This window comes from Cupressus sempervirens, chromosome 3 (genome assembly GCF_028749045.1).
Source record: "Cupressus sempervirens isolate cs-2001-9-10 chromosome 3, ASM2874904v1, whole genome shotgun sequence".
Lineage (NCBI taxonomy): Eukaryota > Viridiplantae > Streptophyta > Pinopsida > Cupressales > Cupressaceae > Cupressus > Cupressus sempervirens.
In genome coordinates, this window is record NC_143120.1 from 313899966 (window position 1) to 314044144 (window position 144179).

A 144179-nucleotide genomic window follows, 5' to 3' on the forward strand; every position below is an offset into this window, starting at 1 on the left:
TTTTTCATTTCATTTTTCATATGAAGTATTTATTTATATTTCATTTTATATATATATTTTGGTTTCATTTCATTGTAACTAGAATCATTGATAAACTATTCAATATTCTTCATAATAATGAATGTGTCAGTAATAAGAAAGACACTATCAATTATTTCATAACAAAATATGCACAAAATATATACCTTACCTCATTACCTTTATGTGTTGAAGTGGTGATTTAGGAGTATGAAGTAATCTTCATATCCACTTAAGGTCTTCCTCTAGTTTAATCCTGAGAACAATTTGATTCTCAAATGAGAATCCCAAAATAAAGAATGTAAGTAATTTCATCTTAAAATTCAAAATTCAAAATAAACCAAAGATGAGCTTATTTTGATTGAAATATTCAATATGTGGTAGCCTCTTCAAATTTATCCTTTGAGTTTATATCACCTCCCTCCCGACCCTTAGGGATAGGAGTTTTGCAAACGTGCTAAATCTATAATGATTCTCCCCTAAGAGTCTTTAGTGAATCTTTACACATGATCACCATATGATGTCAATATATATTACTAACAATTGTGATTGATCAAAGTATTTAGATTATGTTGAGATATCTCCTTTCTTCAATAATTTACTAGTGCCATTTATACTTTTATCTCTAATAAGACATTCTTTCGATCACATATTGAATAATGATAATTTTGAAAATAGTCATATCTAAATATTTGTAATACACAAATTTTACTCTTATGTTATGTATGCAATACTTCTATTTCTCATATTTAAAAAATTAAATAGAAACTTATAAATTTTTATGATACTTCTATATTCTTAATATTCCATCTATTCATAATCACATTAAACATTATTTACATTTTTATATAAAAAATTAAAAATTAAAATAGCTTACCTTAGTAGGTGGGTTCATGTTGTACCCATGGCCTACTTTACTTACCTTTACTTGTCATGGTTAGTGGTACACATGTCCTACCTTGGTGAAGTTCATGTGCATTGACTATGGAAGTAACTCGCATATAATCATCTCTGATCAACAATAATGTCACCATTTATGTTTCAAACCATGTGATGGCCAATAGGAATATTGCTAAGACAAACATAAATATTTATTATTTAGAGTGATCATCCAATGTATTGGGAATGTTCAATTTCACATGCCAAGGCATCTTGCATATGTGGAAGGATAAATTTTCATCTATTAACGCTGACCAAACTCATTGTTGTCCATCATGATAATTTTAGCAACTGGATGTACTTGAGTAACGTAAGGAAAAATTGTGGATCCAGTGGCATTGGAGATTTTTTAGCTCTATTAACGATTGCTGGTCTTGTGTCATGGAAATGCAGAATTATTGAAATGATTCCAAAGAATAATAGTTTGGCTAGGGAAGCTCACATCCGTCTAATTTACCACAAGGCCCTCATCCACATTTAGGGTTAGGTCCAATGTTTTCTCAGCATGGAAAACCTTATTGTGAACTCTGCAATGGTGTATAGGTATGGCCTCACCTTCTTAGACAACCTCTCATATAACAATGCACATATCACTACATCCTGCCCAGATTCTACTCTAGGAAGGCCCGCTTAGTCATTTCATCAATCCCTTGAGGATTGCATTGCTTTCAATATATACTAACTTTAGCTCCAAGTGAATACTTTGCTACAATTATTTTGATTTTTCAAGTTGCCAGCTTGCCTCGAAATATTTTTCTTGTACTTTTTTTCTTGTAACGAGCGTATTGCAAACAAAGAAAGCTTTAATGATTTTCTTCTTATATCAAATCCAAGAGCCTCATCTTGTGCTCCACAAAGTATAGTGTTTTCCATCAAACAACGGAATGCTGTGGAAGGAATATCCTTCTTGGAAGGCCATTGTCAATTTTAGCTTCCTTCTAGCAGATAAGCTATATTTTGGAAGAGCTAGCTTTCATACCAATTCTAATTATATTGCTCTTAATTCTTCTGAGGCCTTCAATCATTTTCAAAATCTATTGTTCCCTCTATCATATGCCCATACTATCTTCGTAACACTTTTCTTAATCTCTTGCAATAGATATATCAATCTGCAACTCAGAGATCTCCATTATTTTAAAACTTCAATCATTTAATAAGAAGTTGATCACAGTGCCATATGCAGCGAGTAACTCCTAACCAATGATGAAGCCATCACCATTAGATGTGTCTTCTGCACTATATATTATTACTAGGGTCTGTGGCTACCAGTTCTCAGAACCTCCTATTATTTAAATCTGCAGTTGAATAGTGCCTTGATTGTTTCATTCCCTTATTTTGTAAACTCAAAAAATTTGACAACAGTCAAATATCTAATTGATTTTTTATAGATCCCCATACATTTCTTTTTACCTGATTATTCTTCATCTCTTTATTATTAATTTACTAACTCCATAGGATGGCTAGATCCAGGCTCTGATACCAATTGTAATGACCCTTTTTTAAGTCATTTGTTTTTTTCCATCTTTTGTCTGATTCTTTCTTTCTTACATGTGCGGGTATTGACTATAGACAGATATTCATGGATGTATCTTAGCTTTGCTTGATCGCTATTCTTTAAAGCAATACTTTGTGTTGATGCTTCTCTTATCCCTTTGTGTTCTCAAAGGTTATGTGACGGGGAAGCAACTCCATGCCTTTCACAACATAAAACAAGGCCAAAGCAACAAAGCCAATACTAACTATACTACAAATTAATTTCAAAGGCAGTCTGTAGTCACTATTCAACTCATGGCTTGTATCAGGTCAAATTTCAAGTAAAGGCCTCCATACATTCTTGTCTCCATTCAGATCTTAATAGATTTAATTTCATTCTATATTTTCGGTTCCCAGGGTGATCTGCAATTTCCAAGGCTGAAGACTTGTGTAATTGTATATGTTCGATGATGGAAATGCAAGCTGCAATTTTTGCTATTAATATAGGACTTTGGAATCATGTCCCGATAGGAATGAATTTTTGGAGGAGTCACATCCTATTGTGGCTCCGAGTCATTTAATACAGATTTTGTAATGACTTAAATGATCTATAATGGACCCTTTTTAAGATTGATATATATGTTTTAGACACTCACAATATGATAAATAATTATATACTATTGTAATGATAATATTATATATCTATAGAGTCTTTACTTTCTTTATTAACAATATTTAATTATAATATTATCCTTGAACATGGTCATTCCATAATATAATATCATTAATTAATTCATATATTTTTATACTATAATTATAATAATATTTTATCAATATTATATAATAATGCTTGATGCCCTACTAATAATATTTATATATTCAATATTCATTTAGTGTACATAATTTATTAATAACATTATTGCTATTATTATGAGTATGATTGATACCCATGAATCTTGATTACCTTACTAATATTATCAATCTTTTATTTATTATATCTTAATAATATTATCATATTATAATTATAATTTAATATCATATTGTATGATAATAACATTATTATTATTATTTTATTTATTAATAATGATTTGACCTTTAATATTACCTGATTACCTTAGTAACGTATTATTATATCAATAATATATTATTATTTATCCTTTAATAATATATTATACCATTAATAATATATCAATATTTCTTTTAATATATTATAACATTTAAGAAATAATATATTTATTTATTCATTATAATTTACTTATATTACTCAAATTAGGGGACATGACAATTAGGGGTAGAATTAGAGTTATGGTTAGAGTTAGAGTTAAGATTAGGGTTAGGGTTAGAATTAGGGTTACAAATATAATTGGTGTTAGAGATTGAGTTAGAGTTAGGGTTAGGGTAAGGGTAAGAATTAGGATTAGGGCTAGAATTTGGGTTACAAATATAATTAGGGGTAGAATTAGGGTTAGATTTAGTGTTAGGGTTTGAGCTAGACTTAGAATTAGAGTTAGAACAAGGATTAGAGTTAGATTTAGGGTTTGAATTAGGATTAGCGTCAGGGTTAGCACAAGGGTTACAATTAGAGTTAGGGTTAGAATTAGGGTTAGGGTTACAATTAGTGTTAATGTTAGTGTTAGAATTGGGGATAGAATTGAGGTTAGGGTTAGGGTTATAATTAGAGTTAGAGTTAGGGATCAAGTTAGAGATAGAGTTAAATTTGGAGATAGAGTTGGAGTTAAGGTTAGATTTAGGGTTAGGGTTTGAGTTAGGGTTAGATTTAGGGCTAGAGTTAGAGTTAGGATTATAATTAGGGTTGGGGTTAAAATTAGAATTGGGGCTAGGGTTAGAGTTAGAGTTACATATAGTGTTAGGGTTAGGATTAGTGTTATATATAGTGTTAGGGTTAGGATTAGGGGTAGGGTTAGGATTAGAGTTAAGGTTAGGGGTAGGGTTAGTGGTAGGGGTACAATTAGAGTTAGAGTTATAGTTAGGGTTAGGGATCAAATTAGAGTTGGAGTGAAGGTTAGAATTAGGGTTAGGGTTAGGGTTAGGGTTAGAGATAGAGTTGGAGTTAGAGTTAGGATTAGAGTTAGAATATGGGTTAAAACTAGGATTAGGTTTAGGGTTAGAATTAGTATGAGAGTTAGAATTAGAGTTAGGATTAGAGTTATAGTAAGGCTTAGACTTGGGACTAGAATTAGGGCTAGGGTTAGAATTATGATTAAAGTTAGGGTTATAAGGGTTTAGGTTAGGGTTACAAGTAGAATTAGAGTTAGATTTAGAGTCAAAATTTGGGTTAGGGTTAGGGTTAGAACTAGAATGCAGATTAGGGTTAGAGTTAGAGTTATCTAGTTATAGTTAGATTTAGATTTAGAGTTAGGGTTTGTGTTATTATTGTGGTTAAGGTTTTTTTGGGTTACTAATCATATCATAGCCGATGTTAGTGCTATTATTACATGTTACCTTAGTGTTAGGGTAACTATCAAGTTAAATTTTTATGTGGGTTAGTTCTATTATAGTGCCCATGATTAGTGTTATTGTGATACAAGTTATTAACTTTTTTAATAATGTAATCCCTCCCCCCCTCTCTACTCTCTAACTTCACCTGGTAATATCTCCCCCTATCTAAATACAACCTCTAATATCTCTATCTCTTTAATCTCTAGATACATCCCCTAATCCCTCTCTTTGATATCTAGATACACCCCATATCTCTCTCTCTCTCTCTCTCTCTCTCTCTCTCTCTCTCTCTCTCTCTCTCTCTCTCTCTCTCTCTCTCTCTCTCTCTCTCTCTCTCTCTCTCTCTCTCTCTCTCTATATATATATATATATTCCCACTTATAAAAATATAATATTATTTCTAGTTACTAGTACATATAGGGTTAGGTTAAGGTGTATAATTTACGATATGCTTAGTACAGTCATATATAGAGTAAGAGTTAGAGTTAGGATCCAAGGTTTACAATTTCATTTATATGACACTCGGTGTTATGGTTAGGGTTAATGAGTGGGTAAATGTTACACTAAAATAAGGGACATGGTTAAGGGAAGTATGAGATTTAGGTGTAGTATTGCAGTATTTGGAGTACAACTATGGTCAAATTTGGGATACATGTTATACAAATGACTTGAATAGTGAAAAAATTGTAATTCATGAAAGGCAAATTATAAGTCCCAACACAACTATTTAGATGATGTAAAAGGTGTGAAAGAATATAAAAGAATCAATTCTAGATGGAAATTATTTCTCCATGATGATGTGAGAACATCATAAATTTTTGAATTTTTAATAATTCTAATGCAATTTTTATTGCAATGATTAAGAATTGCAATCAATAAATATGCCTATCATCAAGGACATCTATTTAGACTTATGGTTGTCTTTCTTAATTAACATATTTAGTAGCCATATCCCTTAAAGAAATCTTTTGTACAACAATAAATTTATTTCTCTTGTTCTCTTCTTCATGAAAGTTACATAGAACAATGGAGAAACAAAACAGCTAATATAACTAATTAGAAGAAAATTTCTAAAAATGGAGACAAAAATGAACTATATACAAAAGAAAAAAATCTTTGTAATGGTGTAAATACATATCACATTCTTCAATGATTAGAATTCTTTTGCGACCTTTACTTGAACAATGATTGTGAAAAAATTCTTTCATCATTGAGGGAAACCCATCCACTTTTGTAGATGTATCACACATGAATTTTTATGCATCTTTCATATGCATTCCTTCCATTTCCTCAACATAGTCAATTGGAAATATTACATTCTCCACAACTTAAATTATAGTTGTGCATGTCTCTTTAATTATTTGTAGGCATTTGTCAAACTCGGTCTCAAAGAAATCATTTGAGGTCATTGAAGTAGTTAGGCTAGTATCAACTAAAATTTGATTCTTTGTTGAAGCATCCATAACTCAAATAGTAACCTGCAAACTTATAAACAAGCATCAACATATAGAAATAATCAAAATAAAAAGGTATTAATAATTAACATAAATTCTTTCAAATGAATAATGTTCAAAATAACATAAATAAAAATCAAACTATTTCAAATGAAATAGTTAGATTGTAATGTTTGAAATATGGTGGCATTGCCTTCCATTTTTCAAACATTACAAGCATAAATATTAATAAAAATCTATATGCACTATAAAAAATATTGAAATAAAACACATACATAATCTAATTAAATAATGATAAATATAAACTAAATATATGATTTGTTTATTTAAAATTAATCATTAACTTAAATAAAATACACATTTTATTGATAAGGTGACCTTGCCATCTACATCAATGATAAATTTTAATTATGAAACATGAAAAATATAAATATTTTGAAACATGCAAATATACAACTATTATGAAACATACAAATCTAAAACATGCAAACCAAAAGCATTTTGAAATATGCAAATCTAAAACTAATATGAAACATGCAAATTTAAAACTAAATTGAAACATGTAGAATGAAAATGTGCAAATGAAATGTATTATCAAATATCTAAATCAAATAGATTTTGAATAAATTTGAATTCTAAATCTAAATTAAATATGCAAGGCTAAACTATATAAAACTTATTGTTCAATTGAAATCTAAATCAAAGGAGAATATTATAACTAACTTTGAAACTAAATCTACATTTAAATCTAAATACATAACAAAATATAAATATAAATGCAAAGCTAAATAAAAAATAAAAAATAAAAATAGAAATCCCACATGCAAAAAATTACTCCAAAACTTTAATCTACTACTCTTCAAAAACTCTATACTCCAATAATCTCCACCTCTTCTTCCCTGTAAAAACACAAAATGAAAATGAAATGATGAGCATTTGTTTTATAACCTATGCTAGACTCCTCATATCCCCCAATAGATGTCTTTTGATATTCCACGAATTTATTTCAAATTTCAATGCTCCCCACAAAAATAAGCATGAATGTGCATGCAAAACTATATTTAACAAAAAGAAAATGTTTTATATTTAAAAAATTAATAAAATTATTTCACCCTTATTTTTTTTGGGTTCTATTTGTTTGGCCTTATTTTTTTGGGTCCTATTTTTTGGCCCCTTTTTTCAGGCCCTATTATTTTAGCATCCATTTGGTTTCATATTATTTTGGCCAGTTATTATTTTGAGAATATTTTTTTATTTATTTTTTCTATTTACTATAAAGAGATCAAAAAAATATACAATCACTGAGACTCAAAATAGAGGCATAGCCTCACTCTGACACTAAAGTGGCAAGAGTACAACTAGAATAGATCATATAAAACAATAGGCCAAAGAATGAAATAGAGCTAGTGTAGAGTATCAGAGTAGGCATCCACCCACATGGTCCAACCGAGTGGGCCTTCCATCCAAATGATAGTCTTTTACTCCTAGATCTGGGATAGCATAAAGATCTCCTATCTGGTGTTATGATTCTTCTTAATAACTTGGTTCAGCTTTCAACACCTGTGCTCAAACATCCACAAATTATCAAGAGTCCTCCTCCATTGGTACCCATCTTTAAGCTCATAATAGAAGAACATAGCTTGGCCATCCTTGAGAAATCTTCATATTGTATCCTGTTCAATAATTATGGTGGTTTGAATCTGGAAGAATATTTTGAAATATGTGAGTTTATGATAAAACTCAGTAAGAACCCTTGGCTTACCTTAGTATTTTTCTTCGGTCCTACATTTCCAGATCTACCAAAGAATGTTAGAAGACAACATATACTAGAAAAAATTGGCATCCTTACTAAGCCCTTTAATGTGACTCGTAACAATTTCAATAATATTCACACTAAAAGGATAGTAAATACCAAAAGAATTCCATATTTCTTTAGCAAAAAGGCAATCAAACAAAATATGTCTACTAGTATCAGGTAGCCTACAAACATTGCATAAGTCAAAGTGTTGATTTTCTCTTTTAACCAGAAGTCTATCAATTAACATAAGCCATTTAAAACATTGAATTTTTGGTTCAATGGGACTTTTCCAAATATAATCCAGCAATTTATTCCAAGCTTTATGATCAAAAGAATAGCACTAGATTTTGTTCAAATGAACAATAATATACTCATTATGATCAATGACCTTATATATGTTCTTAGCTTTAAGCTTGTCTAAGACCGTTTCATCTGGCCATTTACATTTAAGGTGCCTATAAGAGTCCACATGATAGGTTGAGGGAAGGTATCTAGAAGCTTGTAGAATTAAATTATAAGTCTTCTTCTGCGACTGAGGTAAATTAAATTTATTCTTGAGATCATCTCAAGGAATGAGAAAATCATGCTCAAAGATATCAGCAAATTGAGTAATACTAGACTTAGCCCCGAACTTGGCAGAACATCCCTGGTAGAGGGCAAGGGGTTTATTATTCATACTCAAGTTCCACTATATAGATCTCTCATCATGGAGTTGATTATCATTATAAAAAACCTTATTGGTGATAAATCTTCAGACATGGTCCTAGGCACGCCAAATAGATTTGAAAATGGCAAAACCTTGAACAATAACCAAAAATTTACCAAAAATAAGGTCACAGAATGAAATTTCTTCCAAGATCTAGCCTCCTTGGGAAAACCTCTCTCAATGTTGCATCTAATCAACACTTCCCAAGGACTATCACCCTTCAAATACTAAAAGATCCACTTGGCAGAAAGAGCTATACCTTGTAATTTGAGATCTTTTAACCCTAGTCCACCCAAGGTCTTATCAGTATGATACTAATCCCAATTAACAAAATGAGGTTTTCTATTGCCTTTCCATCATACCAGAGAAAATGGCTAGTAGCCTTTTGAATTTCAAGAATTTGGTAATTATTGAACATCCAAGCAGAGGAGTAATAAATACTATAAGAAGACAACAACTTTTGAAAAAATCGAATTCTCCTAGCAAGAGATAAGGATCTATGATGCCATTTATTAAGCCTATTCTCAATCTTAGCCTTCACCCAAGACCACATGCCCTTTAAAGAAGGATGAATGGAGTAGGGTATACCAAGATACCTGACAAATTTATTGGAACCTCCCCATTGAAAATTGTGCTGAAGGAACCATTTAGGAGGCTGATCATCCCAACCCATGAAAATAGACTTAGCCTGAGAAATCCTAGCACTTGAAATAGAACAAAACAAATCCAACTTGACTTGTAGATTTTTAAAGTTATTATCAATGAACTCAAGAAAGAGAGTAGTGTCATTAGCAAAGTGGCTATTTATAAGCTCATCATTATTAGGAAGATACAAACCTCTAACTTTTAGAGAAAGAGCATTATCTCTAAGAATGTAGTATAAAGCTTTAGCATCAATAACAAATAAGGTAAGAACCAATGGGCAGCCTTGCCTAATGGACCGACCAAGAGGAAAAGGATCAAAAAGAGCTCCATTAATCTCAATTTGAGCACAAGCATCTTTAAGTAGAGTTTGAACATCATTATAGAAATAAGGAGGAAAACCAAAAGAATGCACCATCAAGATGATAAACTTCCACTCAACCCTATCATAAGCTTTCTCGAAGTCAAGGAAGAGCAAATTAACATTCTAATGAGGATATTTAGCCCAATCCATGGCTTCCCATGTAGTAATAAGATTCTCCAGGATCTATCTGCCTTTAATAAAGCTCATTTGAGTATTACTAATAAACTTAGGGATAATGTGAACCAATCTAAGGGCTAATTTTTTTTCTATTATTTTATAAGACAAATTGAGGAGCATAATAGGTCTCCAATTTATTTGCTTAGGGCATCTTTGGTAGCAATCACCTAGTTCAGAAGATCCTGATTAGAAGGGTCAGCCTGAACATTATACTTAACAATTTGGAGATTATAGAAGAGACATTTTTTAGTGAATTTGTAATCTTTGGCACACTTTTGGCCAATGGTTTGAAGAAAGCCTTTCCAAGCCAAAAGGTTAGCCTTCCATTTGTCAATCATGGAGGACTCTTTAAGATTATAGAAGTTGATGTTCCTAATGATTTGAATGGAACAAAGAACATCATCATCTCAAAGAAGATTAGTGTTCAACAAGAATTTAGGACAGGCGGGCTTCTGATGAACTGGCATAGAGTTGATATTAATACAGGTGAAAATAGGATGATTATTAGATAGGGTGATAGCCATGACCAGGACAATGTTACCTTTATTATCAGGAATAAAAGAAAAGAAGCCTTTGTTGCCATAAAAATGATCTAATCTAGAATATATCCTAGCTTGACCTTGCTGAAAATTGCACCAAGTGTGCCATATTCTAGAATGAGAATCCTTATTATTCATAAGAGGATCAAACAAATTCTTTGACTTAATAAATTTAGACTAATGTAGATTTTCATAATCTTTCCATTTCAATGGATTGCCACCAAATTTATCATTTTGGGATGCCACCATGTTGAAGTCTCCCCCAAAAAACCAAGGTATATCAAGGAGAGTGGATAACCAATTCCAAAGGGAGATTCTAGCTTTAGTATCATTAGAAGGATAAATAGAGCAAAAAACAATAGGTTTATTATTAATTTTCACAATAAACTAGACAACCCTTTGACAGGGAGAAGCACCACTATCAAAGATAAGTGTGGCCCATCTGGGATTGACAAGGACAACAATTCCACCTTTACCCCTATTGTGATTAGAGTAAAACTTAATAGCATCTTTCCATATAAAATTAAGGTTAGTTTCAAGAGTGAAACCAGTGGCTTTACTCTCTTGTGTCATAAACAGATCAACAGAGTTAAAAGAATTTAAAACACACTTAACAACATACTTCCTATATGGAGACTCGAGCCCCCTAACATTCCAAGATAAAAAATTCATTGGGACACATTGAAAGGGGTTTGGCACACATTTTTAACATTCATTATGGCACTACAAGGATTATCCCCAGATTTCTTGCTTGCAGGTTTATTTTTAGACCCTGGTGGCCTACCACACCTTTTTTTGGATAAGGTATCTACCTTAGGAGATTCATCAAAATTATACAACTCCATATCCATATGAAGCTCATTCTAAGGTGACTCAGAAGCAGGAATAACTTCCAAAATATAATCATCATTGATTTCCTTAAAAAAAATTGGTGGTAACTTAGGAGGTTTCAAATCGGGTTTGATAGCTTCAGTAGTCAAAGCAAGAAACTCAATCATATCAACACTCAGAGGAGGAATAATGGTAAGAGGAGTATCAAATAAATCTTTAAGTTTCATGGGTTTAGGGTTATCCAAGGTAATCTCCTTCCTCTTCTTCCTATTCCTAACCAACGTAAAGCCTTCATCAATATCAAGCCCCGATACTCTTTCTAGAGGAGGTAAAAGAGGCAAAGCGGGAGCAATCTGGGTATTACCAGAGGGTTCTATAATTTTCTTAGCAGGATGGCCTTTAGAAGATGAAATAATAGAGGGGTTAACCGACACTATGGGTTTAGGAGGAGGAATAGGGGTACTGGTGGGTTTAGTAGGAGATTTGTTAATGTGGGGGCAATCTTTTCTCCAATGACCTTCTTTCCTACATAGAAAAAAAGCATTCAAGCCCCCTAAAACTTAAATAGGGCAAACAAAATTCTCATTAAGCACATTAATATTAATCTTAGTAGAATTTCTTTGCTAGGGAGAAGCAAGATAAGAACGCTAACATCCATGTGTGGAATAAGTCTAACTGTTTCATCCATCCGGACAATCTTGCCCAGATTTTCCAATAAATGAGGTAAAAAATGCCAAAGAAAGGGAGGGATATTCTTCACAAGGATCCATTTGGGAGCTGAAAGAGCCAAAAATTACTCATGGATGACTTCAGGGGTCTAAGCGAAAGCGTAGAAGGAGGTCAATCCAACCACCTAGTATTATTTTTTAAGGACCTCTTGTTGGGCCTCATGATTAGCAAAAAATATAACAAATAAGTCTTTTTGAATTTGTTTGCAAAATGAAATGTGAAACCCTAACTTTATATTCTAGAAATTATGGAACCAGTCATCCAAAAACTTGCATGGAGGGCACTTATCAATTTCAACCGCAACAAAAAATGTAGTAGTGTCCTTAAGCCTATTTTTCTCCTCAAAAATTTTAGCAATCATCTCAGAATTCAGAGCCAAAGAAAAAGGAGCTGAGGAAGCCAGAGGCTTCTTACCATCCAGGGTGACCTCATTGATCTTAGGATCAATGATAAAAAAATGGCTTGGGCATCAATACCTCTAGCTGAGTTAGCCACCGCTTTTGAGAAAGATCTAGGTTTGAAGGCACCGGTAGAAGCTAGGTAGGGGTTGTCATTATAGTTGGCATGTGTGTTTGTAGAGGATGTAGGAACCGAAGGCATTAGGGAACTAAATGTAGCACTTATGGAATTGTTAAACAAAAATCTACCCCCTGTATTGGTCGTATGCACATGGACACCCAAGTGTCCATCGCCATTGACTCCTAGGCTTTCCTTCACCACAATGTCAGCAACAACAACCTAGAACCCTAAACCGATGTTGCAGACACAAACATGACAACAACAAAAATCAGACACAGAAATGCAGAGCATTTGAATTCGCAAAAACACAGACATTATCTCCAAATCTCAAATAATCACCGTTCCAATCACCAATTCAATCATCAAAATCGCAAAAACACAGAGCTTCCAAATTTGCAAAAATGCAGAGCCTCCATTTCATATTCTTATTATTCTCTTATTTTATAATTTGATAATGATAAAATATAAACTAAATATATGATTCATCTACTTTAAAGAAATCATTAACTTTAATAAAATCTAAATTGTATTTATATGGTGGCATTGTCATCCACATTAATGATAAAATTATACTTTGAAACATGAAAATATAAATACTTTGAAAACATGCAAATGTAAAACTATTATGAAACATTCAAATCTAAAACATGCAAACCAAAACTATTTTGAAATATGCAAATCTAAAACTAATATGAAACATGCAAATCTAAAACTAATTAAAAACATGCATTTTAAAAATATGCAAATGAAAAGTATTATAAAATATATAAATCAAATAGATTTTGAATGCAAATCTAAATCTAAATCAAACATGCAAGACTAAACTATTAAATGCAAGCTTAAATAAATTTGAATAGAATTATAAATCTAAATGAAACTAATTAAAATTGAAATCTAAATCAAAGTAGAATATTATAACTAATTTTGAAACTACATCTACATCTACATCTAAATTTAAATCTAAAATTAAATAAAAAATATAAATCTCACCTTAAAAAAATTACTCCAAAACTTCAGTCTACTCTTGTTCAAAAACTCCAATCTAATTCTCCAATAATCTCCACCTCTTCATACAAAAACGTAAAATTAAAATGAAATGAGGAGCCTTTTTTTTATAACTTGTGAGAGGCTCCTCATATCCCCCAATGGATGTTTCTTCACATTCCATGAATTTTTTTCAAATTCCCTCACCACCACAAAAAATGCATGAATGTGCATGCAAAATTATATTTTTAAAAAATCATATTGAAATTATTTTGGCCCTATTGTTTTGGGCCCTATTTTTAGGGGCATTTTTTTTGGATCCTTTTTCGGGCCCTATTTTTTTAGGCTCCATTTGGCTTTCTATTATTTTGGCCAACTTTTATTTTAGGATTTTTTTAAAAAAATTATGATTTAAATTAGAAGTTTGTAACTACTCCCTTTTCTTTTTTATTGACAAGGAATCTTGGCATATTCCCATGCTTGGCATTTGTGCTGCCATTGTATAGAACACCTCTCAATGTAACTAGCTTGTATATACCTATATATACTACACTGAGAGTAATAATTCTCAAGGTGCCTATTTTTATTTAATCCCAAGGCTATTTTAATCATAGTTGGGACTTATGAAAATAGACACTTTGAGAACGATTACTCTTGACATTATATATGCATGTATGTATGCATCCATGTATATATGTATGTATGTAAGCTAGTAGTAGTCACAACGCAGTAGGAAAAACATTTACTTTTTATTTATATTTTGATAAGGTTATTATAAAATTGTTAATTAATTTTTAATTAGAGTTGTATAAAGTCACTATAAATTATGCTTCAAAAAATTATTTTAAATTTAATATATGGAATTTAATTTAAATAACTTTTTTTTTTTTTGGGATATTGTAATGTAAAATGTTATAGTCAAATGTAGATATATGGTTAGGGACAAAGTTACCATTATAGTTAATGTTAACCTTAGGAATAGAAGTAGGATTAGGGTTAGCATTAGGGTTAGGGTTGGAGTTAGGGTTAGGGTTTGAGTTATGTCAAGGTTAGGGTTAGAGTTATGGTTGTGGTTATTGCTAGAGTTATGGTTAATGTTTGTATTAGACTTATGTTTATGGTTAAGGTTAGGGTTAGAATTAAAGTCATGATTAAGGTTAGGTTTAGAGTTAGGGTTAGGGTTAGGGTTATAGTAAGGCTAGGGTTAGGGTTAGGATTTGAGTCAAGGTTAAGGTTAGAGTTAGGGTTAGGTTTTGAGTCAGGATTAAAGTTAGGGTTAGGGTTAGGGTTAGAGTCCAATTATGGTAGAGTTAGATTTAGAGATAGAATTAGAGGTAGAGTTATGTTTATGGCTAAGTTTAGGGTTGGAGGTATGCTCATGGTTGAGGTCAGGGTTAGAGTTATAGTTATAGATAGGGCTAGGGTTAGCGTTATTGTAGGGCTAGGTTTAGGGTTGGGGTTAGGGTTTGAGTCAAACTTAGGTTTAGAGTTAGGATTAGGGTTAGGTCTTGAGTTAGGATTCAAGTTAGGGTTAGGGTTAGAGTCCAATTATGGTAGAGTTAGATTTAGGGTTAGAGTTATGTTTATGGTTAAGGTTAGGGTTAGAGTTATGCTCATGGTTAAGGTTAGGGTTAGAGTTATGGTTATGGTTAGGGTTAGGGTTATAATAGGGCTAAGGTTAGGGTTAGGGTTAGGGTTTGAGTTAGGGTTAAGGTTTGAGTTACAATTAAGGTTAGGATTATGGTTAGAGTCCAATTTTGGTAGAGTTAGATTTAGGGTTAGAGTTAGGGGTAGAGTTATGTTTATGGTTTAGGTTACTATTAAGGTCAAGGTTAGTGTTAGAGTTAGAGTTAAGGTCAACATTAAGGTTAGAATTAGGGGTAGGGTTAGTGTTAAGGTTTGGGTTAGGGTTAGAGTTAGAGTTAGGATTAGCATTAGGATTAAAATTAGGGTGAGGGATAGAGTTTGAATTATAGTTAGGGTTAGATTTAGGGTTATTGTTAGGGTTAGGGTTACAATTAGAGCTAGAGTTAGGGTCAAGGTTAGAGTTAGGGTTAGGGTTAGGGTTAGGTTTAGAGTTAGAATTAGAGTTAGAGTTAGGATTAGGGTTAGGATTAGATTTAGGGTTACAAACATAGTTAGGATTAGAGTTAGAGTTAGGGTTAGGGTAAGGGTAAGAATTAAGACAAGGGTTAGAATTAGGGTTAAAAATACATAAATTATGCCAAGAGTAATATATATATATCTCTAATTATAATAACCTTGACCCTAACTCTAGCTTATATATACATAATTCTGACTATAACCTTAGAGTTGTGCCCTATACAACTCTAAATAGATTAGTAACTCTAGCTTATATATCGTTATACTCTAGCTTATACAAAAAATAGTCATCCTTAATGTTATTAGTTAAATAAAAAACATATATAAAAGTTATATATATTAGTTATTAGTTAAATATAATTATTAGGTATATTTAGGGTTAAAGCTTTTATATTAATTCTATATATAAGTAAAAACATATATAATAACTATATATATACCTATATATAAAGCAATATAATGGTATATATATAATAATAATAATAATAATATATATAAAGAAAATAGATTAATAGTATATATATTATTAGCATCAAAAATACTATAACATAATAAATATATATTACTATATATACCTATTATATATTACTTATTAATATATATTATTACTATTTCAAATATTATATTATTATATAAGCATTAAAGCTTATATAATTATATTATATTGTAATATTAAAGCTATAATATTTATTATTATTAATTAGAGATTAATATATTAATATATTAATATATATTATAGCTTATATAATTATAGTATATTGTAATATTATAACTTATATTATATAATAATAATATATATATTATAATTAATACTATAAAATAATAGGTAAGAATTTATATTGAGATTATTATAGTATAGATTAGCTATAACCCTAAATAGGTTATATATTTAGGGTTAAAGCTTACATATTAGGATTAAAATAGGTATTATTAGTTAAATATACCAAAAAGGTTATAGTTATTATAAGCTTAGGGTTAGAATTAGTAGCTCTAGATTATATATCGTTATACTCTAACATAGTTTTTCTATAATATATATTAGGGTTTAGTAACTCTAAGCTTATATAAACATAGGGTATATATATATATATATATATATATATATATATATATATATATATATATATATATATATGTATATATATATATATATATGTATATATATATATATATATATATGTATATATATATAAGAGTTACACCATAAATTATGTATATATATAATAGGGTTAGATTCGGGTATTATATAAATATGTTTCTTCATGGCTAATTTTTTTCCTTCTCTATTGTTTCTATGAGGTGCTCTATTTTTTGAAGAGCTATGATTTTGTTGAGCTGTGAAGAGTCATCTATATCAGTCATGACTTCAAAACCCCTTGTTAAGACATGATAGAAGTACTTGGGCTAATTCTAGTATTGAATGAAGATTGTGTACAACTTTTATAGATCAATAAAGAATTGAATTTGGAATTCATTCTATTGCATAGGTGAGAGGTATGGCTTTTGTATTTTGTTCATGGATTTGAATGACTATGACTATAGAAACTAAGATCTATATTAAAAAATCCAATTACAATACTATTTCTTGTACAGGATACAAAGAGCATACAAAATACAAATATACCTATATCGACAATGTGATTGCTGATGCTGGAAGGTATGTACTTCTTTTCCATTATTACAATATTGATTGCTATCTTAAAAATTATTTAAGTAAATTTTATTTAACTTCACAATGTCTACATCATTGAATATGGTTACATTTATTAAATAATTCCCCTTGTTTCAATGTGAATTAATACAAAATCACTCTTAAATAATTAATTTATAATATGAGGACTTGTGTCTATCATATATGTTGTAAAATGTAGAGAAAATTCCTCATCTTCTGGCACATGTGGTCAGGTTGTTGAGATCTTTGCATCAGTTGGCTGAATACAAATGTTAAAAAATATATGGAAAGTATACTATCCACAATAAGTTGTTGAGAATTAAATTGTAAACCAAGGAAATAGTGAACAATAGAGTGCATGAAATATTACAAATGGTTCAATGCCTATTTAGTCACTAAACTCATAGCCACTCAAATCTTTATTATGGTAAATACTTTGAATTTCAGTTATGACTCTTCGACTCCTTAAAATGCAATAGATGAACATTTTTTTTTCTATTGATACTTTTGTGGTATGTTATGGCATGAGTGTTGATGTCATTTTATAAATTTCCTATTTCTCATTGATAGAGAATGCAATGGTCACATGTTGTTAAGTTAAAAAAAAACTTATAATGTTGGTTATAGATTAAAATGTGGCTTCCCTCCTGTGAAATCTGAAAATCTTCATGTATAGAAAACAGTGCATCAAAAATCACTTTATACAATTTAGAAAAGCTTATTTTTCTATTTTGGTTTGTAATTAAATAATTGATTGTATGCCAATGTAAAGGATTTGAAAAATTAAGTGTACATAGCTCTTGCTTAGGTATGATTATCATTTGAACCTCTTCTCCTGAGCTTGTGGTGTAGAATGAATACTAAATGGATTTACATGATTATGCTTAAGATTTTCATGTACTTGTGCATTATTAGTACCCAAAATTCTTGCTAAATCATGAACTCTAATATTTAACTTTATTGGTGCTTAATGATAATTCCTTTGTATAAAAATTGCTACTTGTTTTTATTACAACTTCTACATTAACATGGGTTGACAATGTACAGAATACTCTGCCTAGTTAATAGGAATTAAATGTAATCTCACTCTTGTTAGAATAGACAAGGAAGAACAACATGCTTAATGATATAGACTACAATACATGCAATGAATGTATATATACATCTTTAAGAATTACATACTCTTAAAGGTTTTCACCCTTTTATTAAAGGTTGGGCCCTTGATGTTGTGTAGTCCACATAGGTTGTTCATAATCAGTTGTATAACCTTCTTCAACATGTTTCCATTATAAGGTGCAACAAGATTTTTTATTGATATGATTTAACTATGACAAGCAGTGATTGTTTCTCTCACATATTTACAAAGATGTTTCATTACTTTTGTTGGACCAAGGAAACCATCAATGTATGCAAATCCCAATTCAAAAACCTCTTGTTAGACTAGTCCACTCTTGATAAATTTATGAATATAGTTATTCCATGTTTAAAAAGGAATCTAGTTCTTCCATGTTAGGACAACTAAAGCTAAAGCTATTTTAGGACAACAAATTCTAATTTTTAGGATAGCTAAAGTTGTTTTACTATTTCTCTTTTTGTTATCATATTGTATTTAGAGAGTTGTAGTAGGACAATGTTAGTCCATAAAATTAACTTGACTATTAACTCATCAATTAATCCAACATAAATCTACACATTAACCAAACTCTCTACTATGTGATTCCTTTCTTTTAACCTTATTAATCAATGTTGGAATGGAAGATGGCATCAGGTAATCATTAAACATATATGTACACCTACCCATGTAATTTACATGCTGCAAGTACTACTATATTGTTACCCCACTTTTTACCCTTCACCTGATTAGTGAAAATGGATGCTTAGGTTATAGTGAGTTCCTAGTTGTGTTTGTGTCTAGGTCTAAGACCTCTTAGGTGGATTGAGTCTCCATCGAATTTCTCATTTTCCCTTTCTTAGCTAGGTGGTTTTCCTTTGTGTCAAAATGATCTTGCAAGTAGGTTAGCTCTTGATCTGATGGACATTCATGTTTCTCATATAATGATCACTTACAAGTCATATTTTATTTTAGTCTATCACTTTCTCAATGGAAACAAAAGCTTGTAGAAATCTAGAATTCATCTTCTGCTCGGCAGGTTTTCAACCCCTAAAGACAATTCCCCATGAAGGGTAACAAATGATGCATATGGATCAAAAAAAGAAACAAGAAAATAGTAAGGTACCTTATGGAAACCATGTTCCTTTTACAATTATTTCCTTAAAAAGGTTTAAAGGTTCATCACAACTTTCTTAATCAAATTTGGCAGAAAACTCAAAATGAACTTCTCCTCAGTAGGTTTTCAACCCATGAAGTCAGTTTTCTACAAAAGACAATTCTAAAGGAAAAGAAACAAAAGGTGGGTCCCTATAGAATTTTTGCACCTTACTTGGACATTTTCAAACCCAAAAAGGACATTGGTCTAAAGGTCAATTAAAGGGGAGGGTAAAAGTACAAAGTTGTATCACCTTTCAGGCTGACTTATCAAAACAACTAAATTTTAGTATTTTTATCCAAAAATCAATTTTTCTCATACGTATGATCTAGATAAATTCATTATAGATAAGTTATATATGGTCTCACACTTTTCCTATTGGAAATGACAATTAAATGCATGTTTTATACTAGTTTGTATCCAATTACTAAATAAATAAAATTATTTCAAAAAATTGGAGTTTCAATAACTCTTACTATATTTTATGATTTTTTAAAGTAAAATATAAACTCCATTTTATAGAGCTCAAAGTCAAGGATAATTTCATATAGAGTTTATAGTGTTTTATTTAGATATAGTATATTGTAATTACAAAACTCTACAAACACATATTTTAACACTCAAAAAGATGTTGATTTTGAGAAACAAAAAAATATTAAATCATATAAAAAAATTAAAATTATATGGCATTCTAGAGGAGAGAGTCCTCTTCTAGAATGTATAATTTTTCTTCTGGTTAGAATAGATTTGTTTTGAAAAATATGGTGAGAGATGAAAGCTATCAATTTTAGGTGAGTTGAAATATGAATCACTATAAAAGAGAAAATATAGGTCTAAAGTCAATTTTTATTTTTGATTATTCTAGCTATATGTTTTATCTATAACATAATATGAGTTCAAATGGAAATAAGTTTATTTCCATTAAGTTTTATGGTGGGATCTAAACCCCTAATTTTAAGTATTTTTCAACAAATAAAAATTGTCTATAAAAATTAAGAAAATATATAATTTCTTATTCCAAATAATTATTAAAATTCATAATCTTAAACTTTAACCATTTCTACACATTTCATTAGTTTACTTCATTTTTGAATTCCAAATAATAATACCAATCTTATGTCATTGAAGATGAACATTCATACTTTTGTTAGCCTTTTCCTTTACAAAAGGGTGACACAAGTTTGTGCTTTTACCTGGGAAGCATTGGTGGAAAAATACAAATTGTCTTCTCCTCGGTGAGTTTTCAACCCATGAAGACAATTTCCTAGATTTTAAAGAAAAGAAAATTAGTAAGCGGGTTGGACCCACAATTTGTACATAAAATGGCTCAAGATGATAATGGAAAGAATCTAACCATTATAGGAAAGAGTTAATGAGTATAATTTAACTCAGCAAATATTTTCCAATGGAGTACTCTATCGTTAATTTCTTGAAACTTGAAGGAAAATAAAAAAGTAAATATGGGGAGATAGGAAGTTATTGTTAGGCCAACGGAATGGTGAAAAGACCTCGAGATATCCATTAAAATAATGGATTTAATGTTTCAAAAAATGTCTCCTTCAATTCATTCATGTGGATGGAATTCTAAAGCTCAACAGATAACTTAAGGCTCCCATATATACGAAAATGTGAATAGTTTTAAAAACTACAACTCTTTTTCTTGAATTGTTATTCTATTAATGTGCATAACTTTTTCAAAAAGATAGTATCTATTGAATTAGCTATTCCTCTTAGTTTCTTAATTCAAAATTCATTTTCAAAAGAATGGCAACTAGATTTGTGGGTTTTGACGGGTTGAATAGGATCAAGTCCCAATTGCAGAACTTCATAAATACATCCCTTCATTTTTATGACATGAAGAATTTCCAATGGAGAGTGAATTCAAAGCTAATCCATCCCATTACTAAGAAGCTCTAAGGATATGGGTTGGTTGAGGCCCTTGGTTTTCTAGTTGTTGTCCAAGCTCTGGAGTTAATCTATGAATGTATAAATCATTACAACCCGGACATGAGGCAAATTGTGCTACCAGATGACATAGTGTTGATTTCCATCAATAGGCAAACTATGGTGAATTGTCTTCAAGTTCTAGAATGAGAGGAATTCTCAGATTTGATAGTCAGGGGAGTCATTTCTGAGTTCTACACCAAGAAGATGATTTGGATGAAGGAAATCATGTAGAAATGGTTCCAAAAACCACGGAGCACCAAGAGTAAGCTTCCTAAGACTTTGTTTGGGACTAATCTCAAACCTAAGATTATCGATATCTTGGTCCTCTTACACAAATTGAAAGTTTTTGATGTTTTCCCCTTGAAGCTACCAAGGTATCCCAATGATATGATCATGTTGATTGAGATTGTGTGACAAGATATTCAAGTGAATATGTTGAGTGGGAATTTGAAGAAGAAAGGGTACAAATTCCCTATGAAGGTGGGAGCTTTCAATTGTGAAACCCATTTTGATGACAAGAATATGCTAAAGGTGTTTGAAATGAAGTATAAGTTGGAGATATACGAAGTCTTGAGGCCCATGTTTGATCCAAATGGGTATGAAAGAGATGTTGTACAAATTGGAAGTGTCATCAAGAAAATCACCACCATCAAATACTACTGGGCCAATTGCAAAGATGTGCTTGAGAGCCGTGATCATGTTTTCACCAGATTGATAGTTGATCAAGTGTGAATGTATAAAATTAACATCAATGTAGAGGGAGTAGAAGATGATGGTCAAAATATGTATAGTAACACCTATCTAACCAAGCTAACAAGAACTCCGATAAGCTCAGAACCTTATGAAGATGTAGGAGAGGAGCTAGATATAATGATGGCTCAAATTATCAAAAGGATCAAAAAATGGGTCGAATGGACCATAGCCAAAAAGAGTCAAAGAAAAAGTACAACCACTCAAGCTTCCACAATAGTTGCAATGGCTTCCTCCTCCTAGGGTGGCACATCAAGTGCAACTTTGCCCATTACCCAAGGGCTAGCTCAACCATCAGATGGAGGTGATCAACCTCTTGACAAAAATATTCCTTTATCTTAGACTTGTTAGGATGACTCCCTCCCAGTAATCGAAACTCCATCAGAAGTAGAGAAGAAGAAGGTAGAGGAATCAAAAGATGGTGCAGTCACTCCTACCCCCTCATCTCATAGCAACCTAGTCCCATTTGTAAGCACTACATTTCTCCTATCGAGTAGTCCCCAAGTGCAAGTAGTGGATTTGAGAGATGGTGGAGGCAGTGAGGGTGAGTCTACTAAATCTGATGAGGCAAAAAATAAGACTTTAGAGGCAAATAAGTGCCGAGATTCTTCAAAGCTCATTTCACAAGCCCCAAAGAACCCTTTTTCTTTAGCTCCAAAGATACTCACTCTGCCCAAGAGAAAGATGTTCAATGTAGATGCCCTAGGGACTGCGTCCAAGGTGATAGACATAGATTCATGTCTAGAGGACACCCTAGAGAGAAAAATCAAGATGAGGGATGAAGGAGCTCCAAACAAGGATACTCTATCTCTTGCTATTTGCTCTAGATCGACACTAAGTAAGGTTAAAAAGAAGAAGACCTTGTCCATCCTTAGACAAGACCCTAAAATGGGGCATCTAACAATGGAGATTGGAAAGCCTATCAAAGAGGGAAGAATTGAAGATATGTCTATAGAAGATCTTACCTTACACTCTTTAGATCTTAGGGAGGCCAGATATGACACCAAGGTTGGCTTAGGAAGTCAAAAAATGAGGTGATTGGGGGACAACTAAAAAGTTGTAAACTATCAAAGGTCAAAACAAAGAAAAAAATCCATGAGCTAAATGACTTCATCAGATAATTGGTCAACCCATTAGCAAGCATCTCTAGAATGCCTATCACTAGTGATCCTACTGCCACCAATGTCCAAGCATTCATCTCTCAGCTCCAAGAAGATAAAAAATTTGGGCAAATCGGTAGAGAGTGGAGTGAGAAACTCAAGTTAGAGGAACTCACCATTATAGAATAGATTAGCAACACCATTTTGAGGCTGGAAACAAAAAAGGACAATATTCCAATCATTATTGCTGCTAAGGCCTATAAAACAAAATTAGAAAAGGGAAAGAAGGTGAAGTGATTCATATTCTGCCCCTTTCATATTTTGATGTAATGATTGTAATTAGCAAACTGGTTCCTTGCAATTTTTCTTTTTGAAGAGATGAACTGATTTAAAATCCTTTATAACAGTTGTCTCAAAATCATATATGTACTAGAATGAAAGGTTAATAAAAGGTCGGCTAATTTTTGGTATGAAATTCTTGATGTTGCAGAGACAATTGAATGATATTTTGTGTCAATTATTTTCTATTCCATTATGTTTTGTATTAATTATATGTTTTCTCTTTAATCTAAATTAAGAAAAGGAATGAACAAAGCTTCATTCCCCTATCTTGAGGCAACAAACTAAATATGATAGTTTTGTCATTATAGGTTCAAGAGAAATCATTTTTTTGTGCTTTCCCTTCAAAAAGTCTTTCTTTCTTCATAGTTAGTATTCTACTAAATCAATTCAGTATTAGTTAGTATGCATTATTGAATTGTTAAGCCTTGTGGGTTCATAAGATGTGTGAATTCATAAAATTAACTAATCTTAAAATACCATTTCTTGCTTGAGTTAGTTCCTTTTTAGGCTTAGCTCGGTTTACCTCTCCTATTCTTGGGTTAAGAACACACCCCATTTTAGATTTCTAGAAAAACATAATTCATTTCAAATCATACTACAATAGGGAGTTGTACCTAAAAATTCAAAGGAAAGTTAGTCTTTTCAAAAGCAAATTTCCAAGTATTGTAACCAGATATTGTTTACAAATTTGGGTAGTTAAAGAGTTAAATAAAATGAACAATCTATTTACCAATAGATTTTTTGTGACTCTACTAGGGAGACAAACAATTGCTTGACTAATAAACCTATAATATGAGGGAAAATGGTACTACCCCATGAGAACATAGTCCTAGTGCTCCTACCTGATCTTGGATTCCAAGATGACTAGGAAGATATAATCTCATCCCTTAACACATTTGTTTGGAGGAATTGGAGGAACATAGAGCACTACAAAAATGCTAGTTGGGGCTAAAGCAGTAGAAAGAGTTGTTTAGAGGAGATAAATCCAAAGAGTAGAAAGAAAGGAAGAATACAAAGCCCAAAGGTAAAATTAACTTAACAATCTAGAACAAGAAAGGTTTCTCAGATGTACCAAAGGGCGAGGTGGGCAAGGCCCTATTTTTGAAAATCTTATAGAGCTTGGTTTTCCCATCCTAGATGCCCCTAGACAAAAAAGTGACAAGAAAAGTCAGAGTAGACAACCCTCACTTGTTAGAAATCAAATTTCTTCACATATTACTTGCTAAGTATTGGCCTTACATGAAGTAACTATTCCTACAATTGTCAATTTTTTGCCATACCTTGCTAGAACAATCATGTTTTCTCCTTGGGCCACTGCAATAGGTCTATTAGTACTGGTAGCTTATCACCCACTGAAATATTGTACAAGGAAGAATTTCCCTAAGTTTTTAGGTGATGGGAAAGTTACTACTAATGAATATATTAAGGCATTTTCATAGCTACTCATATTTTAGGAGTGTCTCATGAATATGTAGCTATAAGGCTATTTATAGAAATCATGATGGAGAATGCATCAGATTGGTTTTATCATTTAGATGATGGCTTAGTCACCAACTAAGACACAATGAGGATGACTTTTAAAACAAGATCAAAATGATGGAATATGAGATTAACACAATTGAAATCTATTAAAAAGAAACCTACCATGAGTATGAGGGATTTTGTTGCATCTTTTAATAAGGTTACTAGTAGGATCCCCACTATTGGCAATCTGAAAACATTCCTCATAAGTGCAATGATGTCCGATATCAATTATGATTTAAGGAGGTCCCATCCCATAGATTTAGTAGATGAACAAAAGAAGGTGATCAAATTTGAAAATGATTTAATCTTTAGCAAGAAATAGAAATGAGAATTTCAAACTAAGGGAAGTTCCAACAATACTACTTCATCTAATGAAATGATTCAAAAGTTATCAAATGAGTTGGTTGTTGTAAAAAAGAAACTACCTAGATTTAATCTCTCTTACCAATGGAACTATCAAAATCCACTAGGGAGGAACAATGATAAAAAAAATTCTACATCTTACAGGCTCACAACCAAGGTTGGAAATTGAGGTAGCACTTAAGAAATGGAATATGTGTGTGTTTCATTTGACAATGGATCATGATAGTGAAAGCTGTCTAGAAACAACTCATATGATGCAGTTGTTATCCATTAATGAGTTGAATACTAAAACTCCTTGCTCTGTGTTAGATTTGTACTCAATGGAAACTATGGAAATTTATTTTTGGAGTATGAGTTAGACTTTGAGCCGAAGGGTGAATGCTATGTAACTATTGATGGAACTTCATACATAGTGTTAACCCAGAGTCAAAAGCACCAAAATCAATCTCTCAGTCATATTCTAGGAAATGTTCCTACCTCTTCATCAAATTCCATTCACATTGTTAAGAAGCATCAATATCTTAAATAGGTAAGGACAAGAGCCCTTTTGATTTTATCCAATTTTTTAAAGAGTCAAAGATCCAAATTTTTGCTACAGATTATCTAAAATCTCATCCCTTTGAGTTAAAGAGATTAGTAGATCACTATAAAGAAGGTGCTTCAGATTTGAATCATAATGTTACCACTAAAGAAGACGATGAACCTTTGACATCTAAGCTTTTTGATCAAGAGGATTCCATTTTCTTAGTGATTTTTTCTAGGCAAAAACCTGACCCATTCTACATATCACTATACATCAATGGATGCAAGTTAAGCAATTGCATAATAGATTCAGGTGCATTAGACAATGTGATGCCTTATTCTATAGCTAAAGCCTTGGGCATCACCCTCACTAAAGTTCATGGAAGATTTTATTCAATGGATGCTAAAAAAGTCTCATTACTTGGGTAAATCAAAGACACTTAGGTGGCTCTAGCCTCTCATCTGAAAAAGAAACTATTATTGACTATCCTAGTTTCAAATATTCTAGCAAGTTGTGGCCTACTCTTAAGAAGAAGTTTTTGTAGGGTTCTAGAAGTGGAAATAAAGTTAGATTGGTCTCAAGTAGTCATACCCATAGGAAGAAAGAAGGTTAAGTTGGAACCTAAAGAAAAGAAAAAATTTACTATCTTAAAGTCAGATGATCCTAAAGCCCAGATTCTTTATCAAGAACTGGAGTTCAAAAATTACATGTTATTTATAGAAGATACACTGAATGGGAAAGAAATTGAAGACTTGGGAATGAAAATCCTTAGTGGAGAAGAAGAGTCATTATCTATATGGACATTGGAGTTCAATGAAAGCTTTTCCTTGTCAAGGTCTAGTGTAGGCATAGTGTTAATACCTCCTGAAGGAGAACTCAAACCCATGGCTTTCAAATTAGAATTTGGAAATATGAATAACATATAAAAATATGAAGCCCTACTACTTGGGATAATAGCTGAAAAGGAAAAAGGAATAAAGATCATGAGAGCTCGAGGTGATGCAAAAATCATTGTAAAAAAAATTAAGGGACAATACTCTATGAACCATAAGTTAAAAAATTATAGAAATAAGGTCTAGGATGAAATAGAAGGCCTATATGTATTCACTATTGAATTAGTGCCAAGAGAGATGAATACTAAAGCAGATTCACTAGCCATTTCCAACTCCTTATTGCTTCCTCATCTAGAATTCAAAATAAAAAGTATCAAGTAGAAATTGTTTACTGAGCCTCTATTCCTAACAATGCTGAATTTTGGCAAGTTTTCAAAGATGACAAGAGTCTGTAGCTATTCTTAGAAAATGATAAAACTACATGCAAAAAACAACCTAGTGAAGGTAATCAAGAAGACCTTAACCCTAAGAAAAAGGAAGATCAAACTGATGAAATCCAATTATGAGGTAATATCATTCTCCCATAATTTGTATCTTTGGAAAAAATATTTAATAGGCATGATGCATACATAAAGAAAAAGAGGACAAAAAAGGGTCCTACTACTAGCAAATATGAAGGGGTGAATATTGGGGATGCGCAAAGCCCTAAGATGATCAACATTGGAAAGTGTTTCTCACTTAAAGAGAAGGAAGCTGCCAAGCAATATTTTTATAGAATATCAAGATATTTTAGATTTAAAAAGCTACAGAGGTAGGAAAACAAAACATCAAAATTTGTTGAAACCTAATGCATTCCCTTTTTGACAGAAATAGAGGAATTATAATATGAAAGTAGTAGATGCCATATTCTGGGAAGTCAATAAGATGCTAAAGGAAAGGATCATTTATCCCATTCATCATTCCACATGGGTAACCAATATAGTACTAGCTAGGAAGAAGAATAGAGAAATAAGGATCTGTGTGGATTTCAAGAATTTGAACCAGGCATCTTTGAAAGACAATTTTTCTCTTCCTAACATGGATTACCTACTACAAATAGTGGCTAGAGCTGAAATGATGTCCATGGTCAATAGGTTCTTAGGATATAATCAAGTAGAGGTAGAAGAGAAAGATCAACACAAAATGGCTTTCACCACTCCTTGAGGTACGTTCACATATCGTAGAATGTCCTTCTATCCCATCAATGTTGGCACCACGTTTCAGAGGTGTATGAGTAAATCCTTTTCTGACCTAAAAGACTAGATTATTGTTATATACCTAGATGATCTCACCATGTTTTAAAAGAAGGGGAAAAACCACATAGAATATCTAAAGAAGGTATTTCAAAGATGTCGAGAACATAAAATCTCACTAAACCCTAAAAAGTCCATTTTTTATGTAATAGAGGGAAAGCTACTTGGTCATATAGTTTCTTAAGAAGGTATCAGAATCAATCCTAAGAAAGTCAAAGCTATTCATAATTTAAGCATACCAATAAAAAAAAAAGGAGTTAAGTCATTTTTTGGGCAAGTGAATTTCCCCAGGAGGTTCATACTAGACTTTATAGAAACCACTAAGTATATTGTGGATATGGTGATGTGAAATTCAAGTTTTAAATGGAATGAATCTAGGACTCAAGCCTTCTAGAATATAAATATTGCTATTGCTAATGCTCTAGTACTATGTCATCTGGACTATAAATTGGATTTCATTATCTACTATTATGCCTCTAAACATACCTTATTGGCTATCCTAATGCGGAATAACAAAGAAGGAATACAAGCTCCTATTGCCTTCATGAGCATACCTTTGAAAACTCATGAGTTGAAATATTCTCAAATTGAAAAACATACCTTTGCAGTGGTCAAGGCACTAAAGAGTTCCAGGTTCTACATCTTGCACTCGCATTCTGTAGTTTATGTACTTGATGTAGTAGTAAAAAGTGTATTAACCCAACAAGAAGTAGGGTGTAATGCTAAAGGAATGTGGATAGCAGAAACAAAAGAGTATGACATGAAAATCAAGACTACTAAGCTAGTGAGGGGTAATGCTTTATGCAAAACAATTGCAAAAAATGGAATCCCTAAAGAATCAGAGGAGTTGGGAGAGAAGCAGTTAGTTTTGGTAGTAGGTCTACATGACTCTTGGTTTGAGAATATTACTTATCTACTGACATATGGAGAATGTCTTGACGGCATGATAAGAAAATAAAGAAAAGATCTCAAGCTGAAAGCTACCAAATACATAATTTGTGATGAGACATTGTTTAAGAGAGCTATAGATGGTACTTTTCTAAGATGCATGGATAAAAAACAACAAAAAAGGTTGTTGAGAACATTTCATGATGAAGCATGCTATAGGCATTTCTCATCCTTAGTCACAACTTTCAAAATACTAAGACAACATTACTATTGGCCTAACATGCTTAGGGATGCCTACTCCTGGGTGTCAAAGTGTGAAAAATGTAAGATGTTCATAGGTAGACCCCAGCTAGCCACTTTTTCTCTCAGACCCATTATCATTGAAGATCCTTTCCAAAAATGGGGCCTTGATTTCATTGGTCCTATGAATCCAACATCCAGTGTTGGTCACTAGTATTTTATAACTACCATCGGTTACTTCACTAAGTAGGCAGAAGCCAAAGAAACCAAGAAGACTACTTCCAAAGTAGTTTGAGAATTTATTAAAGAAAATGTATCAATTAGATTTGGTGTCCCCATCAAACTAGTAATAGATAACATGACATACTTTTCTTCATTTGAAATCACCAAAATTTGTTTCCAGTATGGGATCACAGTCAGTCATTCATCTAACTATTTTCTACAAGGAAATGACCAAGCTGAATCTAGTAACAAGGATTTAATGAATATCATTAAGAAATTGGTGTCAAACAACTAGAAAACTTGGCACAAGAAGATTCCTGAGGCACTCTAGGAAGATAAGGTGACACCTAAGAGGGAAATTGGCATCTCTCCTTTCAAGTTGGACAATAGAACTGAGGCTAATCTTCTATTACCCCTAGAGTTGGCTACGAGAAAATTGAGAACAATAATTGAAGATGACATTTATAGAGATGGACTACAGAAGAGGATTTTGTACTTGAAAAAACATGAAGAAGAAAGAGAAGAAATTGTGGATCACATCACGTAACATTAGATCATTGAACAACTTGTTTGATAAAAGGGCAAGATCACAAAAATTCATGGTAGGAGATAGTGTGCTATTATGGGATAAGCAAAGAGCACCAAAGGGTATGCATAAGAATTTTGATACTCCGTGGAAAGGCCCATTCATTGTTCATCATGCATTTGAGAACAACTTGTCCAAATTGGCATATCCAGATGGTAAAGTGCTGCCCTTGACATACAATGGTCAGGATTTGAATCTCTATAAAATTTCAAATTGAAAATCATTGTACTATAGTTATGGTTAGTTCCTTCTCTTGTTTTCCTAATTAGGTTTCCCTTGTTTCCCTCATTCCCTTGTTTTTCCTTACTTTAGTTTAGTTTTTTAGTTGCCCCTTCTACTTTTGTGAAACTAGCAATTTTGGATTCCTTTCTTGGGTATGGCTTACCCAAGTCTCCATATAGAGTCATCTATTGCCCTAATTTTCACCCTCCACCCAATTAGTGAAAATGGATGCTTAGGTTATTGTGAGTTTAGTTGTACTTGAGTCTAGGTCTAAGACCTCTTAGGTGGATTGATTCTCCATCAAATTTCTCATTTTCCCTTTCTCCACATTTCATAGCTGGGTGGTTTTCCTTTGTGTCAAAATGATCTTATGGGTAGGTTAGCTCCTAATCTAATGGAGATTCATGTTGCTCATACAATGATCACTTACAAGTCATATCTTCTTTTAGTCTACCACTTTATTAATGGAAATAGTAGCTTGTAGAAATCTAGAATTCATCAACTCCTCAACGAGTTTTAAACCCTTGAAGATGATTCCCCATGAAGGGTACCAAATGATGCATATGGATCAAAAAATAATTTAAAAAATGTAAGGTACCTTACAGAATCCATGTTTCCTTTACAATTATTTTCCTTAGAAAGAGTTAAAGGTTCATCATAGCTTTCATAATCAAATCCAGCAAAAAACTCATAATGAACTTCTGCTTGGTGGGTTTTCAACCCATGAAGTCAGTTTTCCACAAAAGGAAATTCTAAAGGAAAAGAAATAAAAAGTGGGTCCCTAAAGAATTTATGCACCTTACTTGGACATTTCCAAGCCCAAAAAGGACATTGGTCTAAAGGTTAATTAAAGGGGAAGTGTTGGTGGGAAAATACAAATTGTCTTCTCCTTAGCGGGTTTTGAACCCATGAAGAGAATTTCTCAGAATTTAAAGAAAAGGAAGTTAGCAAGTGGGTTGGACCCACAATTTGTACATAAAATGCCTCAAGATAATAATGGAAAGAATCTAACAATTATAGGAAATATTTAATAAGAAAAATTCAACTCAATGGATATTTTTCCACAGAGTACTCTATTGTTTATTTCTCAAAACTTGAAGGAAACCAAGAAAGTAAATATGGGGAGATAGGAAGTTACCATTAAGAAAACAAAATAGTGAAAAGACCCAGAGATATTTGTTAAAATTGTACATTTACTATTTCAATGGATCTCTCTTTCAATTCATTTGTGACGCAAATTCTGAAAGTCAACGGATAAATTGAGGCACCTGTATATATGGAAACATGAATAGTTTAAAAAACTACCACTCTTTTTCTTGAACTATTACTTTGTTAATGTGCATAATTTTTTTAAAAAGCCAGTATCTATTGCATCAGCTATTCCTCTCAATTTCTTAATTCAAAATTCATTTTCAAAAGAATGACAACTAGATTTGTGGGTTTCGATGGGTTGAATGGGATCAAGTCCCAATTGCAGAACTTCATAGATACATCCATTCATTTTTATGACATGAAGGATTTCTAAAGGAGATTGAATTTGAAGTTGATCCATCCCATTACTAAGAAGCTCTGAGGATGTAGGTTGGTCAAGGCAAGTAGTTTTTTGGTTTTTGTCTAGACCCCAAAGTTAATCTATGAATGTATAAATTATTACAACCTAGACATAAGGTAAATTGTGCTAGTAGATGACACAGTGGCAATATTTTCATCAACATGAAAACTATGGTGAAATGCCTTCAAGTTCTAGAATGAGAGGAATTCTTAGATTTGTCATTTAGGGGAGCCATTTTTGAGTTCTTTGCCAAGAAGATGATCTAGAGGAAGGAAATCATGCAGACATGGTTCCAAAAACCATGAAGTGCCAAGAGTGAGGTTCCTAAGACTCTGTTTGGGACTACTCTCAAACCTAAGATTATCAATATCTTGGTCCTCATACATAGATTGAAAGCTTTTGATGGTTTCCCCTTGAAGATATCAATTTATCCTAATGATATGATCATGTTGATTGAGATCATGCGGTAAGCTATTCAAGTAAACATGTTGAGTGGGAGTCTGAAGAAGAAAGGGTATGAATTCCCTATGAAGGTGGGAGCTTTCAATTGTGAAACCTATTTTTATGCCAAGAATATGTTAAAGGTGTTTTAAATGAAGTATAAGTTGGAGATGTATACAGTCTTGAGGCCTATGTTTGATCCAAATGGGTATGCAAGAGATGTTCTAGAAATTGGAAGTGTCATCAAGCACATCACCACCATTGAAGACTACTGGGTCGATTGCAAAGATGAGTTCAAGAGCCATGATTGTGCTTTTTCCAAAATGATAGTTGATCAAGTGAGAATGTATAAAATCAACATTGATGTAGAGGGAGTAGATGATGATGGTCAAAAAATGTATAGTAACACCTATCTAACCAAGCTAAGAGGCACTCTGATAAGCTTGAAACCTCATGAAGATGTAGGAGAGGAGCTAGATATAATGATGGCTTAGATTATCAAAAGGACTAGAAAATGGGTCAAATGGACCACAACTAGAAAGAGTCAAAGAAAAAGTACAACTACTCAAGCTTTCCCAATAGTTGTAGCAACTTCATCCTCCTAGGGTGGCACATCAAGTGCAACTTTGGCCATTACCCAAGGGCCAGCTCAACAATCAGATGGATGATCAACCTCCTAAAAAAAATATTCCCTTAGCTTAGACTTTCTAGGATGACTCCCTCCCAATAATTGGAACTCCATCAAAAGTAGAGAAGAAGAAGGTGGAGGAATCAAAAGATGGTGTAGTCACTCCTACCCTCTCGCTTCATAGCAACCTAGTTCCATCTATAAGCACCATATTTCTCCTGTCGAGTAGTCCCCAAGTGCAAGTAGTGGATCTAGGAGATAGTGGAAGTAGTTAGGTGAGTCTACTAAGTCCAATGAGGCAAGGAAGAATTCTTTAAAGGTAGATAAGGGCCTAGATTCTTCAAAGCTCATTTCACAAGCCCCAAAGAACCCTTATGCTTTGGCTCCAAAGACACTCACTCTGCCCAAGAGAAATATGCTTAGTGTAGATGCCCTAGAGAATGCCTCCAAGGTGATAGGTGCATATTCATGGCTGGAGGAAACCCTAGATAGAAAAAGAAAGAGGAGGTATCAAGGAGCTCCCAATAAGGATACTCTATGTCTTGCTATCCACTGTGCATCAACATTGAGAAAGGTTAAATAGTAGAAGATCTTGCCCATCCTCGGAAAAGACCCTAAACTAGGTCATTTGACAATGGAGATTCCAAAGCCTACCAAAGAGGGAATAATTGAAGATATGTCTACAGATGACCTTGCCTTACACTCTATGGATCTTGGGGAGGCTAGATATGACACCAAAGTTGGCTTATGGAAGTCAACAAATGAGGTGATTAAGGGACAGCTAGAAAGTCTTAAATTATCATCGGTTATAATGAAGGCATAAATCCATGGTTTGAATGACTTCATTAGACAATTGGTCACCCCATTGGAAAGCATCTCTAGAATACCTATCACTAGTGATCCTACTGTTGTTGATGTCCAAGTATTCATCTCTTAGATCCAAGAAGATAAAAACTTCAACAAAATTGGTAGAGAGTGGAGCAAGAAACTCAAGTTGGAGGGGCTCATCATTATAGAACAAATTGGCAATGCCATACTAAGGTTGAAAATAGAAAAGGACAACATTTCAGCTAATAGAGCTACCCTGGTAGTAGAGAAGATTAAAAGTGAAGATTGCATCTCTTTACTAGAGATGGTTATCCATAAGAAGGATAAGGAAGTTATTAAAGAAAAGATATTGCCTAAAGAAGATGAGCCTTTTTTTGAATGGCTTCAGAGCATGCAATTCAAGTCTAAGATGATCATGGCGGTAGAAGAAGGGCTTAAGGAAATAAAAGCTCAAGTGAGGAAGGATTAGGCTAGAGACTATGAACTCCTAAGAGGTCTACATATGGACTCCCAGACTACTAGACAATGGAAGGGAATCATTGGAGTAACTATCATGCAAAAAAACTTCTCCAATTACATAGATATTTTGACAGGGATATCTTCTGGTCACCAGAACAGAGTTTCCAAACTCTAGAAGTTTGCTGGATGTATATATGTGGCCATGGAGGAAATATAAGACCGGTTAATTGTTGTCAAAGATTTAGCTAGAGAGCATTCTAAATGGCTCTTAAGATACACTAATGTGCATATATATAGGCATAAAGATTTGATTCCAATAATTGTTGCCGCTAATGCCTATAGGACAAAATTAGAAAAGGGAAAGAAGGAAAAGTGATTCATATTCCACCCCTTTCATATTTTGATGTAATGATTGTAATGTGCAAACTAGCTCCTTTCAAATTGTCATTTTTGAGAGATGAATTGATTTAAATTCCTTTGTAATGGTCATCTTAGAATCATATATGTACTGGAATGAAAAATTAATAAAAGGTCAGCCAATTTTTGGTGTGAAATACTTGATGTTATAGAGGTAATTGAATGGTATTTTGTGTCAATTATTTTCTATTCCATTCTATTTTGCATTAATTGTATGTTTTCTCTTTCATTTGAATTAAGACAAGGAACAAACAAATCTTCATTCCCCTACCTTGAGGCAGCGAATTGCATATGATAGTTTTTTTCATTATAGGTTCAAGAGAAATCCTTTTTTGTGTTTTCCCTTCAAGTTAGTATTTCTTTCTCTGTAGTTAGTATTCCTCAAAATCATTTTAGTATTATTTAGTATGCATTATTGAATCATTAAGCCTTGTGGATTCATAAGATGTGTGAATTCATAAACTTAACCAATCTTAAAATATCATTTTTTGCTTGAGTTAATTCCTGTTTAGGCTTGGCTCGATTTACCTCTCCTATTCTTGGGTTAAGAAAACACCCCATTTTAGATTTAGAGACAAATATAATTTATTGCAAATCATACTGCAATAGGGAGCTATACCTAAGAATTCAAAGGAAAGTTAGTATTTTCAGAAGCAACTTTCCAACCATTGTAACCAAATATTGTTTACAAATTTGGGCATTTAAAGAGTTAAATCAAAAGAACAATCTATTTATTAACATATATCTATTATCATCTTATATGTAAGCATTATAAAATATAAACCTAGTCTTAAACAATGTCTTCTGTTTGAAAATCATGAGCATGAGTAGTAGCAAATCAGCTTACCTATTATGACTATAAATTAATTTGTACAAGGGAAGAATAATGACTCCTTTTTTGACATGTTAAATTTACACATTTTGTGGTTTATTGAGCTTTTTCTCTACTATGAATTCCAATTCTTGTTTGTCTCAAATTAAAATGATCTATTATTTAGAATGAGAAAAGATAACCAGATTCATTATAACAGCTAGTATTCGTTTACCACTTAATGTCATAGAACACATACAAATTAAATAATAAAAAATTTTGATCCATAAATCCTTTCCCACTTGTCATTTCTCATTTCCAAAGTTCCTAAGTGCAAAAAATGATAATGGTTCTCCTCTTATCACATTTAGGATTAGTTCAAATAGAAAATAAAAAACAAACTATGCTTCTACCTATAAAGACATGGAATTTGCATGTTGCATAAGTGTTGATTGAACATATTTGGATTTGATTAAATGGTGTGAGAGAACTCAAGAAAATAGTTCACTTGTAGTTATTAGAAATTAAGCTCTTTCACTTCTTCAAGTTGAGAATCAAGAAGTTTTAGCATCCTGCCAAATTTCCTTATAAGAAATTTTAGACCCCATTAAAAAGAAATTGCAGTTCTTGTAGGGAAATAGAAATAATAAATAAATAATACTAGGCCAAATTATTCTAATATGGTGGTGTTGTGTTATTCTTAAAAAGCTATTTACTCCAATGCAACTAGCCATTAACTGTTGATAAATCATGGAATTGCAGTTATCAATAATAGGATTGTTTCAGTTGGGTTTTTGGATCTTAAGGATGTTTATGCCACACAAGTAGTATAATTTAGATTTTCTACAGGGTATATGTGCCACAAACATTACATTTTTTATTTTTTATTTTCTATAGGGTATATGCACCACACACATTATATTTTGGATTTTCTATAGGGTATCTACAGTGCAAATAGGTAATATATTTCCCTTTCTAAATGTTTACATGTTGATATCTTATAATTTTATAATGCGGTTAAGTATAAATTTTCAACAATATATTATCCTTTTCTCTATTCTAGAAGTTTTACAAGATTAAAAAAAAAACCTTAATTTAATTTCTACTCTAACTACTTTTGATTTCTTTCTATTGTCTCAGAATCCCTCTTTGGTCTTTAGGGCCTATTAGTCCTAGTTGGTGTTGCATTGTATCTCTTCTAGGTAAGTAAAATTTTTGGATAATCCTTTATCCTTTACTCTATTTTATTATTTAGGTTATGCAACGTAACATACCTCTTTATTACTTTTGAATCATATTTTCCAATCTATTCTATGCATTTTCTTTTAAGTGTTGCATTAATTTCCCATTTCTTCTTTGCAATATAAGGTCAAAAATTTCTATAGATTTTTTGCAACATATTTAAAATGGAGCATTCATAATATTCATCCTCTTCATGCATGAAGTTATTCAATTTATATTCTTTTTTTTTCTCTATATATCTATGCTTCTAGGAAATCACAGGTTGTATCTTCCAACACTATCACCCATACATAATGCAGACCAATAATGTGGAAATAACTTAAGTAGAAGTCACTTGAGTATATGCCAAAAATTGTTGAGATTATATCAAAATAGATAGTATCTTTTTCTCTTCTAAGATTATACATTTTAAAAGCAATATGTTTATAAATTGCTACATAGCACAAAATTCCTAAATTGGTGGAGAAACTATCAATACCCCAAGACCAGCTTGAAGCTTATATCTATATATAAGGAGATCCCATTGAATAGTAATAGATCTATTTTACTTTAGTAACTTGTACTTTCTATTTTTGTAGTGCAAGTGCCTTTTATGGAGCCTACTATGAAAAATCCAATTAGTTGAACTTGACCTTCTCAATTTCTCTCTATAAATAAAATTCTAGCTTTTAGTTTTGAAAGAGTCTAGCCATCCCTACCAAATGTTAGTTATTTACTTTTGTGATATCAATTGAAATTTCTATACAGCTCTTAGGATTGCATACATATATCAAAATCCAATGCACGCTTGAACTATTGTGATTTGTTTATTTATATCAATTTTTGTACTTAAATCTGTAGTACACTACAATAAGAAAGAATAGAGATATAATAATGTTGTGGGGATTTAATGAAGAAGATACTATCAAAAATTTCAAATTCTATAGAAATGACCTTACATTTTGATCAAGAACTTCTTGACAATAGTTTGTATATATTTGTCACAAGGGGCTTTTTAAGAAGATCACTTGAAGTAATTACTAATATAGAGTATGAGAATATGTTTATGGAAAAATTTAAGTATATATAGGTTTTTTTAAATTTTAAAGTATCATAGAAACCTTGCTATGATAAGAAACTCAAAAAGCACAAATTGAAGTACAATTTTAAAAAAGGGAACAAGAAATGGCTTATAAAGACCAACAGGGTTGGATTAAACATCTTCTTATATTGGTTATGGAATGTGAAGAGAAATGCTTCCATGCTAAGATTACACACACATTAAACATCACTATTAGATCACTTGTTTAGATTAAGCAAGGTTCTTAGATACTATTACCTCTTGAATCAATGTGCTCATATAGGGGGGTCATTGAAAAGAGTAAATGCATCCAATCCTTTGAACAACCACTTTGTCATTACAACACTTTCAAGGGTGACGTTGAATCCACAAAATTATATTGTTTCAATTCCAATCAGTTGTTAGATTGCAAGTTTTCTAATCTTACATAGTATAGTTTATTGTATGTGGATTTTTTTCCCTACATTCTACTGCCAAAATTTCCTTGTAATCTAGCCATTTTACAAGTTGACGTTTGGGCAGCATGGAGTTTCAATTCTCGATGTCGCTAGCACATGCTACACTTATATTTGGAATGAGATTAATTTCCTCCTAGGCATGACTTTTATAGCTCATTAGAGGTGTTTGAGTAATATCTTTGGAGCAACATATACTTCTGATCAAGGTGTGTATGGTGCTAGGCATGAAGTATGTAGTTGAAGCGCAAACTAGACATCTTTAGATGCAACTAGTGGCTGCTATTAACCAAATAGTCCCAAATTTTGATAGATAAAGGTTCACACATAAGTGTTCTAGTGTAAGAAACTAAATTAATAGGTTCCTTATATTTAGTAGTATTATTTCTTGAGCATTTAGTAGTTGAATCATAACATATGGTTAGAATCTTATAATGATTATCAGATTGTAATGTAAATTGCATATAATTACAATCAATGAATTCATCCTATCTTGGTAACTATCTCTATCCTAGTATAATATATCTTCTTACATCACATCCATATATCTAATTTTGGCATTACAATAAGTAGGGAAGCTACAATTTTTAAGCATCTAAGATACACTCTCTTGGTTTGTCAATGTGAGCTAGTTGGTGGTACAGGAGCACCTAAGTAGGTTAGTCTGAAACCTAGGGATTCCTTGTTTTTTGGATTGTAATGATGATTAGCCACATAATTAGTCTAATAAGAGGTCCTATTTAGTTCTTAGGTGTGTTTAGGAGAGTTGGCAAGACCCAAAATGGCCAAGTTGCTAGAAAGTGCAAAATGTTGTCAACTAGGTGACTTAGGTTCTAGAAAGGATAAAATGGTATACTAAGGTTTGCACTGAAATATCCTCGACAAGATTATTGCTTCTTAAACACCAAAATACTAAAACTTCAAGGGTTTGACATTTCGTCAAACAATTAGCAATCAAGGTTGTTACGAACCCAAGATGAACTGATGTCAAATTCTATTCTTGTAATCGGAGTTGTACTCTATGAAATTTATCATGAATAGAATAATTTCTCACATAGTTCACCAATAGATGTATTAAATGCAATATATATATTCATACCTTCAATTTTCAGGGAGAAACTCTTATTACAATCAAATGTTTCATTGTTTAACCATAATTCAATAATCAACAATATTATGTTTTCATCCACATGAATGTCTGCACCTTCTCTACAAAATACAGGATCATCATGAACCTTTATGGTTATATGAAGATCCCCTGACTGACCACTTCTAGAATCTGTTCCTCCATGTCCAATAGCTCTCAACATCTCTCCATTATCGATGACTGTATCTCATGCCCTGATTCAAACTTCTGCCGAAACTGGTCACTCCTCCTATTGCCGGTTGAGAATGAAATTCGTATCGCTGAGTCAGTGGTGGATTGCTGTTGGATTCTGAAATACTAGAGTGATGTCTTGAAGTCGTACAAGCCTTAATCCCGTAATTCACAACTGAGCCTCCAAGACACGAGTTCGAGCTGGAATTGACACAGTTCGTGCGTTCTGTGCGACTTGCAATTTAATCCGTAATATTTCATGGATGCCCAAATTTTATAGTTACCCCGCTGAGATCCAGGTGTATGAAAATGCGTTGCCGAATATGGGAGCGAAAGCAGAGCGCGTTGTGTGATCAGTGTGCAGAGTGCTTGATTGGAAATGTGATGTCTTCCCGTGGATGTCTTTCATGAATGGGTTCCAATACTGAGCCAAATAAGTTTCTAAGAGACTGCCAATTCATTCAAACTGCATACTCTTTTACCATGGCTGGCCCTAATTCCAGTTTCACATATTATGACTCTGAATCATCCACTCAAAGTCACTTGCGTATGAAATAAATCATCGCCTATAATGTCTTCCACAAAATGCACCTACTTGCCCTGTTGATCCGTTTCAAAGCCTGCACAATCCTGATTGCCGTTGACAATGTATCAATCGATGATAGAATATTAAGATCTGCTGGTGGACGCTAAACTAGGGAGTTTGCTGGAAGGTCTTAGGAACAATATATGGAAATGCTGGTTGGAAAGATGGTGTGGAAATTTGTTCTTTACCCGATCTGCTCACACTGCGACTCGGACTTGATAGTCTTCCCTGATCACAAACTGAACCCCAATGTAAATGACCAACTGCCGCATGGATAGAATTTACTCCAGTTATTATGGTGATTAATACCACTCTCGCTGATCCAACAATGAACAGTGATGCAAGAACTAGAAAATTGGCCTTAATTCACAAATGATCGTCCTGATGAAATGACTGAATGCCACCTCCAATCTGCAATAATTCAGATGATATTTCACACCCTCAAAATTGCGCACCAATTGAGAGTTTTCATTCTCAATGGCCAACTGTGACAATTGCGAAAACCCTAGGTTCCACAATGCACCTGTGATTGAATCACAATCTAAAAATCAAAAGAGAGATAAACAACTGCTTGATTCGAATGGAGCCCCGGGGTGCCTATTTATTCTTTTCTCTCCACCTTCTCCAGAGACTTCTAGAACAATTTTGATTTTATCTCTTAAGTGACTTTATTAAATATTTTATAATCCAAGTCACTTTATTAAATTAATTAAATATAAAGTTATCTTTTAATATTTATTTATTTGATAACTTTATAAGTAATTAACTTAATATCATTTATTTATTTAATTAGAATAATTAATTAGTCGTCCTCATAAAATATTCATTATTTTGGACAACCAAGTTAATCAAATTAATTAATCAGACTGCCACCGAAAATTGGGGACATGACATGCACAGCCTTGGATATATTATTTATATTCTCACTTGGTCTTTGGAACAAGTTTGGAGGTCTAGCTTCAATTTGGGAAAAATTTGCTAAAATGTTGTCATGTTGTCATGACAATATTTTCTTGCTGAGAGCAACTTTTTTGCAAGATTTTGCAAATTCTTGTTTGAAATTCTCTAACTATTTGGAATAGTTATTAAATTGATTTGGGAACATTTAAAATCATGAGGGAAACCTTTTCAATGGGTTGGAAAAATTAGAGAAAGTATTGTACAGACTATGCATAGTGTTTTGGTTGCTAGTCTTGGTTTTTTTGAAGACATTTGAATAGAGTTGGATTGGATGATTTGAGTTTGGTGTTAGGAAATATTTGTAATATATTTTTTCATTTTTGTATAGAATAATTTTCTTATTTCAATCAGGTTGTAGTAGTTTTGAAAGTCTTTTTGGTTTTGCCAAACTATTGGTTTGAATAGGGCAACATTTAAAATAGGGAATCTTAGGGCCACTTCCTACCATTGGTTTCCCCTAGTTTTTTGGCATTTGGAACTAAGGTCCATTTAAACTATGTAACAAGAAGGAGGTTCCTTGGAAGTACCAGTAAGCATTTATAAAGTGATGCCCTAGGCAAGTAGATGCAACTTAGCTAGAGATCACAGTTCAAAAAACAAGCAGTGTAGAGGATTGAGAGTGAAAATACCTCAATCTAGGCATGTATCAAGTAAGGAGTTCTAGCCTAACTCCATTCCAAAGGATATTTATTGGAAAGATCTCTAAGGTTTTTTTTGAAGACAATAGCCACTAAACCCTTGAAACCTTCATTTTAAACCTAAAATGCTTTGGCTATATGGAAAGGTTGGGAATTGGAAGATCATAAAATCTCTATGTAATTTTAAAATGTTATCCATAATGCCAATTTTTTTGTTGTGTTGTAAAGGAAATTTTCATGATGTCTTATTTTTGAGTCATTTGGAGGGCTAATCCTAGTAGCCCATTTTGTAGCATTTTGGTATTTGAACACTTGTGGAAGGATTGTACCCATGATCACAACATTGGTTAGGGTATTAGATGTTATGAGGATTTTTTGAAATCTTAGGTGATTGGTTGGCACCCTTGGAGGTTGGAAATGGATTTGAGGATTAGTTGTGGAATGGAGCAGGCTAGTAAGCAATATGATGCTACTTTGTTAGTGTGTCCCCAACTAAAGGAATATGACCTCTTAAGCAAGGTCCTAGGAAGCATAGGATGAGTAGAAGCCCTAGTTAGTTTGGTGAATGACCTAAGGAAGTCCTAGGAGCACTTGGGGTTTGAGAGAAAGGTTGGGGTGTTACATTAGTTGGGATCTTTACAAGTTGTCCTTAATTGATGTTGAGTTGTGAAATGTCCCTTTTCTAATTTTACAAGACATTTCCAACCTCTAATCAGATCTTTAAAATCAAACAGCTAATATCCCAAAGATCCACCAAATTCCTCAAGAAACCCCAAATCGGGTATGTTGAAAATAGTGCTAAAAGCTTCACAACTTCACAAATTATTAATGAATCTGAAAATGGAAATTTTTACAGAACTTTCAGCAGCATAACAGCCTACAAATTGACATTTCCAGATCCGTATAGCCTTTACACACCAGCTCGAAAATGTAGGACCAAAACTATGCTCATCGGGCTCCCGAAATAGCACAAAATATGCCCAGAAACACCACAAGAACACTAATAATCTATCTCAGAAGTTTAATCACGTCCCAATATATATATTCAGATCTATTTTAATAGCTTAAAGTATAAAATACAGCAGCAACCAAAACTGATATGAAATACTCAACCGGAAACACCAAACTCTCACAAAAATACACCCGGAAACTCACAAATCTGCACTGTTCAGCACAAAGGCAAACTCTGTATGAGCATGCACATGGAATGGCTTCAAACTCCCATCCTTAGCCCTCCTGGAAACCTGCAAACTCCTGTTCTTGGGTCTTCCTGGAAACCTGCAAACTCCCGTTCTTGGGTCTCCTTCTCCACAGGTTTGGCAGCCTCTGAAGAATAACAAAGAATGAGCAAAAATCAAGGTCTGGAATCCCCCCCAAAATGCCTCCAAACCTCTTTAAAAAGGGAATAACTGTAACTCACGTCTAAGAGAGGTTAATGAAACATATTTTAATAATAATTATCATTTATTAGTCCAACGGTTTCCAAAGATTAACTCCCTTTTTCCGAAACTTCACTTTCTTGGGCCTGCCTGTCTTAGCAAAGATTATTATTATTTTTTTATTTGCAAAGGGGACATGACAAGTTGCCTTATTAATGTTAGTTCCCTAAAGTAACAATTGAGATGTTTTTGGTTAGATCTTGTGATGAGTTTGTCCATAAACTCATAATAGGTTATTGTTTATCAATAATCTTGATTAAAAAGAAAAATTTTCCACTGAACATTTTTAAGGAAAGTAATTATGTCTCTTTTTATCATATTTAGTTTTTATGTGAAGGTATCTTCATAACTTTCAAATGCTAGCACATTTCTATTAGTAGTGAATCCACATCATTACAAATAAATCACAGTAGACTATGGTACCAAATTGCATGGAGTACCATAACAACCATCTCCTAAGTCAAAATTATATATATTTTCTCATATAGCTATCACATTAATAACATCTAGTGAAACCAAAAACTTTCAACCAAGAAGATACATATAGATGGAGCCCTAATTTTCATTAAAATACTAAAGATCCACATATTATCCTCTAATTGTTGAAGACTATGTATTTGAAGAAAAGGACTTCTCAACATATTTATTAATGAGGTTCCACAAGGATTGCACAAAGCATAGCAGGGTGTTCATATACAAATTTATTGGAGCATTTGCACTAATCAAGAGTCTAATCCAATTCAATATCAAATTTAGAAGTTTCTCAATGCACATACTTGCAAACCATATTTTGATTTAATAAAATCATGACTTTTTTTGTCACCAATTTCTCCCTCTTCTTTAGTTCCTGGTTTAATAGCTTCCTTAAAGTGTGCTTTTTAAAAATCTTTCTCACTAATAAAATCTCATATGCAACAGTTATTTCTAATTTGGGCATGAAGGATTCAAAATCTATTGATTACATTATGATTGGCACATTCAAATTTTTTGATACTACTAGAACTACTGGTTGTAAAAGCATTTGTAAAGAATCGCCTGATAAAGTACAATAAAAGAATGAAGAAGGAGGATCTTTTAAAGAAGGCTAGAAAACTTATTTTTCTTATCATCAGAGTATTTTTGGTTCATTCTTGAACCACTGTAATTTGAAAGGGGTCATATGTGATTATACATGTGTCTCTCGTATCAACTACTAAGGAAGTTGTGACAAACCTTTTGAAAGGTTTATGAAGGATAGATTAGATGACTATATTTCCCACAACCATGGATGTGATCAAATTCCAATTACACATTCTTATTATTTTTTCTATCAATAGGGAAAGCTTATAGTATATGTTCAACAACTTTTTTCTAATCTAATTCTACCCTATGTAAAGAAAGGGAAAATATAGATGTGGCATCATTGTCTAAGGTATGAATGGAAAGATGGAATTCCACAATGCAACTAGAGAGTAGTGATTTGTGATGCAAATTCAATTCTCTCCTTTGGAAAATCTTTAGAGCTATCTTTCTTAAAATCATTTTGACACACATATCACAAGTTGTGGACATTGCTTGTATAATTGTAGAAGGTGACAACATATTCATATTCTTCTTCAATCTTATGTATGGGAATGTCATATCTATTAGTTGTTTTTCTTTAGTTGAAGGGTCTCTTGGAATTTTTTTTCTAAACTACACATGAAAAACATGAGAAAGCAAAAGCATAAGATTTCTAATAAGATTATAGTGGGCCTATCTATGTTAGGAGATGCATCTTAACACCTTATGTACAACATGTCCTCTTTGGCTTATGGATGATCATGTAGACATGATAGTTAGTTTTTATAGTAACTAGGGAGTTAGAGCACAAGCGATCTAGATAAGCTAAGAATGAGTTTGTATAGGAAGAAGAAGATGTCCATGGTAAACAATAACAAGTTAGTGATCATATATATTGAAGATTTTTGGACCACTAGACCTTTGTGGCCACTATTTTTTTCCTTAAGACTTTTTGGGCCCTTGTGCCTTGATCCAAATGGTGTTGATTATCCCCATATAGGTACTTTGTTCTTGATCAAACACAACTTGTGATTCTTCATTCTACTTAGCATATTTTGTAGTTAGAGATTTGAAACACCTCCCTAATGGAATCTTCAGTGAGTTGGGCCAAGGTTATTCCATTGATGATCTTGATGGATCTTGACTGTGGATCATACATCTTAGCACATTCAATATCAACTCACTGCATTTAACTACTAATGGAAAGCCCACAATTTTATGAAGTCCATAGTTAATTGTATTAATTCATTGTGGATGAAGGCATTCTACCAAGTGTGCAAAACAATCTTTTCTTATACTAAAAAATGTTGAATCATTTGAGATTTGTGTCTCCAAAATCCTTTCTTTTAGATACCATTTAGGATTTAGGGTATAAATTTTTAAGAACCTCCTTAACTAGTTATTTCCTCATTGTAGTACCATTATTTCTTTGTGAAGACATAGTACTTGTATTGAGGACACTTGAATGCTGCAAAAACATTTAATGAATAGAGGTTAGACTCCTATTTAGATTTTGTTGATGAATTTTAAGTATTTCAACCTTCATAAATCATAAAGAAACTAGTTAAGATTAGAAGTTCCATGAAATCTACAGATAACATTCCTACAATTTGATTTTCAAAATGTTAGGATGGTTGGTTTAAGCTTTAAAACTTAAGAATTGTCCTCTTTCTATAAAAACTCAAGAAAAATAGGAGGAACATCTTTGATTTTCACTACTGATCATGGTAATTGTCTTACAAATTGTCTCATCTATTCTATCCTTCTAAGAGAATCTTCAACATCTCATGAATGCATACCAACCTTCAAACACACATGCATCACTAACTAAGCCTCTGCCACATTTTATTCAAGAATGTTGATTCATTGTTCTACTTGTAACAACAATTGACATGTTAATTCATGGTAAACTCTATGGTATGGAACATAGTATGTTGTGGACCATTAAAATGGTAATTTAAATAACTAAAAGAAACCTTTCTAGACTCCTTTATTTCACACAATGAAACATACAAACAATATTCTCACTACAATCTGAAATTGTGTAGTATTTACTATCAATATACACGATAATCAGCTCTTAGTAACAACTTAATGATATCATGCACATCTGCATTAGTTCTAAGATTCATTTCACCATGTACGAAACTTAAGAACAACTATAATCATGAGATATCAATTACATATACTTTCAGCTTTTAAGAAAATGTAAAATTGTTTTTCAAATGAAGATTCACATTTTCTATATTGAAGCCTCATTCAAGTAGCTCCATTTGCTCCTTTTTGGTGTTCCATTTTCTCAACCAGTATTTGTTTTGTTTCATCCAAGTTTTCTTCCTATTATCAAGACCCTCTTTCATCACAATTTTAAGAAAGCTTTGATTATCCATGTTCTCAACCTTATTTAAATAGCTTATGGGTCAAGTTATTACTAAAACCTCCAATAGATAAGTGCCCACTTCCACAAATAGGATTTTTTATATGGTATTGATGTTTTAACATTGAGATTACTTGTGATTAGGTGCTTCTAAATCCTCTCTAACTATCTCCATCCACATTACAATATGTTGCCTCCCCAAACATCATAACCACATAGAACAACTAGCATAACCAAAAAACCTAAAAGAGTTTCTTGGTTTTCTAGTCACAGTTTTTTGCATTTTCGCATCTATTTTGGAATAAATAAGATGTTTTCCACTATCTTGTACAATTTTCCCAATGATCTTATAATGGAAGCAAATATGCTAACATTTTTATTCGTTCACCCTTTCAAGCAGGCTACTTTAAAAAAAGAGGGTAATTTGTATTTTTTTTCCTATAAAGAGAAAATATTAACCTACATCCGTACCTCTTGACAAAAGTGTTCTAAATCCCTTAAATGATCTCTCTTCATCCCCATGAGTCACTTTTAATATTATGATTAGATCATCAATATTTAAAAGTAGCTTTGCTGCATATTGTATCAATTGGACCCTTTCTCAAGTAGTTTTGTTTAACCAAGTTCCTAATTTATCAATGTACAACCCAAAAAGTGAAAGGGATAAAGGGCATCCCTCTTGATGCCAATATCACTACCTAAATATTTCAAAATTCCTTCACTAGTACTAATTTTGGCTCTAACTCTCACATATAGTCTATACTCTACCACCCTATACATGTTTAGGATACTAATTCTTCCATTTTGTTCCATATCTTGTGTCTAGGCACTATATCAGAGAATTTCTAAACTCCACAAGATAACAATATATGTCTTCCCCCTGATTGTCCCTCAATAAAATCATAAATCAATTTTTTCTTTTTTATGGATTGAAATGCTTTTAAATTTTTTCTTCTTATGAAATTGAAAGTAAGGAAATTTCTTATTCATAAATATAATACATGAATACAATATTTGGGTACAATTGCGATGAGAATCTAAGTTGTAAGAAGCTACCATGCTAGTAATTTTGAAGAAGAAATCAAAGCCATCTTGTTTTTGTGCTCCCTTCTTGATAGTTGGAAAGAAGTGGTTTAGTAGCTCTAAAGTATAATAATAAAGGAAGGTATGTTGTAGTTAGATTTTTTTGTAGAAACTTTTTGAATGAAGGCATGAGAAGAAAAGATCAAGGTATCCTAGCACAAAAGATTGTGGTAGTTGAAAAATTGAAAAATATGTAATGTGAAACAAAACAAAAAATATTGTCACTTCTAAAAACCAAGTATGCATTTAGAAAAGGAAAGCCAAAAAATTGCCAGAATGAATTAATCATAATGAACTACTAAACTAAACATTCACAACTCTGATATGTGTATACTCTATATTGAATACAATTTTTCCCTATTAAATGACCCCAACTCATGAAAAACAAGGAGTAATGGAAAGGCTCAATGAAATTTGAATTTATGTCAACAAAAGTTGTTGATATTATAATATGAGTGAATTTGAGTGAGTTGACCAAATTTTTCTTTCAAAACCATATGTGCCAATATAAACATTAAGTACAACATGTCCAATGTTTTTGCAGATATACACATTATTTACACCAAATTTTTCTTTCAAAACCATATGTGCAGACATAAACATTAAGTACAACATGTACAACATTTTTGTAGATATATTTTCCTATGAAGAAAGACCATGCCTGACAATATAAACCCATAAAAAAATAAATAGACAATGGCTACATTGTGGTGTCAGTTTCAAAAAAACGTTGATAAATGTAATTGTCTTTGCAAAAAGTGTAAGGGCTTAAAGAATCAAAGAATTATAATCACAATACCTCAGAGTCATTGTAGGCAACACAGTCACATTGAAGGGTATTTTTGTCAATTTTTGAATGTGGATTTCCTACTAGAGGAACATGGAAGTGTGAATATCCAAGATGAGGATAATACTCCCATGGAAGAAGATGATAATGTGCTAGAGAACATGATTAAAAAAGATGGTATTGGCATAGGTGATGGAGATTCTCATGATGATGGTACAAGCACATCTAATAATGATGATGAAGATGGTCTTGATATACCTATACTTGAGAAGGCACCCAAACCCCTATATGAAGGCTCCTAAACAACTCTCCTCTCTATTATAGTGTTGTCTATGAACTTGAAGATTATGAATGGTTTATCCAATGTAGCAATGTTACATATGCTAAGGTATGCCATTTTTGTTATCTTCAATGTTAGCATACCATTACTATACATTATATTAACAATTCATATTTGTTGTTGTAGGTTGATAGGTGAGTTTTTGTTAACACCATCAAACAATTTTCCTTGTTCATACTGAGAATTATCTACCATTATGAATCAAATGTAATTAAGTATTAGACAATACATGCATGTCCTAATGATCAGATTCTATATCATAAACAACATGAATTTGCAACAAAATGCCTTGATTGTCATATGAGTAGATGTTGGTCAAATCAAATAACAAAAAAGGTGTCTCACAAGGTTCATTGGTACATTCCCATTATTCCACATCTTCAACAATTATTTAGGTGCACTAGCTTGACACAATTTATGGATTACTATGCATGCAATAGAAATCAAGATGACATTATGTAAATTCTTGCTGATGGTTTTGCATTTAAAGAGATAGAAGAAACATGACCAAAATTTAAGGGATAACATCATATTCTCAACCTTTCATTAGTAGTAGATGGTTCCAATCCATTTGGAGATATAAGATTTGTTTACTCAGTGTAGTTTGTTTTTTTATTAACAATAACATTCCTTCTTGGATTTCCATAAAGAGGTAGTATATAATGTTGTTAATGATTGTACCAGGTATTTTTTCATTTAATAGTTATCTAAATTAATTTATAGATAGTGCATGGAAATGGTCATAATAATTATGTAATGTTTCTATTCATTCAATTACTAGGTAAGTACCAAGTTAAAGATATGAACATGTATATTAATCCCCTAATTGACAAGTTATTGAAGTTATGGAATGGAATCACTATGTATGAAATCTCTAGATCAATAGGAAAAAAACAATTTCAATTCCATGCAATGCTTGTATGGACAATACATGATGCCCCTAGGTTAACTCATTTTGAGGTATGTTATATTGTTAAGGTCACAAATTTTTGATCTGTTATAGTTCTTACAAATTATTTTTGTATGCTTAAGTTGTGCATGATAATTATACATGATCTTTTAAGTCTTCAGACAAAGGAAAAATTATCATATCCAATCTGTGGTCCAAAGATGAAAACTTGTCATTCAAGAAGTTTAGAAAAGTAGTTGTTCAATGAGTTTAGGCACTTTATCCACAATAATCATAAGTATCAAATTATTGAAAAATATATTTTTAATGAGAAAGAAGAGACAACATTAAGGGTGTGGAAGTTGGAATACAATCGACTAAATCACCAAGGTAATTTCTAGTTTGTGTTCTTAAGTTTGAAATTTATATTTTGATATTGTCTTATATTTAGTAATGATGTAATTGATGCTCGTAAAGGTCATCAAGGCATCAATGACCAACTTCATTGAGGAATAAAAACTTATCCTACTTAGTTTAGTAGGTTATTGTACTACAAGGATCTCTCAATCATGCATTTGTTTAATGCTATGCATATTGGAAAGAATGTAATACAGACACTATGGAAAATATTGGATGGTAGGTGTGATAGAGAAAAAATTGACAAAATTTGTGTTGACATTCATGAATCCAATCATGTAGTGAAATATTTCTTTGAATCAAATAATAATGGAGACCACATAAATATGAGTGCCCTTCCTTAGTTATTCATGGAGCAAAAAAGTAGATGCATTAAAAGAAGTCATAAAAAGAACAAAATTTCCCATAGGATTTACTATAAATACAAGCACTCTTGTATTAGAAAAAGACAATTTTGGGCTAGGGTTGAAAACACATGATTGGCATACCTTTGTCAAGGCAAGTCATGTTCTCTATTTACATTATATCTATAAAATTGAATGTACTACCTATTGCATTATTTAATAATATATTGAAATGATCAATTTTTAATGATTTCAGTACATCCTACCTATATCCCTCCCACACCATTTTGACAATAGTATTAAACAAGTTATATGTGATCTTGGAAAATACATGAGGTTAGAAGTGTTATTTCTTATATTTCTTATATTAGTGTCATTTCTTAGGTTAGAAGTGTTATTTCCTAGTAGATCATGTTAAAGTTCAAGCACTCTAACTATTGAATACACATGTCAAGCAATAACTCAAAGCATAAGGTACTTGATAATGAAACATGCAATGTATATCACTAAGCTAGGAAGGATGGATTTCTTCACTTTAATGTTGAACTGAATATAGATGGTATGGCCTAGGCTAATACTAGGAGTCTCATTAGAAGTGAAGCTCCTTTTCCAAAAGGTACACATCAATAATGTTTATTTCTTGAATGAAAAACATAAATTGCAACAATAAAAATCTTAACATTGTTTACTAATACAGTTTGAAAATCAACATAAAAATAATTATAATGTGTGGTCTTTAAACAAATCACTAATAAAATGTATATTTGCATGATCTAGGTACTTTATGGATTCTTTTGATTAGGTTTAGTAATAATATGTTAAGATGCAAATTCTCATGTTATTAAATGTTTTAGTCAATAGGTCATTTGACAAATCATGCTCCCTTGTTGTTGCTTAAGATGTGCTAAGAAGCTCCATTGATACTCAACTAGCTTTTGGTAGTCTACTTGTTCATTGGAATAGGTGATTTTTTTCTAAGTTCCCTTGCTACTTAAGATGTACTAAGAAGCTCCATTGATATAGAAAATAAAGATAAAAAATTAAAATGCCAACCCTATTCACATAACTATAATGAAGAATGATCATTTTGTTTATATCTTGGGACTTCTGCACTTATTGGAGTCTAAACATAAAGCATGTGTCATTTTGCAGAGAATGGGAAGAGACATATACCAAATTCTCTTGTAGGAAAACAATGAAGCACTTCTAGAAGGAATAACAATCCCTAAATCATTCCCTGATCTCATTACTGATATGAAGGCAAATCTGTATGATGCCAAGACATTTGCTTTGAAGATGAATGCAATGGCATGTTTTAAATTATTCTATATTATTTTTGGAGGTTTCCACATGTGCTTTATTTGTCAAGATTTTTTTCTCTCATACATCAATTTGTTTCTATCCTAGGACCTCTGTTGTATTTTTTTTAAAGACATAACCAATCATCACTCATTTTGAACCATCAACTAGAGGGTTTGCTAGATCTCACTCCCTTTAGAATAGTAAGGGCCTAGTAGGGGCCTTGGTCACCATAGAATTTTAGGGGTGAACCCTTCCTATTGCCCCACTACAGTTCATGTGGGTGGATAGTCATTCTGATGCAATGGTGCATGCATGCAAAGAACATATCTATGATAGGGTGGGGGCTCCCATTCTATAGGTGGTTGGTGTGTCTACCTATAAAATGGTAGGGAAAAGGTCCCTACTATTCTAAATAAAAGTGGACCAATTTATTTCAATCCATCTACATACATCATCATGCATCATCTGTTATATATATATTTTTTAAAAACAAATCAAATTGGTCAAAATTTTGACCAATCTTTTCTAACATTTTGACCAAGCTTGGTCAAAATTTTGATGAATTCTTTGGTCATAACTATGACATCATTTTCATTGTGGTGTCAATTTCAACCAAAGATTGGTCGACATTTTGACCAATCTTGGCTGGCATTTTGACCAAGATTGGTCAAAATTTTGACCAACCTTGTTTGCCATTTCAACCAAGATTGATCAAAATTTTGACCAATTCTTTGGTCATGATTATGGTATCCTTGTCATTGTGGTGTCCATTGCAACCCAAGATTGGTCAAACTTTTCACCAATCTTGGTTTGCATTTTGGCCAAGATTGGTGAAAATTTTGACCAATCTTGGCTGGCATTTCAATCAAGATTGGTTGAAATTTTGACCAATGGCCACCAATAATGGCCATACCAAATGTGGTCCATTTTGACCAATGCAAGGTCTTCAAAATTTTGATGAGAAAATTTGTGATGCACCACTTAGTTGTAAATTTGACCAACATGGGGCAAAATTGTGACCAAGTTTTTCTAGAAAAATTGGTCAAAATTTACTAGTGATGAATTTTTCTCTTTTTGATGATCTAGGCTCATTTGTGTACCTTTGCACCTATCCATTTTTCTCTTTAAGAACTTCTAAAATTGTGTACCTCCACACCTTAGCATCTTTGGGACCTTAGGCATCTTCAAGACTTTATAATTTCACATCTTTGCACCTTTAAAAAGTGCACCTTCAAAAAGTGCAAGGTGCTCATTTCACCAAAAATAAAAGTTCCTAGTTTTGAAAACAATTTTTGGGTTTTTCTCAAATGGGTTCTTAGAGAACTCTAGTGTACTTATTCCTAATATTTTTGATAATTTATTCCCTCTATATAGTCCAACATTATCACAGACTTGAACTCCTTCTACTTCTTCTATCTAAAATCCTAAGGCACCTATTTTGAAAATGCACATGCAATACCGTGGTAATTATTTGTGCTACTAATTATGATGATACCATGATGACCTAAACAAAAGATAAACATCATTATAGTGATGCTAAGGGTAAAAAATGATGCTAAATAACAAAACTCCTAAGCTTGAACTACAAAATTTCCACTTCCTAAGGAACCTTCGAAGATATTCCATTCTAAGGAATGACCTTTTATGAGAAAAAAGGGGGTCCACATTTCTAAAGTAAAAAATGGGGCATGAGTTGTGGAACAACAATAAATAGTTTTGATAAAAGGAAGAAATGAGAAAGGAATAATTTTATTAGCAAGCAATTTTCAAACCCATATCAAGTTTGCAACTTGATTTTAGATGTCAGTAGTGACTTTTGAGAACTTCAAACAAGAAACTTGAACTTTTTAATTTTCATGCTCAATCATGTTTAGTGTCTTTATGTTGATCTCAGGTTGGTTTTAAAAATTGAGTGTCAACACTCTTAAGAAATTTTCTAAGTTCATGCCGATTATAACATAGATGCCGAGTTGAAATGAGTGTCAAATCACTCATGTGCTGAGTAAACAATATGTCCTGAGCCAGAAATTCAATAAGTACCAAGTCATTCCAATGCCAAGAAAATAGACAGCGCTGAGTAAGTATATATGTCGAGTGAACAATCAATGCCGAGCAAGTTTGAAGTGTTGAGCATCAGTAATCAGCAAGTGCCAAGCAACATAGAATCAACACAAGATTTTATGCCTTCACAAACTAAAATGTAAACTATTTTTGAGTCAACATATGAATAAATATCAAAGCTTAGAGATAAGATCAAATCTATTTGTATTCCATATGCAATCAACATGCAACCGATGAGAAAAATGGAAGGATTTGAGTGGGAAAGTTGGATGAATCTCAATCGTAGATTCATACCTAACCCTAAGTCATGAAATATTTTTAAAGGAGACAAAGCCCCATACTTTAAAAAGTGTAAGAGAGAATGTATGCAAGGAGATAATGCTTGCAAAGATTTGAAGGAAGTGAAAGGGATGACTTGATTAGGATTGAAGGAGATTTAGAAGAAGGACAAAATTGTACACTTAGTTAGCAGAAAAAAGAGTCATGGTTACAACATTTTTCATATAAGATTAGAGAGGATCAAAATGAACTGAATTAGAATATGAAATCAGCAATATTAGATTGTAAGTGTATTAGATCAAACATTCTATTGTACTCTCTAACAATTGATACAATACAATGAAATCCTACGGACTTAGGTTGGTTTAACAACCATTGTATAAAGCCTTTAATAGGATGACATTACAAGTGAGTGTTCTAAATTCCTTTAGCTAGACACATTTCTAATAAGGTGTTAAAATCCTTTAACAGGGTAGGATCTAACAATCATTTGTAAGCCTTTAACATGGTTGGCCTTTCACAAGGAAAATCATGAGAATGGTCAAAATATGTAACCTTAACAAGTGAACTTTATTGCTATAGTAGTGAAGAATTGTGGGTGTCATCCCCACCCTAGTTTTACCTTCTCATTGGAGGGTTTCTAGGTAATCATATCTGGTGTCAAGTGTTTGTGTGAATGCATTTACTTTACATGTTATTTCTATATGTTTGTGCATGCAATGTTTTAAAGTTGAAAGTTTTATTGGTTAGAGTTTAGTACTTCTAATTCACACCCCCCATCTTAGAAGTATAGTTCCTACTTGTAGATCCCAATAATTGGTATCAAAGCCTAGTTCTCATTAGGAGAAGCCTTACAACTTGGAGAAAAGATCTTGAGATGGAAGACTATAAGTTAGGAAAGACCATTGAGAATTAGGAGATTGAGATACACCTCTTATTGCAACAATTGGATAAAGCTAGAGATGCCTTGAGGAGTTCACTAAAGAGAAGAAAAGAGATTGCCATAGTAGAAAATGACACCCAATACAAGGAGATTGACACTAAAAAATTATTTGTAGACAATGAATATTGTGAATTTTTATGTAGAAATTGTAGATCTCATGGACAAGAACAGAGCACAAGCTGAGGAGATCAAAAATCTCAAATTGGAGCAAGAATCACAAGCAATATTGATATCTAAGGTGACTGAGAAAAAGAAGAAAGCTATAGAAGACACGGCTATGATTGAAGAAGAAAAAAGAATCTTATCAAATAGATTGGAAGAAAAATTAGTACAACTATCTAGGATCTCAAACATGCAACTAGAAACCCTCAGTCAAATGATGAATGCCCATCATAAGTTGAATGTCAAGGACATTGAGATAACTACATTGAAGCTGCAAAATGAACAACTATAGAATGACCTAAAAAGAGAGAAGGAGTTTGTTGAAAGATTCAACAAGCCAAATGAATCCATCAAGTGCTTTGAGCAACTACTAAAATCTCTTAGATCCAATAAAGACACATTAGGTTTGGGCTACACAAGCACTAAAGAAGGAGAATCATCCAAGACTGCTGAACAAAGGAATGACAAAGGAAAGAACTCTAAACCTACTTGTCATCACTATGGAAAGAAAGAACATACAACTAATGTTTGCAGGAGCAAGAATGCTAGTTAGAATGCTAAGCCAAAGAATATGCCACATTGTTACAAGTGAAAAAAAAAGGTCATCAGGCACATGAATGCAAAACTAGGATCATGCATGCACCAAAATTTGAAGGACACTGCTACAATTGCTAGAAGTTTGGACAAAAAGCCTTTGAGTGTAGATCCAAGTCCACATGGTCATCAAACAAGGGAAGAAGCCATAAAAATTCCTACAATTGGGACTACAATACAAGACATAGCTGTCACTACTATCAAGAGTATGGACACATCCTTGAGAATTGCATAAGAACACATTTAAGTGGAAGCTATAGTAGATGGTTGAGCTAAATTACATGATTTAGTTGTTTGAAGACTAGTCATATAAGTAAACACTACCCAACAAGGACAAAGGAACCTAACTTAGATTCAAACAAAGGAAAAGGCAAGGTAGATGTTGAGCACATTAGAGGAAAGATGAACAAGACATGGAAAAGAAAAGATGGAAGCAGCTCATCAAATGGAGGGATTACTTCACCTAAAGGCTCAAGTGGTCACACCTCATCAAATTAAGCAAGAGAAGGTATGTGGAACTAATATTTAAATTCTTTATCATACATCAATTCCTAGAATGAGTTAGTATTGAAAAGGATAGATCAGTATGAATAAAGATGCAAGGTTAAATCTTCAAAGTTCTTTGTTGCTGAGTAAGGAAAGTTGCCTTTAGATGCCGAGTAAAATCCTAGTGTATGTTGAGCTGCCAACCAAAGCTAATTAAATTTGTGTAGTTTTTGTTTAGTAAAAGGGAATTCCTATTCAAGCTAAGTAAGGGCAACTCTAGTGGATTCTGAGTGATGGGAAAACTAATGTAAGCTAAGTGAAACATAAATTGTATAAGGAGCTGAGTGTACAGTTGTATATGCACTAAGCATTAAATGCTATGTAATGACCTGTATAAGGTTATTTTTTCAATCATTTTTCATCATTACAAACATATAGTGAGAGTGAGAAGAGTACATAAGTGATTGGTGACTAGAGATTGAAGTGTTTGCATAGTTTCCAATAGAAATCAAGCATCATTTCATCAATTTAAAGGTATTTTTCAAGTGTCAAGCTACACAGTTTTGCAATTTTTACATTTTGAAACCCTAGTTTGTAGAAATGACCTCTAGCTCTGGAAATCCCAAGGATAAGGAATTGTTTGAGTTTTAGCTAGTGAGAAATGAAGTTAAGAAACTAGATTTTAGGCCAATAATTGAAGTTGCATACAAGAACGACCTTGCTAACACACTTTTCATTATTCCACCAAAGGTCATAATGGTACAAGATGTTAGAAAATGCTACATTTGTAAGGTAGGAGAAATTGATGATATGGAAACTTGATAGGCATATGAAAAATTATGTGAGAACAGGGTATTAAAGGAAGAATTTCATATTGTCAAAAGGAAGGGCTTGATTCATGTTAGAAAATGCTACAATTGTAAGGTAGGAGAAATTGATGATATGGAAACTTGATAGGCATATGAAAAATTATGTGAGAACAAGGTATTAAAGGAAGAATTTCAGATTGTCAAAAGCAAGGGCTTGATTCATGCCCTAGATTTCCCTACAGTCTTCAAAATAGAGTGGATAAGAATAGTTTTGAGTAGGATTAATGATGGATGCCTATGGTTGGAAGGTGGACCTATTAAGTTGTTAAAGAGAATCATACATAGGGTGATAGGATACCCAACCCTAGAATGGCCAAAGACCCTGAGGAGTGACTCAAAAGAAGCCATTGAGAAGAACACTGGGGCAAAGTGGAATAGAAGAGGCATGATCATTAACACAATCAAAGATCCACTTCTAGAATTTTCAATTAGGTTCATATCCCACAAATTCTATTAGTCAAGTTGACTAAATAGTGTACCATGCATTGTAGTTGTTGTTGGATACAAACTTGTTAAGAAGGATCATACATATGATCTAGCAGAACTGCAACTGCAACAGATTATGGAGAACCTAGGAGCAATAAGAAGATCAAAAAGTGTTCAGTGTAAGTTTGGATCAATCTTGGTATGTATATTTTTCTATGTTTAGAATGAATTTCCTTCTTTTGATAAGATAATTTGGAAGACCAATAGTACAAATAAAAAAGTATATAGAACAAATGGAAGCCAATTTTGAAACCATGACGACAAGCTATTTTGAGGACTTTAACAAGTCCATGAAGCAAAGACTAAGGATTCTAGTCTTCCTAGTAGACCAGCACATCAATGATATTTGTTTCTTAGTTTACATTGATTATACTTATACCCAAGAAACAATACCAAGGGTGAGATGGCCAAGGCCATTAGAATATGAGCTAAACATTGATGGGGCATCATCAACAATCACAACATTGCTTGCAAAAGAGATTGATAAAAGTGCAAAACGTTTTGGTACCTATGATTTTGTAAAGTCTAAGGTAGAAATGGAGTTGAAAACTACCTCAACTCTGAAGAAAAAGGATAAATTGGTCAAGAAGATTAAAGCCAAATTTGAAGAAGGGACAATAGAAGGAGAAGAAGAAGACGAAGAAGAAGAAGAAAAGGTCCAAGAGCCACTTGCCTTGACAAAGCATGGGAGAAGATGAAGAGGAAGAAAGTGCCAAGGAGGAACATGCTAAGGAAGCACCAACTAAATCTGAGCCTAAGAAGAGAAAAGTTCAAAAACAACCTGCAGCTCAACCCAAGAGAAAAAAGACTACAAAGCCAAGTCTAGCCAAGCCTACTACCCTAGCCACAAGAGAAACTACAAGAGCTACTACTTAGAAGGAAAAAGAGAAAACAATAAAAAAGAAGAAGAGTAGAGCAACAAGGTCTAGCAAAGAAGAAACTAAGAAGTAAATATGTTGCACCTCCTGAATTTGATGAAGAAAGGATTGAATCAGATGATAAAAACCAATTTAGAGTGGTAAGTCAAGCCATCAAGTCCGATTTATAAAATATTTGTGATAATATTAAAGATAATGCAGACTTGACTAGCATAAAGAACATTGACTTTAATAAGTTGAGTAGGGAAGAACAAAACATGGTTGAAGAATCAGTCTATACCATGATGGGCAAGTTCAAGAACACCCCAGTTGAACTTCATAATTCAATGCCTAAAGATTTATATTCTATTGTAAAAAATAAATGGAATTATTGCCTTAACATGGAAAATGAAATAAGAGAGTCTACATTGGCTTGAGTAATGCCAAAGCTTACAAAGGGGAAAATAACTAAGGCTAATAAGAAGCATGGGAGAAAATTTGCACCCAAATATAGAGCCTTCAACATTATTCAAAATAAGATTGAAGATATTGTCAAGAAGTCCACTCGAATGTGGAAGTTGATTTATGGACTAACTATTGTCAAAGAAGGAGAGGAAGATCCCTTTGTGGGGAGAAATAATGGAGAAGAGGATGACAATGATAAGGAAGGATAAGATGAGAAGGAAAAGGCATATGACACTATGGAGGAGGGAACATAGAAAGAAGAAAATATGGCAATTGCTAAGGAGCAACAAATAGACTAGAGTGTGCAAAACACACAATTGCCACCTGCAAGCCCTCCAAATGACACCTCTACACCTGTAGAAACAATCAAAGTGAAGGATGTTCCTAAAAACTTGAGTTAGAACATCAATCTATTGACTGCAGAGGATCTTAAGAAGATCCTTGACTAATCAACTCTACAAGCTCAATTATGCAATAATCTAGTATTGGTCAATGTAGATGAGTTTCAGAAAGCAGTATCTAACCTAACTAGGGACAAGATGGAAACACAAGAAACATCTTCTATCATCCCTATAACTATAGGTGGACATACTAAAGAGAAAGCTTAATAGTCTATGCCTAAAATGTGAGCACACTTCTATGAGTCATATATTCAAGATTACTCAAAAATGAGGTCTCAAATGGCAACTCATAGCTCTCTATTCATGGAGTGCAAGGGTTTGTAATGGAGGCCCTCAGCTTGACCTAGTTTGTGCCCATGCAAGTACACCATGAAACAAGAGATTCAAGGATCCAAAAATATGCATGCAAATGAAAATGCAAACTAATCTAAATGATAACAATGCAAAACAATGCAAGAAAGGAAATCTAATAACAATGCAATACTAATCTATGAAAATAAATATGACTCTAAGATAATATGAAAATTCAAGGATGAAACCTCATAATGGAATCCATGGATGCATGAGAGAATAAGACAAGAAGATAGAAGTTCTCCACAAAAATCTTTGATGCTCAAACTCCTTCTTCAAAAATTGCTCTCCATACCTGTAGCATAACAATAGCGTAATTGTGGATGAATTGTGAATGAATTGTAGATGAATTGTGGATGTCAAAATGAGGAGAGGGTTCTCCCTTATAAAGGAAAATATGGAGGTGAGAGGCTTCTCACAACCAATATGGGATAATAGAGTTTGATCCATGTGAGACAAAATTCCACCAATGAGAAAAGAGGAGTGATTGAGAAGAAAGAGGAAAGATAAGTCTCACTTAGAAATATATGCATTTAAGTGTAGAGAAATTAAATAAAAGAATTTATTTTATTTCCTCTTTAAGTGGGGATTTATTTAATTAAAAGGGAGCAAGTTCTTTTAATTAAATAGGATATATTTAATTAAATTAAAAGAGGGGTTTTTCTCTTAATTAATTAAATGTGGATGAATTTAATTAAAAGAGAAGTTTTCTTTTAATTAAATGGGGAATTATTTTATTTAATTAAAAGAGAGATTTTCTTTTAATTAAATAAGACTTAGGATAAAATGATCAACCTTAGAAATAAAACAAAATGAATTTGATCAAGGAAATTGATTTAAATTGATTTAATAAAATATTACAAACCATTGATTCAAGAAATTTGATAAATTGATCAATTGAATAATGGGGGCCCGTATTCTAGGTGACCATTTTAGGGTTCATACACATAGGATAGATCAACTAAGGTTTATACCATAGCTAAAGTTACTATAACTGCTAAGAAGCTAGCAATGGAACAAGCAAGATAGATGGATACTTTTGTTCCTACTGCACAAGTACAAGGTGCACCACTACAAACAATAGTGATTGACCAAGGAAGATTAGAGGAGGAGAAGGAGATTCCAAAGGAAAAATAGCAAGAAGCAATTCAAACCTTGGTAAATCTACCAACTAGTGGGACTCCTCCTAGAATACTTGAAAATCTAAGAACTAAAGCAATACCACTCAAAATTTCAGCACCAAGCTCAAGCTCTACAAAGGTTGCAAGGGTACTTCACTATGGAAATAGTACATTAGATGAAGAAATAGTCATTCCAAAGTACAACTATGCAAACATGAACATAGACCAGATTAATGAGGTGTAAGAGGCATTAGAAAGGAACAAGAAGTAGGAGATACTCATAAATGAGTATAAACAAAGGCAAGCACTAGTTGAGATAAAATAATCTTTTTAGATGCATTCAGCTTGCAAGAACTTGCTGAAACCAAGCCAATTTTGGAACAATCATTAGAAATTGTTGAGAAGGTGACCGATGAAGACTAGGAGACAAATGTAAAACTCATGGAATAGTCTAAGAAGAAGTTTCAAGTAAAGGTGAATGAGAAAATATCTAGTGAAATAACACTATCATAGTTAGAGCTAGCAAAGAAAATTGAAAAGGTGAAGATAGTACTTGAGAATATATTCTCACTATACACAAAATGGTGTAATCCCTCAATCTTCACACAAGAAACTAGCCAGAGAATAATGAACTTAGAAAGAAATTTGAAAGTATCAGGCATACAATTGGCAAAAGATCCAATTCAAAGTGAGAAGGAATTTCATACAATGCTTCACACATAAAGGAATTAACTATATTGATAGTAGAAGAGGCTAATACTAGAGCCAAATTAGTTCAAATACAGGCTACCCTAACCCCTCACATGGATATTCTACAAAAGGAACTAGCCTATGTAGAAAATGTACTGAATAAAGATCATAATCTTTCAACACTAGATGGCTTAGTTCACCGTGCAGCAGAGACAACAATACAAATCAAATCCCTAGAAGTTGCTATACAAAACTAGGATGTTGTTCTGAGAATTGTGATGGACGTGAACAAGACCTTCTTGGAAAAATATTTAGTCAGTGTATAGACCTTTTGACATAAGTGTCAAAAAGGGGGAGAAATTGTAAAAAGGAAGATAATAGAATTAAGATAAATCAAGCCAGAAGGAGACTTTAATTTGCAAGGGGAGACATGTGAAAGGGGGATCCAAAATGAAAAGGGGAGCCAAAACAAAATAGAACAAAAAGGGGGAGAGCAACGAACAAAAAAATAAGGCATAATAGAACACATCAGATAAAGAATATTAGAATTTAGAATAAAGACAAGGAGTATTAATAGAGGAAAATCATTCTACTCAGAGAGGGTGCATCAACTGAGGGGGAGATACAAAATTTTGAGGTATATAGTTCTTCACAAATTTTTTGAATAGTTTTGAAGTTTTGTATATATGCTGAATAGAATGTATATTATAGTCGAGGAGATTAGATTCATCATGTGTAATTAAGTGTTTTTGACACTCATGTTAAAGGGGGAGATTGTTGATCTCAGATTGGTTTTGACAATTGAGTGTCAACACACTTAAGAAATTTTCTAAGTTCATGTTGAGTATAATATAGATGCCAAGTTAAAATGAGTGTTGAATCACTCATGTGTCAAGTAGACAATATGTCCTGAGCAAAAAATTCAATAAGTGTCGAGTCATTTAGATGTCAAGCAAACAAACAGTGCTGAACAAGTATATATGCTGAGTGAACAATAGATGCTGGCAAGTTTAAAGTAATGAGCCAAACAAAATTTCAGTATGTGCCAAGCATCAATAATTAGCAAGTGCTGAGCAACACAAAATTAACATAAGAGTTTTTGCCTTAAAAAAAAAAATATGTAAACCATTTTTTAGCTGACATATGGATAAATCTCGAAGCTTAGAGATAAGATCAAATCTATCTAGATTCCCTACGCAATCAACATGCAACCAATGAGAAAAATGGAATGATTAGAGGGAGAAAGTTGGATGAATCTCAATCATAGATTCATACCTAACCCTAAGTCACAAAATATTTTCAAAATACTTTACAAAGTGTAAGAGAGAATGTATGTGAGGAGGTAATTCTAGCAAAGATTTGAAGGAAGTGAAAGGGTTGAATTGATCATGATTGAAGGAGACTTAGAAGAAGGACAAAATTGTAGAATTAGTTAGCAGAACAAAAGATCTAGGTTACATAATTTTTATATTAGATCAGAGAAGATCAAAATGAACTGAATTAGGATCTAAAATCAGAAATATTAGATTGTAAGTGTATCAAATCAATCATTCTATTGTAATCTCTAACAATTGTTATAGTAGAATGAAATCCTACGGACTTAGGTTGGTTTAACAACCATTGTATAAAGCCTTTAATAGGGTGACATTCCAAGTGAGTGTTCTAAATTCCTTTAGCCAATCACACTTCTAATAGGGTGTTAAAATCCTTTAACAAGGTAGGTTCTAACAATACTTTATAAGCCTTTAATATGGCAGGCCTTTTATAGGCCAAATCATGAGAATGGTCAAAATATGTAACCTTAATAGGTGAACTTTATTATTGTAGTATTGAAGAATCGTGGGTGTCATCCCCACCCTAGTTTTACCTTCTCATTGGAAGGTTTCTAGGTAATCATATCTGGTGTCAAGTGTTTGTGTGGATGCATTTGCTTTACGTGTTATTTCTATATATTTAAGCATGCAATGTTTTAAAGTTCAAATTTTTATTGGTTAGAGTTTAGTACTTTTGATTAACCCCCACCCCCCTACTTGTAAATCCAAACACTTTATTCACTTGGTGCTCCTAAGTGCTAATCAACACGAGTGTGCAACAACATTAAAACAATATTTTGTTGACCAGTAAGAGATTTAGAAATTCTCATGAACAAATTTCCAATCACTATATGACCAGTTGTGAGAAACCATTCAAAGGGCTCTTAATGAGTCATTAATTAATCATCTTCTATATTTTTGGTGATCCATTTGTCAAATTCATGGAGCTTGTGTCTTTCCACTTGATTCTTGCTTTAAAAAAATATTTTTTTGAAGTGAGCCAGTGATTATATTGTGCTTGGTCCCCTTGACCACCTTTTTTTGGTTCATATAAAGTTTTGGAATCCTATTTGATGTAACCTTTTTTATCTTCATTATTTATTTATTTATTTATCTCTATGACAATGATTAGATTGTGTGGTAAAGGTGTTGGTTTTCCTTTCTTATGGACATTTACTAATCTGATGACTTTTGCATTTGTCTTTTAATGAACTCTGGGAAACTCATATGATAACAAGTGATTTTGATAAGCACATAGGGAAATCCTTTTTTCAAACTAGAAAGTTTTGTACTATCCCTTAGCTGCTATTCACTTGGGTTGAAAGAAACCTAGATGACTAGTTATTTAAATTTGTAAAGTGTTGAGAGCAATCAACCCAAAGTCTAATTTTAATAGAAAGTCCTCTTTACCTATGAGAAACATCTATATTTAGTCTATACAAGAAAGAAAGTTATCCAAATGCCTTGACAAAGATATACTTCTTCCAAAGACCAAGATTAGTTGGGATGGAACACATGTTGGGAACAACTCCAACAAAACACAATGACTCCCTAACTCAAAGAGTAAAAATAAAATACAAAAAGAAGAAGATTTAAAACTCCCATAAAATAGACTCGACACAAAGAAAACTAACACCTAACTACAAAGACTTAAAAAAAAACAAAAAAAAAACTTATATATAGAAAACCATAAATAATAAGAACATGGGGTGGTTGTTAGGAGATTTCTCATTATGAACAATAGTAATAACCCAACCCATATAGTTCTAAATTTTTTTGACTTGTCTTTGTACTCAGAAAAATAAAATTTGGGCAAGCTTGGTTCAAATTCTGGGTAAAAATCACACAAAATTAGAAGTTTTGGTAACTCTCCATGGTTATGATTAATCCAAAAACAACTGGGAGGGATAACAGAAAGATATCACCTGATCTAGTGAGTCCCCCACCATAGGGGTACATTCACACATTGTAATTTCTCCTTTTGGTGGTCTTATCTCATGGTACATAGCCCCACCTGCACATGGAAACATTAGCATCGATGATGTAATATGGCTATTAGAGTAAGGCCCAAAAGATAGAACATTGTATTTATGGTCCTTATTATCACTATCATTAGCCTTGAACCATGAATTGTCACTTTTAGGCTCCTTGGGAATAGAAAACTCAATCATAAGCCTTACTTTTGAATTATAGGGTTCATTAATATCATTAATCAAGGGTTTTTCTCCCTAATATCCCAAAGAAGCATGCTCAAAATCATACTTACCTTCCATTACAATCTCCCAGGATAACAAGAAATCAAGACAACTAACTTCTGAATGGTACCCAAATGGATGAATTCTACATGGCTCAGTTATTGCATGGTCCGACATATGTGTAGAATACCCATAAAAATGACATTTCTTTAGTCAAGATTGAGACTAAATAAAGCACTCTATTGATCTCATCTAATGACATATTTTTCTAAGGGTGTTACCTCATCATTATCTAATAGGGATCAATATCATAGGTAGAAGCATTTGTATCTTATTCTTGATGACTTCCTGATTCAAAACTTTTAGCAACCTTTGGATCTTTTGCATTTCCATCATTTTTTGCAACTTTGATAATTTTTGCAACTCCATAGATATTTGGAACCTCAAAATTTTATGCCTTCTCAAATTTTTTCGTGATATCCACACTCATTGCAACATCAAAACTTGCAATAATTTCAATATCTCTAGTAATTTTTGTAGGCTGATCTATTTGGGCTAACACATTAGATACTATATCTTGGCAACTATCATGTTCCAACTCTAAATAAATCCTTTAATGGAAACGATAATAGTTAGGAAGAAAAAGGATGTTTGGATTATGATATTCTCCAAGCTACTTCAAATCTTTTGTTATGCTATCCATAAAACCTTTCAAAACCTCATCTTTTATATGTAATTCCTTTTGAACTGTCAAGGTAATGTTGGTTGGAGCCTCATAATGCATTGGAGTGTTATTAACCTACATGTCTAGAGGAGTAGGATGTAACCATAGAGAGACATCTTCCATTAGAGATTCTTCTCTACTGTTAAAACTTTGTGTGATCATTTATTTTTGCAATAAACATGTATCCTAGAGTGTCCATGCTCTTTCTCTTCATTGCATGTGAACACACACTCCTCTTGATCATCTTCATTATTTTTTCCTCTTGCATATTTATCATATGATTCAAACACCATTTCACTAAATTGCAAAGGTTTTTCCTCCATGATTTGGGGAGGCTATTCTAAAACATCATTGTATGCATATCTATTTTCAGTTGAAATCATACCTGCAATACCATTATTCTCATTATTGTTGTTACCATAGGGGCCATAATTTGTGCTCTGATTTTCAAAATAATTATTTTTGGAAACAAGTTGTCTTGGTTTAAATTGAGGAATTTAACTTTATTATGATGAGTTCATTGGATAAAAGAGACATCATCTTCTTCATATCCTTAAACTCACTAGCCATATTATTCTCAATTTTAGTAGGTGGAGAAATATTTTTCTCAAAGAATACTATCTTTTAGGGCTCATACCATAAATATATGATTGTTGGCATTAGAGTAGTAGTAACCTATTGCAATAATGGTATTGAATTCAAGAAGGGAATTTGATTGGGCATAGAAGATGCTCCTACTAGAAATGGTGGTATGGCTACTATATTATTCAAAGTGAAAGAAGACACAAAGTTCCCTCCATCATGGGTATCTACCTTCTTTGTGAATGTAAAAGCATCTTTGAAGACCTTTTCAATGGTATCAATGTCTTTGGGTGGGAGCCCTCTTAGAAAATAGAAGTTAATAAATCCATTGTTCCCAAATAGATATGGATGACAACATCTTTCGGTACAGTGTAAGGAAACTCATTCTTTGATACATCTTATAGAAGCAATGATTAAACTATGAAATAGTCTCTCGAGGATCCCTCTTAATTGAGATGAACTAATGATGTAGGATAGCTAGATCAATATGGACCTTGAATTGTGCCATAAAATTGCTCTCAAAAGAGTTCCAATCCCTTATTGATGTTAGTGGTAGATTGCAGTACCAATTGAATGTTGTTTCCCCCAAAGTGTAAGGGAAAAGGAAAGAAACCAAATCCATATGTTGACTTTAGTTTTGATTATCAAATTTCTTGAAAATTTTAATATGATCTTCTATTACTCATAATTCTCCATAGGTGAACCATGAGAAAAAAAATTCAAGATTTTTGGGCAAGTCATGTAATGGACTAGTTCCATTCAAAGGTGAATAATTATGGGAATGTGTCAAGTAGAATGTAGAGTGAATGATGATGATGGAATTTTTAATGTGAGTGGGTGGATCCTAGGTATCAATTTATCATTGTGAGCCTTGCAAAAATGACTAAGTTTTAGGAACTCAAGTCCACTAGGTGAAGATCTTAAAGCTCGCTAGAATGGAGATAGTCAATCAGGATCTTATAGTTTATGTTTACTCTAAAAAGTGCACCTCTAGAAAGTGTGCCTTCAAAAAGAGCACCTCTAAAAAGTGTACCTATAAAAAAGTGCACCTCTAAAAAGTGCACCTTTGAAAAGAACAACTTCAAAAAGTGCACCTTGTGAAAAGTGCACCTCTAAAAAGTGCACCTTCTGGAAGTGACAAACTTCAAAATTAAAAAAATTCCAAAGCTACAAAATTGTCAAACAAAAACTTGGTTTTTTGAGAAGAATGGTTTTTTTTCCCTCCTTCTAGTGCCACTTCTATTGAGCTATCATTTTGCATGATGCTTAATGACAAAAAACCTTTTGAATCTCTATCTTGAAAGTTGATCAATGACCAACTCCATGGTTCTGGATGGTTATTTTTCAACTTATTGGGTAACACAACTAAAGACAAATGTGAATGTTCACAAGGAAATATTTGCTGGTACCTACCAATTCTACACAATTTATTTGAAACATAACCACAAAAAAAATATATTTTTGTATTTTCTATTTTATGATGAATGCAATTTCTAATCAATGCAACTATATGAATTCCTATTTTAACCAAGTGTTTTGAAAATAAAATGATGAAGATAGAGTAATGAGAGATTTAAAGAAAATTATTAAAATGGAAATTCCTAACAGATATAAACCAAAGTAACAACACGTCTATGAATTAAATTGTCAAAAGGATCTAGTAGGAAACTAATGAAATTAGGAGCAACACTTCCTTAGCTCTACTGATGCAATCATAGATGGGAACTTCAATAAAAACTGAATTATGTTTCACATTTTATCAAATCATGAGGCCATGAAAAGTGTGCTCACACGAGACAAAATGCTATATAAGAATAATAGCAATCCTTTCTCCAATTCATCACAACAACATAATTTGTTAACATAAGGTAAACACCATAATTAAAAGGTTACACAATTATAACAACTCAATAAAAAACTTATCTCCATTATTATTCATGAACATGCATTCACAAAAATTAATGCACTCTAGCAAGATTTACTACACTATGAATGAGAGCACCAATAGCATAGATTATTGCATCCAAATATCAGCATAGAGTACATATTACATCCATGTATTTAGAGAAAAACATCTCCTCCTTTTGTGTTACAAGTGAGAGCTCTTCTAATTCAAACTCATGCTAAAAATTTAATAAATAAAACCAATCACATGAAAACTAACACTTTAAAAGGTGCTAAGTAGGTCTCCACCTCTGTTTATATCAGCTAATGAGTGCATGAGCCTTTACATGACTTAAAAAAATGAATAAAGAAGAAGATAAGAAGAGAGAAGTCATGAGATGATCTGAGAGTCACTAAGACTTCTAAAAATGCAAGCTTGGCCTTCTTTAGGTGTTTCAAGGAGTTGAATTATCATCAAAACACATTTCCAGTGCATGGAATACTCAAAAATAGTAACTGGTAGTTACTATTGGTGTAGTACTTCTTCTTCAAAACTGTTGATGTATCTCTTGATTTGTACACCTTCAAAAAGTGCACCTCTGAAAACTGCACCTTGATGAGAGGACCAAAAAATTGACAAATTTTTTCTAACTCTACAATTTTCTAAGGTGAGAATTTTTCTAACTCCACAAATTTCCAAGGTTAGATTTTTTCTAACTCCACAATTTTCTAGAGAGAAATTTTCTAACTATACAATTTTCTATGGTGAAAATATATCTAACTCCACAATTTTCCAAGGTGACAATTTTTTCTAACTCCATAATTTTCCAAAGTGAGAATTTCTCTAACTCCACAATTTTCCAAAGTGGGAATTTCTCTAACTCCACAATTTTCCAAGGTGAGAATTTTTCTAACTCCACAATTTTCCAAGGTGGGGAATTTTCTTAACTCCATAATTTTCTAGAGTGAGAATATTTTGAACTCCACAATTTTCCAGAGTGAGAATTTTTCTAACTCCATAGTTTTCTAGATTGGGAATTTTTTGAACTCCAAAATTTTCCAAAGTGAGAATTTTTCTAACTCCACAATTTTCTAGAGTGATAGTTTTTCTAACTCCATAATTTTCTTGAGGAATTAATAATTCTAAAGCTTCATACTTTTCCCTCACTTCCCTGTGGAAATCATGAAGTTTGACTTTTTGGGCATTCCTTCGAACTTCAAAGTCATGAGTTGGAGTGTGACCTTAGCTATTATAGAAGAAAACGAAGTCATGGTAATGTTGAGGACCTTGGGGGCCTCTAGATGGTCTAGATCTGCACACCTTTAGAGACCATTCATTCACCAAATCTTCAAATTTAGAACCTTCACACTTGGGTACCTTTAGGGTAGTGCATAAGCTGCTCAATTCACCCAAAAATAAAAGTTCTCAATTTTGAAAATGATTTTTTAGGTTTTTCTCAAATGAGGTATAAGACCACTCTTGTGTACTTTTTTTTTTCTCTTTTTGATGATTTAGGCCCATTTGTACACCTTGTCCACCTATGCACTTTTCTCTTTAAAAGCTTGTAAAACTGTGCACCTATGCACCTTAGCATCTTTGGTACCTTTTGCATCTTCAAGACTTTAGAATTATGCACCTTCACACATTTTAAAAGTGCAAGGTGCTCAATTCACCCAAAAATCAAAGTTCCTAGTTTTGGAAATGGCTTATGTGTTTTTCTCAAACAAGGTCTAGTGGCACTTTAGTGTACTTGTTCCTGATCTATTTGATGATTTATGCCCTCTTTATAGTCCAAAATTTTCATAGACTCGAACTCCTTCTGCTTCTTCTACATGAAATCCTAAGGTGCCTATTTTGAAAATGCACATGTAATACCATGGTAATTTTTTGTGCTATAGATGATGATGATGCCATATTTACTTACATAATTTAAACATCAGTATATTGGTGCTAGGGATTAAAAATGATGCTAATTGACTAGACTCCTAAACCCAAACTATAAAATTTCACTCCCTAAGGCACCTTTGAATATACCCTAGTCTAAGGAATGAACTTTTATGAGCAAGAAAAGGGGGTGCCCATTTCCTAACTAAAAAATGGGGCATATCTTGTGGAACCACAACATGCTCAAATATCAAGATGATTTTTTTTATTGATTTTATTGTTCTTGCTACCTTGGGAGTGTCACTAGTGATCCACATGTCTTTTTAATATATAGCACATCCTTTTTCATGGGTTTTCAACCTTAAGAGACCTACAATGAGCAATTACCATATTCTTTCAGTTGAAGTGCTTGGGATTTGACCTTAACTAATCCTTCATCATCCCCAATTCTATTAGTGAGCCAATCCTTTGTTTTAATTAGAGTGATAATAATTGTTAGCAATTGTCATTTTTTAGGATTTAGATATTTTTGGTGACAACATTAACCTCTTCATCTGTGCCTTAGAATGGGCCTCTATCAAATACACAAACCAACAATCTCTCCAACAATCCTCTCTCCATTTTTGCATGCCAGTCTTGAAAATCTACATCAAGTCACTATCTAATCACAACTCCTTTTGTTGACATGCATGCAGTTTTTGCTATTGATTTTTGGATGGTGTGGTATGAACAAGTTAGGGGCCCAAGCTAAGCCATGGGCTTGTCAACATTTTTTGCTCACATGTGAGGGCCACTCAAGCTTTGTTTTTGGCATACTTCCACTTCTACATTTTTTAACATCCACATATTCATTTTAGGCCTTTGTTTGATATTCATCTATGATGTTTGTGACAAACATGCCAGACCTAGTGCTAATTGGACATAGGGTCTACAAGAATGACCTATGAACTCTGTTATGTGACCAATATTATAACCAAGGAGGGCCCACCTCAAAAGAAGTTTCCATTGAAAGAATGCAAACCATCATCCAATGGGGCCTGAAAAAATTAATGGTGTGGGCTTTGCCTCTATTTTGGGGGTTTGAAAGTTAATTTTTGTTTGGTGGTTTTGTATGATAAATGACAATTTGATCCTTATATAGTGGGATAGACATTCATTAGACCTATAGTTTACATCCATCTTCAACACTATTATAATAGCACCATTGATTACTACACCTTTACACATGCTTTGATCCACATGTCTAAAGCTCACCATGAAAATTGAAGAAATTTTCCATTACAATTGAGGGAATTTTTGACCTTCATTGATGAGTGGTTTGGCATGTGTTTTTGGATGTGCTATTTTATGACCACCAAAATTTATATTTTGTTGCATGGTTTCCAAACATTTTGTTTCTTTCTAGTGAATTGGGTTCTTTTTTGGCAAGGGGATTTTTAAGGCATTTTTTAGCCTTGATAGCCATTTGACCATCAAATTTGTGTTCTCCATTTTTTGACATTAGTGGCATGTTAGCACTACATCAGCACTTCTGCTACCCCTTCTGGCTTTGTTTGGACTTACCTTTTATTTTTTGCTCATATCTTGGGCATATAGACTTTATTTTTTGCAAACAAGATATCACTAGAAAGCTAGTTTTGAGAATGCTGTAGTGGTATAGGTATTTTTGTGTTTTGATTTTTTTTATGGCCTTTTTTGCTGTCAAAATTAGGAGTTCTATTTTTTTACTTTGGGATACATATCTTGAGCAAGTGATCTCAGATTTGGAAATTCTTGATATTGTTGGAAAGGTCTTTCAAAGATCTTTTTAGCAATGCTAGTTGTTTTTCTAGATTTTGCTCCGAGAACATTCTATTCAATTTTTTGTATTTTTTTTATTCTAGTGGAATCTTAGTTTTTTTAGGTCCAAGAATTGATTTTGTTGGTTTAAATGATCCATCATTGGTTGTACTATCTATTCTATCAACCTTATGTCTCTTCTAGTCTATATATACATCATTTATATGAATTCTTGCAAATGCACTAAGATAAAGTGTCATATTTTATCTATATTTGTGTTTTAGTTGTTTTTTTCCTTTTTTTGCCTTCTAAATCAAGTAGTTTCATCTTAGGAAACTCATGTAGATTAGTTTATTCTTAGGATTTTCATTTGTATATGTTGTGCCTTATTGAACATGCACTACTCTAATTAAAGTTCTATCGAGGGTGATGTTTTGCTTCTTTTTGTCATCTTCGTTTGTCTAGTGAGTATGCATTTTATGACATTAGCCTCATGAAATGTCTAATATTGATCACATCATTAAAAACATATGTATTCTTTTATGCATCTTGATCGTGGTTCCTTGACATGCAATTCTTTCAACCCACTTTTCCAGTTTCCTGTCACTCACCCTTGTCTGCATTAGGAGAGTTCTTTTGTTGTTTTTTATGCTTCCTTAGTTTGATGGAGTGAGCTATGTATTCAATATTTTTTCCTATGTACTAGGAGGATGCAATGATTAGATACCTATGCATTTCAGTGAGATGGATCATTTACCATATACATACTCTTATTTCTATTCCTACTTTGGTTACAACCTTTCATGTTTGATTGATCAACTCTCAAAAATTTGTGTTTTATTCCATCTATATCTTTGATTTTAGTTGTTTTCCATTGTGTTCCTCTTGATTTGAGTAGTGTCTTCTAAGAGTACTCATGCATATTATAGTCTTCTCTACCTAGATAGGCTCTATTTGAGTGAAAGTTCTTTAGATCAATAATTACTTTTTGATAGATTTTTTCATCTTTTTATGCTTTAGTTGTGTTCTTCATGATCATCCTTTTGTTCTTAGATTCTACTACATTCTCTAATTTGTAATTTTCTTTAGTCCATCACTAGTTCTATCAACATTCCTTCCATCTCTTTTTGGAGTAGGATATTCTGCATGTGGATTTCTCTATTTCTCCTCTTTTCAGAGATTTGTTTATGCTTGGGTACCTTATTAGGCTTTGTTGTTGAGACCTAAATCTTATTTTAGTAATAGTTTCTTGGTTTTTAGCTACTCCCTAAGTTTATCTTAAGGGGGGGTGTTAGAGTAATAATATATTTTCTTATTAACTCTATTTTACTTAAGCTAAACTTTAGATGTATAATAATTAATTCTTTTTATTAATTATTATCATGCAACCTAAATTTCACCTTTTAGGGACTTTTTGATCTCTTTTATAAGGATTGATCTCCTTGTAATGATTGATTCTCTCAATATATGTTTTTTTGGTTCAATTTCAATGCCTTGATTATGGATTTGAGAATTATAGCCCATATGGCTTTTGCTCCTCTCTTTTTTAGTAGGTGTTTGCATGCAAGTCATTCTTGGGAGATGTCGAGTTGATCTTTCACACACACACACACACACACACACACACACACACAAATAATGGTTATCATTTTTAAATATTTTAATTTAATCAATACACTATTTGTGTGAGTTTTGCTCCAAATGTGCAAATATTTTTTGTGAAATAGTATGGAAAGCACTTCAACTCTGCCTGCCCACCCCCCCACTTCCCTCACCCCTTCTCCCCTCTTATTTTTTATTTTGAAATTAGAAAAAAAATTTGAAATTAGAAATAGGAAGTTACATTTTTTCCTATTTTTGTCCTTATTATCATTGTTGTCAAGGTGTGAGATTATTATTTTCTTATAGTGTTGGTAGCTTCAATTGGATAAACTCAAGAGACTAAATTGAAGTGATATATATTATATATGTGTGCATGTATGTGTAGTTAGATTATAAATCATTATATTAAATAATTATTCATGAATAGGCATGTCCCATGAAGAGAAATGTATATCCATATCTCATTCAAAATATAAAAAGAAATTGCTACACTTGAAACACACATACCAAGAAGAAAATGTCATTACATTTGCAACAATCTTGACCTAAGAAAAACAACATGGTATCATAGGAAAGTTCATTAAATGATTGATAATATATATAAAAGATATGAAAATGGAGATTTTTCCATGTTTAATATTGTTGGGAGAGCCTATAGATTGTTGTGATTAGATCAATAATGTAGAAGTATGAAAAATGCTAGGGAGTTATAACATTGTGAGCTTATTTGGGTAAGTATGGGATTCTAATATAGGACTGAGTGACACCATGAGATGACACTCAAGGTCTCCAATAGTGTTGCAACACTCTAATATAATAATCAGCCACATGTGGAAATGATAGAAACTTTCAATTATAAATATGAAAAAAGAGGACATACATATCTGCAAATGAGTTTAGGTGACATCTCAAACACAAGAAGCTTTACAATTCTTTTGTGGTGCAATTTTTTTCCCTTTACTATTTAGGAAACTAATGTTATAGTATAGATAAGAAATATAAATTACAATTAATTAACAAAGGAATCAACAAAAACTATTAATATAGAAGATGGAACTGACATAGTGGTAGGATCTAAAAGAAATACCATATGATTGATAATATAGCACTAACTTGCATGCAAATTTGGTAAGAGGAAATAGGGCAGGCACAAACACGTACAAACTCCATTTTCGATGTAGATAAGGTAAGATGAATCCTATTGAGAAAATAAAGTCTACTAAGGTGGAAATAAATTTAAAAAATAAACTTGATTTAATGGTGGAGGTCATCACATGTGAACAATCAGCCAAGATTAAGAAAGAATAATATTGTGATATGGGTAAGGTAAGATCCACAATAGTCATTTTGGGTAAACCAAATAGTCCTTCATCATCCATATCAGGAATCTCAAATCTTAGGATAGTAAAGATGATAAATGGGAATAAGGAAACTAATACAAAGGTATTCATAAACCAAATTGGTAAATATGAAGTGGGTTGGGATAATTTGATTCATCATGATGATGATCATGTAGGAGGACTACAAACAATGTATGAGTCTTCTTGGCAAGATTGACATTGATTTAAGGAAGAAGAAGAATGGATCTTAGTAGATATTAACAATATCGAGTCCCATACATAGAATAAGGTAAGGTAAGTATTTAAATTAATAAGGCTCTTTCGAGTTACTATTTACTCTCTCTCTCTCTCTCTATATATATATATATGTGTGTGTGTGTGTGTGTGTGTGTGTGTGTGTGTGTGCATATATACATATATTTGTACATGTATATATATACACACACATACATATGTATGTAGATATATACATACATACATACCCATATATTGTTGATTGATTGAGGTATAAATAGGATAAACAAGATACTAGGGGGGTGAATCAGAATCTTAATCACTTTAAACTTTTCACCAATTCATTCACATCTATCAATAAACTTGTGCATGTAATACTTGTAATGTAAATCTATTGTAACATGTAAATATGATCTATCACATGCATGAAAATTTAAATTCATAACACAATATTTGTTACCTAAGAACCCCCCAAGGTGAAGGTAAAATTGGAGTGGAGATAATACCCACAAATCTTCACTATTGTAGTAATAAAGTTAACCTGTTATGGTTACAATGTTTGATCATAAAATATGATATACCATATGAGGGGTCTACCTTGTTAAAATCTTAAGAGACTACTAGGTCTCACCTTGTTAGATGATTTAACACTTACAACAAAGTAAGGACTTTGTTAGGAGATTTACAAAGATCTATTAAGACCACTATGTTAAGAGATTTACCTTGAATCAAGTCTATTAGAATTGATTCAACACCTAACTATCAGTATGCTCTGTAACCTAATTTTGAGTCTTCTCCATGCTAACTAATCCTCTCCTCCAATCTAATAAACTTTTCCTTCCCTTTCACATCACTACTATGAATAGGTCACTTTCTCTATTAAGTAATAATAGAACCCTTTTACTGACTTCTGATCTAATCTCGATCCTTCACTTGCATATTACTCCTTGTTCGCAAGAATACATTTCTCTACTTTTACTCCTTATTTCTCTCACACATGCATTTTTATATAAGTTAAGATCTGTTCTATTTACAAAGTTTCATAAAGATTTTTCTAGATCCTTCCATAATAGCCTCTCCATCTGAATCATTGGTCGCACAACATAGGGATATGTAATCCATGTCATTTAAATGTTCTTCAATAACCTCTACATGTATTAAATTTTCCTTCTATGTTGGCTTGAAAAATGTTTTACCTAAAAATATGTTCCATTCTTGACTTTTATGTAAATTTTGCATTGCTAAGTCTTTACTATTTTCTAACACTAAGTATTGTTGTTGTTCAATTTGTAGTTGCTAGGAACATACTCTGTCACTCACACTTGTATGGTTGAAACTTGTTCTATCATTGTTGAGCTTGGCTTGTATAGAAAATACTTGATGACCATAAACTTACTTAGCTCTTATAGAGCTCGGTATATACTTGCATATGAATTGTCCTATATAGAGTACCTTGGTGACAGTGATGATCATCTGACTCTGCCTTGTAAATAACTAAGTAGTTAACAGTAATAGACAACAATGGTTAGATATACCAACAATATACATACATACATACATACATACATACATATGCATGTATACATATAGATATATGTGTATATGTATATTTGTATACATGTATATATGTATCTATGTATGTGTATATACATATATATGTATATATGTATGTATGTATATATATATATGTATGTATGTATGTATGTATTAGTTACAATTGAAATGTGTTCATTTGACATGATGTTTTAAATTCAATAATGATATTTGATATTTTGATAGCACAAATGAAAATGATTAATTTATTTATAACAAGATAGTAATATAATTCCTTATGGTTTCTAAATATTATATATATGTATATTTCTATAAGATCTATATGTCTTAATTTTTTCCTCTAAGAATATTATTACAGGAAAACGGAGATTGGTTTTAGACTCAGAGGGAGTTTGGCACCTCTTCAAAGGTAACATTAGATAAGGAGTAATGAAGATTGGTATTCAAAGGGAGTCTAAAAGTCCATGTATGTGATTACATGGTTTTAATGGGCCTACCCATGTGTACATCATGAGGAAGTGATTACTTCCAAATGATTATCACTTGTAATTATAGAAGCTATTGAAAGGTGACGATTTTACAATTACTTAATTTTCTATTATAATGGATATCTTATGATATCTATGTAGATCATGATGGATTATGGTGGATGTTTATATGGTATACATTATGAGAATGTGTGTGCACATACCTTACAAATATTTGTAGTACATGGTGACTACTATACAAAATGAGATTGGAGAGGCCATTACACAGATTACTTGGTGAATGTTAAATGAGTTGATATTCAAGAGGCCATTACTGATAGTACTTGGTGAATATATTGTAACTCAACATTCATGAGGCCATTACTTAGAGAGTATTTGGTGAATATTAAGTGAGATGACATTGAGTAGGTCATTATGCCCAATGTCATTATTATGCAAAGTATTTGGTGAATATCACATGTGGATTTTCTGGAGGCCAATACTCATGATATTAAAAATATTGAATATCTCTTGATTAAAGATATTCTTAAATTATGTTGAGGTAATACATGGTGCTATGTTTATCATCCCTAGCTAAGAGGGAGTGTTAAATTTTTGTAGCTTCAGTTGGATAAAATCAAGAGACTAAAACTAAAGTTACACACACACACACACATATGTGAATATATGTGTATATATGTGTATATATATGTGTATATATATATGTGTATATATATATATATATATATATATATGTATATATGTATATGTATATATACATACAATCAAGAGACTAAAACTAAAGTTACACACACACACACATATGTGTATATATGTGTATATATATGTGTATATATATATGTGTATATATATATATATATATATATATATATATATATATATGTATATATAGTGTGTGTAGTTAAATTATACATTTTCATATTAATCAAATATTTTATGAATTGACTGTCCCATGAAGGGACATGTCTATCCATATCACATTCATAATATAAAGAGAGATTGCAACACTTGGAACACACATACGAAGAAGTTAGTTTGCATAAATCCTCCAATTTGAGATAAACAACATATAGCTCTTTTATAACTAGATTGCTTCTTGGTAACCACACAATATGTTAGAGAAAAGGGTTAATTTAATTTCATTTATTAAATTATCTCTTCTCCCTTCTTAAGATTTCACTTTATGCACTTATGCATTTAAATTTAATATTTAATTAGTAATTATTAAATGGCTTTTCCCTTTTAGGTTACCCTTTTTTTAGGTTTCAATCTCCTTCTATAAGGATTCATCTTTTGTAATTATCTTTTACCTTTTTCATTTTGTGAGAATACAATTTGCATATTTTTAGAGCAAACTCTTGCCTTCTCTTGTCTTTTTCTTCTCTGTGACAGGTTTTACATGTAGGTATTCTTTGGGCTCTATGGATTTGTATTTTGTATTGCTCAAATCCTTCAAGGCTTATTACAATAAGTAGACTTCAATCTTTTTGGCTTGTTTTTGGTTGCATTGTTGCTCATCTTAAGGGGGGATGTTAGAGAAAAAGGTTAATTTAATTTCATTTATTAAATTATCTCTTCTCTCTTCTTAAGATTTCACTTTATGCACTTATGCATTCACATTTAATATTTAATTAGTAATTATTAAATAGCTTTTCCCTTTTAGGTTACCCTTTTTCAGGTTTCAATCTCCTTATATAAGGATTAATACTTTCTAATTATCTCAATGCAAATATAATTTTCATATTTTTAGAGAAAACTCTTGCCTCCTCTTGTCTTTTTCTTCTCTATGACAGGTTTTACATGTAGGTATTCTTTGGGCTCTATGGATTTGTATTGTGCATTGCTCAAATCCTTCAAGGCTTATTACAATAAGCAGACTTTGATCTTTTTGGCTTGTTTTTAGTTGTTGTGTTGCTCATCTTAAGGGGGGGTGTTAGAGAAAAAGGTTAATTTAATTTGATTTATTAAATTATCTCTTCTCCTTTCTTAAGATTTCACTTTATGCACTTATGCATTCACATTTAATATTTAATTAGTAATTATTAAATGGCTTTTCCTTTTAGGTTACCCTTTTTCAAGTTTCAATCTCCTTCTATAAGATTGATATTTTCTAATTATCTCTTATCTTTTTCATGTTCTAAGAATACAATTTGCATATTTTCAGAGAAAACCCTTGCCTCTTGTCTTTTTCTTCTCTATGATAGGTTTTCACATGCATGTATTCTTCAGGCTTTGTGGATTTGTATTGTGTATTGCTCAAATCCTTCACAATATACAAAAATATTGCCAAAAACTATAGTCTTGGTGAAATTCTCAAATTAAGCTGGTCTCAAAAATATAAATTCTTTTTCTTATTTTCTAGTGGCATTTTTTTTGGTAGTCTTTTTCTTTTCCTATACAAATATTAGGAAAAATGTGACCTACATTGCAAGTGGCATTGGAGATAGGATACACATGAGGAATGCTTTTATTGAGGTAATCTTACTAGCATCCTTTCTTTTTGACATGTATTTGCATGTGTTGTTTACTAGAGACTTTTAGAAGACACATGTAGTGAGTTGGTCCTCTTCATGAAACATATTAAAAAAGTTTCACTCTTTTGAATTTTATTTACCATATTTTTATCAAGCTAGTAATTCAAGTTGAAGGTTAATGTGTTAGATCAGGGTTCACACTATTGAAATATTATGTTATAATTTTGCACTCATTTTTAATATTAATAAGTCTGATTGCAATGACAAGATGCTTGAGGAAAAAATATCATAGGAAAAGAGGTTTCCTATTCAAAAATTACTCATGGTATTTTTTTGTTATTTTCAATTTTTTGCCAAAAAGATTTCATTATCATATTATATTACATTGAACATACTTCTAGTAAACTATTTATGATTCAATTGAATTTCATTTTAATGGATGTAGTAAACTTTAGGGATTGTAAAGTTTCTTAACATAATCATGGTAATTTTGATAATGATAAAAATATTATATGTTAAAATTTACCAATGGGTATGTATAGGACCATGGTGGGCCAAAAAGTGACGATGTGAAAAAACAAGTCTAAAAAATTCCCAAAGCACTTTAGAAATTGTGTTGAATTTTGCCCCTAGTCCTAATACCAAATCAAAAGAATCATTACCTCAGCAAATCGAATACATGATATATAGGATACCCAATATATCAGATATCTGATATACAAGGTTCCTAACCTTTACCACTCATACTAGAGGAATCCCATGGAGATTGGAGCGTTTGGATTAAAACTTAGTGAGAGGTTGAGATTCTCTCCTCCTTGAACTATGTGATTAAAATTCAATTGGTTAACTCTATACCTTTTTGGTTGTTCTAGAATGAAACAAATATACAAATTTGTCTTATTATTATCTTTTTAATTATAGATTGTTGTATATATTTAATATTATGAGTTTATAGCATATACTATATAGGATAGTATTATATTATATTATATATTATACATAGGATATTATATATTATTGTATATAATATATATATATATTAGCATATAGTATAAATTTAATATACTATATATAGTTATTATATAGTATGCATAATTAATTATAATATATAATTAATTATAGTGTATATATTATAGTATATATTACTTTATAGTATTTATTAAATTATATCGTATATAATATAGTAATAATAAATTAGTAATTATATAATATATATTATAATAATTATTTAATGATACATCTCATTTGTTTGAACGTGCTAAAAGGGGTCATAGTGGATCCTATGACCCCTTTCGACCCATTCCATGACAACATATGTTCTTATGGGTCCTAGGACCCCTAGGGACATATATAATGTGGTTGAGTGGGATGAAATGGGTCATATGATAACTTATGACCCTTTTTGACCCATTTCATGATAACATATGTACCTAGGGATCCTAGGAGCTCTAAGGACACACCTCATTTGTTCAAGTGGATCAAAAGGAGTCACAAGATGTCCTAACACTCATTTCAATCCATTTTATGATAATGTATATATGTCCTAGGGGTCCTATGAACCCTAGGGGCATATCTCATTTGTTTGAATGGGTCAAAAGGGGTCATAGAGTATCTACAACCTCTTTCGATCCATTCTATTGGTGTTTGAAAATGTTACCCATTTCGTTTTACCCTGATGAGAACAAAATGCATCTAGGGGCAGCTAACTCCCATTATCAACACATCCATTCAGACACCAGGCCAACTATAAGGCATGACCCTTCTTCTTCTTTAGGCTCTGCAAAACCTAGGTGGGTGAACCTCTTTAGATCTAACTATGTGACCAGTGCAATAACCATATTCAGGATCTATAAAAGTAGATGAAACCCCTAATTCTTCTATTGCTTAACCAGTAGATCACAAGCATGAAATAGATAAGGACATGACTCATAAAAATAGAAAGCTAAGTGCAGGCTATACTTTGAATACTTTTCAACATAAAATGAAAATGATTTAATAGATTGATGACAGCAAGACCCAGGTATGAGCAACAAAATTTAATGATCCTATTTGTGATCAGTGCCTTATCTATTGGGAAATTAAATGAATTATAACCATACATCTCTTAGAAATCTCAGACATATCTCTACATCAAGATCCCTGATCTATCCTTCACTTTGTGAACTGACATCTGCATCAAAGTGAATCTCATACTTAGAATATCCCATCATGAAATCAGTAAACCCTATGATAAACACCAAGCGGTTATATGGATCTTGGTTCCATAAGCAAGGTATTTCAATCACATACATCACTAAATGAGATGCAACCTAATCTATGGTCTTTAATCATAAAATAGAAAAGATTACAAATCCACAAATAGGAGACAAGATTCAGACTGAATTTGAAACCATTGTCGCTCTTTATTTGCTTTCCTTGAAATCAAATACATGAAAGATGTACAGAATACTTCATAAATCACCTAATAGACATGAACTATTTGCATAAAACTCCAAATGCTGTTCAATACAAGAAGAAATGCTGAAGAATGGTTTCTCAGTGCAAAAATCGGAACCCCTTTAGTGGAAGAAAGAAAGAAAGATATAGAAGAGAAAGAATTCTCGGATCTGATCTGAAGACGACAAGTGTCCACTTGAAATTCAATCCTGTGCAACTAAGTAACCTCTTTCTTCTTTCATCCCATCTGATCTAATTTTGTTTCATCATTATCTGCAACTGATTGGAAAATATCTCTGTTCAAATGATGAAAGATTTTTTGAATCACCAAAATATCTGATTGCCCCATGAAAAAGCCAGTGAAAATGAGTTTTTACTGAGTAAATTTGAACAAATTCGACCCTAACTACATTTCCATTGCCTTCTACTGATATTCAGGTCATTATCTTGACAAAAAATTAAAATCAACTTCCTGGTCTGAATATGGTTGCAATTCAGGTACCTGATGGAAAACCTCATGTAGCTCAAACTGACTGATACCTGTGCAAAAACCAACTCCAGAATCAAAAAGTTCATCTTCTCCCAATTCTGGCGATATATAACATTGGCTATCTGGCCTCTTGGAAACCCCATGAAAGTCATTTTGAAAATGACTCCTATGCTAGAAACTCATGGTCTTCACATTTGATTTTTTAAATTTATTAAAAAAATTTAAATATTCTAAAGTCAAACTTTAGAATAAATCCCATTTGATTTTAAAACTTGACATGGGCATTTTCAACAAAATAATAATAAAATATTATTATTTTTAACTCTTCAATATTTCCCTGACCCTTTTAATCTGGGGTCAATCTTTGTTTGACTGGCGCCACATGTCACTTGTTGATTGGCCTGCCTGATTTGCACCATCTGCCATGTGTCATCTTCTCATTAACTCGCTATGCTAATCTCATGCATCTTCCACTTGGCGAGTTAGCGAGAATCGTCAGATCATCCATGTGTCAACATCTGGTGAACTCTGAGCTTTTCCCACCACATCATCACCCAGTCATTTTATCCACGCCACGTGGCACCTTTTGATTCATCAAGAACTCCATGATATCACCAACATAGGGCCCATGATCTCTATTAATTCCTCGCCAAACTTTGAAGGTTTTTTAGTGACCTCGCTACTTCACTAGCCGGAGTTCTGAGAAATTTTTGGCTGGCGAAGTAGCGAGGGACTAGATTCTTAGGTTTTTTGATTACCTCAAACTGTGATGATGTCACCTCCTTTACTTGCATCTTTGTTCAAAATTTATTTTCTTTATCCACCAAGTTGGATGAATGGGACCGACCGTGCACAAGCATAGCCTTTCCAAAAGGCTCTTCATTTAATTCATAACTCATAGTGCATAGGATGCTATTTAAAGATTAAAATTACTCTTCCCACATTGAATGTGGGATATTGCTCTGTTAGTATGGCCAACTTTTCCTCCTGGCTATGGCTTCTATTCAAGTCTGGCGTGGGCTCTTATACAATCGACTTCCCTACCTCCTTTCAGGCATGTATGCTCTGTTTCTTGTGGGCTTTGCTGTAATGCTTGTTGGGGACGTCCTTTTTGCAAGGCATCTTTCTTTATGCCTGCCACTTCTTCAGTAACTGCACCTTTTATTTCTCCCTTATTATGCTCTAAACGTGGGAACTTCTTGTTTTTTGTTTGATTTACCTTCATGCGTGGGACAGTGGTCCTCCAGCAGCTTCCACTCTTCTTATTTGCCTGGGAGACTTGTCTTTCAATATGCCCTTTGACCTTTGACAACGTGAGCTTAAATTTAAACTATAGGATCTCCTTTTCATAGGGCACAAACTCTCTTTTGAAAAGCATGGTAGCTTCTTTGTATTCCCCTGCCTTAAGACTGCGGTTCCCTTTGTGAACAGATTGGCTTTCTATTAATGGCGTGAGGCTTTGTGTGCTTTAATGCTGATGCTTCTTCCTTTTCCATTTCATGAAGCTATCTTTTACATGCTGGTGTTTTCCTCTAGCATTTCAATGTAAAACTCATCATTTCCAACTTCCCCTCATCTCAGTTCAGGTTCCTTCTTTAAATGCATGAGGAGTCTTTCTTTAATGCAATTTCAATGCTTTGGAAAACTATATCTACTCCATAGTTTGATCATTAAATCAAAGCATATCCCAAAGAAATTACTTAACATTGATAATTTCTGACTTTTCTCTTGCTGCTCATGGCTTTAAGATGGGGGCTGCTTTATTTAATTTACATAATGTTCTTGTGCCTACACATTCATTTTTTAAAAATTAAAAAAATGAAACTACATTGCCTACCAAAAATGGCAACCTCATATGTGTCCCTTGACCCCACTGTAATGATTGGAATTGAAAACAATCATTGAAACATCACTTTAAAATTCCACTTTAATCATTTCCGCACTAGTGTGAAATTTGTGCCTGGAGGCTTGCCAGCTGGCCTTAAAAACTAACTCAATCAAGTAACCAGGCCATGAAAATCGGCATGAGTATTCAATCCTATACACTTTATCATACTGAAAATTTTCAACCCATGATGAATTTCAAGTCAAAATATTTTAATTGCCGAACATTCATATTTCAATTATCTTGTAGGCAAACAATGTTAAAAAACATAAACTAGGCTCGGGTTCAGCATTATAAAACTGAGTTATTGATCACTTGGAGTTCTGAAAACTAGGATATAAGTTCTTTTCCATGAAGAGAATATAATTTAATGTTCTGGGCTCATGAAAAATCACGGGGCACATTTGCCGAATTTTTGAAAACAAGCACTTGGAAATTTTAACTAGGAAATATGTCAAAAGTTAGTTTTTTGTCAAATGTACGGACATGTGAAAGTATGCAAATGGATTCATCATGACTTAAGAACTGGCATACTTCAAGGATTTTTAGGACACAACACAATGGTAAAATTCACTTTGGCTTACCAATCATACGGTCAAAGTTATAACATGCCGAACAGGGGTATGGATCAATCTGAATACTTTAGCCATAACAAAACAATGTAAATTGGGTTTTTAATCATGTTAGCGAACTGACCAAATGGATTCATCATGATCTCAAAATTGGAACATACGAAGTGTCTAACCCCTAGAACATGATGCAAAAGGAATTTTTTCATTTGGGTCAACTATAATTGGTCGAATAGGGCTTCCTAGAATTGTGTACAATTTGCAAATGTGTGAAAATAGTAAACTACCAACTTTGAGGGATTCAAAACCTAGTCAAATGAGCTCAAAATGTCTTGAAATCTGAAACATAGGTTCTTGGGTATGGATATTAGACACTCCCAAATCAGAAAGTCTTGAAACATTTCTGGGTGCAAGATATTCAGTTGCAAACACAGCCTCCTATCGCTGTTTGACACTTGGTGTAAAATGCAGATTTGTAAAATGCTCAAAACAGGACTTCGCCAAATGACTCAGAGTGATAAATTATCATCATGGAACACTTAGAAACACTGAATGAAATGTGTTAGAAGCATTAAACACCTCTTGGGGCTCAAACTGGCAGCCGAGTACAAAGTCATTTTAAAGCGTTAATAGGGCTCAATTTTTTAATGGTGCTCAAAATTGACCATGCAATTTTTAGTCCCAACAGTGGCTCTATCTGGGGATGCATGCCCCTTGCGGGCATGGCAAGATTCTAGATCTCTGGGAGAAACAAACCACATACCTGAAACAACAAAACTTCTCTCGATCAGCTTATTCAAAGCAACGAAACAACTACTTCTACTATTTACAAAGGATGACCCTGGGCCACCAAACTTCAACAAAATTGTTTACCTCTGTCATAAACATGATTCTCATCGGAACTTTCATGAGGTAAACTGAAATTTCTTCAAATGATGAAACCTTTTTTGAATCACCAAAATTTCTGATTGCCCCAACACATTCCATGGTAACATACATCCTTAGGGGTCCTAAGAACCCTATGGACATATCTCATTTGTTCAAATGAGTGGAAAGGGGTCATAGGGTATCCTCTGACCTCTTTTGACCCATTTCATGACAACATACATTCCTAGAAATCCTAGAACCCCTAAGGACATATATAATATGTTTAAATGGGTTGAAAGAGGTTATAGTGTATCTTATGACCCATTTTGACCTACTCCATAATGAGACATGTCACTAGAGGTCTTAGGAGCTCTAAGGACATATATCATTTTTTCAAATGGGTCAAAAGGGTTCATAGGGCATGCTATGACATCTTTTAACCCATTTGATGACAATATAACTCCCTAAGAACATATCTCACATCTTGGAAAGCATTGAAAGGGGTAATAGGGAAACCTATGACCCCTTTACACACATTCAAAGAAAATATATGTCCCTAGGGGTCCTAGGACCTATAAGGACATATTTCTTATGTCTAAAAGTAATGAATGGCATCATAGGGTAACCTATGACCCTTTCCAACACATTTAATAACAACTTATGTCCCTAGGGATCCCAGAACCCCTAGGGACACACTTAATATGTTCAAATGGATTGAAAGGGGACATAGGGTACCCTATGACACATATTAACCCATTTAACAACAAGACATATCTATAGGGGTCCTCCTAAGACCCCCTAGGGACCCTTAGGGACATACCTCATATGTTTGAATGGGTTTAAAGAAGCCATAGGAAAACCTATGACACCTTTTAACCCATTCAATGACAACATATATTGATGGGGACACAACTCAAGCACAGAATGGACACAACAAGAAAGGGAAAATTTTATTAACTGTGTAAATATGCTAATACATTCAGTATAGAGAAAATAGACTTCAAAACATGCCCTATGGGCTTACAATAGCATAAATCTGGAGATAAATTCTTCTCCCAGTTCCTTCTCTCAAACTCCACTCCGAACTGCCTTTTACAATGCCAGAAATGTTCTTAAATAGACCTCAGAGGGTTAAGGATTAGGAATACATTCTAGAAAGTGCTAGTTGGCATCCACTGACCAAATATAAGGCTCTAGAAATCACATTAGAAGTCAGCACAAAATTAGAAGAATCCAGAAATGGTAATCGAACTTTCGGGAGGCATAACTTTTGAACCATAGCTCTGATTGATGAACCGTTTACATTTCTAGAAAGCTCTCGAAGTGCTCTATAGCCCTATGGATAGCATTGATCATCCTCTATTTTTTGGCCCTATTTGAGGTCATTTAATTCCCCTAACCTAACTTTGAAGCATTCTTAGGATGTCTCTAGAAATTGAAAAACTGTGATAACTTTCAAATTGTGGGGCCTTTTGACCTGATTCCTTTTATGGAATGCTCTAAATTAAAATGACAATAATCTGACCAATTACACCTTCTAGTTCACCAAAATGATGGCTCAATTACTTACTCCTATTTTTTCAACATTTACACGTATCCCAAGGTGATTAAAAACTCTAACCTAGAACACTAATAGTGGAACTATGAGAGTTGGAACCTTTATTTGACCCAAATGGGTATCTAGAAATGAAAACACATGAAATAGAAACTAAGTCTAAGTACATTTTTTTGGATGACACAGGATTGCCCTTATACCTCTGGATGCTCCTGCATCAGACACTCAAAGTAGATTGAAAAGTGACCTTGTCACTTTATGAATGGTAGAGGAAATCCCAAATGGGAAACCTTAGCTGTTGATATCCAAGTTGAGTACTCTATTGACCATCTTTTCCACTTGACTAGATACTCTTCATACTACCTATTTCTAGTACTCCTACCCACACGATGATCTAGAATGTCTTCTATCTCCTCCTTCTTTGAAGTAGGAATTGGACATGGCTCTAACATCAGTTCCTCATCTGCACCATCATCATGATACTCTGTTAAGTCTGAAATGTTGAAAATAGGAGAAATGTGAATTCCATCTGGCAACTCTACTTCATATGCATTTCCTGAGTCATGTTTCTTCAGAATTTTGCAGGGGCCAAATATCTTTATTTTCAGCTTGTTGTAAGTATCGGCTGGAAATCTTTTTTTTCGTAAGTGTACCATGACTAGATCCCCTACATAGAATTCATTATGTCTTCTCCTTTGATTAGCCCTAGATTTATACTATTGGTTCATCTTGGTAATGTGTGCCTAGACCTCCTCATGTAGACGCTTGATATGTTCAGTAAATACTTTAGCTTCAACACTTGTCCTCTCCCCTTTCTCTGTCTTCCTCAATTCTGGTGCAGTCCTTGGGCTACTTCCATATACAATTTTGGAATGGTGATCTACTAGTACTCTTGTTTATAGAGTTATTGTAAGAAAACTCTACTTGTGATAGAATCAAATCCCACCCCTTGGGCTTATCCCCAACTAAACATATCAACATATTACCCAGACCTCTGTTTACCACTTCTATTTGGCCGTCAGTCTATGGGTGATGTGTGGAACTAAATTTCAAGTTTGTTCTCAACTTCTTCCACAATGTTCTCCAGAAATACCCCACAAATTTAGTATCTCTATCAGAAATTATACTCCTTGGGAGACCATGTAGTCTTACCACCTCTCTGAAAAACAAGTCTGCAATATGGATAGCATCATGAGTTTTGTGGCATGGAATGAAATGTGCTATTTTGGAAAACCTGTCAACCACCAAAAATACTAATTCATTACCCCTTTGTGTCCTCGGCAATCCAAGAACAAAATCCATACTTATGTCCTCCCATGGCTTTGATGGAATAGGAAATGGCTGATATAGTCCCGTATTGTGACTAAATCCCTTGGTAACTTGACAAATCTGACAAGTCTGTACAAACTTCTTCACATCTTGTGAAATCTGAGGCCAAAAATAATGTTTTTTAAGAATGGCAATGATCTTATCTTGACCAAAATGTCCTGCCATCCCTCCACTTAGTTTCTCCTTAATCAAATTTTCCCTCATAGAACTCCTTGGACTACATAATTGACTGCCCTTGAATAACATACCATCCTGAATCAGATAGTCTAACCACTTAGTTCTATCTACAGCAATAGGTTCTTTACAAGCTTTCCATGCTTCAGAAAAATCAAGATCCTTAGGGTACGGATTCTTGAGTTCATCAAACTCAAATACTTCAACCTGCATTACTGTAAGCAATAACTGTCTCCTACTTAGTGCATCTGCAACCCTGTTAGATTTTCCACTTCTATGCTTCAACACAAATGTATAGCTCTACAAGAACTCTACCCACTTCATATGCCTCTGATTCAATTTACCTTGGCTATTTAGGTACTATAATGCCTAATGATCAGTATATAAAACAAATTCCTTTGGAAATAAATAATGCCTCCATTTCTTTAAGGCCTGAACTATTGTATAGAACTCTTGATCATAAACATAATACTTCTTTTTTGCATCATTCAATTTTTCACTAAAATATGCAATAGGCTTACCTTCTTGGCTCAACAAAGCCCCAATAGTGCTACGAATAGCATCACAATCCACTTGGAACACCTTTCTAAAATTTGGAAGTGCCAACACAGGTTGTTCTATCACCTTCTTCTTCAGCAATTCAAAACTTCTCGTAGCTGTTGCAGTCCATTTGAACTCTTTTCTATCCCCTCTTATTGTGTCTGTCAGGGGTGCACATATGCCACTAAAATTCTTAATGAACTTCCTATAAAAACTAACTAGACCATGAAATGATCTTACCTCAGTAGTAGACCTTGGAGTAGGCCATTCCAAGATGGCTTTTACCTTCTCTGGATCCATTTTGAGACCTTCAGGTGATATAACAAACCCTAAGTAGACTAACTCCCTCTTTGCAAAGATACACTTCTTCAGATTAATTAAAAGTTTCTCTTCCCTTAGCCTTTCAAGGACACTATGAATATGCAATAAATGTTCTTCCAAAGTCTTGCTGAAAATTAAAATATCATCCAAATAGACAATAACAAATTTTCCCAAGAACTTCTTAAGTACCTCATTCATAAGCCGAACGAAGGTGCTTGGGGCTTACGTCAATCCAAAGGGCATGACTAACCACTCATAAAGACCCTCCTTGGTCTTGAAGGTTGTTTTCCACTCATCTCCTTGTCATATCCCTATCTGATGATAGCCACTCTTGATATCTATCTTACTCTTGAGATCTATCTTTGTGAAGTACTGAGCTCCACTCAAGCAGTCCATAAGATCATCTATTCTTGGCAAAGGAAACCGATACTTGATGGTTATCCTATTTATAGCTCAAGAGTCTATACAGATCCTCCACTCTCCATCCTTCTTTGGTTCTAGTACTGCAGGTACTGCACATGGACTCAGGCTCTCCCGAATCAAGCCCTTTCTCAATAGCTCCTATACCTATCTGTTTAGCTCCTCAGTTTCAGTAGGAGTCATCTTGTGAGTAGCCTTGTTAGGAAAACTAGCTCCTAGGATTAAATCTATCTAATGACTGATTTGCCTTACTGGTGGCAATCCTTTTAGAACATTATTAGAGATGATATCTCCAAACTCACCTAGTAAATCTGAAACTTCAAGTAGTATTTCACTACTACCTTCTTTATCTTTTCTAGGAATCAAAGCATAACACATATGCTGATGTTTCATGCCATCTAAAAACTTCCTTCCATCAACAAGACAAATCCTAGCACTGCTACATACCTTTTTGGCTTCCTTTTTCATGGGCTTTAGTTTGTGGTGAACTCCATCCTTTGTTAGAGAGTATGTGTTTGCATGACCATCATGTACTGCATGCCTACCAAACTTCCACGGTCTGCCCAATAATAGATGGAAAACATCCATTGGAATAACATCACAGAGAGCTTCATCATGGTAACTCCCAATTTTGAATTTCAGTAAACATTGTTCACTTACTAGGATCTTATGATCATCCTTCACCCAAGCGATCTGATAGGGCTGGGGGTGTTTCTCCCTCTTGAGCTTCAGGTTAGAGACCATCTCTTCTGATACCAAGTTATCAGTGCTACCACCATCAATGATTACATCAACACATTTATCCACACACTTGCACCTAGTATGGAATAAACTCCTCCTTTGTCCTAGTTCAATCTCACCATTTAGTAGGACCCTTTCATTAACCAAAGTCTCTCCTCTTTCTACATCCTCTGAATGTGATGACTGTGCATCCTCATCCACATGAGCAACCCTAGCTTGACCCTCATCTCTCATATCTTTCCTTCCTTGTTGTTGAGGGCATTCAAAGGCATGATGACCTTCTTCATTACAATGGAAATAGGTACCACGAAAGCCTCCTCTTCCTTGTCCATGCCCTCTACCTCTTTTTCTCTAATTTCCAAAGTCTTGATCACAGGAGCGGTTGAAACTCTCGTTCCTCTGGTTCCTGCTAGTACCCACATCTTCATTTTTCTTTTTGGTTTCATTTCGGCCTCCAGATGACCTACCACTACCCCTTCCTCCTTGACCACGCCATCTTTATCTCCCTCGAAACCTCTTATTTAGCTTCTCTTCAATTCATAGCACAAACTGGTATGTCTCCTCAATGTAGGTCATTCTTACCAGACTTAATTCCTCTCGGATGCTAGGTCACAACCCGCTGATATAATGAGCAACTTTCTCCTTATTTGCTTCTGCATGCCCTACTCTAATCAGAAGTCGGTAAAACTCCTTTGTATATTCTTGAACTGATTTTCCTTCTTGCTTTAACCCATGCATCTTCTTAAACAAACCAAGTTCATAGTCAACAGGAATTGTAGTGCCTGTCCTCGTTCACATCTTTTTCTGGACATAATGTTGCTATTATCAAACTATGTTAGACTAGTTTTAGGTTGATGGATTAGTGGTATTGTTTTGAGACTATCAGACATTATGTTATGGATTCAATGGTATATGATGAGATCATTTAGACTTTACATTTCATGTATGCATGATGATCATTACTTTGCTTTGCTTTTAGTTGTTGTTGATGATTAGTTAGATAGTTTATTATCTCATGTGTTTTACTTATGGATACTTACCCCATACTTGCATGTGTATGCTATGCATGTTTTCTTATTGTATGGCATTTCTGATGTGGTTAAGGAAGGGAGTCATAGTCACCTACTTAGTCGGGATCTACATGATGCACCACTTCCTGCCATTGTCTATTTAGCTTAGCATTATATATATTGTATGTACATGCATGGTTCTTCTGTAGGTTGCAGATACAAGGTATCGACTTCCCTGAATTGCCAGGATGAGCATGCCCTATTATATTATCTCAATGATAAGAGAAGGGAGATAAATTTTCAAGTCCAAATCCCAAACCCTTAAACCATTTGTCATAGTGAGGTAGGAAAAGTATCTAGATATTTTACCTACCGAATGTGTCGGATGACATATTTTATGACTTTTAACCCTTTAGACTAATTTTGTGTGAATTTCTCTATGATTGGTTATCATATTTTATCTTGGAGGTCTATGGTGAATTTTCTATTAATTAAGTCTTAATAAATAGATTTAATTAATTAATTAATTATTTGAGGAAATTAATATAAAAATATCATAATCTTTGATATTTTGATTATAATTAATTAAATGAGAATTAATTGAAGAAAAAGGTTTAAATAAAAGAAAATTAGAAATTAAAATTAACAATAATAATAATAAAGTAATAAATAAATAATAATAATAAAAGTTATAAGAATTAAAATGAAAGTTATAAATATTTAAATAGAAATTATATAAAAAGTAAATTGGAGTTATAAGCTTGCATGGGAGTTAATGCACCTTTTCATTTCTCATATGTCAACAACACAGGGGTTAGTGCATCAATTAAGCACATGGTGTCTACAACCCTATGACTCATCTAGAAGGTTGGAAAAGACACATGCTTAGTTGGTGACACCTTCTAGCTATTTCTAGAAGCATTCTAGATGTTTCCTGAGAGCTCTTTATATTCAGGCATCCCTAGAAGCTTAGGCACAACATTTGGAGTGCAATTGGAGCATTGGAGGATTCGAGAACTCTGAAGAAGGGAGCTTGCTTTGCGAGTTTTCTGAGGAAGAGCGAATTAGCATTAGAATCCAGGTAGATTCTTGTAATTTTACTTATGCTATTTCCGCATCTTGCATTCCCTGTCTTCTTCATGTCTTCCATATGTCTTCTGAAGAATTTCATATTGTATGCATTCTCAATATGGGTAATTAATTTATTTGAGAATTTTATATGCATAGATCTAAAAAAAAAATACGAGGCTAGGGTTTAGATTCATAGTCAAACCCATTAGAGTAATTATTGGAAAATTTTGAGATCAAGACTTATAGGAAAATTTTGAGAGTAGGAATTTATATATTGTTTATATATTTTTAAATCTGACTACATATACACACACACACACACACACACACACACAATTATATATATATATATATATATATGCAGTGATATTTGATTATTCTCTGTATACACACACACACACAGACACACACACACACACAGATATATATATATATATATATATATATATATATTTAAGTCAAATGACATATATATTTCACAGTGAGCGAATGTCGCATCACGGTTTACATTGGAGGGATGCGTTTTAATAAAACATAGTATTTAAAAAATATATATGATAAATTTGAATGGCCGGGGGGGGGAACATATTTCCTCACCCTTGCCGACGACCATGTTAAAGTGGACTACAGTACCACAGAGTACCTGTGGTCTCCAGTGTACCTACGACCGCAGTGTACCCTACAATCCGCAGGTTATATATATAATTAATGTTGCATTGGTGGTTATTAAACTCGCTGTGTGTTGTAAAATAAAATGTTTTATTGATTCAATTTTTATGTAAATAATTTTGTAAGTTAATAATTATATATGTATATGTATATATATATATATATATGTATGTATAAGTATATATACATTATTAAGAATAAATAATTAATATATTAATATATGATTGGAATTTTAAAGAGTAATTCTTTAATAACAAGTTATTTTATATTGTTGAGCAATATAGGTTCAATATAAGCACTTAATTTGGAAAGATGAATATGAAAATAATTTTCAATTATTATTTGGAAAATGATGGGGGTCATTATCATCAAAATGTGTATATAAAAGACATTTAGAACATTTATAAAATTGAGTCTAATGGTTTTTAGGGAGAAACTTTTAGCTATCAATACATTACATGGGCTAGGTAAAACGTGAAATTTCTCCACTTGATATTTAAATTGGAAAACTTAAACTGAGACTTTTACATTTAAATTCAAGTTTATGAACTTGGAAAAACCAAAACATGTGTTTGCATTGTTTTATCTTTATGCTATTGTTTTGGGTTTTGGGTTGACTAGTGTTGACCAGTTATAGGACATCTACCAAAGGCTTGGGGGTTATGTGATTGTGATGTCATGATGATGTTTTAATCTCGATCTTTATAAACCCAACCATAGTTATGTGATGGAATACTCTATGTATTGGTTATAATTACTGATTTTTATAGTTGAGGTTCTTATGTATGAGATGCTTGACTTAACCATTTTTGGTCATTGATCAGTTATCCTGGGTTATTTTCTAGTTTCCATGATGGGACTATAACGTGGATTTATTCTTGATGATGTCATGTTGTGACATGTTTGACTCAACCATTTTTGGAGTCTTTGATCAGTATGAATGAGATATATTTTGGTTATTGAGAACCATTGGATACTTTTGATTATCAGTGATACTTCAGTTGCCAATAGAGAGCTATTGTGGTCATGATTTTCTATGGATGCTTGCTCATGGAGATTTGATGCTTTTGTGCATATTTGATGATTTTATTATGGATTATCTTTGTGATTTTGAGATTTATGATTCCATGAGCTTAGGGTAGGATATCTACATGTAGTGTCGAGAAGTGGCTTGCAATGGGGGCCGGGGCCCTAAGAAGCTGCCAGGGTAACTCATTGTAAGTTAGATTAATAAGTGATAACATTCACACCTAATACTAACTGAATGAACTTAAAAAGATAAGAGTTTTGGTTCTCGTCCATGCCTTGAGTGCTTGTACCGGCTAGGATGGGAGTAGTGAGAACGCATGGTTGCGACCTTGCATTCCATAGTATGCCTTGTTAGTATGAGAGTATACTAGTGGCCGCATGAGATCAGTATGGACCCGTGGAGTTTAGCTAACTGCCAGGGTAACTTGTACGTGATAAATGCGATCAAACTTTCCTACTTGCATAGTAGGTTCCTACATGTCATTGTATGCCTCTGGGATTAGATGTCAATTTTGTGTTTGGAACCTTCAAGTTAGTATACTTTTAGGATTCCTGGACTTATAGAGATTTATGCTATGTATTTTGGATAGCCTGTTTGGGATTTGAGATTATCTCTTCAGCATAGTGGGAGTGGACCACTTAGGTACCACGCAGTCGGGTGGTAGTGTATTTTCCACTCTTAGCATTTTAGATTCATTGAGACATCGTGGCTAATGCACCCTTCATGATGGTGGACATGTATCCTTTCATTGATTATTAGCATATGTTAGATGATGTTATCTTATGCTTTTATTTTCATGTTAGACTACTTTCTACATATGATATAGTATATGTTAGGATTGACATTCCTACTATGTTAATACCGATGATCTCTTCAGTGATTTGGAATGTTACGCATGGAGGGATAGTGAGGATCAGTGATGGTCTAATGATGCTAGTAACAGTTGGGAGCAACCGTGCACTTAGTTTATTATGTTTGATCTTCTATGAGGATGTATCATGTATATCATGTGATTATCTTTATTTTGATGTATCATGGATTAGAATAGGATGATGTACCATTATTCTACATATGTATATTCTTTTGAGCTTTTCATACCCTATGGCATGTATAATGGATGATTGAGCATTTGGAAATGTAATGTATAAACATTGGACTTATCATTATTATTTCATGTGGATGTTGTACTAGATGGATTCATGTATGTTAAGTGTTTTAGATGTAATTCAGCATTAAGGGATCTTTAAAGAATGTAATCTGTTATGTATGTTATGTTCGCTTTCAGATGGATTTTGCTATTTCTTTTGTTATTGTGCATAAGTTATATGTGATATTTACTTTCATGTTAGAAAAAAAAAATGCTACCAAACTTAGTGAAATTCTAGGTTAATTCTTTGGATCCCTTGGTGGGGCATTACATTTGGTATCAACGCCCGAGTTTCTACATTGGGAGCTCTAGGTATTTTTGAACAATTAGAAACTTTGATCTAATAAGTGTATCTTTTCAAACTTGAAACTAGGTAAATTGAAACAGAACTTGAGCTGTTACTTGTATATTTTTCATACTTCAACACTTAGTTTCAAAACTATAAATTCCACTTAAACATAAACATAGAACTGAGCTTAGTACCTTGTACTATTGTAGGATAGTATCTGGGACAAGGTCTTGTGTTAGAGGTTGTAGTAGAGGCCGTGGTAGAGGTCATGCTCATGGTAGAGCTATCAGTGTCCATGAGTCTGCCCATGAGGGATCAACTCATGTAGAGAGCAGGGAAGAGCACTCTAGTAGGCAACAAGAAGAGAGCCGTAGAGAGGACCAAGTTGAGTCTAAAGAGGTTTGTTTGAGACTAATGATGTAGACTATTCTAGATCATCTACCTCCTATTCAAGAATAGCCCAAAGTGCATCAAACAAAACAAGAGCATAGACCCAGATCTAGAAGTCCTCGGAAGGATTGTTAAAGGTCCATTGTGTCCACTCAGATGAAGGATCTTTCAAGATCCAAGGTTAAGCCTTTCAATGGGCAAGGTTTTGGTTATGTGGCCGAGTAGTGGCTTATTTCCCTTGACAAGATTTTTTTGCCATGCAGGAGTTTGACAGCAATGTTAAGGCAAGATTTGCGATCACTAATTTAGAGAATTTTGGGGCCACTTGGTGGACAATTGAGGAGAAGAAGCTGGGAATTGATATGAGCAATGTCACATGGGAACTATTCTTAGAGAGTTTTTGTGAACGATTCCTACCAGAGGAATGAAAATAGCAAAGGGCAGATGAATTTCATAACCTCAGACAGTACACTTTGTCACTGACTGAGTATGAGCGTAAGTTTTATGAGCTCATGTCTTTTTTAGGGTTCAGTGAAAATTTAGCTCAGTTGACACAACATTTTATTAGGGGTTTGAACAATCATATTATTGAGGGTGTCAAGGTATTTGAGCCAAAAACCCTCAAGGACGTGATACATTGAGCTATCCTTGTTGAGAAAAGTGTCAACCTTGGTCAAGGAGGTTTTTTAGGAGCACCAACAGCATTAGGATCTAAAGGCAACTACAATTCAGGTGGTAACGAGAGGTTTTCTTTCTCTAAGGGGAAACAATATCAACAGCAGTCTCAACAGATGCAACAACAGAAGGGATCAAATTCTCAGGCTCAAGGTGGTGGTCAAGGTTCTAACACCATGAACAACTGCAATGCTCAACACAATAGACAAAATCAGCCCAATCAACCAGCTCAAAGTAGCCAGTCTTTTGTTAGCAGGAATAATCATCAGCAATCAAATGTACCACCTATGGGTAGAGGATCTGGCAGAAATATAGAATGTTTTTCATGTGGTCAAATTAGACATTATGCAACTCAGTGTCCATAGCGAGCACCTCAATTTTTTGGATCTAGGCCTATAGTTTCAGAGCCTACAGTTGGTGATGTAGGTAGAGCTCATATAGTTTTTGCAGCAGTTGATCACCGTCAGGCAGATCATTAGGAAATAGTGGTTGAGACCATAGGTGCTATTAGAGGTATATCTCTTTCTGTATGGTTTGATTCAGGAGCTACATATTCATTTATTTCACCATCCATAGTTTCTAAGTGTAAGCTAGATGCGGTGAAGGAAGATCATGTTTGGCAAGTGGAACTAGCCTCAGGTATTAAGGTCTCCACAGACTCTGTAGTTCATAAGTGTGGGCTTAGCTTAGGAAGCTTTGATACTGTAGTGGATCTTTGAGTCATACACCTTGGTTCCTATGATGTGGTTTTAGGCATGGACTAGCTTGGATCTCATAGATCCAGTATAGGTTGCAAGAAGAATATTATTATGTGCCAAGATGACCAAGGGAATGATGTGAAGATAGTTGGGATACCAAGGCCTATATCTCTGTGAATGATTTCTGCTATGCAAATGAAGTGAATTTTCTGTAAGGGATGTTAGATATTTTTTGTTATGGTAAATGATCTTGATGAGGAAGATCCTATAAAGAAGACTTTAGATCACCCAATTTTACAGGAGTATGCAAATGTCTTTCCAAGTGAGGTTCCAAGCATGCCTCCAAGGAGGGACATTGACTTTAGTATGGATCTGATTCCTAGAGAAAAGCCTATCTCTAAAGCTCCTTATCACATGACTACACAGGAATTGGGTGAGCTACATCTTCAGCTTGAGGAACTTTTGGCCAAAGGGAGCATTCAACCTAGGCTATCACCATCGGGAGCTCCAGCGCTCTTTGTGAAGAAGAAAGATGGTTCTTTGCGCCTTTGTATTGACTTATTTGATCAGATCAAGAGAGCTACAGTATTCTCCAAGATTGACCTTAAATCAGGATACCACCAGCTTCACATTAAGGAAGCCGACATTCACAAGACCACTTTTAGAACTCACTATGGGCATTATGAGTTCACAATGGACCTTTTGGGTTGACTAATGCTCCATTAGTTTTCATGAGTTTGATGAATGGTGTGTTTTGATCTTATCTGGACAGGTTTGTACTTGTGCTTCTTGATGACATATTGATATATTCTAAGACTCAAAAGGAGCATGAGGAACACCTATGGTTGGTATTGCAGTGTTTGAGAGACAATCAACTTTATGCTAATGCAACTAAGTGTGAATTCTTCAAATTAGAGATTCAATATTTAGGGCATGTTATTTCGGGTGATGGTATTTCAGTGGATCCTGCAAAGATTCAGGTGATAATAGATTGGCCTACATCGACTAATGTGTCAGAGATCTATAGTTTCATGGGTTTAACTAGTTATTATCGCAGATTTGTCCAGAACTTCTGTAGGATAGCACATCCTATCACTTCTCTTCAGAGGAAAGGAAAGATGTTCGTGTGGATAGAGAAATGTGAGGAAGCTTTCCAGAAGCTCAAGGAGCTTTTGACTAGTGCATTGATTTTAGCCGTACTTGATCTGAAAGGTGATTTCATGGTGTGTACAGATGCTTCTCTTGAAGGGATTGGGGCAGTGTTGATATAGAATGGATGGGTGATTGCGTATGAATCATGCAAGCTCAAGGATCATGAGCTAAATTATCCTACACATGATCTTGAGTTAGCAGCAGTAGTTCATGCTTTGACAAGATGGAGACATTTCTTGTTGGGGCAAAGATTTGAGCTACACAGTGATCATCGTAGTCTTCAGTATATTTTTAATCAACCTAATTTGAATGCTCGCCAGAGGTGATGGATGGAGTTTCTATGCGAGTATGATTTTGAGGTTAAGTACATTCAGGGTAAGAAGAATGTGGTGGTGGATGCTTTGAGTCGCAGGAGACATTTGGTATCATCTATGACACTTAGTATGGATTTGAGGAGTCGGATTCTTTAGGCACTTCCTACGGATTCTTGGTATCAGGAAGTGTGCAGAGAGATTGATTCAGGAAGACCTTGGAAGGTAGGTTTGCAGGTTACATTTGAGAATCAGATGGTCTTTTAAGACATTTGGGGAGGATTTATGTGCCATTTTTGGATGAGCTTTGCACCTTGATTCTAGAAGAAGCCCATCGTACACCTTACTCAGCACATCCAGGTGTCAAGAAGATGCACGCTGATTTGAGATGTTTGTTCTTTTGGTCATGGATGAAGTGAGACATTGCTGATTTTGTGGCTAGGTGCCTTGAGTGTCAAAGAGTTAAGGCAAAACATCAGCACCTGGCTAGACTTTTGCACCCTAATCACATTCCCTCTTGGAAATGGGATATCATCTCCATGGACTTCATAGTAGGATTACCTATGACTGTTTGACATCATGATGCTATCATGGTCACAGTTGATCAGTTGACCAAGGTGGGACATTTCTCACCAATCAGGTCTTCCTACATGGCAGCTTCTGTAGCTAATGTCTTCATGCGTGACATTGTGAGATTACATGGTATTCCTAGAAAGATTATTTTTGACAGGAATCCTATATTCACATCTGCATTTTGGACATTGCTAGAGCATGAGCTTGGAGCACAGTTAAACTTCAGTTCAGCATATCATCCAGAGACTGATGGTCAGACCGAGAGGGTGAATTAGGTTTTGGAGGATATGTTACGAATGTATGTGATGGATAAGTATACATATTGGTAGGACTATCTCTACCTAGTGGATTTTGCTTACAACAACAGGTATCATAGTTCTATTGGCATGGCACCATTTCAAGCATTATATGGATGTCCTTGTCATACACCCTTGAGTTGGGACAGCCTTGAGGATCGCATCTTGTTGGGTCCTGAGATGGTTCGAGATATGGACCAACAAGTCGTGTGTATCTGTGAGCATTTGACTAGGACACAGGATAGGCAGAAGAAGTATGCTGATGCTCATAGGACTGATAAGCAATTTGTTGTGGGTAATAAGGTTTTCTTGAGAGTGCGTCCGCGAAAGAGTCTGATCCAATACAGAAAGGATTCTAAGCTAGCACATCTCTTTGTGGGACCATTCGAGATTCTAGAGAGGATTGGCCTGGTTTCTTACCACCTTGCTCTACCACCTCGCCTAGCTTGCATTCATGATTTTTTTCACGTTTTAGTGCTTCAGCAATATATTCTTGATATTGTACATGTTCTCGATTGGAATGTGTTGCAGGTAGAGGATGGGCAGCTAGCTTTGGAGCCGGTTCGTATTCTGGAGCAGAAAAAGTTGACCCTCAGGGGTCGAATCATTGAGCAGGTAAGGGTCCAATGGGACCCTACTAATGATTCATTAGCTACATGGGAGGATGCAGCTAGGTTACAAGAGCTATATCCCTACCTGTTTGTAGGCTTCCAACAGTAAGCCTAACCCAAGGGGGGGTGGATGCAGTGCCTACCCTCGTTCACATCTTTTTTTGGACATAATGTTGCTATTATCAAACTATGTTAGACTAGTTTTAGGTTGATGGATTAGTGGTATTATTTTGAGACTATAAAACATTATGTTATGGATTCAATAGTATATGATGAGATCATTTAGACTTTACATTTCATGTATGCATGATGATCATTACTTTTCTTTGCTTTTAGTTGCTATTGATGATTAGTTAGATGGTTTATTATCTCATGTGTTTTACTTATGGATACTTACCCCATACTTGCATGTGTATAGTGTGCGTGTTTTCTTATTGTATGGCATTTTTGATGTGGTTAAGGAAGGGAGTCATAGTCACCTGCTTAGTCGGGATCTACACGATGCACCACTTCTTGCCATTGTCTGTTTAGCTTAGCATTATATATATTGTATATACATGCATGGTTCTTCTGCAGGTTGCAGGTACCCGGTATCGACTTCCCTAAATTTCCAGGATGAGCGTACCCTATTATACTATCTCAATGATAAGAGAAGGGAGATACATTCTCAAGTCCAAATCCCAAACCCTTAAACCATTTGTCCTAGTGAGGTAGGACAAGTATCTGGATATTTTACCCACTGAATGTCTCGGATGACATATTTCATGACTTTTAACCCTTTAGACTGATTTTGTGTGAATTGCTTTATGATGGGTTTTCATATTTTATCTCGGAGGTCTATGGTGAATTTTCTATTAATTAAGTCTTAATAAATAGATTTAATTATTTAATTAATTATTTGGGGAAATTAATATAAAAATATCATAATCTTTGATATTTTGATTATAATTAATTAAATGAGAATTAATTGAGGAAAAAGGTTTAAATAAAAGAAAATTAGAAATTAAAATTAATAATAATAATAAAATAATAATAATAAAGTAATAAATAAATAATAATAATAAAAGTTATAAGAATTAAAATGAAAGTTATAAATATTTAAATAGAAATTATATAAAAAGTAAATTGGAGTTATAAGCTTGCATGGGAGTTAACGCACCTTTCATTTCTCATATGTCAACAACACGGGGGTTAGTGCATCAATTAAGCACATGGTGTCTACAACCCTATGATTCATCTAGAAGGTTGGAAAAGACACATGCTTAGCCGGTGACACCTTCTAGCTGTTTCTAGAAGCATTCTAGATGTTTCCTGAGAGCTCTTTATATTCAGACATCCCTAGAAGCTTAGACACAATGTTTGGAGTGCAATTGGAGCATTGGAGGATTTGAGAACTCTGAAGAAGGGAGCTTGCTCTGCGAGTTTTCTGAGGAAGAGCGAATTAGCATCAGAATCCGGGTAGATTCTTGTAATTTTACTTATGCTATTTCCGCATCTTGCATTCCCTGTCTTCTTCATGTCTTCCATATGTCTTCTAAGAAATTTAATATTGTATGAATTCTCAATATGGGTAATTAATTTATTTGAGAATTTTATATGCATAGATCTAAAAAAAAGAAAAAAAAAATACGGGGCTAGGTTTTAGATTCATAGTCAAACCCATTAGAGTAATTATTGGAAAATTTTGAGATCAAGACTTATAGGAAAATTTTGAGAGTTGGAATTTATATATTGTGTATATATTTTTAAATCTGAATATATATATATATATATATATATATATATATATATATATATATATATATATGCTGTGATATTTAATTATTCTCTGTATATATATACACACACACACACATATATACATATATACTTATATATATATATATATATATACATACATACATATGTATATATACATATATATATATATATATATATATATATATATATATAAGTTGAATGACATATATATTTCGCAGCGAGTGAATGTCGCATCGCGGTTTACATTGGAGGGATGCATTTTAATAAAACACAGTATCTTAAAAAAAAAATGATAAATTTGAATGGTCGAGGGGGGGGACATATTTCCTCGCCCTCGTCGATGGCCACATTAATGCTGACTGTGGTACCGCAAAGTACCTACGGTCTGTAGTGTACCTGCGACTGTAGTGTACCCTGCGATCCGCAAGTTATATATATAAACAATGTTCTATCGGTGGTTATTAAACTTGCCATGTGTTGTCAAATAAAATGTTTTATTAATTCAATTTTTATGTAAATCATTTTGTAAGTTAACAATTATATATGTATATGTATTTATTTATTTATATATATATATATGTATATGTATAAGTATATATACATTATTAATAATAAATAATTAATATATTAATATATGATTAGAATTTTAAAGAGTAATTCTTTAATAACAAGTTATTTTATATTGTTGAGAAATATAGGTTCAATATAAGCCCTTAATTTGGAAAGATGAATATAAAAAGAATTTTCAATTATTATTTGGAAAATGATAGGAGTCATTATCATCAAAATGTGTATATAAAAGACATTTAGAACATTTAGAAAATTGAGTCTAATGGTTTTTGGGGAGAAACTTTTATCTATCAATACATTACATGGGTTAGGTAAAACGTGAAATTTCTCCACTTGATATTTAAATTGGAAAACATAAACTGAGACTTTTACATTTAAATTCAAGTTTGTGAACTTAGCAAAACCAAAACATGTGTTTGCATTGTGTATTCTTTATGCTATTACTTTGGGTTTTGGGTTGACTAATGTTGACCAATTATAGGACGTCTACCAGACGCTTGGGGGTTATGTGATTGTGATGTCATGATGATGTTTTAATCTTGATCTTTATAAACCCAACCATGGTTATGTGATGGAATGCTCTATGTATTGGTTGTAATTATTGATTTTTATAGTTGAGGTTCTTATGTATGAGACACTTGACTTGACCATTTTTGGTCATCGATCAATTATCTAGGTTTATTTTCTAGTCGCCATGATGGGACTGTAATGTGGATTTATTCTTGATGATGTCATGTTGTGACATGTTTGACTCAACCATTTTTGGAGTCTTCAATCAGTATGAATGAGATATATTTTGGTTATTGAGAACCGTTGGATACTTTTGATTATTAGTGATACTTCAGTTGCCAATAGAGAGATTTTGTGGTCACAATTTTCTATGGATGCTTGCTTATGAAGATTTGATGCTTTTGTGCATATTTGATGATTTTATTATGGATTATCTTTTGTGATTTTTAGATTTATGATTCCATGAGCTTAGGGTAAGATATCTACATGTAGTGTCAGGAAGTGGCTTGCAATGGGGGTCAGGGCCCTAAGAGGCTGCCAGGGTAACTCATTGTATGTTAAATTAATAAGTGATAACATTCACACCTAATACTAACTGAATGAACCTAAAAAGATAAGAGTTTTGGTTCTCGCCCATGCCTTGAGTGCTTGTACAAGCTAGGATGAGAGTAGTGAGAATGCATGGTTGTGACCTTGCATTCCATAGTATGCCTTCTCAGTATGAGAGGATACTAGTGGCCGCATGAGATCAGTATGGACCCATGGAGTTTAGCTAACTACCAGGGTAACTTGTATGTGATAAATGCGATGACACTTTCTCGTTGCATAGTAGGTTCCTACATGTCATTGTGTGCCTCTGGGATTAAATGTCAATTTTGTGTTTGGAACCTTCGAGTTAGTATACTTTTAGGATTCCTAGACTTATAGAGATTGATGCTATGTGCTTTAGATAGCCTGTTTGGGACTTGAGATTATCTCCTTAGCATGGTGGGAGTGGACCACTTAGGTACCACGCAGTCGGGTGGTAGTGTATTTTCCACTCTTATCATTTGAGATTCATTGAGACATCGTGGCTGATGCGCCCTTCATGATGGTGGACATGTATCCTTTCATTGATGATTAGCATATGTTAGATGATGTTATCATATGTTTTTATTTTCTTGTTAGATTACATTCTGCATATGATATAGTATATGTTAGGAGTGACATTCCTAGTATGTTAATACCGATGATCTCTTCGGTGATTTGAAATGTTACGCATGGAGGGATGGCTAGGATCCATGATGGTCTAATGATGTTATTAATGGTTGGGAGGAGCCGTGCACTTAATTTATTATGTTTGATCTTCTATGAGGATGTATCATGTATATCATGTGATTATCTTTATTTTGATGTATCATGGATTAGAATAGGATGATGCACCATTATTCTACATATGTATATTATTTTGAGCTTTTCATACCCTGTGGCATGTACAGTGGATGATTGAGCATTTGGAAATGTAATGTATAAACATTGGAATTATCATTATTATTTCATGTGGATGTTGTACTAGATGGATTCATGTATGTTAAGTGTTTTAGATGTAATTCAACATTAAGGGATCTTTAAAGAATGTAATCTGTTATGTATGTTATGTTTTCTTTCAGATGGATTTCGCTATTGCTTCCATTATTGTGCATAAGTTATATGTGGTATTTACTTTCATGTTAGAAAAAAAAAAATGCTACCAAACTTAGTGAAATTCTAGGTTAATTCTTTGGATCCCTTGGCGGGGCATTATAGCAATGAACTGCTTCTTTAGTTTGTCCACCATGCGATCCCACCTTGTGATCTTCTCCTTTCCTCTTCTATTTATTTCTAATTGAACCTCTTACCACCACATTTTGGCCTGCCCTTTTAGTTTTTCCTTTGCAAACTTAACCCTATCTAGGTCCCTGATATCCTCATACTCAAAGTATTCTTCCAGTTCATTGATCCAATCGGTCAACTCATCTGGTTTCAAATTTCTTGAAAATACACCCACATCAATTGTAGGTCTTTTCCCAAACTTAGTAATGGCCCTAAAAAACCTTTCCTCTGCCTGATTCAGAACTTCCTTATCAACTTCCCCTTCTGGTCCAATTTCTTCTTCTTCATTGTCGTCCTCACTTTCATCACCTGCAGTAACATTTGTTCCTCTATGAAGCTCCTCCTGCAATGCTTGAACCTGTCGTTGGAGGGCTCTAACCTCCTTAGGATTAATAGCTTTGGCCCTTCCACCATGCTCTCTTCATGGAGGCATTGTCTTAATTCAAACCCACAACCACACAGTCCTGGTGTAAACTGCCTCACAATTGGCGCTCTGTCTACACACTCGAGAAAATCGGCTCTGATACCACTTGATGGGGATGCAATCCAAGCACAGAATGGACATAACAAGAAAGGGAAAATTTTATTAACTATGTAAATATGCTAATACATTCAGTACAGAGAAAATAGACTTCAAAACATGCCCTATGGGCTTACAATAGCATAAATTTGGAGATAAATTCTTCTCCCATTTCCTTCTCTCAAACTCCACTCCGAACTGCCTTTTACAATGCCAGAAATGTTCTTAAATAAACTCCGGAGGGTTAAGGATTAGGAATACATTCTAGAAAGTGCTAGTTGGCATCCATCGAACAAATAGAAGGCTCTAGAAATCGTATTAGAAGTCAGCACAAAATTAGAGGAATCAAAAAATAGTAACCGAACTTTCGAGAGGCATAACTTTTGAACAATAGCTCCAATTGACGAACCGTTTACATTTTGAAAAAGTTCTCAAAGTGCTCTATAGCCCTATGGATAGCTTAGCTCATCCCCTATTTTTCAGCCCTATTTGAGGTCATTTAATGCCCCTAACCTAACTTTGAAGCATTCTTAGGATGTCTCCAAAAATTGAAAAACTACAATAACTTTCAAACCGTGCGGCCTTTTGACCTGATTCTTTTTCTGGAATGCTCTAAATTACAATGACAATCATCTAACCAATTTACACCTTCTAGTTCACCAAAATGATGGCTCAATTACTTACTCCTATTTTTTTGACATTTACACGTATCCCAAGGTGATTAAAAACTCTAACCCAGAACACTAATAGTGGAACTGTGAGAGTTGGAACCTTTATTTGACCCAAATGGGTATCCAAAAATGAAAACACATGAAACAGAAACTAAGTCTAAGTACATTTTTTTGGATGACATAGGATTGCCCTTACACCTCTGGATGCTCCTGCATCATATATTCCAAGGACCCCTAGGGAGATATATCATATGCTTGAATGGGTTGAAAGGAGTCATGTTGTGGTGTCCACAAAACATGCCCCATTCCTCACTAGGAATGGGGACCCACATACTTTTTTTTGACTCCCAGACTCACAGTTTGAGAGCACGGGAAAATAAAATTTGGTTAGAGTTAGAATTCTAGAGTCAAAAATAAAAAAAATAGAAATTGAAAAAAAAAAAAAGTTGATAAAATCATTAAAAAAATTAGAAAACTCAAAAGTTGAAATGCAAATTTCAAAAAAAAAAAAACTCAAATGCATGCGTGAGCATACTCAGGCCAAGTACATGCCATGCACCACCATGCACACCAAGGCACATTGCACACTGGCCTAGAGCGATGGGAGTTGTAAAAATCCCTTGCCCTTCCTTCTAACTCATTCACATTTCTTTTATTTTTTGTTGTTGCCCATTGCAGATATTGAACAGAGGTAAAACACTTAGCACCGTGCGCAATAAAACTTTGGTGCCACTCATATGGCGGGTGTTGTGAACAAATAAAACTTTGGCGCCACTCATATGGTAGGTGCCATGCACAATAAAACTTTGCCACCACTCATATGGTGAGCACTACAGGAAAAGAAACTTTGGCGTCATTCATATGGCGGGTGCCACGTGCAATAAAACTTTGGCACTGCTTATATGGCAGGCGACACATGCAAAGAAACTTAGGTGCCATTGAGATGGCAAGCACCACACACAATAACACTTTGGCACCGCTCATATGGCTAGCATTATGTGCAAAAAAGCTTTGGCACCACTCATATGGTGAGCACCTCCCACAATGAAACCTTTGTGTTGCTCATATGATGAGCGCAATGCACGTTTTCCATTCACTAGCACCATATGCAAAGTGCTGCATGTGCCTCGGTGTGCGCATGCATTCCCCCCACCCCCTTTTTTTATTATTTTATTTATTTTGCATTTTGGTTGTTTTAAAAAGTTTTTCAAAAAAAAAAAATTAAAAAAATTAAAAAATTAAAATTAAAAAGATAAAAAAAATTCACATATAGAAGTAAATGAATCCCGAAGGGGGACATTTTTTTAACTTATTTTTTTTGCTTTTACGCTATTTTGTTACTAATAACACTTTTCTCACAATGTGTAGGTAACGTGATCAAATGACGTCCACATCAAGAGTAGCACGCAAACTCATAGTTTTCAAGTTCCAAGGTGTACCTTCAAAATCAAGATTCCATTGAGATCGGAGATACCGACCTCAGACATATGGATTTAGGAGATTTCCTGAGAATTTACAAACAGCCAATGGAGAGGTCAGCCTTGGTATCTGCATTGATCAATTTCGGATTAGTGAGTGCAGCATCACATCTTATGTTAGTATAGTCGGCTAAATTAATCATGGCCCTGTCACAACACTTTGTGCCTGATGAGAGGGTGGTCAATAGCATCATAGGGGAAGTGGTATTGGATTTGTGATTTGATAACATTGAGAAGTTTTTCCACCTACCAAGAACAAACCAGTTCATTCGACTTTCCTATGAAGTGGTTGAGAGATGGTACAAGGAGCATCAGCAAGAGGCCATTGACACTATACATTCCTTGTACCTCATTGAGAAGCCTCCTCAGGGAAAGATAACTAGAAAAGTGGATATGAATTGAGGATACATGAAGGATGACATCATATACTTTAATTTTCTCCTAAGCAAAGTCATGGGCTTACTTGCAATAGGTCATCTCACTACATTCATGGTCAATTTCATTGAGACCATCAGACATGCAAGGATACCACTAGATTGGGCCACCAGACTAAGTGAAAACTTGTGTGAGCAATTGAGGATGATGAAGGACAAGAATTTTTTTTATATGACTTCTTATATGGTGTACCTTTTTGTAGCAAAGGCAACGAACTATCTTCGTTTGTACAAGAAAGGTAGTATGCAGGACCCCAATGCCTGGCCATACATAGTCTACCTAGTTGGTGAAGAAGACACTCTCAGCATAGAGCAAGGAGTAAAAAATCATGAATGATGCATTTATCTTTGTGATCATGCAATTCATTGAGAGATACTATGGGAAGAGGTTATCTGATGAAGCCAAAGCACAGATCATGGCTCTTGGAGCCTACTTCATTTAGTTCAAGACATTCACGTATCTTTAAGTAGGTAGTGCATCCATCAATCCTAAGAAGCTTGTGAGATACCCAAGTGACAAGTTGCTATTGGAGATCTCTAGGAAAATTGAGTTGGCCTATGAGAAGATAAAGAGGCAATGAGACCCTATTGGGAATGGCCTTTGGTCATTGGGTTGTATCAGGTGAAGCAAAAATAGGATATTCTGACCTTCAACTAGGAATGGGAGAACTATCCTCCTGAAAAATACAACTCTCCTCGGCCATATTTTGACAATGTTGCTAAAGTGGAAAGCTTAGCAGGAAAAGACTTCCATCATGAGGATGCCATTAAAGATCATTGGATGAACGCCACAAATGAGTATGATGTCCACATCAAGGACTATTGTAGGATGACTTTGTATCTAGTAGAAAAGGCTCTCCATTTGAATATCCTTGATGAGATAAGGCTACAAGAATCTAAAGAATTAATGGATCCCCTATTCAATGTAGATAAAGTCAGTGAAAGGCCCATTCTAAATGTAGAGGTTGATAGAGAAAAAGGAGATGACATCAATCATCAAGCGAGACATGTCATTAGAATAACAAAGGATTGGATCAAGAAACCTTTTCCACTTGATCCAATCCCTAATACTATAATCTTCCATGCACATGCTCATGTAGAAAGGGGTAAAGGAAGGAAAGTTACAATTCTCATCTTTGTTCTCCAGTCTCCAATTAGGCTAGAGATAGTCTACCAACTTGATCACCCAGTTGGATATTATCACCCTCCAGAAAGGAAGGGAAAGAGGAAGAGAACCTCTCCTCAGAGGATTCAGACAGAACAAGGTGTAGAACATGTGTCTCCTTAGTAGCATGAATAGAGCTCACAAGAGTCCCAGGGTATTGGAGGTACTCAAATCTAGGATGAACCTTAGTTGCCTCCTATTGTGCCAAGCTAACTAGAAGAGGGAGAAATTCTAGAAGCCTCCATTCCTCCTATACAAGAATAGCCCCCTTCTCCTTCCATCTCCAAGAAACATAAGAGGATCAAGATTAAGATGAAGAAAAGGAAAAGGATCAATAGAAGATTAGTACCTAATCCATCTATTCCTGAAACTATTCCAGAGGAAGAAGAAGATGAGGAAGAAATAGAATCAAAAGAGGAGGAGGAATAGATACCCCTACAAAGAAGAACTAGATTAGTGAAAGCTACAGAGTTAGAAAGAAGAAAGAGTGCCATGAGCACCCCACCATCCACCCAGGTAAAACCATTAAAACTCTCTTCTTCAGAAGATAGAGTGCACCATTGGGTGAAAGAGAAAAGGGAAGGAAGTGAGGATGTTTTCTCCATGAAAAATTTTGATTTCATGCCCATGGGTACAAAGTTGGTTGGAGATAAGATTAGAGACACCCCTACAAGTGAACTCCAATAAGAAGACTAGACATAGATGCTTCTAGATACATAGGGTCCTAATCTTACTCGTCCATCTACACCAAAGATTATGATGGTAGATAAGGGTTCAGTAACTCCCCACCTCCAAGTTCATTAGAGGAACAAGTTCAAAAGGAACCATCACCACAAGAGAAACCAAAGCCAAGGGCTACTGATGAATCATCAAAAGAGGGATAGATTGTAGAATATGTACAAAAACCTTCCCAAGATGCTAACAAGCAAGCTACAAGATCTATAGAGACTAAAGTTATAGAAGGAGAGTCCTCACAATAAGAGATGACTCCAAGCAAGAGTGATAAAGGGAAGGAGGTAGTTGAATACACCCCTTCATTATCAAATGCCAAGGTCATAGAGAAACATATTCTGAGATGGTTTCGAAAGGAGATAATGAGGAGTCTTAAGCCTCAATTTCATGCTTTGGAGGATGATATTTGTGATATTTTATAGATCTTGAACAAACCCGAGTCTCCATTACATGATGCAATGCCATTAATGTTTTTCATTACCATATGGAACCAAGATCTATTTACACAAGTGGCTCTCCCTCCTAAAGGTACAGATGCAAAAGTCATTAGCCTTGAGGATTATGAAGTAAATGATGTTATTTTAGGAAGGCCTACATGGGATTTAGCCCAATAGATGATGACTATGGGAGTCAAAGAGGTTCTTAGGCACATGGAACAAGATGAGATTGAACTCTAAACACTTTGAAGGCAAGTTGAGATCCTAAAGGGATATCTAGCCAAAGTTGTTGGTCCTCTTGATCCTTAGCACCCTGAGTAGAATTTGAATACCATTCTTAGAGAAGGGGAAGGTGTATAGCTCAATCCATTTTTGAAAGCTTTTCAGGAATGGAAAGAAAGCCTTGAGGATAGAGGTGTTACCACAATCACAGGGAATTTTAAGTTACTACATGCTATGTAGGAGAATGTGAATAAGATCATAGCAATTTTGAGGTAGGATTTTAGTATCATGGATGAGGTATGGGCATGGAGCAAGGATTTGTAGATTCTACAAGCCATAAAAGGGCAAAGATACCACACTTTGGTCAATCTATATATAGGAGAAAAGCTAGACTTGATTGATGATTGGATAGAGAAGATAAAGGATGGCAATAAACTAATGGAAAAATTACACGAAGAGATCCATCGGCTCAAGGAACAAGTCCAATAGAAAATTTTGGAAGCAAAAAAGTTGTACAGTGATGCATGCCTAGACATTTTTGAAGATGAAGAATGAGAGAAGCTATTTTCAGCTAAGGTAGTAGTAGATAATTTCAAGAAGATATTAGAGGAAGCATCAAGTGATGAAGATATTAGACAAGCCTTCAGTATAGAAGAAGACCTATTAGAGTTGGACACCAAACTCAAAGACTTTACAGAGACTCGAATTGAGGTGGACAACTATGGATAAAAAGTGAAGGATAAATATGAGGATTTAGATCTTTTAGATGCAGCTAAAATTACTAAGATGATAGAGAAATTCAAAGGTAAAAATCTAAACATAGTTTTGGGATGAAGAAGAACAAAGCCTAGATGCTAGAATTTCAATTTTAATGCTCAGTAAAATTTTGAGTTTTTCACCTAGTTGAGCTTTATAGGTCTACAGCTTCGCAGGTTCATAGCTTCGTAGGTTTGCAGCTCTACAAGTACATAGGTCCATAGCTCCACAATTCAAAAGTGCACTAATAGTTAACTACCAGTTTCAAAAATAGCACTTTCCATGCATCAGGAGTACATTCTAATGGCAGTTTAACTTCGACACATGCCTAGTGAAGGACTAGCTTCTATTTTTGGTGCCTCCATGCACTTCTACTTTGATTGATGACTTCCTCCTACTTTATCTCTCATTCTTTCTTTGTTTTTTACATGTAAAGGGCTCATGCATCCAATTGATGAATAAAATATGGATGGAGTCCCTCTAAGCACCAGATTAATTGTTAGTCTATATATATTTATATACATTTTTGAAGATGAAGAATGAGTGAAGCTATTGCCAGTTGAGGTAGTAGTAGAGAATTTCAAGAAGATATTAGAGGAAGAATCAAGTGATGAAGATATTAGACAAGCCTTCAGGATAGAAGAAGCCCTGTTAGAGTTGGACACCAAACTCAGAGACTTTGCAGAGACTCGAATTGAGGTGGACAACTATAGATAGAAAGTGAAGGATAAATATGAGGCTTTAGATCTTCTATATGTAGCTAAAATTACTAAGATGATAGAGAAATTCAAGGGTAAACATCCAAACATAGTTTTGGGATGAAGAAGAACAAAATCGAGATGCTAGAATTTCAATTTTGATGCTCAATAAAATTTTGAGTTTTTCACCTAGTCGAGCTTTGTAGGTCTACAGCTTCGTAGGTTCATAGCTTCGTAGGTCTGCAACTTTGCAAGTACATAGGTCTGTAGCTCCACAATTCAGAAGTGCACTAATAGTTAACTACCAGTTCCAAAAATAGCACTTTCCATGCATCAGGAGCACATTCTGATGGCAGTTTAACTCCGACACATGCCTGGTGAAGGACTAGCTTCTATTTTTGGTGCTTCCACGCATTTCCACTTTGATTGATGGCTTCCTCCTACTTTCTCTCTCATTCTTTCTTTGTTTTTGACATGTAAAGGGCTCATGCATCTAATTAATGAATAAAATATGGATGGAGTCCCTCTAAGCACTAGATTAATTGTTAGTCTGTATATATTTAGTTTTTTTTAATGTTTTAAAAGCATTTTATTGCATGAAGATATCTCTCACTCTGAACACAAATTGTGGAGAAAATTTCTTATAAATACCCCATTGTAAAATGTAACAAGGGCCACCATTATTATGCAATAGAATTATGCTTTTGGTGCTTGCATTTGGAGTGTAGTGATTCTTGCTTGAATGTGCTATTGTTTTGTGGATTTTATTCATGAGATTGTGATTGAGCCAAAGGTTTATTGCATTGTTTCTAGTTGTGTGATCTTTTAGTTTTGGTGTTTGGTACAGATTTATGAATTCCACTGACATAATGAGCTTGAGAAGAGATCATCAAATTGTGCCTACATAGCATTTTTTCTCTCATGAGTGCACTTTCCATGGCCTTGTGATTCGATGAAAGGTGAAACATCATACGATAGTTAAAGTTTCCTACTGACGATTGCATTAGTGGATTCTAGGAAGCACTGCTCCTATTTTCATTGGTTTCCTACAATTTTTTCGAAAGTTTAACTCACAACATGTTATTTTCTATAGCTTATGTCTGTTTAGGATTTCAATTTCATGTTATTTGCTTTTAGTTTCATCATTTTCTTTTCTAACCCCTTGTTAGAATAGGAACTCATTTTAGTTGCATTGTTAAAATTGCATTATTGAAAAAAACCAAAAAAAAAAAAAAAAAAAATTGTTCTTTTGTGTGTTATTTTGAGATAGAAAATAGATTTACTTCATTCTGAGTTGAAATTAGAACTAGCAAAGGCCTCCTCATGAACAATCACATTTATCTTCAACTGAGTAGATTTTGGTACGTTGCAAGACAAAAATTGAACTTTGGAGTTGATCCTCAAAAGATTAGCTTTTCAAGAGAGGAATTGCACAATAGATTCTTGCCATTGACCTCGTGTCAAATGACTGCCCAACATAGAGAAACCTATGACCCCTTTCGACCCATCTAATGACAACATATACCCCTAATGGTCCTAGGACCCCTAGGGACTTATTTCATATGTTTGAATGGGTTAAAGCAGATCACAAAGAAACTTATGAGCCCTTTTAACCCATTCAGTGATAACAAATGTCCCTAAGGATCCTAGGACCACTAGAGATATATCTCACATGTTTTAAATGGCCAAAAGGGGTCAGAAGGCAACCTATGATCCCTTGCAACCTATCTGATGAAAACATATCTCCCTGGTGATCCTAAGACCCCTAAGAACATATCTCACATGTTAAAAGAGTCAAAAGGGATCATAGGGTAACCTATGAACCATTTTTAATGCATCTAATGACAACATATGTCTGACCCAAAGGGACATATCTCATGTTCAAGAGGGACACATATGGACATATTTATTATATTTGAAAGTGTTGACGAGGGTCATAGGATAACTTATGCCCCATTTTGGCCCATTCAATGACAACATATATCCTTAGGGGGACTATGAACCCTTGGGATATATCTCATATGTTTGAATGAATTGAAAGGGGTCATAGGGTACCTTATGACCCCTTTCAACATATTTGATGACAACATATGTCCCTAGGGATCCTAAGACCCCTAGGGACATATCCTATATGTTAGAATGGGTTAAAAGAGGTCATAGAGAAACATATGACCCTTTTTGACCCATTTGATGATAGTATATGTCCTTAGGGGTCCTAGTATATGCTTGAATGGGTTAAAAGGGGTCATAAGGAAATATATGACCCCTTTTAATCCATTTATGAAACCATATATTGATAGGAGTTCTAGGACACCTAAGGACATATCCCTAGATTCAAAAGATGTCAAAGGGTAACCTATGACCCCTTTTATCCCATTTGATCAAATTATTTATGTGTCTAGGGGTCCTCCATACCCCTAGGGTACCCTATGATCACTTTTAATCCATTTGATGATAACATATATCCATAGGGGTCCTAGGACCCATAGGGACATATCTCATATGTTCAAAAGGGTCACAAGGGGTCATAGGGAAATCTATAATCCCATTTGACCCATTCAATGACGACATATGTCTCTAGTGGTCTTAGGACCCCTAGGGACATATCTCGCATGTTCAAAATGGTTGACAGGGGTCATAGGAAACCTATAAACCCTTTTAACCCATTTGATGCCAACATATGTCCCTAGGGGTTCTAGGACTCCTAGGGACATATCAAACATGTTCAAATGGGTCGAAAGGAATCATAGGGAAATCTATGACCACTTTCAACTTCTTTGATGAAAACATATGTTTGTAGCGGCCTTAGGATCCCTAAGGACATATTTGATATATTTGAATGGGTTGAAAGGGGTCATAGAGAAATCTGTGACCCCTTTAACACATATAATGAAAACAAATGTCCCTAGGGTTCCTAGGACCCCTAAAAACATGTCTTGTATGTTAAAATGGGTTGAAATGGATCATACAATAACCTTTGACCCATTTAAACCTATTCAAAAAAAATTTATGTCCCTATCCCTAGGGACATATGTCATATGTTTGAATGGATTGGAAGGGGTTATAGGATAATCTGTGACCTCTTTTAACTCATTCGATGATAATATATGTCCCTAGAGGTTCTAGGACCCATACAAACTTATCTCATATGTTTGAATGGGTTGAAAGGGGTCATGGGTACCTTGTAACTCCTTTGGACTATTAAGTACATAGATAATGTCTTCCAATGGGTAAAAATGGGTCATAGTGTTGATCTCTAAGCCTTGTTACCTAGTTGTGTTCAACACTTAGTCATTTTCTAGACAACGTTGGTTGGTAATCACTGTGACTAAGCTATCTAAAGAAGGCCAAGCTACATGGAATTTTTTATATTTTACTACATGCCAAGAAAGTATAAGGTTGCCAAGCACCTAATTTTACACTAAATTAGAATGCATGTCGAGTAAAAGATAAGGAAGTAGAGTTAGTTTATGTTGGGTGAGTCAATATCTACCAAGCATACAGAAGCCGTAGCATACCATGAATGTTAGTTATGACTAAGCACTGGGACATTCAATTGTTGAGTAAAATAGTTTTGGCATATGTGTTTGTAATGACATAAACACTTATGTATATCATTTTGGCCAACTTCTATGCTATATTTATGGATTGTAGAGAGAACTAAGGATCTAATTATGCATTTTTTCAAAGGTCATCAATCCAATGGAAGGAAGAGTAACCAATAAAAAAATAGAATGAATAAGTGGAAAAATGATGAATTATGGATCATTGATTATGATCTAGAACCTTCCACAATTGTCTTTTAAAGAAGGGATCAAACCTTGAATTTGTGTGTGTGAAGAAAAATCATGATTGCACTAAAAATGCTAAGGATGGAGAAAGGAAGGCTAAGTTTGAAGTGATTAGGTAGAGAAACCTAGAAGTGAAGGGTGGAATAGAGAAAATAATATATGGAGATCAAATTCAGATGAGGTAGAGAGAAGATCTATAATCATCTCCATAATAGAAAATTGAAATATCAGGTACTAAGACATTAAAACTAGCAAATTAGGGAAATTCTATTTATAGAGTGGTTTTATCATACCTATTTAAATCTCCTAATAGAGTGCTTACTTCATTGTAATTTTAAATCCTTTAATCAAGATAGACTTAGGAGTCTTGTAATGCTTTTAACCAATATTGTAGACACCTCACAAGGTAGCTCATAAAAAGTGATCAATATTGTAGCCCTAACAAGTGAAGTTTATTACTGTAGTAGTGGATATTTTTGGGTGTCATCCCCACCCTAGTTTACCTTCACCTTGGAGGGTTTTTGGGTAACCATAATCTTTTTGCTATGTGTTTACATTTTCATATTGTTGGGTGTCATGCATAGTTTGATTTATTTAAGTTTTATAGTTCTTGATTGTATGATATATGATCTAAGGTATGAGATGGATTAGGAGTAAATTTGGTCAATCTATTATTTTTTTGAAGGAGTTAAATTTTTTATAGATCTTTATTCATCCCCTTCCCCCCTCAGTATCTTTCTTCCCAATAAGACTTCCAATAATTGGTATCAAAGAACAATTCTCTTAGAAGAAGTATAATAGCTTGAGACTTTAGAACTTGGAGATAGAGACTTGCAAATTGGGAAAAGCTATTGAGAATTAGATAATTGACATCTAGATCATACTACAACAACTTGAAGCAGTAAGAGAGGGGTTAAGAAAATATTTAAAGAAAAGGAAAAATATGTCCTTTCAGCAAAGTGATACACTTTATGAAGAAGTAGATACCAAAGGATTGTTTGAAAATGGGAATTCCAGTGAAAGTGATGTAGCAATAGAAGAACTACTAGAGAAGAAAAATACTCTAAATGAAGCAGTTAGACGATTAAAGAGAGAACATGAAATTCAATTAGTAAGAATATGTGAAGTGAATAAATGAAAAAAGAAAGTTGAAGAAGAAAAATCCTTGACTAAAGAAGACAAGAGACAAATGGCTATGTGACATGAAGAAAGGTCATCTGATGTGAAAAAGCTTACAAACACCTAGTTATACATGATCAATATGTTGGAACAATAGGAGTAACTAAGAGGGAAGGGGTGAATTAGTTACTACTAAAATAAATCATAGATCCCTTGGAAGTCAGTACATAACATAAACTTTGCTGAAATTATTGATGCTCAATAAACAATCATGCACTTAGTTTACACTAGTAAATGTTGTAACTCAATACACAATGAAATAACTACTGTAACTGAAAAAATGAAAATATTAAGATATTATCTATGATTAACCTTACTTAACTTAATTTCATACACATAAAAGAAATAGGATGAACAAAAGTAACACCAAATTTAATGTGGAAATCCAATTTGGGAAAAACCATCAATTACAACTAGTTATTGATTTTCACTCTTCTGAAGTGAGCCCTATTAGGATCCAACCCTATTAAAGGTTACAAAAAACACTATTAGGTGCGACCCTATTAGAAGATTTAATCACCCTATTAGGAGTGGCCTTGTTAGATGTCTTTGGACACTTTAATCTAGAAATCCCACCTTATTAGATGATTTACAAATAGTTGTTATGCCAACTTTATTAAGAGATTTAGATCACTATTACAATGGTTAGAGAGTAATAATGAGATGACCTAATTTCTCATGCAAATGAATTATTGATTATAGATCTTAATTCTTGCATGTATAGTTGATCCTTTTTGATTGAATGTATCTTTGCAGCTCCATAAGGATATTCTACATATCCTTCAAATTCACTTCATCTACGCACCTTCAAATCTTCTATTCAGTTGCACACATTCAATTCTCAACTTGACCTTATATTTGTATCATACATATTGTCAAGTCCACTTGAATACAACCTAGAATGATTTATATTCATCTCCTTAATCGGCTAGAACCAACAATCAAATATATTGATCTCAATATTCCAAAACAAGAAAATCCTTCATTAGTTCACCCTGCTTGGTAGAGACTAACACCAAAATTATTTTCTTGTGTTCACCTAGTGTACTTTGTTAATGTTGCATCTTCATAAGATTTCTTTGGTAATTATGTGAACTCAGTTAACACTAGTTCCATCCAAAATTTCATTCATTAACTGTGTGAGCTTGATTAACACTCAAGTTCTATGATAATCTCTTTGTCACCTTAGTGAACTCAATAGACACTATCTTCTAAACTTGGAAAACTCTAGAATGCTTAGTAGACACAAGAAACTATCTTCAATGCCTAAGTGAGATCACATATACTGACTAGAAAAGATATGATATTTTGTGTAACATCAAAGACAATGCACAATTAACCAATTGTATTCAACAATCTCCCTCTTTGGAATTGATGGCTACATAACATGTCATAATACAATGAAATTTTAGAGAAAGAATAAAGTAAGGAACATATCATTAGTTTCATTATGATTCTCATCCATGAGAACTCCCTCTATTGGTGTGAACTACTTCTATCTTCATTTTCTCCCTCTGTTAGCAAACTTTGTCTTCCACATATTCTTTTGATAGCAAACTCAATCTCTTTGATCTTACACCAAGTTCTTCCTCTTTGATATCTTCAAGAAAAATTTCTATGAAATGTATACTCTCCCTCTTTATTAAATTTTTTTGATATGACAACAAACTCTCCCTCTTTGAAATCTCATGCTAAAGTCAATATTCAGTGAATATTAGTGTACCTCATGTACTAATTCATATGCAATATGCCCTTTTCAATATTGCATCAACTTGACTAATTTTCAACATGCTCTAGTTGATGCATCACTAAAATTAATTTAGTGAGCTTTAGATAGGGGAATGATCCCTAACTTACCTCTTAGATATATAAAATCATCCTTAGGTAATGGCTTAGTGAATATGTCGGCAATTTGTTCTTTAGTATACACATATTCCAATCTTACCTCTATATCTTGCACAAATTCTCTCAGAAAATAATATTTTATAGTAATGTGCTTGGTTTTAGTATGCATCATAGGATTCTTTGATATATTAATTGTTAGGAATAAGGTGTCTCAACCTTTGATATTTCCTATTCTTATTATTTTTTTTATAAATGTATTTTTTGCAAATAATGTAATTAAGTATAAGTGTGCATGTCTAGTTGGCATGTTGATGTGTCACTCCACTTGCATGTGTTAGCATCTTGAACTATGATGGATTCCTATGATATATTCTTATGAAAGATTCCTATGACATTGATGCAAGCAATGATAGAATAACTAGGGCCAAAGGCTCAACTAGCTATCCAAACCACCCTACAAGAGTTAACAAAGTGGAAAAAACAACACAAAAACATCACCAAGGAGAGAGAACAAGATATCTTTTATTAAATCATCAAATATTCACCATACATGCCCAGCTATAAGGCCTTCTAGGTTATGGCCAATTACAAATTCATTCACATTCAAAGATTTGACTGCAAATTTGCACTTTCAGTTCTACTCTCTAATCTTCTTCTCTTTTTCCTAATTCCAACTTACTTAACTATAAGCCTAAACACTCTATTTATACATGCCAAAATGGATTATAGAACATTCTAGAACATTACATAAGAGGAAGGCCGACACAAGATCCTATCATTAAATTCATGATCAAAATTAAATACATAGGTCAGCTCCTACTAAGAACCAAAAATAGACAACTCGGCACCCACTGGATAACTCAGCACCCACTAGGAAACTGACACTTGGCATCAACTAAAAACTAGCACTCGACATCACTTGGCATCCACTAGAAATTGACACTTGGCATCAACTAAAAAATTGGCAACTCGGCATTGCTTGACATCCACTAGAAACTAGCAACTTGGCATCAACTAGGTAACTTGGCACATGAAGAGTGTTTGACACATGAAGAAATGTGCAGCACATGAAGAAACACTCAGCACATGAAGGAATGCTTAGCCCATGAAGAAACACTCGACACATGAAGAAAGTAACTCGGCACCAACTAAGTAACAATCTCAAAAGGTTTCTTCCCTGTACTCCTATTCATAGAATTGTTATATGCAAATTCAACTTGTGCCAATACCATCTCCCAATTACTCAGCTTATTCCCAACTAAACATCTCAACAAATTTCCCAAGCTTCTATTCACAACCTCTGTCTGCCCATCTATTTGTGGATGGAATGTAGAATTAAACTTCAATTCAGTACCCATCTTCTTCCACAAAGTCTTCCAGAAATAACCAATAAACTTACTGTCTCTATTTGAAATAATGCTTCTTGGTAATCCATGCAATCTCACAATCTCTTTAAAGAAAAGTTCAGCAACATGCTCAACATCTGATGTCTTCTTACATGGTATAAAATGAGCCATCTTAGAAAATTTGTCCACTACAACAAATATAGAATCATTCCCCTTCATTGTTTTAGGCAATCCAAGAACAAAATCCATACTGATGTCAGTCCAAGGTTTCTTAGGACAACATAATACCTTTGAAAAACATACCTTCTTGAATGAAATATTCATCATACTTACTTATGTGATCTATCAGATTTGATGCTCTACACTCTCTCCATGCCTCAGAAAAATCAGAGTCAGCATCATATAACTCATTCATCTCATCAAAACCAAGAACTTCAACCTTCATTTCTGTCAACAAAGAACATCTTCTACTCAATGCATCAACAAATTTGTTAGTAACTCCACTCTTATGCTTGATCACAAATGTAAAATCTTCAAGTAATCAACCCACGTCATATATCTTTGATTCAATTTATGTTGAATTCCCAAGTATTGTAAAGATTTATGATCAGTATACAACACAAACTCCTTAGGCATCAAATAATGTCTCCACTTCTTCAATGCTTGAACAATAGCATAAAATGCTTGATAATACACATAATATTTCCTTTTAGCATCATTCAACTTTTCACTAAAGAAAGCAAGAGGCTTACCTACTTGACTTAATATAGCTCCTATTGCATAATCACTTGCATCACATTCAATTTGAAATACTTTGTTGAAATTAGGAAAAGCCAATACAGGTAATTCAGCAACCTTTTGTTTCAAAGTCTCAAAACTCTTATCAGCTCCATGTGTCCACTTGAATTCCTTTTTATCTCCCCTCATTATTTTAGTCATAGCATTACAAACAGCACTGAAATTTTTTATAAACTTTCTGTAAAAACTAGTCAAACCATGAAATGATCTTACCTCATCCACATTCTCAAGTGTAGGCTATTCCAAAATTGCTTTAACCTTCTTAGGATCCATCTTCAAACCATCAGCTGAAATCACAAATTCTAGATACACAATCTCTTCTTGCATAAAAGAACACTTTTTCAGATTAATCAACAACTTTTCCTCTTTCAACCTCTACAATAATTGTCTAATATGCTCAAGATGTTCTTCCTTAGTCTTACTGAATATCAGAATATCATCTAAATAAAAAATCACAAACTTACCCAAGAATCTTTTCATAACTTCATTCATCAACCTCATGAAAGTACTAGGTGCATTAGTCAAACCAAAAGGCATGACCAACCATTCATACAAACCATCTTTTGTCTTGAAAGTAGTCTTCCATTCATAACCTTCTTTGATTATGATCTCATGATAGCCACTCTTTAAATCAATCTTGGTAAAATATTTTGCTCCACTCAAACAATCCATTATGTCATCCATCCTTGGCATAGGAGACCTATATTTCACTATTATCTTGTTAATGGCTCTAGAATCAGTACACATTCTCCATTCTCCATTCTTTTTAGGTGCTAATAAAGAAGGTACAGTGCATGGACTCAAGCTTTCTCTGATCAAACCTTTCTGCAATAATTCATGCATTTGTCTGTTAAGTTCTTCATTCTCTACAGGTGTTAATCTATATGGTGCTTTGTTTGGAAAACTAGCTCTAGGAATTATATCCATACAATGACTGACACTTCTTATAGGAGGTAAACCATTAGGAATATCTTTAGCAATAATGCCTTTATACATATTAATAAATTCTACAATTTCTCCTGGCACTTGGTCAATACTACCATCTGTCACTTGATCACCACTAACTAGCACTCGATTAACATTGTTTTCTTGCAATCAGTATCCATTGAAAAAAGTTGATTTTCTTAGAATTATAGCAAAGCAAACTTTATTCTTCTTCACTTCCTTTTCAAATTGTTTCCCATTAATCATGCAAATTTTTATAGTAGTACAATTAACCTCATTTGGAACTTCGATCAAAGGCAACAATGTTTGTTTCTTACCATTTACCCAAAGAGTATAATGATTCAATCTTCCATCATGTAAAATATATCTATCATATTGCCAAGGTTTACCCAACAAAATATGACAACAATCCATGGGCATAATATCACACAAAACTTCGTCAAAGTAATGTCCAATTTTGAACTTCACAAGGCATTGCTCACTTACCAATATCTTATGCTCATCTTTAATCCATGAAACATGATAAGGTTTGGGATGTTTCAGCCTTTGCAATTGCAACTTGGTAACCAACTCTTCTGATGCTAGATTTGTAGAACTTCCACTATCAATGATCACTTTACAACATTTTTCAGCCATCTTACATATTGTCTTGAAAAGACTTCTCCTTAAAACAAGTTCCTCATCACCTCCCTTATTACATAAGGTTCTTCTCACCATCAAATTTTCTCTAGCCTCAGGTCCACTTGGTGAACTCTCAATGTCTTCTTGAATCATAACATTTCTATTATTCTGCCCACCTTCAGAAGATCTACATTCAAAGGATCTATGCCCTTCTTTGCCACATCTAAAACAATTACCATAAAATCCACCTCTAGAATAAGAATTACCTCTGCCTTGGTATGAATTAGTGCTTCCTCGGTAAGAATTACCACTTTTCCATTCAGTCTTTTCTTTGTCATCATTCTTCCATTTAGATTTACCTTTATCCTACATAGAACTATCAGATCTGCCACTTTCTCCATAAGATCTACCTTTGCCTATCTAGAAACTACCACCTCTACCTCTTTTTCTTTGTTCATGCTTCTTTGTCAAGATCTCCTCAGATTTCAAGGCATACTAATATGCTTCTTCTACAGTTTCCCACTTCACAAAACTTATTTCATCTTGTATTCTAGATCTCAATCCATTAATATAACTTACAATTTTCTCAACATCATTATCCACATGTCCAGCTCTGATGTCTAATCTATAGAATTCCTTAGTATACTCTTTCATAGTCATGTTTTTTTGCTTCAAATTTTGCATCTTTCTAAACAAGCTAATTTGGTAATCAGCAGAAAGGAATTTGTTCTTTACCTTGTTCACCATCTTTGGCCAAGTTCTAATCTTCTCCTTTCCTCTCCTTTGTCTATTAGTTTGCAAGTGCTCCCACCATAGTGATGCATGACATTTCAATTTTGTCACTGCAATCTTTACCTTTCTATTATCAGGAGTGTTTTCATACTTAAAGAACTTCTCCATATCAGAGATCCAATCCAACACAGCATTAGTATCCAATTTTCCATCATAAGGAACAACTTCTACAACATTCTTTGAATTCACTCTAGACAATACTCTCAACAATCTTGCTTCATCTTGGTCTTCTTTAGGTTCTTGATTAGGGTTTGGTGCTACTGCTTCATCATCACTTACATAATCAAGATGTGCTCCTCTCCTCTAGGCTATCTCTATAGCATCTAATCTGGCTGCAATTTGTCTCAACCGATCCAATATAGCATTATCAACATTATTTCCTTTACCATGAACCATCTTTACAAATTAGGTTCCTGCAAGATCATAACCCTCTGCAAGTTAAAGGTCAAATCCACAGATCTACCACCCTACAACCAAATTCAAATCAGAGTTCTACACAATCCAATCTCCACAAGGATGAACCTCAAGCTCTGATACCAATTGATATAGGCAATGATAGAATAACTAGGGCCAAAGGCTCACCTAGCTACCCAAACCACCTTGTAAGAGTTAACACAACAGAAAACACAACACTAAGGAGAGAGAACAAGATATCTTTTATTAACTCGTCAAATATTCACCATACATGCCCAGCTATAAGGCCTTCTGGGTTACGACCAATTACAAATAAATTCACATTCAAAGATCCAACTACAAATTTTCACTTTCAGTTCTGCTCTCTAATCTTCTTCTCTTTTTCCTAATTCTAACTTACTTATTTCTAAGCCTAAACACTCTATTTATACATGCCAAAATGGCTTACAGAACATTCTAGAACATTACATAAGAGGAAGGCTGACACAAGATCCTATCATTAAATATGTAGGTCACCTCCTACTAAGAACCAAAAATAGACAACTCAGCACACACTAGGAAACTAGCACTTGACATCAACTAAAAACTAGCACTCAACATCACTCGACATCCACTAGAAATTGGCACTTTGCATCAACTAAAAAATTGGCAACTTGGCATTGCTCGACATCCACTAGAAATTGGCAACTCAGCATCAACTGGGTAACTCAACACATGAAGAAATTCTTGGCACATGAAGAAACACTTGACACATGAAGGAATGCTCGGCACATGAAGAAACACTCAGCACATGAAGAAACATGTTTCATGAGTAGTGATTCAACATGAATCCATCTCTCAGGAGAATAAATGGAACACTTAGTACTCATTGGATCTAGGTGATGCTCACAAGGGTGAAGCACTGGGACTTCCCGGGAGGTCACCCATCCCAGTACTACTCCAACCTGAGCGCAGTTAACTACAGAGTTTCCTCCATAGTTAAACCCAAAGCTTGCAACCCCATTTGCAAAACCTTCACCAAGTGTTTTGCCTTATGAACCATTCATTAGAAAGCCCCTTAAGCTCATCACTGATAAGTAGGAGATAATTTTATGTTGAATCACTACTCATGAAACATGGGTCATCGAGTTTGACTCAAAATTACATAGTTAAATCTTGATATTCATATCACAATTTGACTAGCTGTGGAAATTATCTCCTACTTATCAGTGATGAGCTTAAGGTGCTTTCTAATGAATGGTTCATAAGGCACAACACTTGGTGAAGGTTTTGCAAATGGGGTTGCAAGCTTTGGGTTTAACTATGGAGGAAACTTTGTAGTTAAGCGTGCTCAGGCTGGAGTAGTAGTGGGATGGGTGACCTCCCGGGAAGTCCCAGTGCTTCAGCCCTGTGAGCATCACCTAGATCCAATGAGTGCTAAGTGTTCCATTTATTCTCATGAGAGATGGATTCATGTTGAATCACTACTCATGAAACATGCATCATCGAGTTTGACTCAAAATCACACAATTAAATCCTGATATTCATATCACAATTTGACTAGATGTGGAAATTATCTCCTACTTATCACATGAAGAAACACTCGACGCATGAAGAAAGTAACTTGGCATCAACTGTAGGATTAACAAAATGAGCATGATAATAAGGCAACCCAGGATGCTCCTGCAACAAACTTATTACTATGATGGATTCCTATGATGCGTAAGAACTATCTTCAAAATATTTAATTGTGTGTACGTAGATCATGACTAAAATGGTTATGATAGATTCTTATGACATGTAAGAGCTATCTTTGGAAGATTTAGTTGTGTAAGGAATTCATAACCAAAACAGTTATGAAAAATTCCTATGATGCATAAGAGCTATCTTTGGAGGATGCCCTAAGTGCATTATATAAGTGCTTTGAAGGTTGTAGATAGTTGAGGGAGTATGAGTAGTGAATTGTTGGTTGCTACTGGATAAGTCTTCCATGTCGTAAAAGAGCTTGCACTGCAAATGTATTGTAACCTTTGAGTTGAAGATAATACATTGTGTAGGTTTTGGAGGGCGGGGTTGTTTTACCAAAAGGTTTTTCCCCACTGGCATATCTTTGTGTTTATGTGTTATTATTTCTCTATCTATTTTCTATATTCATGGTTGATTGCAATATTGTTTTTTTTCTGAAAGTGAATATGAAATTGTAAGGATTTAAAAGAATTTGCACAATACTTTCCTTAAGGGATTAGTATAGGAAGTTGTTTCCACACCTAAGTTTCCTTACAAGTGGTATCTAAGCTTGATCAAATTTTTATCCTAGTTGTTGGGTAGGGTTTTTTGAGCTAATATCAAGTTGAGTGGGAGATTTTTGTAGAGCATTCTAAATCTTATTTGCAGATTGAGATAGCGACTTCATCACACAAAAAAATGGAGGTGGAGAAATTTAATGGCAGTGATTTTGAGTTTTGGAAACTCAAGATGGAAGGCTTGCTTGAAGATCATGATCTATGGGAGGCAACTTCACTTAATGTGAGACCTACAACAATATCTCAAATAGATTAGAATCTTAAGGATCAGAAATCCATGGCTCTCATTAGACTCTATATAGCTAATTTAATTCTCCTGAATGTTCTTGATGAGAAGACCACAAATAGTTTGTGGACACGGCTTGGGTTTGTGTATAAGGCAAAATCTCTAGTGAAAAAGTTGTTCTTGAGGAAGAAGCTATAATATCTAAGAATAGAGGAAGGAGGATCTATTATAGATCATCTAAATACTTTTAATTTACTGATTGCATAGTTGACATCATTTGGTATCAAGATAGAGGAGGAGGATCGATGTATGACATTGTTATGTTCCTTACCAAATTCACACAACCATCTTGTGATGGATCTTGGAATTAATTTTGTTACTTTTAGAATGGAAGATGTGGTGTCTTTTCTATTATCTAAGGATACAAGAAGAAAGTCATCAGATTTAGCTAAGGAAGCTCTTGCTATTCATGGTAGATCCAACGAATGAGGCAATAAAAATGACAAGAAGTTTGGAAAGGGTAGATCCAAATCTTATGGAAAATCAAAGACTCTTGGAAAGTCCAAGGAAAAATAATGGAACTATGATAAGACTAGGTACTTCTATATGTACTATAAAGAGCCAAAGAAGAAGAAGAAGGCCTCAGATTCAAGTTCAAAAAAATCTCAGAAGATGGTGATGCTTTCATTGCAGCCTTAGTACCGCATACATCTAATGATGTGTGGTTGATAGTGGAAAGGTGTACTTGTGTGATGATTCTCACCTAAAGATAGTTGGACAAGGATGGGTCACTATCAGATTCCCTGATGGATGAGTAAAGGGGATCAATGGGCTAATTCACATCCTTGGTTTGGTACAAAACCTATTATTTGTAAGTATGTTGAATGATGTAGGTTTGCAAGTTTTTTTTTTTTAAAGATGGATGTAAGATAATGATAGGAGCTATGGTGCTTGCTAAGGGCACTAGGAGAGGTACTCTTTTTCAACTTGATGCATGCATTTCTTAGTACAATAGTTCCTTTATTTCAAAGAAGAGAGCAGCTATCACTTCATCCCCACCATCTGAATGAGAAATAAAAAAGATTGTGGTTATTGGTTTAGATTTCAGTGCAACATGTGTACCTAAGGGTGAAAACACATAGGAAGGAAAGCTTCCTCCAAAAAAGACAATGTTGTGGCATATGAGATTTGACCACATTGGTCAGAAGGGTCTCATAAGCCTAAAGAACAAGAACATCATTGAGGGGTTAAATGATTGTAATCTCAAGTTTGATTTCTACAAATATTATGTCTATGGTAAAAAAAATCATGTTCAATTTTACTCTAGTTCTCACAAATCTTCTAATGTTTTGGATCTCATTCATTCTGGTGTATTTGGTCCTATAAAAGTTTCTTCAATCTCCAATTCTATATTTTTTGTATCTTTCATAGATGATTATAGTAGAAGGACATGGATTTATTTCTTGAAAAGTAAGACACAAGTCATTAGTTTGTTTAATGAATTTAAAGCCCTTGTAGAGAATCAAACTAGTAAGAAGATTAAGTGTGTGAGAACTGACAATGGTGGTGAGTTTTTCTCAATAGAGTTCAAACAGTTTTGTAAAGAATGAGGTATCAAGAGGCATAAGACAACTCTGTATACCCCACAACAAAATGGAGTTGTAGAGAGAATGAACTAAATACTAATGGAGAAGGCTAGGAGTATGCTTAGTGGAGTTGGTCTTGAATAAAAGTTTTGGGCTAAAGCTATGGCCACTACTTGCTATCTAATTAAAATATCTCCTACATTAGATCTTGTTGGTAAGACATCCATGGAGGTGTGGTCTACTAAGAAGCATTGAATTAGAAATTTTCATGCTTTTGGTTATGAAGCTTATGAACATGTTCCAAAGGAGAAAATATCTAAGTTGGAAAACAAAGCTGTCAAATGTATTTTCATCAGATACAGTGTTGGTATGAAAGGATACAAGATTTGGGACCCTATGACTAGTAAGGTGTTGTATAGTAGAAATGTTATTTTTAGAGAGCAAACATCTTCTCCTATTGTGCTACAACCAAATGAAATAGAGAAGAAAAAAGATATTAATCAGTTGCCTCCTACCCCTAAGAAGATTGAACAGAAAGACCATGTTGGGTCTAGTGATGAGGAAAGCTCTAGTAACTCTGACAGTTTAGAAGAAGAGGAAGAACAACCTCAAACTCAACTCTTGAGGAGATGCATGAGAGTAAGGAAGCAACCAAAAAGGTTTGGTTATTTTATGTTAGATTCCAATTGTGCCTTTTATTTTATTACTAACACTAATGAGCTTATATCTATGAAAGAGGCTCTGGATATTGAAGATGTAGGTTTGTGGATTAAGGCCATGGATGATGAGATGGCTTCATTTGATAAAAACAAAACTTGGGACCTTGTTCTTTTTCCTAAAGGATGAAAACCTATTGGTAACAAATGGGTGTTCAAGGAGAAATTCTTTGCAGATGGTAGTGTTGAAAGGTACACAGCTACATTGGTTGCGAAGGGGTATTCATATGTAGAGGGAATAGATTATAGTGAAATATCCTCCTACTACAAATTTGACATCCATTATATTTTTTTTATCTCTTGCTACATCATATGATTTAGAGATAGAATAGATGAATGTGAAGATAACTTTCCTTCATGGTGATTTGGAGGATGAGATTTATATGTCACAACCTGAGAACTACATTGTTGAAGATAAAGACCTTGTAGATTAAAGAAATATTTGTATGGTTTAAAATAGTCTCCTAGGATGTGGTACCTTAAGTTTGATGCCTTTGTGTTGTCAATTGGATTTGTAAGATCAAAATCAAATCATTGTGTTTATTTCAGATTTGAAGATGATTGCCTTCTTATTGTTGCATTATTTATTGATGACATGTTGCTATTTGGGAAGAGTAAGGGTATGATTTTTTATTTTAAATCTCAGTTGTTAGCACAGTTTGAGATGAAAGATCTTGGGGCAGCAAGGTACATCTTAGGTATGGAAATCAATAGGTATGGAAATCAATAGATATAAGTCTAAAAAAAAACTTTCGTTGAGTTAGAGTAAGTATGTGAAGTCTATGTTTGAAAGGTTTAGAATGGTATATTGTAGACCATTGCATGTTCTTGTTTCTATGGGAACAATGTTATCTATAGATGATTGTCTAAGATCTCCTAGTGAGGTGGAGGACATGAGTAGAGTACCTTATGTTAGTCTAGTTGGTAGTCTTATGTATGCTATGGTCTGTACTAGACCAGACATTGCCCAAGTAGTAGGAGTTTTGAGTGGGTCTATGGCTAATCTTAGATAGGTACATTGGGATGAAGTTAAGCAAGTATTTAGATATTTGAGGGGTACATCAAATTAATCAATTTATTATTATGGTAACTCTTCTAGAGATCTACATTCAGTTTGTATTTATGGATTTATGGATTCCAATTGGGTAGGTGATATTGATAGTAGGAGATCCAATAGTGCTTATGTGTTCACTATGTTTGGTGGTGCTATTGGTCTGATTTTCCACAATGCAGAAATTATGGGAAAATTTAGTGAAAATAATTTGAGTCTTTAAGTCTTGCAAATTAGGGTTTTGTTCCTTGTATTTTTCAAACCTTTGGATTGCCCTAGTTTTAGAAGACCCTCAAAATATTTTCAGAATTTTTTTTTAATGATATACCATTTCACCTAAGGAAGGGCTTGCACAAACATGAGTTCATTTTAATTTTGTTTAAAACTTACATGGCCATGCTTGGCTTGCAAATTTCTTAATCATTATGTTAGGAAATACCTCTGATGACACAAAGTCTTTATAATCATTGATCTTGTTTAGATCAACGGGTATCGCATTCCTGTAATTCTGAGATGCAAGCATTTTAAATAATGCGGGCATGTAATTTGGTGACACATAGCCCTTGCCTTTTCTAAATTTCTAGAGAACCATAAAATGAGTCATAAGTTGTTAGAAGCTTTTGCAGGTTTGTTAGTTCTTTTCATGCACGTTCTAGATTCCTTGCGATGTCATTGGTTGAGTTACCAACAAAGTATGCCTTTATCACCAAGAAGTCTCAACCATTGATTTCATTTCAATCAAGGGCTAGCACTTTCCCACAAGAAGGAGATGCACATTAGATAAAGAATGTGGGGAAGTAGAAATTGGATAGCTGGCACAGTCTAACAAAGATGGGCCCGCTGTTCTTAATGATGATGTTGAAATGTCTTCCGTTGCAAGTGTCAAACGAGTGTGAATGAATGGAGATATTTTATTCGTCACTTCAGCTAGCATGGTGTTTTGAAACACATGATTTTATAATTGTTGATCTAACAATGATCAAAGGCCAGCGCATGCGCACAATTTGAAGCTACACAAGAGACAAGAGTCAGACGAGTGTGAATGAATGGAGATATTTTATTCGTCACTTCAGCTAGCATGGTGTTTTGAAACACATGATTTTATAATCGTTGATCTACCAATGATCAAAGGCCCATCGCATGCAAGCAATTTTTGGATGCATGGTAATGTGAGGTCGAAAATTTTTGACTGTATGTTGTGGTGTGCCATGCTGTAAAATGATTGCTGATGTGTATTTCCAGATGAGCCACTGAAGAAGTTTTTCTGCCAAATGGAAGTGAAGCCTCATTAGCCATACATCTTTCAAAGATCAACGCTTAGTGCAATCCCGCATTATGAAGATGCTAGAGATTTAACATGAAATCAAACCTTGGCTCCAAAAATGCAAGAAGAATTGATCAAGTTAAGAGATGTTGGGATTATAAAGCCTATTAGACATTCTTCTTGGGTATCCAATCTAGTATTAGTAAGAAAGAAAAATGGAGATGTAAGGTTATGTGTTGATTTCAAGAACCTCAACATATCTTCATTAAAAGATAATTATGGTTTACCCAATATGGAAGCTATGTTGCAAAGGGTCACTGGTTCAGAATTGATGTCCATGATGGATAGGTTTTCAGGACATTATCAAGTGGTTGTCAAAGAATTAGAACAGTTTAAGATTGATTTCACCATTCCATGGGGTACATATGTTTATGTCAGGATGCCTTTTGGGCTTACTAATGCTAGAGCTACTTTCCAAAGGGAAAGGGATGTGGCTTTTGTTGATATTATTGACAAATTTTTAGCTATGTATCAAGATGACCTTAATGCTTACTCTAAGGATGAAAATGATAATTGCATGCACCTGGAAAAGGTATTTATCAGAGCCCTTAAATATGGAATATCTTTAAATCCAAGGAAATGTAACTTTGGTGTCACTGAAGGAAGATTTTTAGGACGTCTAGTTGGCAAGCATGGAGTGAGGATTGACCCTGAAAGGGTAGAAGCAATAGATAAAATTCAGAAACCTGAGTGTCAAAGGCATCCAATCATTTTTTGGACAGATCAATTTTCTTAGGAGATTTGTGACAAATTTTGCAGAAATTAGTAGGCCCATATCAAAAATGCTAAAGAAAGGATCTAAGATAAAATGGGATGGTAAAACTAGTATTGCATTTCAAAAAATTAAGCAAGCTATTAAAGATGCCCCTATTCTAAGAGCTCCTAATTATGACAAACCAATGCATATATTTTCTTTTGCCTCATTTCACACTATTTCTACAATACTGTTATAGAAAAATGTAGAAGGTTATGAACAACAAATTTCATTCTTTAGCAAGTCATTGCAAGAAGCTATTCTAAAGTATGATATTAATGAAAAATAGGCATATGAATTGGTCAAAGGAGTGAAGGCCTTCAGATGTTATTAAATGGGGGCTATAGTTATTGCTTTTGTCCCTACTGCTATTGTGAAAGACATTTTCTCACAACAAGAGGTATCTGGTAGGAGATGTAGGTGGATCAATAGAATATAAGAATTCAACATTGATATCTAGATTACTAAATTGGTCAAAGGTCAGGGTTTGCCCAAGTTGATGACAAAAGAAAATCTAGTGGCAAACCAAATTAATCAATTGGATGATAATTGCAGAGAAGACCTCTATGATATGGACAACTTTGATTGGTACAAGGATGTGATTTATTATTTGTAGAATATGAAGTCCCCACCAGAATTAACAGACAATCAAAAAAGAGCTTTGAAGTTTCAGGCTATAAGGTATATTATAGTGCAAGGATAGTTATGGTGGAGAGACATGGAAGGAGTAATTTTAAAATGTGTAGATGAAACTAAGGCTATGAGAATTTTGAAAGATATGAATGAAGGCATGTGTGGAGGTCATTACATGGCTAAAACCATAGCCCAAAAAGTCCTTAGATCTAGTTTTTGGTGGCCAACACTTTTCAAGGTTGCTAATGAATTGGTTAGGACCTGTGATACTTGTCAAAGATTTAGTGGAAAGTTGAAATTTTCTAGGAATTTAACATTAAGAGCTATAGATGTATAGGCACCATTTCAAAAGTTGGGAATTGATTTCATAGGTGAAATCTCAAAAAATCTAGTGGTGGACATTCTTGGATTCTGGTGGCAACTAATTACTTCACTAAATGTATTGAAGCCATCCCTACCAAGAATGCAACAAGTAAAGTGGTGATCAATTTCATCTTAAACAATATTATAACTATATTTGGTTGCCCACATAAAATAATAACTAATCATGCTATGTGTTTCAGATCTGATGAATGTAAAGAGTTTTGCCAAAAATATGGCATTAAAGAATATACATCTTCACTTTATCATCCTCAAGGGAATGGTTAGGTAGAATCTAGCAATAAGAGTGTACTAAAGATTATCAAGAGGATTTTGAGGGAAAACAAGAAGGCATGGGATTCAAAATTTCCATTAGCCCTATGGGCTGATAGGATTACCGTAAGAAAGGCTATTGGTTGTGCCCCATTTGACTTGGTTTATGGTATAGAGGCTAGACTTCCCCATAATAATCTAAGGGAGATGTATAAATTCATTCAACTATATGAAGATGATATCATTGATGAGATGAAATTTAGAATGGATGACATTAAATAGTGAGAAGAGACAAGAAGAGATTCCTCTATTCAGAATACTAAGCTCCAATCACAGATGAAGCACTTATATGATAAAAAGCCCATTGATAGAAATTTTGAAATAGGAGACATGGAACTGATGTGGAATGCTAGATTGGAAGATAAAGGAAAGCATCGTAAATTTGACCCAATCTAGCTTGGTCCATATAACATTTGTGATAGAAATGGAGAAGATTCATAGTTTTTGAAGGATTTAACTGGAGGTATTCTTGAATTGCTAGTCCATGGACAATTCTTGAAGAGGTACTTTTCTTGAAGTATCTTTTTTCCATGAACAGTAGTTTTAGGGTTTCTATTATTTTTGTGCATTCTATATATTTTGTTAATCCTTGTAAATAGTCTGTCTATATAGTTTGGTTTCTTGTTTTTTGTTCCTATGTGCTGCTTTGTGCTCTCTGAAAAAGTTTTCATCCCTGTGCCAACTATGTGGTCTACTCTCCCAAAGATTCTAAATTCTTGCATAGACTCAGGTAGTCTATCATCCCCAGAAAAAGCCACTATTGGTCTAATTTTTCACAATGCAAAAATTATGGGAAAATTTAGTGAAAAATCATTTGAGTCTTTAAGTCTTGCAAATTAGGGTTTTGATCCTTATATTTTTCAAACCCTTAGATTGCCCTAGTTTTAGAAGAACCTCAAAATATTTTTAGAAAAATGTTTTTAATGATATACCATTTCACCTAAGGAAGGTCTTGCACAAGCATGCATTCATTTTAATTTTGTTTAAACCTTACATGGCCATGCTTGGCTTGCAAATTGCTTAATCATTCTGTTATGAAATACCTCTAATGACACAAAGTCTTTATAATCGTTGATCTTGTTCAGATCAACAGGTATAGTATTCTCGCAATTTTGAGATGCAAGGTTTTTAAATAATGCAGGCATGCCACTTGGTGACATGTAGCCCTTGCCTTTTCTAAATTTCTAGAGAACTGTAAAAGGAGTCATAAGTTGTCAGAAGCTTTTGCAAGTTTGTCAGTTCTTTTCGTGCATGTTCTAGATTCCATGTGATGTCATTGGTTGAGTTACCAACAAAGTATGCCTTTATCACCAAGAAGCGTCAACCATTGATTTTATTTGAATCAAGGGCTAGTGCTTTCCCACAAGAAGGAGATGCTCATTAGACAAATAATGCGGGGAAGCAAAAATTGGACAAGTCGCATAGTCTGACAAAGATGGGCCTGCTGTTCATAAGGATGATGTTGATTTGTCTTCCATGGCAAGTGTTAGATGAGTTGGAATGAATGGAGATATTTTATTCGTCACTTCAGCTAGTGTGGTATTTTGAAATGCATGATTTTATAACCATTGATCTATCAAGGATCAAAAGCCATTACATGGTCACAATTTGAAGCTACATGAGAGATAAATAATATGGGCAAGAAGTTCTTGGATGTGTGGCAAGGTGGGGTCAAGAAATTTTAATTGTATGTTGTGGTGTGCCACGTTGTAAAATGATCGCTGATGTGTATTGCTAGATGTGCCACTAGAGAAGTTTGTCTGCCAAATGGAAGTGAAGCCTCATTAGCCATAGATCTTTCAAAGATCAAGGGTTAGTGCAATCCCACATTATGAAGATGCTAGATATTTAAGGAATGCAGGTATGCGCCTTTGTGACATGTGTCATGGTGGAGCCAAACTATAGAAGAATGCTGGGTCACACGATGTGGTTTACCACTCATGCTTAGCTGGAAATACTTATGATGTGGGCACGAATTTTTTTAGAAATTAATGCTATAGTCAGGTGAGTTAGAGCACAAGGATTGAAAGCAATTATTTCATTGGCCCAAGTGGATGGTGTGAGCATAAAATGAAGGATTTGTTTCACACCATTGATCCTGTCTTAATCAACGAAGGGCACTTTACCACATAAAGAACTTGAGTGAAGTTGAAACAAAGTAGGAATGCACGATGCTGACATGTGTCCATGGTAACATCACTTTTCCTATCTTCTAAGGTTTGTAGATTCCTAGCATTACCACTATTGATCTTTTGAAGATTAACGACTAGCACAAGCCCACAATTTGAAGATGCTCATCAGATAAGAAATGCGAGATTGTGCCAGCTTGACACATGGAAGAGATGATGTTAAGCACTTGCTCATTCAAAAGAAGATATGGAACACACTGGCATACAAAATTCTCAGAGCCAGGGCACAAAATTTTTAGCTAGCGATCCTGTGAAATTGCAAAAGGAGTCACACAGTGTAGAAATACAAATTCTAGTAGGTAAATACTCTACAACTCTTTTAAAAATTCAAGTACCTGCTATTGTAAATTTTCTAGGATTTTATTCAAAATGCCTCCCTAAAAAGAATTCACTGGGCAAATAGATTATTTGAAACATTCTGTGCACAATGATTTTCTTGAATAATTCCCCTCATCAGTACATGAAATAACTAAGGGGAGGGAACTCATTCCAAAACACCCGAGAGTGGCTGTAGCAAAAGGTTTCTATGACAAAGCAAATTGGGTAAGAGATGACCAGGTTTTCATGGGGGGTCTGGAGTTGTTTAAGAAATGGTTTTCAGAGGGAAAATTGGACACTCCTATGAGCAATGTATGGGATTTTGATCTTGGTAAATTAACAGTCCCCACAATTTTCTTTGATAGTGATTTATTGATGGACCTGGCAAAGAAATATGATCCAATTACAGGGTGGGTAAAAACTCATTCTGGAGTCAATATTTTTAGGGTTTTCCCTAAGCTATTCAGTGAAGTTTACAACCTCAATCCTAACCATGTTGTACATGAAACTATTGACATAGATGACCTTCAAGTAAGGTCTAATGCACAATGGATTTACCTAAGAACAAGGCCACTGCAAGAGCATGCTGCTAAAATTGGCACTTTGCCTATGATTATAGCTAGTACCCTAGATCCATTGCTAAGAAGGCATTTCAACCTTAGAGCTCAAGCATTATATTTTTCTATCTGAATTTTTTTTGGGATGGATGAAGCTGAGCAGATCCCAAGCTCAATTGTTCTCATAATGGCTCAAACCCTTCAATTTGGAATGAGTACCATTCTGGATTTTGCTAATCTTCTTGCAAAAGAAATTCACAATGGCCTGGTGGGGATAGCAAGGGGAAAAGTTGACAAACCATTCTATTGGTATTCATTTCTTATGCATGTATGCTTGTATAAGGGTTTCACCTTTTTATCCAATGGTATGGAGTTGGAAACAACTAGGGATGGAGAGAGGAATCCAGTGTAGCTATGGAGTGTAGATATGCCTTTAGAAGCTACAGATGCCAGCTATGTGAGATTTGATAGATACTTTGCTTCAAAGCTTAGGTTGCTCTTGAAAGGTGATAGTGCCATAATTCCACAAGCATTGCTGGAATTGGTTAGACCTAAGGACCATGCACAAGGACTATTGGTTAGTCATAATTGGGGGGATATAATCCCTTATAATGTTTCAACTGTAATAAGAGTATATGGTTTTGTGGGAAAGCCACATCTGTTGCCTTTTTATGTGCCCTTGAAGATAGGGATCGCTGAGCTCTTATGGCAGATAGGCACTATAGATAAGAGGGAATTATCTAAGAAGGGCACCTTCTTTCCAATTATTACTATAGTGCATGATTTTTTTTTTGTTAGGAACGGGTGGAAATACTTGAATTTCTTTCGATAGATATAATGTGGTAGAATCTCATGCCAGATTCATTGATCCTAAAGGATTCTATGACCTCTTAAGAGAGAGGGTGAAAGCTTCTCGTATGGTACATCAAGTTTATTATCCAAAGGATATAATCAAAAATGTTTTCACCTTGCAAGAACAAGAATTGAGGAGAGAAAAGTGGATAGTTTTGAGTAAAACTTTAGAATTCATTAATGCTTTTGATCCCCAATATGACCCATTGAAAGATAAGAAATAATGGGGAGCTAAAATACAAGCATTAATGAATAATTTTTCTATAATAATCCAAACCATGAATGAGAAGAAAGCCATATATGTTGAGACACATCTACACAAGGCTACAGAGGTACAAAGAAGGATAAGCAACAGAAATGTGGTGGCTCCTACCCAGTATACCTTGCAGAGAAGGGCAGGTTATGTCATGATTCAAAATGTGCAACAAGTACCCCTTCATTAGAATCCAAAGTCAAGAAGTCTATCTACAGCCAGCTCTCCAAAAAGGAAAAAATTAGAGCAGGGGTCTTCTTCTTCTCAAACAGAACAATACTCCACAAGCCAGTCCCCAATCTAGATAGATGATGAAGCATCTCTAAGGGAGCAGCTTAGAAAAATGGGTGGAGAAGGGGATGTGATTGTTACTTCTACAAATTTGGATTTTGGAGAGCCACAAGAACCTCCTACACCTTCCTTAGACCTAACCATTGCTGATTACCAAGGTAAGAAAATTGATCCAATAGTTTCCCAAGCTTCTAAAAGGTTTATTAATGATGAGAATTTTGTAAAGTATAGGGCTTTTGGTTAGTTTTTGTGGAGGTTAAAAATGGGCAATTTTGAGAAAACCTATCAGAAGATAAAAGCAAAATAGCCAGACAAACCTGATTCAAATATTAAGGAAGAGGTGAAATCTAAATTTTTGAATGATTTTGCCCAGATTACTCTTGAAGTTGGGAGGCAAATAGTTAAATAGTCAGGAGTCCTCCTTCTACTAGAATGGGATATAGCAAATGACATTGTTTTTGATTCAATAAGGAAACATAGTGATATTCAACTGAGGATAGCTGAAGAAATACTACAGGCTCATAGCAGAATCAAATTTAGTGATGACCACCAAGCCCTTATTATATGGTCCATGGAAAAAAGGGAAAATACCAAAATGCATGAGATTCCCATTGTAGAGCATACTGATGCATTGACAGTGTTCAGGGCTGGTGAGGTAGGTAGTAAAAAAATAATTGGGATGGCATCAGAAATGCTAAAATTTGGTAGCATGGTGTCTGGCAAAGAGGAAGATAAATTTTCCCAACTCAATGCTTGGTTTGAGGAAGTTTTGAAAGCATATGAGGAGAGGGGTATGCAAATATAATCCTTAGAAAAGAAAATTAGGGGAGACTAGTAAACCAAGGATTGCATGCCCCCCAAGGCCACCTGTTGAGCCTTTTAAATCAACACAAATTATTGAGATACCTGATACTCCCGAAAGGCCTCAGTTCTATACTGTAGATGATTTTTAAGAGGAGAAGAATAATTTATATGAAATGCATGTAGAACTTAATAATCAATATGAGGAAAAATTGTGGCAAGGTATCATGTATCTAACAGATAAGATAGAATGACCCACATTTTTTTATCAATTAGCAAGAATCTTAGCAATCAGGGATGAATTGAAGCAAAATGAAGCTATATTTAGATACATTATACAGAACTAGATAGAGAGAAGTTTAGTTATCACTGCTATGTGTATATCTATTATTTAGCTAACAAACCAACAGACAGAAGGAATTTTTTATTTACTAAATAAGTTGCAAGGTTTTGATGATAAGAAATATTCTTTCTATAGAAGATTAACTAATTATTTTTCCAAGTATTTTGCAAAAAAAATTGATTTATTCCCTTGTGCTCTAAAGACAGTTGATAAAATAAAGGAAAAGGAAGAATGGAAGAGGGAGCTAGATGAATCCTTTTGTGAGAGAATAAATAAGGTTATAAATGAAATGGGAATGGGTGATTACAATTGATTAATTCATTTACAAGTTATTTGAATTAGATCTCTTGCCAATAGTTAATTTTCTGCCCAATGGATAAAGCATTGGTCATATAAGTCAGAAGTGAACAAGGATAAATTTTGCTGCTACATATCATAACAATTATAAAATCAAAATCATTTTTCATTCAATTTTGTCCAAAGTTATAAATGTTGGTCAATACTCATTTATATCTATTCTCTGAGTATTAGGTAGCTACTATTGTTAGAAATATTTGTAAATTCAAGGAGAATGACGACCCGATCTACTGATAAGGGATGCATACAAGTTTGAGAACATTAAAAGAAGTGAATTAAACTACTCATGTGTTAGTGGGTAATAGATGAGAATTAGAATGAAACTAAAAGAATCTCTACACAATAGTTTGCAGTAGAATCATCCCTAGGTATACCCGCCTTTGTTTAGTAGAGCCAAAAGAGTAGGAAACTATCCTTTGGTTTTGTTGAAGTTGGGTCCAAATGCTTTACTTAAATAATTAATAATAGGAATTGGCTGATTCTTAGGTTATATGAGTGTTATCATTCTGGTGTTGATCAATTTTTTGTTTAGTAGTTTTCAAACACCAACAAAATGGTGACTCTGCTGGGGAATTACACTTAGTGTTGTCATAAATAGTGAATTATTAGAGATCTGTGTCCCCTTGGGTAGAGCTGTAGATTTTTATTGTCAAGTTTCCCATGGATTTGGAAATTGTGTACATTTTTCCTGACATTGTCACTAAAGGATTCATCATTTGTTTAGTTCTTTTTCCCATTTTGATAGAGTGGGTGGTGGCTCAAAAGATTCTAACCAGTGTCAAAATTAAGAAATTTTTTGTCCTAAATTATGGAGAATAAAAGAAATACACGGGGAAATGTGAGGAAAAACCCAGCCATCAAATTACATACTAAGCTCCCTCCTAGAGGAAGATAGAATTGGGCTATGAAGGGAAACTAGATATAGAAAGGAAGCTATTCATAGGACCAAGTAGTAGGTCAAGATAATGCTCACCATTCTACTATTGAAAAAGTGCCTTTCTCCAAAGGTCTAAGATCACATCTAGTCTTGTCTAATGACGATTTCTATAATACCCCTAATTCTATAATACCCCTAAAATGATATGTTAGGAGAAGATTGTGCAACCAGATGTATTTAGTCTTGAGGGTAGGACAAGTAAAAATCTTTTGTAGTGTAGCACAAACCCTTTCGTGTCAGATTATTCCCCTGAAAAGGTCAGACCTACACACTTAGAACTTGAAAGTTTTAATGATGAGAAAACATCTAAGTCTGAGTTCACTATCCCTGATCCTGATGAGAATGAAATTTTGAAACCACAACTTGTTGAGCAAAAAGCTATAAATAGGAGATTTGAAAAGGAAAGGGAAGAAGTGATTATGAAAAACTATGAAGAAAAACAAGAATTAGTAAGGCAAATTGCTGCTCTAAAGAAGAAAAATGAGATAGTAGCTAGTGCATGGAAGCCTGAGATTGTGGGACAAGTTGAACAACTTAGGAGGCAAGAGAAAAAGTTGTTGGAAACTCAAAAAATGAATCTAGAGGGACCTGTGATATAGCAAGTTAAGAACTATATTTCTTTAGAAGTTGATAACAATAGAGTAAAGAATGTGGAACCTGTTGTAGGGCTAAGGACAAAGGAAACCAAAAGGAGATTGGTGTTAAGATAAATGAGCCAGTGAATATAGTTCAGATCCATTATTCTATGTCACTCTCTGATATTGAAATTGAAAAGAGAAGGAAAGAAAGGGATGCTTTAGCCAAGAGATTAGAAATTATAGAAAATGAGGCTACTATAGCTAAAGTGAACAATAAGATCAAATTCTTGGAAAATACCAAGAAGCAGTCTGCAACTTTGGCTAAAGATAATGATGGATCTAATGATGCAAATCAGAATACTACTAAGGTACCTTTTTCTTTCTTGTCTTAATCTTCATAGAAAGTAGATCTCAACAAATCTATTGGTGATGCTAGCACTAGTAACACTACGAGTAATAATAAGAAAGATAGTGTTAATCAGCTTAAGATTGATGTACAAAAGAGACCTGTCCACTTAGAAGGTTATAGGAAAATATGTTTTGATGGGATTCCTAGTTTTTCTAATCCTATACCACAAGAAATGAGGAAAAAATTGCTTAAATTTGATGGAAATAATGTTATCTCTTGTGAGGACCATTTGAGGAGTTTTCTTGATATGATGAGTGATTATGAGGTTGAAGCTGAAGATGTCATTATGAAGTTGTTTGTTCAGTCACTAATTGAAGATGCTAGAGAATTGTTCAAGAGACTCCCTAAATTATTTATTGTTGATTGGAAGGATATTGAATATTATTTCAAAGAGAAATATGGTGACAAGAAAAATCAAAGTTATATTTTGAGTGAATTCAATAATATTAAGAGGTTGCCTCATGAGTCTATCACTGAATTTAACACCATATTCCAGAAAAGGATGTACAAGCTAATGAAAGCCATGTGAATTGATGAAAAGGTATGTTTGATCACTTATCTAAATGCTTTTGATGGTAAAATGGCATACCAGCTTAGGGATAAGGAGCCTAGGACTTTAAGAGATGCTTTCAAAATTGCTATTAATATAGAAAATAACTTAAGATTAGGGAGGTTAAAAAGCAAAAGAGATGATCCTAGGTTATTTGGGAATAAGGGAAATAAAAGGGAAGAACATAAAGTTACTGGAGGGAAAAAGCAAGAGCCTAGTGAAATGAGTCAAATTTTGAATGCTATAAAAGGTTTGAATCTTCCTCAGGCAAAGAATAATAGGAAGCCCACTGAAAATAGGGTCCCTTACCAATAAAATTTCAGTAGACAAAATAGATTGGAAAAATTCCCTTACAACACTACTTGGAAGGATGGTCAACCAAATTTTCCTCCCCCCAAGAACACCAATAAAAAAGTGATCGCTTATCCTTTATCGAAAAACTTTGTAAATTTGGTAGATGATCCTGAATTCACTACTGAACCTGCATGGTGTTCTACTTGTCAATTACCTCATGCCCCTGAATATTGTGTGGTAGCCTTGTCATTTCCTTGAAATTAGAATATAGTTGAGAAATGTCAGGAATAGGAGGAAACCAATGATGTCTAGGATGTAACATGTTTGATTCACACTTTTCTGACAATGAAGGTTATAAAAAAGATGTAAATGATCAAAGATGTTTTCATAGTGTCAATCAAAAGCAAGTAATTTTTGATGAAAGTGATGTTGAGGATAATGTATGTAACATGGTAGGTTCCAAAGAAGAAGTGACCTTGAGAAAACCCTCTAGAGAATAAATTGACCAAATCACTGCTAATATGGTGGCTCAGGTTCAAACTAGAAGTATGGTTCAAGGAAATAAGGGGAATAAGGTAGCTAGTATTTTCATAAAGGGGACTGACCATAAGAAAGGGGAAATTGTAAAACCTAAAGAGTCCCCTACTATAAAGGGTAAATTTGCAAATAAAAAATGGGAACCAAGGAAAGGAGGCAACCCTGAGGATATAGAGTGCTCAAATAATATCTCAAAGAAAAGAGATGGGAAGATATTAGAGAATGTCACTAAGCAAGATAAGAGTCATCAAGATCCCTTGAATACTTTGGGTAAGGATGATGAGAAAGGGAATGTGAATAGTGATAACCTTTCTAATTCTTCTATAGATATGTTTGTTGTTTTGTCTCAGATTAATATTAAGGTTCCTCTATCTAAGTTACTAAGAATCCTAGAGCACCGAGATAAAGCCATAGCATGGTTGGGGAATACTGATGTAAAGGTAAGTCAAGAATGTATTGAAAATCATGTTCCCAAAAGAGAGAAGAAGGAAAAGGTGAAGGAATAGGACATTGAAGTGGTTGTGTCTCAAATTCATCAGATATTTTTGGATAACTCTGTCAATGAATGTTTGGGAAATGTTGAACCATTTTTCTTAAGCATCTTATGAATGGTAAGACATTAAGAATTGTATAATTGGTTCTATTGCTTCTAGTAATATTATGCCTTTTGAGATAATGAAATAATTAGGTCTAAATGTTGACACTACTCAAGGAAGATGTTGTGTCATGGATAAGAGGGAAGTTACAGTCATAGGCACTATTAGTGCCCTACCTTATAGATTGACAGCCTGTCCAAATAAAGAACTCACTATGAACATATTGGTTGTTGACATACCACCTCAATATGGCATGTTATTATCTAGAAAATGGAGTGCTGCCATGGGAGGAAGTTTACAATGTGAACTATCATTTGCTACTTTTATTATTGATGGAAATTTTGTAAAGATTAATAGAGAACCAAAAATAATATTTATGATAGTAGAGCAAGTTGAGGATGATATGAAAAATTTTGTGGGTACAAATGTTAATGCATTTAGAGCTGAGATCCTAACTTTGAAGAAAAGCAAGAAAAAATCTCAGATAGAAATGGAAGTTGATACAAAGTCAGATAAAGGTGACTTAT